The sequence below is a fragment of the Bos indicus genome, chromosome 3 (assembly GCF_029378745.1).
Source record: "Bos indicus isolate NIAB-ARS_2022 breed Sahiwal x Tharparkar chromosome 3, NIAB-ARS_B.indTharparkar_mat_pri_1.0, whole genome shotgun sequence".
Classification (NCBI taxonomy): domain Eukaryota; kingdom Metazoa; phylum Chordata; class Mammalia; order Artiodactyla; family Bovidae; genus Bos; species Bos indicus.
The window spans coordinates 71167226-71311404 of NC_091762.1; the positions used below are offsets into that span (position 1 = coordinate 71167226).

At 37.7% G+C, this 144179-nt stretch overlaps 1 long non-coding RNA gene across 1 annotated transcript; it reads left to right on the forward strand.

Moving 5' to 3' along the window:
- The first annotated feature begins 2295 nt into the window (after positions 1–2295).
- On the forward strand, positions 2296–94287 carry LOC139180016 (uncharacterized). The gene is made up of 3 exons (XR_011564344.1): positions 2296–2531; positions 92129–92222; positions 93016–94287. It is a non-coding gene; the product is annotated as an uncharacterized lncRNA (long non-coding RNA).
- Positions 94288–144179: the final 49892 nt, after the last annotated feature.

Genomic DNA, 144179 nt, shown 5'->3' on the forward strand with positions numbered 1-144179 from the left:
TGGTTAGTTTAGGATTCCTGTGGTTGCAAGATTTGACTGAGTTGAGCTACAGTCCAAGCATCATTTTTTCATTCATCTGTTTAAGAAACATTTTTTTTTTAACAGTGCCTGCTTTGTATCAACCAGTGTTTATGCCCTGAAAATACATCAGTAAATAAGTTGACCAGGTTTCTGTAATCATGGAGCTTACAGGTCAATTGAATATTCTCACAATAAACATATAAAAATGTTTAAGATACGAGCAATGGCAGGAATAGGTTTAGTGATGATCAGAGAAGCCAAACCTAAGGAAATGAATTTTAAACTTGAACCTGAAAGATGAAGAGAAGGCAGTCATAAGGATCCCTGCAGATAAAAATAATCCAAGCAGAGAGATGAACAAGGGCTAATGCCTTCGAGGAGAATAAACTTAACTCTAGGGACAAAGTGAAGACCAATGAGGCTAGAAGATAGCAAGTAATGGCTTCCCTGGTGGCTCAGACAGTAAAGAATCTGCCTGAGATGTGGGAAACCTAGGTTCAATCCCTGGATCATGAAGATCCCCCTGGAGAAGGGAGTGGCTACTCATTCCAGTATTCTTGCCTAGAGAATTCCAAGGACAGAGAAACCTGGTGGGCTACATCCCATGGGGTTGCAAAGAGTCAGACACAACTGAGCAACTAACATGAACATGAAGTGGGGACACTGCAGGGATTTAACTAAGTGAAATGGGCAGAACCTGGGATACCCTAGGCTTTGAAAATGCTTTTTATTTTACTCTAATTGCAATAGGAAGTTATGGGAGGAAAGGGAAGAGATAGGGGTTAACATAGAACTCTGGTTTGTTTGGAGAATGACCTTGGAAGTTAATGGGAGACCTGGGCAATTAGGATCCTTATTCCCTCTCTTCTGTTGGAAGTACACTCAGCCCACCATTTCCACAGCTGGAACCACTTTTGAGGATACAACCTTAAGAGTAATGTGTTAAGATCACCTGGATGGTATAGTGATTAAATCCAGTTAAGTCCTTGCTATAAACCTGTCAGGTGGTTCAGAGGGTAAAGTGCCTGCCTGCAATGTGGGAGACCTGGGTTCGATCCCTCGGTCAGGAAGATCCCCTGGAGAAGGAAATGGCAACCCACTCCAGTACTCTTGCCTGGAAATTCCATGGATGGACGAGCCTGGTAGGCTCCAGTCCATGGGCTCACATAGAGTCTGACACGACTGAGTGACTTCACTTTCACTTGATGAGATTGTCAGATTCTTGTAGGTGTGTTGAGATCTACTCATCTTGCCAACCACCCAGGACAAGACTGTAAGTAAATACTCTTTTGCTCATGAAACCTGCCACCTACCAATCTGGAGGAAATGCTTCTTTCTTCAGTCTCTCCTCACTCTCTGTGTATGGAGGCCATCAACAAATGAACCTTTGGAATAAGAGTGGTGAGAAAACAGGGAATGAGAGAAATCATGGAGCTCATTGCAGATGTCCAAGAGACAGATGGTGGTGACTCAGACTAGAATTATAGCAATGGGGATGGTAGGTTTCCCAGTGAATTTGAGGTTCTTCTAGAAAGAATTTGGAGGCAAAGCAGAAAGGTTAAGAAATAAAGTAAAAGCTTATTTAAGCAAAGGTATGCTCTCAGAGGGAGAATGGGCAGAGAAGTGAGGAGCTGCTGCCCTGGGTTTTTTGGCAAGCTGGTTACGAGAGGCATAAGAGGAAGGGGCACAATGTTCACTGGGAAAGGAGGAGTTTGGGGGTCGTTTTCTCTGATTTTCACCCCAGCTTCACTTTCCTGAGTGGACTTGGGATTTTTGTTCTCATAGGTAAAGAATCTGCCTGCAATGCGAGAGACCTGGGTTGGATCCCTGGGTTGGAAAGATGCCTGGAGAAGGAAAAGGCTACCCATTCCAGTATTCTGGCCTGGAGAATTCCATGGACTACAGTTGGGGAGGGGGGAGGGTCACAAAGAGTCGGATACAACTGACAGACTTTCACTTACTTATAGAAGTGTCATGGCATCCGTGCATGAGGGTACTTCTTACCTGCAAGGCTAATTTTATTGTGGTAAGAGTATAATGAGCAACAGATTACATTTGGAGCAGGAGATTCTTGCCTTTCTCCACCCTTCTTTGTCTGCTAAGAAGACGCTTATCATCTAAAATGTGTGATTTCCTGTCAGTCGGGTGGTTCCTGTTTCCTGTGTCTGCCCATGGACCCTGCTGTTTACAAGATACGTGATTTCCTGCCACCTGGCCCCTGCCCCATTTCTCTGCTCATACCTAGCTACCTGCCTGCTGTAACAGTAGGAAGCAGTTGAGTAAACAATATATTTTAAAAATAAAGCCAATAGAAATGGCTGATGGATCAGAAATTGAGAGGAATCATGGGCATAAAAAGGCATAGTTAGGAAAAAGATGGCTTTGTAGGTACTGTCATAGTGAGCATGTATTGATCTCAGCCCTGAAGGCCTTGTGTCTGGGGACCTCCCACAGAATCAGCCCCACTGCCTAGAGTCAAGATCCAGAGCCCTGAATGAAAGGAGTACAAGGTAAGTCAATACTTAAATCACTTCTCAGATTGTATGCTCCAAAAATACCCATTTTTACCCCTGATAACCACATGGCATATGGGCTGAGTGGGCAGGATTCTATTTAGAATCCTGTGAAATGTACTGTACCCCACAGCAGGAGCCCATCTAGCATATTAGCAAGCATCATTTAGAACAAAGTAGGAGGAGGGGGCATCTATTGTGTAATGATATATAGTGTACATCTATTGTGTAATGTTTTGGTGCAACTCAGTTGCATATTGGACATAACTCTGCAGATAGGCAACCCATAAAAGCTGTACTGAGCTCATTGGAAATGTGTGACTCTCACTGAAAGCCTACTCCCAGCTAGCCTTGTGAGTCTGACCCGCTTCTGTAAATTAACCTTATTGGCTCATTATCTCTATAGGATAGAAGTGCTCCCTTCAGCCTCAGTAGTGTTCCAAGCCTTGGTAGGGTGGATGAATTTTAGGACTGAGATCTCCTGGGGTGAAAGGACCTATAGTTCTCTCAATGCCGGGAAATTAAACCTCTCTTTCTCTTTTCATGTCCCAAATGTTCAATTGCCAAAACATCTACCTTTCTAAGTTCAAGCTATAAAAGCTTTCTCAGTGGGCTTCTTTGAATGATCTTTTATTTTTCTCCTCAACGTCCGTTCTATCTTGTCCTCACCCCATTCTCCTTTTCTTCCTTTCCCCCCTCTTCCTCTTGCTTTTTTCTGAATGATGCTTGCTAATATGCTAGATGGGCTCCAATTGTGGGGTATAGTACTTAAATTGATCACACATACTGTTGGTCTCTTTTGCTTTCCCCAGAAGCAAATCAGACGTTTCTTTTCTCAAATGGGGTTGTTTTCTCCTTGTACATTTTACATCTCTCGCCCTTGGAGACATGCTGTTGAAACTGTTTAGCTTCACTATAGATAACACCTAGTCCATTTGAGATTTTGCTGGGCTCTGAGTCATGATAGCAGGCCTGATGGGGTAGGGACCGAGAGAGTCACACTCCAGATCCTAGTTCTAAAAGGTAACTCAATAATTATAAGGCTCTCAATGCCTTCAAGCAGAGCACCAGCTGTATGCTCTCCAGAAGGCACTCTCAGTCCTTCACAGGAGCACTTTCCAAAGTATCCAACATATTCCTCTGGATGTGTTCTGTAAGAAACAATCCAAAGGTCAGTGCATTTGGAAAATGCTGGATTCAATGAATTATCAATGCTTTTAATAGAACTTCCATTTCTAAGTTTTTAGAATTCCCTTATTATAAAGAAGCAGATCATAAAATCCCTTTAAGAAATACCTCATGGGGAAAGTACTCTATTCCCTGCTGTTGCTCAATTATCTAGTCACCTATGCCTTTTGGGAGAGTTAACTTTGAGGGCACTCAAAAGAGCAGTAGTGAGGACAATAGAAGCAATTTAGCCAATTGATTACTGTCTTCCCTGTGGGTAGGCACCATGTGTTCCAAATGAAAAGCATCTCTCCCTAGGGGAACTTAACTCATTTTCATTTTCTGAAAGTAGTTTAACAAGAAAGGGTTCCCCAAATGGAAACATTTTGACCTTGAGTGAGAACAAGGTTCATGGGTATTTGGTAATTGCCCAGACTTTGAGCTCTGACCACAGCTCCCTTTGATTTTTGGCATTGTTGTTCTCTCATAGCAGAGAAAATGGTTTAATTTCTTTAGCTTCTTTGTATCCCTAATAAATATGCCCTGAGAACAGTGAGAGTTGTTCTCTTTCTGGGGTATGATGAGAATTAAACTGTGGCATTGCAAGAGGTTGTTCAGAAGCAAAAATGCAATGTTCATTAACTATATTGGTTATACCCTATAGCCCTCGCTTATTCTGGTCACTATTTATTGTGTTTTGCTGCAAAAGTTCTTGTGCCTAAGGGCCAGCTGCTGATAAAGTACAGAAACAAAGTCAAATATGTGGTACAGTCACGTAAGGGATGTGAATAGAACTAATAATCTTATTGGATTTTCAAAAAGAATGCTTCTAGAATAAAGCTCTAGGCAATTTGAAATATAATAATAAAGGATAAAACTGTCATGCAATTGATTTTTACCCTGATTGCTTGCTCTACAGAGCAGTGTCTTAGCCTCTGACTCAGGAGTTCCTTTGGATCCTAGAAGATATCCTGATTTCTTACCTGATACACTTTCTCATATACTTTCTTATCCAGAAATACTCAGACCTCTATAGACAATCACGAGTTTTATTTGATTATGTACTAACCATTGTAAGGTAGTCTGGAGACACTTGTATTCACTGCCTATAATGTCCAATCAAAAGACTGTTTTTATTCTAGAAATTGGAATTTAGAAGTTACCAGAGAAAACATGTCCTCATTGTTTAAAACTATCCAACAAATATTAAGTGTCTCTGTCTGCAGACAATGTTCTTGGTACTCAGAATCCACAAAAGCCAGGTATATCTCAGCGCCATTTTATGACTTCATAATGCTACTACACAAAGACTGACTTTATTTAGAGAATCATTACAGCAAACACCTCAAAAAAGCAGAAGGACAGGGCAATCTACTTGTTTAACTTCAGCTATCTGAGAGGTGCTGTGCTACACAATAAGGCTCCTATATAACAAAATGTTACTTTCACATCTGTATTTAAACACTATAAGAAAATATAGTGGCCATCCCTTTGGGTAATTTAGCCCACACTGATTGCCCTTCTGGATTACGTGACTCTGACCTACTGACCATAATTTAGTGATCTAGGAAAAGAAACTTAGCCTTGGAGCTGTGTCAAGGTAATGGTAGTACTCTAGACTCTAGAATAAAGATCCATGAATCCTAGCTATTATGGTGTTGGGACCTGCCTGCTGCCTCTTTATACTGAATCTTAGTCACTTAGCTCTTCCTTTGATTATAATATTATTATATACGTTATATTGTTAATATTAGCAACTTTAGTATTTTCTAAGTCAATTATTTGACTTTATATACCAGAGATATTTAGATGTTTTCCCCTTGAGACAAAAATTTTTACTAGATCAATAAATGTTATAGAAGTTTGTCCAATCAATCTCTCACTTTAAACCAGTTCAGTATATTTTTTAACAATAAGCACAATTTTGGTGGCATTTCAGTTCCATTCAAGACAGTCCGGAACTCTCATTACGTTGCTTCTAACCTTTCTTCTTTCTCATTACAACTGACAACTTCCTATTGTCTTAATATACTGTCTTTGACCCTGAGCCAAAGTCTTCCTTTAGACTTTTTGACCAATTCTGGGTTTTCTGGCTTGGCCTTCATGATCTGTGAGCACATTAGTTCAGACTCCCTACTATGATTGTCACCACCATTTACCATCCCCTATAGGATCAATTACTCCAACTTTAACCCTTTAAACTCTGACTTTAGTTGGCTTGGTCAGTGCAGTGAATGGACCCACCCTGATTCTCTACAGGAGGATGTAGGGGAATATTTCAGTTGGTAATAAAGGATAGATTACTAAATATTATGATTTATGATTTGAAATCTTTATCACCTTTTTTGTTTCTTTTCAATATACTTAAACCAGTTCAATTTTTGAATCAGACTTCTAAGTGTGTCTTTTTGAACACAACAAAGTATTCAGACTTGAAATCACTTCTGATATTGTTTATTAATATGTCTGCTATTCATCCCACTTTAGGAAGCAGGGGCCATGTCTGATGTGTTTCTCTATCCTGAAGTTCTGATACAAAACTTTTATATTTCAAAAATTAAACTTTTGAGTATGTTAGAAGACCAGTCCAAAAAATTTTTTTTTGAACTGACCTTTTACTATTTATCAGTTTACACCCTAGTTGACTTAAAAAAGAAATTTTTGGTTTTACCATTTTTCTTTCATTCCTATCTGTTCTGTAACTATACTAATTTGGGTCTGATAATATATTGAATCTATATTAAATCTTAGTTATATAATCTATGAAAAGCAAATTTTAGGTGTATACATTTAGTATTTTGGAAAATTCTGCTATTTTAATATATCACAAGGAAGAAAGTTCTGCAGCTTAGAACTCAGGTTAAAAGTGGTTGAAATATTGGCTTTGAAGTTTTGAAGAAATTTCAATAGATTTGACTCAGAAGAATCATTTCCTTTCAAGCAGTTTTAAGAAATATAATCCTTGTATACAAAGGGCCCCAAACTGAAAATATGAGTTCATAAGATAGACAATTTACTTGTTAGGGTAAAACAACTGGTGTAAAAAGAACAAGAAAAGACTTTAAAAAATAAATATAGTCATATAGTTTTCACAAATACCATTTGGGGAAGAAATGATTTGGAAAAAATTTCATACCAATCTACTTAAAAAATTGAGAATTTTTATCAATGTAAAATGGTACTAAGACTGATAAAATATCTGATATGACCTTAAGCTTGACTTTAATGATGAAAAATGGTTTTAACTTAGGGCCAAGCATTTGATTGCCAAGAGAGACTCTCAGTATTTTTCTTTTTGTCTTCTACAATGATAGGTCATGTTCCAACAGTGGTTGGAGCATTAACTTCTCAGAGTAAGGACAATATGCACATATAGTATTGGGACTGTTACTGCATCATAGTCTGTCCTGACTGATACTACAAGAATGTGGCAGAGGCCAGAGTTGCAGTGAAGATGAAGAGTTTTGTTTTGAATAAGCCAAGTTTTATATTTACATATAAAGGACTGGTAAAATCACAATTCTTTAATAGAAGTGGCACCAATTGTAAATGTAATGGGATTCATCCCTTTTTTTCAAGTTTTAGAGACATAGACTAAACCAGGGTTACCAGAAAGGATCAGATCTGAAGTCCATGTAAATATAAGGGGGGAAGACTCTGAGAAACCGTTTGATATTGATAATGACTATCTCAGGTTTACATTTCAGCTGCATGTCTCAATTGTATAATTTCACTATGCCCATGAATTCAATCACTTGTGTACAGACACACTACCTGCTCAGAAAATTTCCAAGGAATCCTTCAGTGCCTTCAGGCAATAGGCTTTTGGAAATTGTTTTCAAGTTCCATTCTTTAATATTCTCTTCACAAGTAATTTTTTGGTTGATCCTTATCTGTTTTGTTGGATGACAGAGCATGAAGGAACCTTTTATTGAGCTCAATGGCAGTTTGATCAAAGTAATATCTAATTTGGATGCATTGGCTCTGAACATTTTCTAGGAAGTGGAGAGGTGCCAGACATCCCTAGGGCTGCTCAGATGTAAAGTCTGATCAACAGCATCTCCTGTGGAAAGACTAGACTTTGCAATTCAAATATCTGAACCAAAGTGTTGGTATTTTGCTGGGTGGATTAGTAGGTGCACACAACAAAGTGTTTAGGAGCCTCTAATCTCACCTGATGTACTGAATTCCTCATGGCATTTCCTGCTTGCATCCAAGGTGTCAGCATTTCTTCCATCATCATTCTTGTTATTATACACTCACATATCTATTCCTGTTCTTTTGCTTTTACTTTATTGAGTGTGATTGTTTCTTCTGTTCTTTCTCCATTTCCCAAACTCTTATTCATCCTCCAGATTCTGCTCAAAAACTGCCTTTCATTATGCTTGTGTTAAAGTGTCAGTGAATTTATTAATATTTGCACCTTTCTAGTTCCACAGTGTTTTTTCCATTTAGTAAGCTCATCTGAATATGGAAGGGACACCTAACCACCTTTATATTGTTTGTTCTCTGTAAGAGCCATCATAATGTTATATACACACATGAGTGTATGCTCAGCCTCTAAGTTACATCCAACTCTTTGCAAACCCCATAGACTGTAGCCTGCCAGACTCCCCCGTGCATGGGATTTCCCAGGCAAGAATACTGGAGTGGTTACCATTTCCTTCTCTAGGGGATCTTCTCGACCCAGGGGTTGAACCAGTGTCTCCTGCATTACAGGCGGATTCTTTAACACTGAGCCACCTGGGAAGCTCTATATACTAATATAGAGCTCAATAAATGTTTATTAAGTTTAAATGGAATCAAACAACTTACAATCTCTTCTCCCTAAAAAAAAAAAAACTTTTATCTAAAGAACCAGTAGCTCAACTTCTCTTGTATATCCTTTGTCCTTAATGTCATTCACTAATTCATGAGAGAGACCAAAGTAGAACATTCTTTCATATCTATATAGTGTTTATATTTTTCAACATACTCTCATGTGTATGATTGCCTTCAGGGTATCAGAGCAGCCCTTGAAATGGAAAGGACAAGTTTTATTACTTCCAGGCATGAGATTAAAAAACTGAGAAAAATGGATTGATCATGTTCTCAACACTGGTCACCAGCTATGTCAGGACTCAAATTCTGGTCTCCTGACTGGTGGAGAACTGTCTCTTGCTTTTTCCTTTATCTCATTTCATTCTGCTACAAGAATTCCTTGCAGCTCCAGCATGTTCTCAGTTTAGGAATGGACTCTCTAGCCCACATAAATTTATTGGTCAGAGTAAGCTGTCCTGTATCTCACCTGTGGCTGCAGCGGGAGACTATCACTTGTGTGCATGGGGAGCATATTTATTCCTTTGAAAAGTGTGAATGGTTTTGCATACCAATACACAGGGCTACTAGGTAGATGGTTTAACCTGATCAACAGCTTCTCCATCTTATCCTAGAGTCATTAGAAATTTTTCAAATAACCACTTGTTTGACTGATCAACTGGCCCAAGTAAATCAAGAATTTGTTAAACTTGGCAAGCTTGGAGTAGAATGTATAATAATTTGGTGAAAATCATAGATAGGAGAATCATCAAATCATAGAATATTTAGTAATTTCAAACATGACATGTTTAAAAGAGAAAGTTAGTACAAATAGGTTGAAAGCAGAGCTATAATTAACAAAATACCAAACTCTTGGACTATTCTGATAATTAGTACACAGTAGTAAAATCTACAATAACTTTAGATAAATTTATTATAAATGTATTATAGAGGAAATCAATAGAATGGGAAAGACTAGAGATCTCATCAAGAAAATTAGAGATACCAAGGGAACATTTTATGCAAAGATAGGCACAACAAAGGATAGAAATGGTATGGACCTAACAGAAGCAGAAGATATTAAGAAAAGATGGCAACAATACAGAGAAGAAATGTACAAAAAAGATCTTCATGACCCAGATAACCACAATGGTGTGATCATTCACCTAGAGCCAGATATTCTGGAATGTGAAGTCAAGTGGGCGTTAGGAAGCATCACTATGAACAAACCTTAGTGGAGATGATGGAATTCCAGCTAAGTTATTTCAAATCCTAAAAGGTAATGCTGAGAAAGTGCTTCACTTTATATGCCAACAAATTTGGAAAACTCAGCAGTGGCCACAGGACTGGAAAACGTCAATTTTTATTCCAATCCCTAAGAAACGCAATGCCAAAGAATGTTCAAACTACCGCACAATTACACTCATCTCACATGCTAGCAAAGTAATGCTTAAAATTCTCCAAGTCAGCCTTCAACAGTACGTGAATCGTGAACTTGAGATGTTCAAGCTGGATTTAGAAAAGGCAGAGGAACCAGACATCGAATTGCCAATATCCATTGGATCATTGAAAAAGCAAGAGAGGTCCAGAAAAACATCTACTTCTGCTTTATTTACTATGCCAAAGCCTTTGACTGTGTGGATCACAACAAACTGTGGAAAATTCTTCAAGAGGTGCGAATACCAGACAACATTAACTGCCTCCTGAAAAATCTGTATAAAGGACAAAAGCAACAGTTAGAACTGGACATGGAACATCAGATGGGTTCCAAATCAGGAAAGGAGTACATCAAGGCTGTATATTGTTACACTTCTTATTCAACCTGTATGCAGAGTTCAGTTCAGTTTCTCAGTCATGTCTGATTATTTGTGACCCGATGGACTGCAGCATGCCAGGCTTCCCTGTCCATCACCAACTCCTGGAGCTTACTCAAACTCATGTCCATCGAGTAAGTGATGCCATCAAATCATCTCATCCTCTGATCTCATCCTCTGTCATCCCCTTCTCCTCACGCCTTCAATCTTTCCCAGCGTCAGGGTCTTTTCAAATGAGTCAGTTCTTCACATCAGGTGGCCAAAATATTGGAGTTTCAGCTTCAGCATCAGTCCTTCCAATGAATATCCAGGATTGATTTCCTTTAGGGTAGACTGGTTGGATCTCCTTGTAGTCCAAGGGACTCTCAAGAATCTTATCCAACACCACAGTTCAAAAGCATTAATTCTTCAGCTTTCTTTATAGTCCAACTCTCACATCCATACATGACTACTGGAAAAGCCATAGCCTTGACTAGATGGACCCTTGTTGGCAAAGTAATGTCTCTGCTTTTTAATATGCTGTCTAGGTTGATCATAGCTTTTCTTTCAAGGCGTAAGCATCTTTTAATTTCATGTCTGCTGTCACCATCTGCAGTGATTTTGGAGCCCAAGAAAAAGTCTGTCACTGTTTCCATTGTTTCCCCATCTATTTGTCATGAAGTGATGGGACCAGATGCCATATCTTAGTTTTCTGAATGTTGAGTTTTAAGGCATCTTTTTTACTTTCACCAAGAGGCTCTTTAGTCTTCTTCGTTTTCTGCCATAAGGATGGTGTTAACTACATATTTAAGGGTATTGATATTTCCCTGGCAATCTTGATTCCAACTTGTGCTTTATCCAGCCCAGCATTTTGCATAATGTACTCTGCATTTAGGTTAAATAAGCAGCATGACAATATGCAGACTTTAGGTAGTCCTTTCCCAAAATGCCAGGCTGGAGAATAACAAAAAGGCACTAGATTTCAAGCCTTTCAGAAAGTCTTAGGATGTTCTTAACTATTTTGCTATATTTAAATGATTATTGAAGGAATGGTTCAACTCAGGCTCAGGAAGAATTTAGACCCATAGACAATAAATCTTGTTCCCAAAGAGTAAACCTAAGTTTATTATTTCCCAAGAGTGTATTAAAGTTGTACATTTAATAGGGAAAGTTGGGAGAGTTCTTAGTTATGAAAGAGTCTCTCTTTTACTCTGTAACCTGGAGTCCGAAATGGAGGGAGATTCTTAGTAAAGTTACCTAATCTGAAGTATTCAGAAGAAAAATCTATTCTCTCATTTGGAATGAAGTTATAAGTTCCAAAGCAAGAAAGGAACAAAAAATTACATCTACTTGAGGTTAAACTTCAGCTTCTAAACTCTACTTGGATAAAAAAGAATGAACGATAAAGCTATATCTCATGTTTTCAAGTCTTATGTTTAATAAAAATCAAATGTAACTCTGCCAAATGGGCAAGTGGGAGTCAGATGTATAATTAAACTTCCTTCTGGAATATATGCCACTCAGAGATCAAATGGCTAGCATCAAATTGGTCTTTCCAAATGTGATCTATCGCCTCACGGAAGGCTGTTAATAGTTTTTCACCATGGAAATTTAAAGGAATAGATTTTTTTTCAAGTAGATGTTCTAACTCAGTTAAGAATCTAAGCACACATTTAGAGGAAGAGAAAAATGAATAGTATATTGTAAATTGTGCTTAATACAAGTAGTATCTCTGACTTTAAGCAGATTGCATGTTGAGTTTCTTTTAGATTTAATGTCACATATGAGTTATTCCCCAGGCTTTTCTTCTTAGACCTCTCTCAATAATAATTTACAATAAATGGATGGGGATAGCCATGTGATAAATGACATTTTATATGAAAACACTGGATATTTGAGTTTGCCCTTTTGTGACATCTAAGGAAAGAAAAGGAGTTGAGGGGAGGAGTTGTCAGGAGATATTCATAGCCAGAATAGAGCAGATGAAAATCCAGCATTACCTTTAAATACCATTCCACATAGACAAGCTCACTCTGTAAGAAGAGGTAAATAACATTTCAATTATAGGAAAAAAAATTGTTTGCACAGGCACTCCCTTCTACTCCAAGCCCCAAACGGATGCTTTTTTATAAGATTATTTCTACGATAATGATTGCGATTCATTAGACATCATTAAATAGCTATTCTCAAAACCAATGTACTAAAAATAAATACATTATTTTAAATGTCATACTTGTTTCTGGCATTTTCTATTCAGAATTTTTTTTAAAAGGAGAAGTCTTGCTTGAATGCAACGAGCAGTTATTTCTTCTATTAAAGCGACAGGTTGCAATTGATCTTTTCCAGGGTGGTTAATGAGCAAAAGCAGTTCCCATGGCACCAGAAGGGAAGAAGTTCTATTGTTTGAAATCATATTTGGATCTTGGAATTTTCAGTTTTTCTTCATATTGAACAAAGCACGTAGATGTCATTCTGAATCTGATTACTGATTTTTGTTTTTCACTCTTTTTTCTAGGTAAAACCTAACTGTAAGCTTGTACTCAGGGTTAATATAGCTTGCCACAATAGGTGGTACTAATCTAAAGAAATAGTAAATTAAACACTCCTCTACTAAAGGTAACCAGTCTTAAGAAGTTTATTGTTTCTTAGCAGTGAGAATGAACCTAGAAACCTTCCTGTTTCTAGGAAGCTGTCTCCCCCTTTTCAATGAGTGATGTTATACACTTTACTCGTGTTCTTGCTGTACTAATGTAACATGATCTTGGCCTTCCTTTGAGTTTTCAACTAGGAAAATGGTTATTTCTCGTTTCGTGACTAGCGCAGGATTACTGCATGCTGAGCACATTGGCTGTAGTTATCTCCCTTGAGGTCAATAGTAGTTGAATGTATCTTAGGGAAGATCTTAAAGGTCAGTGTAGGCATAGAAGTTTCTGGGTGTCTTCAGTTTGATGGGTTTGTAAAGAGAAAAGTTGTACCCTCTGTTAAGCAAGTCATTAGTGTTGTCATGGGAGAGTTCATGTAACTCTGCTCCCTAAATCTTGCCTCTGGATAAAGGAAAGATACAGAGGACAGTTAAATGACTGGAACATGGAATTGGGGATTCATATACTTTATTTCTGTCATTAATGTGCTTAGGCTAGCCACTAAATTTTGCTTAATTTGTTTGTAAATGTTCAAAGTTCCCTATGAAAGAAAATATGTATTTAAACAGTTTTTCTGATAAAACCTCTATGGTCACAACCGTCTTATTTTCTTCTGGAGTGTTAATATACATATGGAAGTAGTGTAGGATAGTATTCAAGAAGTTCCTGTTGCAGCATTAGATTTTTTTCTAAAGATACAAGAGTAATTTTGGAGATGCAGATCACCTTTTGCAGGCAAAGGGGCATATATTTGATTCACATCTAATAAGAACAACAGCAGCAATAATAAAAAAAAAACAGCAATGATTAGCTGGAAGTTCAATAGAAGTATTAACTACAAATGAACTCTTCTATCCAGTCAATTTTGAAAAACTGGGATGTTTGGCACAATGTTTAGAGTTGTGACACAGTTTCAAAAAAGTTAATTCCTTTTGACTCCTGCCAGTTAGTATTAAACTTATGAGGCATGAAATCATCTAATTCTCAATAATAGGTTTTCTATAGAGTTCCCAATAGAAAACATTTATGCCTGAAACATATGTGCCTAGATATCACAAACCACAGGAACATTTATTTACAAAAATGCAGACTGTCTTTCCCTTTCAATGCTCAGGAACGAAATAATTTTTTAGAAAGATGGGGGGAAATGGTCCATAAATTTGCCCATCTCTTTTGTGAAGCCTCAACAAATCAACCGAGTTAAAGCCTGGGATATATCACATTTGCATATTTATATATCCAAACTTTTGGCAATTGCCACTTTCCCATCTTCTCCATTTTGCTCCAGTTTTCTTCATTATTTTTTCTATTGGAGTGGTTATGTTTTATTTTTGTCATCAAGTGAAGAGGTACAGGATGCCTGATAAAATCAAACTGAGATGAAGAATTATCCCATTTTATAGTATGAAAAGATCAATTTTAACACATCAAGTTTCATGAAAGGCAGGAGAGATAAATGTGCATTGGACACCGAACTGTCACTAACTTATTCTCAATCCTATTTTCGCCTAATATTTCAGAGTATAGTCAGACCCTTATGACAGAATTCTGGATTGAAATCTTGAAATCGTTTAGATCCAAAGGAAAGTATATCACTGCAGTTTAGCGCACCTCATGATCTTTTTGAACATGCTGACCACTTATAGAAAATAGTTGGCTCTCAGTTTCTTCTTTCCCTTCAGGTTTCAAAACATTTCCCAGAAGATTATTCTATTTTCATGAATCTCTAATACCTTGAAGTTTTCACTCTGGGCATCTATTTTAGTATGAATTTCCATTTAATAAAGTTTATATGTTGTATTGGGTTTAGATATAGTACATTTTACTGCAGAAAACATAGAAAATAAAAGTACAAAGAGTAAAATGAAAAACATTTACAATATGCAAGTCTAGAGATGATCATGATATTTGTGTCCCTCTCTTTCTTTTTGTGTACATAACACACACACACACACAACCAAACACACATGCATACACATAAAATTGAAACTATTATAAAGTGACATTGAAGTTATATTTTCTTTACCATCCTCTTAAAAGTGAGGAATCTTTTCTGTAAACCCTGCCTCTACATTATAATCACCTTCAGGAGCTATGAAAAAAATTTAAAAATGTCTGTCTTAGCCAAAGATATTTTGGTTCAATTGTATTGTTATACTGCATAGATAATTATTTAAAAAAAAAAAAAAAAACCTCCCCCGATATTTCTACTTCTCTACAAAGTAGAGAATAAATGCTATAGGAAATTCTTATTTTCTCTAAATCATTGTCCTTGGGAATGGGTCTACAACTTCATATTACAATAAACTCCTCCCTATTTGATGTCTGAGGGTTGATCACATCCTTTGATTGTAGATTGGATTGAATTATAGTTTTAAATTTTGACTTTGTATATTTTTGCTGTTGCTCAGTCATTAAGTTGTGTACAACTCTTTGTGATCCCGCAGACTGTAGCAAGCCAGCCTTCCCTATCCTTCACAATCTCCCAGACTCATTGAACTGGTGATGCTATTTAACCATCTCAACCTCTGCCGCTCCCTTCTTTTGCCTTTAATCTTTCCCAGCATCTGGATCTTCTCCAGTGAATTGGCTCTTTGCATCAAGTGGCCAAATTATTGGAGCTCTAGCTTCAGAATCAGCCCTTCCAATGAGTATTCAGGGTTGATTTCCTTTAGGATTGACTGGTTTGATTTCTCTACAGTCCAAAGAATTCTCTCAAAAGTCTTCTCCAGCACCCCAATTCCAAAGCATTAAGTCTTCGGTGCTCAGCCTTCTTTTATGGTCCAACTCTCACACCTGTACAAGGACTACTGGAAAAGCCATAGTTTTGACTATACAGACTTTTTTGGCAAAGTGATGCCTGCTTTTTAATATGCTGTCTAGGTTTGTCATAGCTCTCCCTCCAAAGAGCAAGCATCTTTTAATTTCATGCCTGCAGTCACCATCCACAGTGATTTTGGAAAGAAAATCTGCCACTGCTTTCACTTTTCCCCTTTCTATTTGCCATAAAGTAGTGGAACCGGATGCTGTGATCTTAGTTTTTTTTAAATGTTGAGTTTTAAACCAGCTTTCTCACTCTTTCACTCTCATCATAGTATACACTTACAAATTCATGACACCCTTTTGAAATAACTTTGCAAACTTCTATTGTTAGAGTCAGTGGAGTATATTTCTCTGATCCTTTGATATATGTCTGTCTTTGGCCAATAGAATGTTGATGAACATGAGATGAGAAAGGAGTTTAAAGATATTTCCCATATGCAGGGAGGAAAACACACCCACTTAGTAGTAGTCTGGTCAGCAAAATGTACCATTAGGTCACACAGAGGGCACCTAAACTCAACCTGTAGCTGAAGTCAAGGCTGGCTTGCTCAAAGCATGAAGCAGAAATTTCCTGCTAACACATAGGTCAATAACAAGGAAAAACAGATGTTTGGTTTTAAGCACTAATATGTTGAGGATTTTTATATAGCATCAGTACAGAAAATAATACTGACAGGTTTAACCTTTGTTCTGATGTTGTTGTTGTTATTTGTTTCTATGACACTATATACTGCTTATTATACCTTTGACCTTTCTTTAGATATTTTGGCCTCTCTCATCACCACTTAAATGATCATGCCCTAAAACTCCATCCTCAACCCTTATCTGTTCTTACTCAAATTCTTCCCGGCTATTCCTTTTGTTAATAATTCCCATTACTTCAACTATATTGCATCTTGATCAGTAATGCCAGAATTTGAGTAGAAAGTTCTTGTATTTTATACATGAAATTGCCATCGAGCCTTATATTCAGTCATGAGTCACCCATACTGGTTTAAGAATACCACCTACATTGTTAGTTCAATTTAAAAAAAGGAAAAGAAAGAGAAGGGAAAGAAAGATTCTTTTAGGCTTCAATCTTCGTGAACTCCCATAGCCAATAAATTGGTAACCTGGCAAAGTTCTTGAACTACATCCTCAAAACCCTTTTTATGATGAGTTTCCTAGCTACTACTAATCTCCAGAAAATTTAATAATTCTGAACTGCTTGTTATCACTTTGCTTTAAAGCTTGTATTTATATTTTTTCCTGACTTTTCTCCAAACTCATTTATGTCAGGGCCTATATTGTCTTCATGTTTGATTTTATAGTGGCCAACAAAGTGCTGACACATGGTAGGTATCCAGAAAATATTTTGTCAAGTGAATTGTGTCATAAGGTATCCAAAGCTTAATTAATAATAATGGCCTTCTCAGATACTGGCAGTATGACCAAGAATACATTGCTTCATGTTGATTATTTTCAGTTTTCATGTATATCAATTGGGAATGTGCTGTATTATTTATCTTCAGCAAAGAGATGTTAAATGATTAACAAATAGTCATTTAAAACAAAAATGAAGTGCTAGAGAAATGATAATGAATTATATTAGATTATGGAACTTGGCTCATTGTGTTATTAGTATTCTGTCTGTCTATTGAAATCACATTGCCAAATGATGACCTAATTATATCCCATTTGCCAGATGGTTAATTGTGTCAAGCAAAGAAGATTTGGAGTTATTGTAAATATTATCTTTTGATAGTAAAACATTTTCCAGAATTACTAATTTATCTTTTAAAATGATAATTTCTACCTTGCAACTTCAGAAACCTACTTTTGACTAATAAAATTATTCTGAATACATAAAGAGAAGATAATGATTCTAAAAGGACTAGACTCTAATCAAAATAGCCAATTCAAATTTAAAACAATTTGATTTTATTTACAATGTTGGGACAAATTTTGTTTCAAGGAGCAGGATAATATAACATGACCCATTACATATCTTCCAACTGTTTTTCCTGTTTTTTATTCCTAAGAAAGCCTCAGGCTCTGAGACACAAGCTGTGCATGTCCAAATTTCAATAAACACTCCTATCAACATTGTGAAATTAGAATTTGTACTCATAATATCCCATAATATACAGAATTCATGTTCATAATATATGGAATTAGAATTCATATGCATAATATATGTCATTCTAATGTATATGTAATATGAACATACAGTAGTTATTCTAATGTATAACAATCATTCTAACATGAATATATGTTAGAATATATGAATATATAATATTCATGTTAGAATATATAACATGAATATATGAGAATGCTCATGACTCCAATGTATATAATATATAAAAATCATTCTAACAAAGTGAACATATAGCAATCATTCATATTATATGATATATAATAATATGAACTTGTAACAATCATTCTGATGTATAGAGCTTAATTTATTCTTCAGTGTCCAAGGTAGCACTTTACCTTCCCCAAAACAGGGCCTACTGAAACTTTTAAAGCATCTGTGCTACTTCTAGGCCCCACTTAATCTGGTGTAATTCAAAGCAAAACCAATACAACAACATCAAATAAAGTATGAATGTCCAACAGTTTTACTATTTCTTGTCATAAGTAGTTCTATACCTTTTCATAAAATATAAAATTATTCCAAAAATTGGTGCTCTGCTTTGCTCATCCCTTTATTTCTGGTATGTCTATTAGGTCATCTAGATGTAATCCAAAGGTTCTCTGATTTGTTATTATCCATTTATTTAATTCTTATATCCACTATTAATAGTCACCTTGCCACTCTTGAATTAAATATGAAAACAAAAGACTTTAGACTGACAAAATGTATTTTAAAGGTATTATTCATGTGTCAAACTATTTCTTGCTATAAGGAAAGTTAAACACTAACAAAAGAAGAAACAAAAACAACTTAATAAAATTAACATGTGTTCACTGACTCCATGCCATCTGCAATATACTGGGCCTTATATGACTTTATTTTCTGAAAAGTTTGGCTCTACTTCATGTTGTTATTTGCTGAACTCAGGCAACTGGATTGCAATAAAGTCACAGCTTACAAATACTAATGTTCCGTGACATTCATTTCTTATCTTTATCACAGTTCAATATATTTAAAAAATAAAACGTATTTACTATGTTACACTCATTAAGGTCCAACATTGATCTAATCTGTACCATATCACAGTATTTGCAGCCAATCACCTTAATTGTAAAATGAATTGCTTAGTCACACATTTAATAATGAGTAGAATTGGCCTTCATAACTACTTCTCTATTGTTATCAATCAGCTATTTACCTAGTCATGGGGGAAACCATATCATTATTCACTGTGAGACAGAGTAACAAACATCAAATTTAATTGTCCTACTAGGCACTGGAGTCATAATCTTTACGCAGCACTTAATGTTTTCATTACTTATCAATTCACTCATAATTATGCTGCACTCACAAAAGTTAAGCATCTAGCAAACAGTAGCTCTTTACTGCTGTTTATGCAGAGATGAGCAAATAGATGCAAAATGTGTTTGAGTGAATCTATTAACTTGAATGATTATATAGAATGTCAGTTGTTCCAGTTTAGCTTTACTGATATTGTTGAAACAGATATCAGATGTGCTTGCTTTGTATGGGTGAAGGTTTCATACCCTTTTATTGATGTTAATTTTTAAAATGGCTTTTCCTAAGACATTTTTAATGTTGTTGCTATCCACTAACGCCATTTTTCTAAAGGAGTTATTCTGAGAGACGTGAGATGACTAAAATATACAATGTCATTCGTTCATTCATTCATTTATTCCTAGTGCGTTTTTAAAACCATGCTAGGATCTCAGAATATAAAAAAAGATTTAAGAGAGCAGAAGTTATATCCTACAGCCTATCTTATTTTGTATTATTGAAAACTTTCCTTCTGAATTTGAAACAAAATGTTGATATTCATTATTATCTAGGAGACATTATATTGGATGCCCCATCCAGAACAATAAATCAGGAAGTTTTTTTTTTTTTAAGTTATGAGAACAGAGGAAGAAATAAATGTTAATATCCACAAGCAGCATACTGTGCATGTATAATATCCAAAGATTCTACAGAAAAACTTAAAACCTTAATAATTAAACTATTAATGATCCTGGGTACAAGTAAATGAACAAAATTAATTGGCTTTCTATATTCTAGTCCCAAATGAATAAGAAATGAAATTCTAAATCGGTACAATTTACAATAACATAGAAAACTACCTAGAAATAAATCTAACAAATATGTACAAATCCTCTAAACTGAAAATTATAAAACATCGGTGAGATGAAGAGCTAAATAAATGGAGAAATATACCTTTACATGGATTGGGAAACTCAGTATCTGTCATGATATCAGTTACCCCCAAATTGAGCAATAGATTTAACAAAATTCCAGCAAAGTATTTTGGGGTTTTTTTTGTGTGTGTGGAAATTGAAAATCTGATTCAAAATTTATTTTGAAATGCACACTACCAAAAATTGTGAAGGCAATTTTCAGTAAAAATAAAGAATAAAGTAAAGCTGAAAGACCTACATTAATAACTATCAAGATATAAAGAATAATTACTAAATGATTCCATTTCCAGAATGCCAAGAAAGCAAGCAGATTTATGCTTTGTATTTAGGAATGCATGCTTAGATAGTAAAACTCTTCACAGCTTTTATTATATAAGTTGTATCAGTGCTTTACTTAGGAGTAGTAGTAAAAGCATGCAGCGACAAGATAAGGGTATGAGTTTATGCACATAAAATTATACCTCTTGACTTATCTAGAGGTTATTTGAATGATGTCTTTATGATAAGTCATTGAGATGTCCGGTTTTGCTTTGTGTACTTTTCTGTGTTATTTTATATTTCATGACAAAAGCCTTAAAAAAGATATACTGAAACATATAAATATACAGTTGCCCCTCAAACAACATGGGTTTGAACTGTGAAGGTCCCTTTATACACAAATTTTTAAAAATAAATACATAACAGTGCTCCATGAATCATGCTTAATTAAATCCACAGATGCAGAATTTCAGATATGAGGTACTGATCAATTTGTACTTAATTTTTGGCTGCATGCACAGGATTTATGTACCTAACCTCTGCCTAGTTCTTGTGTCAACTGAGCTCTGAGATTGGTGCTTTGGAAGAAGATAATCCCAGACTATGAGAGACTATAACAACCAGAGGAGGAAAAGCTTGAACTGAGCACAAGTATGCCAGTGGAGAGTGGAGACAAGGGAAAGAGCATTCCAGAGAGAGGAAGAGTCTGTGTTGAAGTCCAGTAGTGGAAGAGAACAAGGGCACTCAGGAATTGAATAAAGCCTATTATGCCCGGGATAGGAAGAAGCGTAAGAGCTGCTCAGTTTGAGGTTTGAATGGTTGACCTGGCTACAGAGAGGTTTGTAGGACAGGTTATTCTTGTGAGCAGTGGGGAGCTATTGAAAGTTTTTTTGTTGCTGTTCAGTCACTAAATCATGTCTGACTCTGTGACCCTGTGGACTGTAGCCTGTCAAGCTCCTCGTCCATGGGATTTCCCAGGAAATTGCAAGGTTTAGAGTGGGGTTTACTGGAGGAATGTAGTCAGATTTGCATCTGAAAGAGGTAGCTCTCTTCAGTGGAAGAGTTTGAAGAATGGGTCAAAAGGCCAGAGAACATAATGTGGGGCTCAGTCAGTAGGCTATGAAAATAGTCTAGATGAGCACTGACAGGATGTGGGCAGTGGAGATGGTAAGAAATGGATAGACATGTAGGAGTTCTAAGTTTGGAGACAAACTATTGAAACGTGATCACTTTCTTGGCAAAATAATGCCTTGTATGCTACTAGCTGCTGAATCCATTTTCTTTTAGAGGAGCAGGAGCTTCAGTAAAGGAGACAATAACAATCCTGCTAATAATCAGTTGCATGTCTTTAAGAAAAACTAGTACCGTACGCATTCATCTGGGATTCTCCAGTGGCTCAGGCAGTAAAGAATCTGCCTGCAATGCAGGAGACCCAAGTTCAATCCCTGGGTAGGGAAGATCCCCTGGGGAAAGGAATGGCAACCTAGTCTAGAATTCTTGCCTGGAGAATTCCATGGACAGAGGAGCCTGGTGGGCTACAATCTATGGGGTCACAAAGAGTTGGACATGACTGAGTGACTAAACACACACACACACACATGCACTTATTTCTCCTGCCCGGCTCAAATTAGAACATAGAGGTTCTACTTCTTAGGCTGTATCTGTCAACCCAATTTCCTGTCTATAGATGCAGTGACAGAGAAGGCAATGGCACCCCACTCCAGTACTCTTGCCTGGAAAATCCCAAGGAAGGAGGAGCCTGGTAGGCTGCAGTCCATGGGGTTGCTGAGAGTCGGGCACGACTGAGTGACTTCACTTTCACTTTTCACTTTCATGCATTGGAGAAGGAAATGGCAACCCACTCCAGTGTTCTTGCCTGGAGAATCCCAGGGACGGAGGAGCCTGGTGGGCTGCCATCTATGGGGTTGCACAGAGTGGACACGACTGAAGTGACTTAGTAGCAGGAGCAGCAGCAGATGAAGTGAGGTCCTTATTTCCCCAGTATGATTGTACAATGATAGACCTCTTTTTTGCTACATGACTTAAAAAAATTAAAATGCAGATAACCTTATGCATTGTTTTGTCTCTTACCTCCTTTTACATTTCCCTCTTAAGTCCCTGTCTCCCCACTACTTTATAAGTTGCCTATTGTATTGCACAGGAAGGATCCCACCTACTCCTTAGTTACTGAAATTTCATTTGAAAAATTATTGCCTTTGAATCAGAATTGGCTTAGCAATTGTCTGTGAGTCAAACTTCATATTCTACTTCCAGCAACATGTCCCCCTAGTCCTTAGAGTTGGGGTGATTCATTTTACTCCCCTTTGACTTAGTTTTTATTTTTTTCAGTTGAATTGTACAGTGATAAACGTCTCAGAAAGGATTTTAAAATATGATATTTATATTTTTATATTTATTATGCTATGAAAATGCTCCCTGGTCATAATACTTGATTACTATAAATCCCAGATATTTAGGGCAACAGACCATCCTGGTTCAAGTGGAGAAAGTGATGTGTGACAATTTCAACTGATTGATCAGTCCTGTCGAATCTCGGAGGTCAATGTTTTACTAGGTTTTAACTCTAATTGCAGACTTTTCATCATAGCCTTGTCCCAATCATATGCATAAAAGGCAAGTGTTTGTTGCTTGTGGTACAAGTAAGCAGGTTAAAGTGGCTAGATTAAAGTAATCTATCACTGAAAATGTCCTCAAATGAGAACAAATTCCTGCCAGTATTATACCCGCATCTTATACCATTTTTGAAACTGAAGTTAGCTATTTTTTTTCATATATACATTAATACATGCAGGACTGAAAAACTTTTTGAACTTTAACTCTTCCTTTTAAGTTATCACCTAATCATTATTCACTATATGACCACATAAGGAAAAGTTAAATAATTCATAAATAATGCTTTGAGAGATACGTTGTTCAAAAAGAGCAGCATTACTTTTCTCATTTCAAGTAAGAGTTTTCTGAAGTATATTTCTTAAAGAAAATAAAATATTAACAAGTAGTATAGTGGGTTACTGAAAACTTTTATTCTAAGTTCTCTGATATTCTCTTCAGAGCTATTTAAAGGTTACCTTTACCACTTTGATATCTTTGTTCTTTAGTTTTCTTAACCATTCTCTCTGGGCAATAGTTTCTTTCTGGTCAAATTGAAAAATGCCCTCCTTACCTTCCATTTCTCCTAGTACAGCTAATTCATATAGACTCTTGGAATTTTCCTCCTTTTCCTCTATATTGAAGTTATATGGATTTTGAAAAAATGTCTGAGCAGTTTGAGTAAAGCTGCTTTGGTTGATTGACTGCATACAATATAACTGATCAAAGCAAAGGCTCACTTCTGGTAAGAGACATGGTGCTTAGCCCACTTCTTCCTTTCCAACACTGCATGCTATCCCAGAAATTCATGTCAGTAAATTGTCCATTCGTGGCTGCATAGGGCTATATAATCTGCTGTGATCTGAGTACTTCTTCCCACAAGATAGGGTGAAATCCACAATACGTTATGGAGATGATTCAAATCTACATTCCAGTGTAAGACATTTTACTACTTTTGTTGCATTTACTGATCTAATGGCTTCTCTGTTGGCTCAGACAGTAAATCTGCTTGTAATGTGGGAAACCTGGGTTTGATCCCTGGGTTGGGAGGATCCCCTGAAGGAGAGCAAGGCAACCCACTCTAGTATTCTTGTCTATAGAATCCCCATGGACAGAGGAGCCTGGCAGGCTACAGTCCATGGGGTTGCAAAGAGCCGGACATGACTGAGCAGTTAAGCACACAAGCGCACACACTCTGTATCTCTTTAGGAAAAGCCTTCTTCAAAGCTGATTATTACATACAAGTTTGTTTCAACTCTTGTTTTGCCTGCAATATATCTATATAATTTTAATACAGAGTATAATATCAAACAGTAAGTATGTTTATGATGCTATAATACTATAGCAAATTATCAGTCTCATTTGCTTTGTGGTGCTTTTTCTTTTGTAATTATAAAATGATGGTAGAGGGTAACTTTTGAGTAACCCATTTTCATTTTAGGGAATTTAATTACCACTCACTTAAAATTTAAAATTCACTCACTCATAACAAATGTGAAATGTGGTTTTGTTTTGTTTCAACTGTTTATTGGGTATTAAAATGGTTATATTGCTGTCTTTTCATCTTCTCTTTGGTTATAATTGACCTAATATTTAAAATATAACAATTGATATCAAGTGTGTAACTCTCCCACTCCCATGTTTGTGTTTCATATTTAAAGGTTGACTATGCAGTCTTATAAAGGTAGCTAAAGATCACATAATTTGTAAATAATGTATAGTGTGTTGGGCTGGAATGTGTGAAAATCTACAATATAATAAAGCTCTAGATTTTCCAGAAAATGTTTTCTTTAAAATTTCAGCCTAGAATTTAGACGGAGTTTTGGGTTATGAGGTTCACACTTTAGTTAAAAAGAACAGAGACATAAAAGATGAAAAGTCATCACTATTACTACCACTATAATAACTATGATTTAGACAGTTCATTTTTTAATAAGAGTAATACTGAATATTTTGAGTTACTCCAATTCAAAAGTTAGTCTTTTGGGCTTCTGTTTCAATGGGACAAATACAGTTGTCAGTGATCATTTTATTCATTTATTTAAAATCCCTCTTATTCAATATTTGAATGTAAATAGCAAAAACAATGACTCTTTTCCTGACTAGCACAGAGGTGAAAGAAATATGGGACTGGAGCAAGGAATGATTTCAGGCAGGTAGTGACAAGACATGCACTTCCTTCAAAGATGAATTTCAGCCAGGGAGTTAGATTTCTGCTTATGTGCTCCAATTTCTCTCTTATTGGAGTCAGTGACTACCTCATGGTCTCAGCATTACTCCATTTTTGCCTTGTTTAATGGAAGGTTCATGGAAAAAGACAGCATATATGGATGATTTATTATGGTCTGGAAAAGGTCACATTGGGAATAAATTACTATTTTTTTTTTTTTTTTAATTTCTGAGCATGCACCATTTAAGCAGTTTCAACTATTGTTCAGATAACCATTTGAGAATCTAATTTTGGAAACCTTTTAAAGAGAACTTATTTAGAAGAGAAAATGCTTTCATTTCTGTTTATTTGCATACAAACTTGAAATTTAAAACTTCTGATTTTGTTTCTGTTTTTAATTCCATTTTCTTTCAATTCACCAATACTTTTTTTTTTTAACTGGACTTGAACTTTTTACAGCAAGTTCCATGCTTCTGCTAGCTACTCTGATTTTATTTTACATCCACCCTCCCATTTTGTTCTGCCAGACACTTCCAAAACCAGGGATGGTCATTCATAGAATTTCTCTGACAGAGAAATTCTCTGAATTCTCTGATAGACTGGTTCCCATTTCCCTTCAAGAGGAGATACTATTTTGAATAAATCCTTTTGTTTATTGCTGTCCCCATTTGAGAGACTATTACTAATATGAATAACTTGCAGAGATGTAACAGTTCCCTCTCAGTTCCCAGTTACTATTTCCGTAGCTGATACAGTTGTACTTCCTCCTTCAAGTTGACTTGAACTATTCCCTTTATTAACTAGTTTTTACCTTCCTTTTGCAATGCTGTAATAGCCATAACACAAATTAAATTTATCCTGAGACTCCTTCTTTTAAATATCATTTTGATTAAACATGCATCATTATAAATTACACAAGGCACAAGCACAGAACTCTTAATAATTTTAAGGGAAAACGTGTAGTCAATAGTAAGTTAATACTCTCTTTGCCTTTGTTTTATCTAAAAATCTATGTGTATACTCAAATGTCAGAATTTTATGATCTTGAAATAGCATTTTTGAAGTTGACTTTACTTTTATGGGGTTAAAGAATTACACATTCTAGATGTTAAAAGTACTTTTGAGCCCTGTACATTAGGTAGTTGTTCAAATGATTTGTCTTACTCCTCAGATTTAGACTTCAGAACCAGGGATAGTAGAGGTCATCTCTCACTTGTATTAGACTCATCCAACTGTTACTGTTTTGATTTTTGATCACAAATCATCATTCTTGGCAGTGTCTATTTGGTGCTTGTGTAAGGCTGACCTAATAAGAGAAAAAGGCTCCCCACACCTCCCAGATAGTAGGTCCTAAATTTGGTTTCAGGTGATGGGAAAAAACACTGAACACATTTCTCCTGCATTCCAAATAACAATTTGTGGCTACTGTGCTCTAATGTGTTGGAGAAGAGAGCCCGTTATCCAGACCTAAACCGCAGGCAGAATGGTCTTGTGCCCCTGCAGTCAAGTAAAAGTGTCATCTCTGTCAACAAGAATCAGACTCACTTCTCAGCAATGCAGCAGCCAGGAGTCCTTGCTAACAGTTCCTCTGAAGCTGCTTAGGGGCACCCATGCAGAAAAAGCAAAATCCCACCGTCAGTCAGGGAGTTTGTGAATGTAACAAATCAACCTGTGTGGATTCATATGGATGAAATAAACCAGGAGACAGTGCTTGCTGTTGATGGGCATTCTTTTTTAGAGACCTTAATTTTACTGTGCTGATAATTTTTGCAGAGCATGAAGCCAGGCTTCCTTTGGATGCAAATGATTTATGAAGGTTATTTCTTTGGAGGAGGGCTGATTCCACCGTGTGTTTTGTGCGAGGTCACACTCCATCCTTTGAATTCTGTGTGTGTGTTAATTGCAGCAATTTGAATTATTTTATTTAAATTGCCAATGAAATTGTAGTAATTAGAACAGCATGAACTGTTTCTGTTTGCTTTTTTTCTCTGCTGCATATGCCATTTTGGACTCTACCAGGTTAACTTTATTAGTGCTCTAATTTACTCCTCAACTTTTATATCTGCAGGTTTTACAGAGGATTGGTATCAGCAACTTGAGACTGACTTTTTTCATATATAATTTAGACGATGCCACGTAAACCGTGGTTCTCTTCAAATGAACAGATAGTTTTCTTTCAAAGATCATGTGTTAAAATTTCTGTATTTTAAATGTTAATGCCTGCCATGGAGCTAAAGTGATAAATCTATAGGTCCCAAGTCTCAGTCTTCATCATGGACAGGTGTTCTTGCCCTAAGTCCCATATACAAAGATACATAGGAAGGTTCTTAACGAGTTTTTGCATCTTTGATAGAGAAATATTACAGACAATTCTGATCTATAGCTTTTTCCTAATAGCACACACTTGCAAATTTGTTGTTTAGTCACTAAGTCATTTCTGACTCTTGCTATCCCATGGAGTAGCCTGCTAGGCTTCTTATGTCCATGGGATTTTCAAGCCAAGAATACTGGAATTGGTTGCCATTTTCCTCTCAAGAGGATCTTCCGACCCAGGGATCAAACCTGTGTCTCCTGCATTAGCAACTGGATTCTTTACCATCAAGTCACCAGGGGCGCCTCACATTTGCAAATAGAAATTAGTTACACTACTACATCCTTCCCTTGCCTTTCCTGTACACATTAAAGCCCATTTCCTAACCAGACACTTGAGAGTAAACTCCCTAGTCCCATAATTGTAGATATCTGTTTGAGGAAAGGCTACTTGAAGGACTAATTTTTCTCTCTGAATGTAAAGTTTTTTTGATGAACAAAGTTGATGCGTAAAAGAAAACTCAGTACAAGAGTCCATCTCCAATAGCTTGTTTGTCATACCAGCTGAGTCAAATCTAAATATCCTTACAAAGTCTCGTTTGAAAAGATGCCTTTAACCCAATGTTCATAGAACTACTATTTACAATAGTCAAGACATGATAGCAACGTAAATATCCAGTGACAGGAGAATAGATAAAAAAAGATGTGGCTCATTTGTGTATGAATCCCAGGGACGGCGGAGCCTGGTGGGCTGCCGTCTCTGGGGTTGCAGAGTCGGACACGACTGAAGAGACTTAGCAGCAGCAGCATGTATACTTACCACAATGGAATATTACTCAACCATAAAAAGAATGAAATCATGTCATTTTCAACAATATGGATGGACCTAGAGATTATCATACTAAGTGAAGTACATCAAAGAAAAACATATAAGAAACCACTTATATGTGAAATCTAAAAATATGATAGAACTAAACTTATTTACGAAAGAGAAACAGACTCACAAGCATAGAAAATTTATGATTACAAAAAAGAAAGGAGTGGGGGGCGATAAATTATGAGTCTTGGATTAGCAGGTGATGGACAGGGAGGCCTGGCGTGCTGTGATTCATGGGGTCGCAAAGAGTCGGACACGACTGAGCAACTGAACTGAACTGAACTAGGTATAAAATAGATAAACAGCAAGGTCTGACTTTATAGGACAGGGAATCATATTCAATATCTTGTAATAAACTATAATGGAAAAAAAAAGCAAATATCTTCTAATAAGTTGCAGGAAGACTTTATGAATACACTGTCATACACACAAACCATGAACATTTTAAGAGTTGCAAAGGGATTTATAATGTCATTTGCCTTGGTTTACTCATGTATCTTTCATGGCATCTTAAATTGTCTTTTAAATTCTTCCTCACAATCTTTTTTCTATAATACTTTTCTGGTAAAGAATATTCTAATAAAATATGTTGCATTTTTTAAGACTAAGAACATTTTAAGAATATTCAGAGCAATTGATATTTAAAACTAATAGTCCAAAAACCTTTTTTTTAGATTGTGACCTTTCAAATACTACTGTAGACTGAAAATGTGATTAACTCACAAACATACAGGTGTTTCTCTGAAATCTTAAACAAAATTCATCTCCCAACCCTCACAAACCTATAGGTTCCATCTGTTATCTACTTAATGATATAGGTTATTCAGAAGCATTCAGCCATTATGGATGTGAAATTCTGGTCAAATTTTATTTTGTAAGGAGACATATTTAATTTTCGGCCAGTTTTCCAAGTGTCAAGATTATTATCACCAAGATCTCTACCAAACTTTCTATAGTGACAGGGTAGGCACAGCTCTGAGGACCCAGTCTGTCAAATGTGTCTGTGTTACTAATCACAGTCTGACACTGTAAAGATTAGTTTATGATGACAATGAATCTCAGGAGACTAAATCAGACAGGGAATGATTCATGGTTGCAAAATGAAATACCACATTGTTTCAGGTATTTCAGAATATTTAACTTTTTCATGGTACCAATCAGCTACAGCATGTGAGGTCACAGGGTCAGTAGTTAGATCCTTGATTTAGTTGATTGTAGTGAGAGTAGCAGAGTCACCATAGTCTCTCCTGGACCCCACGTGGGATTAGTCCAGGATAACTTGTGAACATGAAAGTCTGAAATTAGCTTTCTAAAAGAATAGTTTTTCTGGATGCAAGGCTTTGGGTCATGGAAGTGACTACCTTTGTCGCTTAGTAGTGACTTTTGTTTACAACTTTGCTCATTTGGAAACGAGCTAAGGAAAACCTGGTTTCCTCACCCATTCATGGGGTAGAAATAAAATGGACCCATGTGAAATACTACAGATCTCCAAGTAATTAAGGAATGTAATTAAGTATGCTGTGGCCGTTTATCATATGGTACCTCTTGCTGGATCCAGTGTGAGCACAGGGGACCAGCGGAGATAATGCTTCTTCCCCGCCTTGATTCTAATAAAGGAAACTGCTGGCCTCTGTACTTCAATTTATGGCTTTTGATTTATTTTAGCTGAGTCATCCCAATGATATTCTTTTTATTAAAGCTTCTCCCTGCTTAAAATTTTGCTTTACTAAAAATGAGAAATTCTAGTGCACCCTAAAGAATAACTTTTCATAGTACATGAATTCAGACTACCAAATCTTAAGAGATGCTCTACTTCCTTACCTGTGTAGATTTCATTCATCAGTCTCTCCTCTAAATTTCTTAAGATTTTGCAGTTCAAAACAGATATCCCACCACTTGATTATACACTGTATGCTGTAGTCATTTGTGTAGTGATTCTTAAAACAGGGACAGGCCCAGAGGATGATTTCCAATGGCCCAGAGCACCTGGACTTCTTCCTCAAGTGGACCTTTGATGATATACAACTCAAACTCTGTTCATTACTTTTGTGGTTGATGCATTAATCCAGAAAATAATAACGATATTTATTCTTTTAGCTATATCTCTAATTGTTCATATAATAATAAAGATGAATAGAAACACTTTTATTTTCTATATGTACTTATAGAATAATGCGTATAAATATGTGATAACTTTATATCAGATAAATTACACAGCCAATTAAAAGAGGAAGGGAAAGAATGATGCCATTTTTCATTTGGAAGAGGCTTTTGACAGCAGAGTCCTTATTTCTGCCATGAAGAGATACAGTTTTCACCTGAAAAATCAGTCAACCAAAGGCAAATCCTTAAGTAATAGGTTCTGAAGTAGGCAGAACTGGGTTTAAGTCCCTGTTCAATTGCTTACTATCTTTGTGACCTTGTAAAAGCTGTTTGTTTATTCTCTGGGTGAGAAAAGAATCAAATACACTTTCTTGGGATTGCTGGATGGGTTCAGCACATAAATATATGTGAAAATGTCTCACGTAATACCTGGCATCTGACAAGGGTTCAGTTGCATCCTCACCCACTGGAGAAATCTCAGGGACACAGAGAAGGAGGATATTTTATACATCATGAGGAGATTCCCCAGGGTTGACACTGTCAGATTTTTTTAATTTTCATTGTGATATTTTGTTTATTTCTTAATTTCTTCAACCTATACAAGTGGTAGAAAGCTGAGACTAAGTATGAGATTTTGCATAAAGGAATTCTGAAGACATTTTTTAAGCAAGCACAAGATAGCAATTTTGAGAAGTGCCCTTTTGGATTAAAAAAAAAAGAAAAAGAGAGAAAGTAACATGAACGACTTCCTTTGCCATATTTTAATTTTGAATTTATGTGAATTTATTGTATTAAAGCTTCAATGTTTAATTTTTAAAAAATTATATACATTACTGGCATTTCAAAGAATAAATATTTTTAATGTTTAGTCACAGAGTTTTTACTCCATAAATGATGGCATTTTAATTGTATTTTCTTTTAAAACACATGGGAAAATTATTTCCCATAAAAAGCTCCTTGACTGTGGTCTTGTCTTAGTGTACATATTTGTTGTCTACTGGGAGATAGTGGAGGGATGCCATATCAGTGTCCATAGACATACATTTTGTAGGAAGACACGGTAAGTATGTGATTTAACAACATTCATTCTCACTCCTATGACTCAAAAAATATAGAACAGAACAATATAATAGACATATGATTTAGTTATATAGTCTGTTGCACTAAAAAGGTCTTAAGAATCTTCCACTTCTTTATTTTTCCCAGAAATTCTCACTACCATCATCTCTGAGATGATCTAGCCTCATGATATACCCCTGAGAACTATAAGAAAATTTTAATTGATATTAAAAAATTAGCCAAATATATAATTTCTATATAGATAGCCAGATAATAATAAACATAGCCTTTTTAACATTTATTTTTAATTGGGGGATAATTCCTTACAATATTGTGTTGATTTCTGCTGTCCAACAGTGTGAATCGGTCACAAATCAGTCATAAACATACATACATTCCTACCCTCCGAACCTCCCTCCCACCTCTCCATCCTACCACTCTAGATCAGCACAGCGACTTCCCACAAGCTATCTATTTTACACGTGGTAGCATACACAATCAGAGAAGGCGATGGCACCCCACTCCAGTACTCTTGCCTGGAAAATCCCATGGACAGAGGAGCCTGGTAGGCTGCAGCCCATGGGGTCGCTAGGAGTCAGACACGACTGAGCGACTTCACTTTCACTTTTTGCTTTCATGCATTGGAGAAGGAAATGGCAACCCACTCCAGTGTTCTTGCCTGGAGAATCCCAGGGACAGGGGAGCCTGGTGGGCTGCCATCTATGGGGTTGCACAGAGTCAGACACGACTGAAGTGACTTAGCAGTAGCAGCATACACAATAAACATATATTTAAATAATTATTTTATTGTTTAATTTACTTGTGCGTTTTATGAATATATTTGTAGTTGTCTCATTGAACTAGTCAATGACATCTGCTAAAACTGAGAAGAGGTTTTGAAGGCTCCTATTCCTTTACCAAAATGTGTTTGGTTTTGAAGGGAAAATCAAACCTGTAAACAAGTAAATGCTGGTAGTAAAATTTTGGTAAATTGAATTGAATAATTTGTTTTTTTACTTTTGAGTTTTGTATATACTTTATACTGCATAATTCATATATTCTCTAAGTGAATAGGTCAATAATTACCAAAAGTTTTAGTTAACCTGCACCTTTCCCCCATTGGGCTTCCCTGGTGGCTCAGATGGTAAAGCATCTGTCTACAATGCAGGAGACCTGGGTTTGATCCCTGGGTCAGGAAGAACCCCTGGAGAAGGAAATGGCAACCCACTCCAGTACTCTTGCCTGGAAAATCCCATGGATGGAGGAGCCTGGTAGGCTACAGTCCATGGGATTGCAAAGAGTTGGACATGACTGAGTGACTTCACTTTTCCCCGTTAATCGATTAGCATTGTTTCCTATGAAAGAAAATGTAATAATTCCTAAAACACTTTTATGTACTTTCTAACATCTCTATATAAGTATATAAATGAATAATTAAAACACTTTTAGTGTACTAACATCTCTATATAAATATATGATGAATAAGTAATTAATGAATAAAGAGGAGAAGAAAAGGAAAAGAGATACTGAAACCTTATTTTAGGAACCACTGTTTGTTGAATTCCATGAGAATATACTTATATCTTTGAAAACTTTCGATTTCAAATTTTGAAAATTCAAGATAGTGTCAAATGTATTATTGCTGCTACAAGGGGTCTTTCAACACATCAAGTTTCTGTGTGTATTTACATATTTTTCCTAGTCTTTCACTAAAGAACATTTATTGACTACTGCACTAGAGATTGATATGGATTAATACATTTTTAGCAAAATGTAGAAAGCCTATGAAGACTATCTCTGACTTTTAAGTGTTTGCAGTCAGAAAAAGAAACATATGTGGCAACAAAGACACTAAAAGTCTTTGATATCAAGTGACCACAGCCCAACTAAATAGGCCTAATAATCAGAGGAACTGAGTTGGCTCAAATAACTGATAATCATTTTCAGGGAGGACAGATGTATCAATTATGCAGTCAGAGATCTATATTTCTCCAGATTTTTGGCTTCAATGCCTCTGATCTGTCTGACTTATGTGATTTAGGTAGATTCCAACCTTACACATGCAGAGTAACCAGCAGAAGTAACAAACTCATCAGGAGAAAGAGACCCCCTCTTTCTGAGTAACTCTAAGGAAATACTGTCCTAGAAAACACTCCACTGTCCCAGAGTGTGAGATGCTGTCAATAGGACACCTAGGGTCACATTCTGAGGCTTAGAACCTGAGTAATTTACCCCCCAAAATATAGGCAGAGGAGGATTCTTCAGAGGAAAATCAGGGTGCTATTTCCACAAAACAGCAGGAGTATTGAGTACCAGGCAGGACAAAGGTCATAGTTTCAAGTACTTAGAATGACGGCCATGTGCACTGTTGTTACTGTCTTTGTAACTAAGGAAATGGTCCTGATTCTTGGTCAAAAACTATTAGTGTGTTGTCTTAGCTGCAGATAACACAGCAAGTAGGTATTTTTTCCTGCCGTGTACTCTGCTCTAACACTCACTTACCAGACAAACTGATGTTGCCGTTTCTAGCAACTAAGCTCAGAGTTGTCCTGCTGTCTGAAGACCAGCCAGTCTCCTGCAAGCAATTCATAAAAGGATCGCAGCAGGTATGAATAGATAGCCAGGGATTAGTAAGGGTCACAGTCATAGCATTTCCCTTCCTATCAACCTGGCTAACTCATACTCATCTCTGTAAATGTGACTCATAGGATGTCTGCGACAAGACTCAGTTCCTGACCCTTTTTTATGTAGGAAGAATAGACTACTATTCTTTCCCTTTGGGGTTTGTGTGGAGAGAGAGGTGAGGGGATACTGAGAGCACTTGCCCTTTTGTTCTAGAGGACTTGAAAAGGAATTATGAGGATGATGGGAGCAGATAGAGGCAGAGAGCAGTGAACAGAGGAGACATGAACAAAATTATGGATGGCTTTGAAACATTGTGCTATCATTTCATAGTGGCATTAATATTCTCTGTATGAAGTTTTTAATTTTATACTGTGTTGTCATATGATAGGCTTACTGTATGTAAGAGAGTTGTCACAAATATGTATGTGGGTAGTATAAGATTGATTGCTGGCTATGGGAATACTGGAGATGGAATCTCTCTATAAACTGAATAAAATAGCAGTGACAGAAGTACCAAAGAAATGGTTATTAAGTTCAATTGAGTAAATAAAAGTATCTCTTTTCCTAATACTAGTAGTAGAATTGGTTTATGTGACTTTAATCACCAAAGGGTATATTTGACATTTTCTTAATGGAACCTTCTCTAAATCAGCATTATGATACTTTTTATATTCTTAAATACACTAAACATTTACAAACCTTTTTTTCTTTACTCCAGAACCATTGATAATTTGCTGTGATTAAACAAAAGCAATCAAAATGTACAGCTCATTTCTCAGCTCTCTGGACTTTCTGAATTCTTGTGGCTGATGACTATAACTTGTTTCTTCCTTTGCTCTTAGGTTTTCTATCAGCTGTTCCCTTCCCATCATTGTCCCTGTGTTTACATAAAATAATGTTGCACTTGAAGTTCATAATAGTGATTATGAATGTTATGGAAAAATCAAGAAGTTCTTCCTTTTTCCAATTTCCTACTTTAAACTGCTAAAGACTTCGAGGTCAGAATAGTAAGTATGTGATTGGATGGCACGTGTGCTTGCTGCTGCTGCTGCTGCTAAGTCATTTCAGTCGTGTCTGACTGACCCTGTGCGACCCCATAGACGGCAGCCCACCAGACTCCCCTGTCACTGGGATTCTCCAGGCAAGAACACTGGAGTGGGTTGCCATTTCCTTCTCCAAGTCGTGTCCAATTCTTTGCGACCTCATGGACTGTGCATGTCAGGCTCCTCTGTTCATGGAAATTTCTAGGCAAGAATAGTGGAGTGGGTTGCCATTTTCTCCTCCAGGGGATCTTCCCCACCCAGGAACTGAACCGGAATCTCTGGCATCTCCTGCCCTGGCAGGCAGATTCTTTACCACTGGTGCCACCTGGGAAAGTTTGCTATAATTGTTTGTAAATTAAAATTAATAGTCTCTGTGTAAGACCCACAGAGTTCTGCATAAGTAATGTTCTTAGGGGTATGGTGCATAGATTTTAAAAATAGGTTATCTTTTATTAAAATTACTATTCTCCTGATAATTTTAAGGTAGTAGTCATTATGCAGGGTTGAGATAGAGCCTCCACCCAAAATTTGCTTTGGGCATTGAGAATGATGTTGTCATACATTCAACAGGATCTAAAATGGTTTAGTATGCAAATTAGGCTTTCTGGGGAGAGCAGGAAAGCCTTCTAAATAGGTCCAAAAATGACTCTGGAAATCAGGAGTAACAACAAGGTTGGAATTTTATGGTGGATAGAGGGTAGACAGGGATGAGGGTTCCCCTACATGGGTTAGGGCTTGTATGGTTTTAAATTCCCATCAGTTCCCCCTCCCCCCGCCAAAAAAAAGGATACCTGGCTCTTTATTACCTTGCCCAGATATGAGGCAGAAGGGAAGAGAGTAGGGCTTAAAAGCTGTCAGCAATCAAATATTAAAAAAAAAAAAATGAAGTCAGACCCTACTATACCTAATAAATATTGGATTGGCCAAAAAGTTCATTTGGATCTTTGTAAGATGGCTTAGAATAACCTGAACGAACTTTTTGACCAACCTGATAATTAAGCAGTTGATTTAAAGAAACACTTGCTCTAGTCATCAAGCTTTGTTTCTAAATCCTATCTTGTCAGGCCTACTTTAAAGATGAGTGATTCAGGCTTCTAGGATGCTTGTGATCCTCAAATGAAGATAGTTCCTTTCCCTAACTTTCTTTATGAACAAAAACTAACCAACCAGCAAAACAAATGATAGAGCAGACATGAGCCCACTTCCCGCGAAGGGTTTCTCTACTACAGATCTCTTCACAAAGGCTTTGACTGCTTAAGGGTCTCTGTACCTACACGATGTGCTGTCAGTGCTCTGTGAAAATGAGACAATGGTGGTAAATTGGAGATCTATGGGGAAGCACACAGCAGAGCAAACTGGCTGCTTCTGAATGGCCATCAACAGGATTTGCTTCCTTTTATCTCATTCGTCTGTGCAACAGAGGGCTTGAAGTGCCTCAGGAAGTTCCTTTATCCTGGGCAGAAGGGGTTTGTGAGTCTTGATTTCAATGCCCTTTTATACTGTCACTGTCAAAGGAGATGCTGTGCAAAGAGTGAATCTGTAACAGAAATGGTTGTCATGGCAGCCTTAAAGAGCCAGCATCAAAAATATTAGCAAACAATTTAGTAGGTCAAGCACATGAATAGTCTGGGCCTGTTGCCATATAACATCCATCTGGGTAGGAAAATACTGCAGCTGGATCAGAGGACAGAGGTGGAGGGGACAATGGCATGCTTCCTGGTGTCAGTGGGACCTTTTCAGTTTGCTCAAAAAACTGATAATCATCATACCTGATACAAAGTCATTTTTCTCTAAGAACCTGTTAGGAGCTTCATAGGAAGTCCAGAGGGATTATATTTCTGGGTTCCGTTACAGTTTTCACCACAAGTTGTACCAAAGCGTTCCCTGTTGAACGTGTACACATCTCACTTGACATGTGTAATTTCAGCCCATTTTAGTTCTGAAAGTCCATTCTAATCTCCCTTGTTGATAGTAGCTTGTTTATGTAGGATGATTCTTGATCCCAGTTCTTATTATTGTCCTAGTGGGATAATAGTTATAAAATGTTTTATACTATAAAAGCTGAATTCTGTTTTCTAGCTTCTGTGTCTCTTTCAAAATTAGATCAGTTTTTTGCTGGGGGTGGTGGGAGATAAAAAGTACATTCTTGCTTTTGCTTTCCAACGTAGGCCTTTGAAAAACAGCATAAACTATATAGCATGTTTATATCATTGTTCTCTGCACGTTTCCAGGTGTGTATGTGTGTGTGTGTATCATTTTCTCTCATTTAGATATTGCTATTCTGTAACTCTTGGATGATGAATGAATTGGATTGCTGGAAACATTGCATCAGGTTCATGGGTAGACTATAAACTTAAAGAGAGCTCAGGCTCATTCTGTTTTGTCACCAGGCCTCAGGGCTTAGTGCACTACTCAGTTTAACATAGCACTCAGAAAATATTTGTTGAAAGAATAAATAAGCTAATGTTATAGAACTGCTTTTCCTTGCAATCATATACCAGAATTCTATATGTTGGTTGTTATTCTTTTGCTTTTTAAACCTTGTTTTACCCCTATTTTTATTTTATTTTTGTACTTACAAATAACGGGCAATATAGATGTGTTTAAGGAGACATGGCAGGCTCTTATTATTTCTTCAGCTGCTAATCTTATCTCCATTCCTGCTCTCTGTGTGCTGTGCTTATGTCACAAAACATCGATCAATATTCACATCTGATTTGTACAGTCATTTGGCAATGTCAGTTTAGTGTCCCTCTGTTTTCATAGGAATGACTATGGAGAGCTGTACTTTTTTCTCATTTATCTTAATTTATTATGTGCCCGGGGACAAACAGTTGCAAGTTATTTTACACAGGATAACCATCATTTCAGTTCAGTTGCTCAGTCATGTCCAACTTTTTGTGACCCCATGGACTGCAGCACACCAGGCTTCCCTGTCCATTACCAGCTCCTGGAGCCTACTCAAAATCATGTCCATAGAGTCAGTGATGTCATCCAGCCATCTCATCCTCTGCCATCCCCTTCTCCACCTGCCTCAGATCTTTCCCAGCATCAGGATCTTTTCCAGTGAGTCAGTTCTTTGCATCAGGTGGCCAGAGTATTGGAGCTTCAGCTTTAGAATCAGTCCTTCTAAAGAATATTCAGGACTGATTTTCTTTAGGAATGACTTGGTTGGATTTCCTTATAGTCCAAGGGACTCACAAGAGTCTTCTCCAACACCACAGTTCGAAAGCATCTATTCTTCAGTGCTCAGTTTTCTTTATAGTCCAAATCTTTGTGAGATGTTGTCACAGCATCCATATGTGACTACTGGAAAAATCATAGCTTTGTCTAGATGGACATTTGTCAGCAAAGTAATGTCTCTGCTTTTTAATATGCTGTCTAGGTTGGTCATAGCTTTTCTTTCAAGGGGCAAGTGTCTTTTAATTTCAGGGCTGCAGCCACCATCTGCAGTGATTTTGGAGCCCAAGAAAATAAAGTCTGTCACTGTTTCCATCGTCCCCATCTATTTGCCATGAACTGATGGGACCAGATGCCATGATCTTAGTTTTTTGAATGTTGAGCTTTAAGCCAACTTTTTCACTCTCCTCTTTTACTTTCTTCAAGAGGCTCTTTAGTTCTTCTTCACTTTCTGCCATAAGGGTAGTGTCATTTCCTTATCTGAGGTTATTGGTATTTTACCTAGCAATCTTAATTTGAGCTTGTGTTTATCCAGCCTGGCATTTCGTATGATGTATTCTGCATATAACTTAAATAAGCAGGGTGACAATATACAGCCTTGACGTACACCTTTCCTGATTTGGAACCAGTCTTGATCTGCATACAGATTTCTCAGGAGGCAGCTAAGGTGGTCTGGTATTCCTACCTCTAAGAATTTTCTGTGATTCCCACCTCTAAGAATTGACTGTGATCCACACAGTCAAAGGCTTTGGCATAGTCAATAAAGCAGAAATAGATGCAGTTCTGGAACTCTCTTGTTTTTGCAATGATCCAGTGAATGTTGGCAATTTGATCTCTGATTCCTCTCCTTTCCTAATTCTGGCTTGAACATATGGAAGTTCACAGTTCACATACTGTTGAAGCTTCACTTGGAGAATTTTGAGCATTACTTTGCTAGCATGTGAGATGAGTGCAATTTTGTGGTAGTTTTAACATTCTTTGACATTGCCTTTCTTTGGGATTGGAATGAAAACTGCCCTTTTCCAATCCTGTGGCCACTGCTGAGTTTTCCAAATTTGCTGGCATATTGAGTGCAGCCCTTTCACAGCATCATCTTTAGGATTCGAAATAGCTCAACTGGAATTCCATCTCCTCTACTAGCTTTGTTCATTGTGATGCCTCCTAATGCCCACTTGACTTTACATTCCAGGATGTCTGGCTCTAGGTGAGTAATCACACCATCGTGGTTATCTGGGTCAAGAAGATCTTTTTTGTATAGTTCTTCTGTGTATTCTTGCCACCTCTTCTTATATCTTCTGCCCATACCATTTATTTCCTTTATTGTGCCCATCTCTGCATGAAAATTTCCCTTGGTATCTCTAATTTTCATGAATAAATCTTTAGTCTTTCCCATTGCATTGTTTTCCTCTATTTCTTTGCACTGATCACTGAGGAAGGCTTTCTTATCTCTTCTTGCTATTCTTTGGAACTCTGCATTCAAATGGGTATATCTTTCCTTTTATGCTTTGCCTGTAGCTTCTCTTCTTTTCTCAGCTATTTGTATGGTCTTCTCAGAGAACCATTTTCCTTTTTGCATTTCTTTTTTGTGGCATGGTCTTGATCCTTGCCTCCTGTACAATGCCATGAACCTCCATCCATAGTTCATCAGGCCCTCTTGTCTAGCAGATCTAATCCCTTGAATCTATTTCTCACTTATACTGTATAATCATAAGGGATTTGATTTAGGTCATACCTGAATGGTCTAGTGGTTTTCCCTACTTTCTTCAATTTAAGTCTGAATTTTGCAATGAAGAGTTCATGGTCTGAGTAACAGTCAGCTCCCAGTCTTGTTTTTGCTGACTCTATAGAGCTTCTCCATTTTTGACTGCAGAGAATATAATCAATCTGATTTCAGTGTTGACCATCTGGTGATGTCCATGTGTAGAGTCTTCTCTTGTGTTGTTGGAAGAGGGTGTGTGCTATGACTAGTACATTCTCTTGGCAAAACTTTACTAGCCTTTGCCCTGCTTCATTCTATACTCCAAGGCCAAATTTGCCTGTAACTCCAGGTATCTCTTAACTTCCTACATTTACATTCCAGTCCCCTATGATAAAAAGGACATCTTTTTTATAGGGGTGTTAGTTCTATAAGGTCTTGTAGGTCTTCATAGTACCATTCAACTTCAGCTTCTTCAGCATTACTCTTTGGGGCATAGACTTGGATTACTGTGATACTGCATGGTTTGCCTTGGAAATGAACAGAGATCATTCTGTTATTTTTGAGATTCCAAGTACTGCATTTCAGACTCGTGTTTGACAAAGATGGCTACTCCATTTCTTTTAATTCTTCCCAACAGTAGTAGATATAATGGTCTACTGAATATAGTTGCTCATTTCAGTCCATTTTAGTTCCCTGATTACTAAAATTTTGATGTTTACTCTTGCCATCATCTTTGTGACCTCTTCTAATTTACCTTGATTCATGGACCTAACATTCCAGGTTCCTATGCAATATTGTCCTTTACAGCATCGGAATTTGCTTCCATCACCCAATCACATCCACAGCTGGGTGTTGTTTTTGCTTTAACTCTGTCTCTCTATTCTTTCTGGAGTTGTTTCTTCACTCTTCTCTAGTAGCATAATGGGCATCTACTGACCTGGGTAGTTCATCTTTCAGTGTCATATCTTTTTGCCTTTTCATACTGTTCATCGGATTCTCAAGGCAAGAATACTGAAGTGGTTTACCATTCCCTTCTCTGGTGGACCACATTTTGTCAGAACTCTCCTCATGACCTGTCTGTCATGAGGGTGGCCCTACATGACATGGCTCATGGTTTCATTGAGTTAGACAAGGCTGTGGTCCATGTGATCAGTTTGATTATTTTTCTGTGATTGTGGTTTTCATTCTGTATGTCCTCTGATGGGTAATGATAAGAGGCTTATGGAAGCTTCCTAATGAGAGACACTGATTTTGGAGAAACTGGGTCTTGTTTCTCAGAGAAACTGGCGCTGATGGTCAGGGACATGTTCAATAAATCTTTAATCCAATTTTTTGTGGATGGGTGGGGCTGTGTTTTTTCCCTGTTGTTTGACCTGAGACCAAACTATGGTGGAAGTAAAGAAGATAATGGAAACCTCTGTCAAAAAGTCCCATGCATGCACTGCTGCACTCAGTGCCCTTGATCTTGCAGCAGGCCACTGCTATCCATGCCTCCACTGGACACTCCTGGACACTCACAGACAAGTCTGGGTCAGTCTCTTGTGGGGTCACTGCTCCTTTCTCCTAGGTCCTGGTGCACACAGGGTTTTGTTTGTGCCCTCTGAGAGTCTGTTTCCCCAGTCCTGTGTAAGTTCTGTAATCAAATACCACTGGCCTCCAAAGTCAAATTCCCTGGGGGTTCTCAGTCTCTTTGCCAGATCCCCAGGTTGGGAAATCTGTTGTGGGTCCTAGAACTTTCTTAACAGTGTGAGAACTTATTTGGTATAATTGTTGTGCAGTTTGTGGGTCTTCTGCTTAGTGGCTCTATGGTGAGGTTAATGGCAACCTACTCCACGAGGGCTTATGCCAGATGCTGTGTGACCCAGGTCTGCTGCATCCAGTCCCTCAGCCCCTGTGGCAGGCCACTGCTGATCCTTACCTCCACAGGAGATACTCAAACACTCAAAAACAGGTCTTGCTCAGTCTCTGTGAGGCCTCTGGGTCCTGGTGAACACAAGGTTTTATCTGAGCCCTCTGAGCATCTCTGGCAGGTTTGGGGTTTGATTCTAAATGTCAGTTTGCCCCTCCTACCATCTTGCTGGGGCTTCTCTTTTGCCCTTGAATGTGCAATATCTTTTTTTGGTGGGATCCAACATTCTCCTGTCAATGGTTCTTCAGCAATGAGTTGTAATTTTGGAGTTCTCACAGGAGAAGATCAGAATAACCATACTTTTGCCTTTTAAAGCTAGAAGTCTAATGTTTAACTACACAATGATTAAGCTTCTTGCTTATTTAGTTTCTGATTGTCTACTAGCTTAGAGATTTCACATTAATTGATGTCTAATTTGCCTTAAATTGAGAGTGCTGTTTGATCTTAGTTTCATTTCTCACTAACACAGTTATTCTGATCATTCTATCACTACACACAAGCTTTGTGGGCCACCCAAGGCCATTTTTGGATTTTTCTGGAGAACTAAGAATGAATTGGAGAAGGCAATGGCACCCCACTCCAGTACTCTTGCCTGGAAAATCCCATGGACAGAGAAGCCTGGTGGGCTGCAGTCCATGGGGTCGCTAGGAGTTGGACACGACTGAGCGACTTCACTTTCACTTTTCACTTTCATGCATTGGAGAAGGAAATGGCAAGCCACTCCAGTGTTCTTGCCTGGAGAATCCCAGGGACGGGGGAGCCTGGTGGGCTGTCATCTCTGGGGTCGCACAGAGTCGGACATGACTGAAGCAACTTAGCAGCAAGAATGAATGCAAACAGAAAAATTTCCTTTTTTTTTTTTCCTGGAAAAAAAATCTGGGGCAGATGTTCAATACTCAGTACCACTGATGGAAAGTATGTAACGTGTGTATGGGAATTTTTATGTCAGCTATAACAAAATAGGAAGTGGTCAGTAGTATGGTTAAGGACAAAAAAAAAACAAAAACAACAACAACAAAAAACCACCAAACTGTATGCCCTGACTATGTATGTTAGTCACTCAGTCGTGTCCAAATCTTTACAACTCCAATGGACTGTAGTCTACCAGGCTCCTCTGTCCATGGAATTCTCCAGGCAAGAATACTGGAGTGGGTTGCCATTTCCTTCTCCAGGTGATCTTCCCGACCCAGGGATTGAACCTGGGTCTTCTACATTGCTTGCAGATTCTTTACCATCTGAGCCACCAGGGAAGCCCAAAGGTTATCAAATTTTGTCTTTGTAAAAACTGTACCAACAAAGTAAAATGCATTTTTGAGCCATATTTGGATTATAGGCTATGTTTTCATTAACTAATCTCAAGACTCCTTGTTGACTTCCTTAGCCCTTGCAGTACCTTTTGTTTGATATTGGCATTAAGAAAGATGCATGGATGGCCACTCTACCTTTATAGTCATTTTACTTCAAAGTTAGGGACTTGGTTGTCTTTGTTAACTGTGAACTTGAACTATTGTTCCCACATAGCCGTGAAGCCCATGGCTTTTGATTCTTCTACAGTCTACTTACTGCTTCATTATCATATACCAACTATCCGATCATCCCTCTTCACTCATGGAAGACTTTGATACCCAATTCATATGTTTACTCCCTGCCCTAAAGACCTGTGGACTTTGCATGTCTTCAACAAACATGTTGGGAAACTGGCTTTTAAAAAAATATTCTGGTCTCTCAGGCTCCTGAGTTCTTCATCTTTAGGCATCGTTACTTCCATGCATTTTATCCACTTATTCCCATGGTGATACTCTGAGCTTTCTCATTATTTGGAAATAGTACCCACCCCTTTAAAGTACTAAATTCAAAGAGTCTACCGTCTGACACAGTTTCCTAACCTTCAGATAGTCTAAAAAAGTTACTGCTGATCCTCCTCATTTAGCTATTCAATCCTTTGGCCCATCTATGTTTTCTCTAACAGCCTCCTCTCCTCACCCCTACTTTATTTCTTCTTCAGATTGAACTTCAAGTTACCATTACCTTCATGACTCTCTTAGCAATATTTTCAACTCTATTACCTGTTCTGCTATTGAACTTGTGCAGGAAAGACATCTTGATTAATCTAATAATCTTGTCTTTACATTTGAAGTGCTTAATGTAGCTGAAGAATTTATAAAATGGTATAGTTTTGTTCAACATAAATTTATGTCTTCAGCTTCCACTGTGCATTTAAAACTGCTTCTCAGTCCTTCCATGTTTTTTTTTAACCATCTCTCTTTTATATGTAAATATATCTCAGAAGACCTAATTTACTAATTTTTCTCTCCCACATAGCCTCACCTCTGCTTCCTGCTGATTCCTTTCTATAAGCAATTGAACATGCTCTTGTTACTATGCAAATAAATAAAACATAGTGGAAAAAACAAACACAAAAACAAAATAGAACTCTGTATCACAGTCTCTTTAGATAGTATAGTTCCTTCTTTCATTCACAAAGTTCCTTCTTTCATTCACTACTGTACTTTTTTCTACTTCTGTGTCCTCCAATCTTCTCTCAGCACTTTGTTCTTACTACAATTGCCAAGGTTATCATTGTTTATAAATATCAAACGTTTTGAGTCCATATCTTCCTGAACCTTTTACCCACGTTTGACACTGTTGACTCTCTGTTCTTAAAGAATATTTCTTTTGCTTTGTTGACACCAATTCTCTTGGGTTTTCTCTTACTATCGTGGCTGCTAACCTTTATGCTAGCTTTAGTATTACACTCTATATGGTCTTATTTCTCTACAACTGTATTGAATCTGTATTTTACACATTTGCTCTATACTTTCTATGGCACTGTGAGCTAGACATCTCTGTTTGGAAGTCCCCGAGGCACTGAAATCTGAATATTCCCCAAACTGAACTCATTACCTCTCTTTGCCTTAATTCTGTTCTTGCCCTACTTTTCCCTTTCCCTGTGAATGGCACATCCTTCGTCCAGTTTCCCAATCTATAAACTTCATGTTTCCCTCTATCATTCCTCACACAGAGAAGAATCCCACCAATTTTACTACTCAGCATTCATGATTAAATTGATTGACAGTTTTGTAAAAAAGTTTACCAAAGAGACAGGGGCAATAAAAGTATGTTATGGGAAAATCTAATTTATATTTTACTTCAAAGGAAACTGACATTAGGTTGATAGACTGTCTGACAGTCATCCAGTTGTGGACAGTGAGTGGTGATGAGGTGAAGAAGCGCTTAGGGGAGCAGGAACATAAAAAAAAAAAAATCTTGGAGTCTCGTAGGGGTAAGGCACATTAAAAAAAAACACAGAAAAATAAGTATATATCAATTATCAGGGTAAAGGAGAGAGTGGAATAAGAAATGAAGCTGATATGGAAAGTCAAGGCTAGTTTGTGGGAGCTTCCTATCTTCTATCAAGAATTTTGAACTTTAAGAACAAAGGAAAGTTGAGTTCTAAGCAGGAGGGTAACATGACCTGGTGATATTTAATTTAGTAACAGTAGGGACTTGTTGGTTTCATAGCATGATTTTCATACACACACGCACACACATATATATGAATTGTTCAGTCACTAAGTCATGTCCAACTCTGTGACCCCATGGACTGCAGCATTCCAGGTTTCCCTGTCTTTCACTATCTCCTGGAGTTTGCTCAAATTCCCATCCATTGAGTTGCTGATGCCATTCAACCATCTCATTCTCTGTTGCCCCCTTCACCTGCCCTCAATCTTTCCCAGCATCAGGGTCTTTTCCAATAAGTTGCCTCTTTGTATCAGGTAGCCAAAGTATTGGAACTTCAGCATCTGTTCTTCCAATGAATATTCAGGGTTGATTTCTTTTGGATTGATTGGTTTGATGTTCTTGTGGTCCGTATGTATCTGTACATATATCATATATGTATTTATTTAGAGATAATCTTCCTATATATTCTGCTAACTTGTCCTGAATAGCTTGTTTGCCTCACCAAAGAAAAGACCCTTGATGGAAAACATGCTTCTAATAACCCAAACAGTTCTTTCTGGAAAAGATAATTTTGACTTATGCTATAAGACACATTCTAAAAGTTATTATCTATGCCTATATTTTTCACATAGATTTGGTAGATTTCTTTCCACAGGACCAATTTTTTTTTTTTTCCAACTCATGCAATGTGGTGCAAGTAGGTAGCTATTTTAAGGTCTGTTCACCTCTAATTGAGAGATGATAAGAAAAATACTGTTCGTGGTTTGGGGATTTTATTCTGATTTGACAAATAATGAGTAGTTTTCTTTGATAGCACTTTTTAAGATGCAGCTGGATCAAAAATCAACCACAAAGGGAGCTCAATTTTATTTATCATTAATTTTGACATGTTTCCACAGATGTTTTCTGGAAATCATTGTAACCTGCTTAATTTGTCTCTGTATAATAGGAAGCAGATAGCCTCAATTAACGTACTGATTAGCAAGTTTTTTTAATGAGTTTCAGTAGTTTTTACTCATTATTGTGATACAGTACACTGAATCCTAGAAGTTGGGATTTAAGCATTATTAGAACATAAAACCTGAACCATTGCAGAATTGCTTTTCTATGGCATATTTGTTGTTTGCTAGTAACTTCTGTCTGTGCGTATGTGTAAGCAGGGAAGACATTGAAACCACATGGAAATGAATCTATAGAACTGTGAAGTTTGCAGACTTGCTGATAAGTCCATGCAAGCCACAGATAAATGGGGAACCAGTTGTGGTAACCCATTGGTGACTACATAATTATAATTCATTTTGAAGATGTGGCTGATACCAAGAACCAAAGCAGACTCTAGCCTCACTTCATGATGAATATATAGATATTTTATACAAAGAGTTCTTTTGCATACTCTTTACTATGAGGAAGAGATAAAATACTTCTTCCTTGGAACCTGGACTAACTCCTTTAGGAGGCAGTTTAAGTATAGCAGTAGGGTTTTTGGAAAGATATTAGCAAGTTTCTTTTGTCCTGAACAGGGAGCAGTAAAAACATCCACTGTCTATACATTACCAAGAAAATAGTATATTCTCTGGCTTGGTATCTGAGTCTTCTAAACAAGAAGATTTAAGACCTGTGGGATCTTCTAAATATCGTAGGTACTTTGATGGTAATAGCCTTTTTTTTTTGTTGGAACGGGAATGTAGAAACCATGGTCAAAGCATTAGGCCTTCTCCTTTGAAAGTTTACAGCCAATTTTTCTTCTGTTTCTATTAGGGGCATTTATTGTTATAGCTGTAATGTGCCAGATGAAGCAAAGACCAGAGTATCTTGCAACTGACTGTTAGAGAACTTCTCTTCCACAGAAAGGTGCTTCCTTGTTGCCAATTTTATGGTAACATAAAGTTTCATGACATTTACGGAAGTGTGTGTCATGAAGCAGATGGCTTGTTAGCCTATTTTAGTAATCTCATTCATATCCATACAATATTAAAACTTTTCCAAGTTCATGAATTATAAAAGAACACTAGATGCTATGTGGTCCAAAGAGTCCTTTAATTATTAAAATTAGATATGCCAAAGGATTCAAACCTGAGTGGAAATTAAAGATGAGCTTTGAATCAAGATAAGGATCCTGAATTTGATTCATGCAAAATTACTTCTCTTCAGGAGGTACTGAATTTCTCCTAGTATTACAAGTACTAATTCAACTTTATCTCTTATTATTTCCTGACTGAAAACCTTTGTGAGAGCTAAACTCATATTACAAGGACTGTTCACTTTCCTAGGAGCATGAAATGCACTCTATTAATTTAGTGCTTTTGCATATGCTGCCTTTATGTCTGAAAATTTTTTCCTTAGCTTTCTCACATGCAACTTTGAAACATCTACTGTCAAGGCCCATTTCAAACAAAACTTCCTCTAAGAATATTTCCATGGGGATGTCCTTAACAGTCCAGTGGCTCTGTGTTTCCGCTGCAGGGCACATGGGTTCCATTAATGGTTGGGAAACTAAGATCCCACATGCTGCAGAAGGCGACCAAAAAATGAATGAATAAAGAATGTTTCCATGATCCCTGCAGTCATGTGTGATTCCTCCTCTGAATCCCATTATATTCCTCTGTATTATTTTATATCTTGTCCAATATTATGTTTATGCATTGTTTGTCCTGTGTCATCCATTAGACAACCCTTCTAAATCTGATGACTAAAAGAACATCTTAGATGTAGTAGGTGCTTACTGGATATTTATTGAATTTTATTTTTTAAATATCCTCATAAAATATTATAAAATATTCTTTTAATAGATATTTTTCTTATTTAAGTGTGAAAATCATATGATCTTTTTATGTTGACTCTCAGGAAGTTCTGAGCTGACTTCTGTTCATTTACAATACCTTCTCTTAGGCTTTGCTGATACAATTTTTCTCTTTCTTCTCCATTAGCACCTGGCTCTATCTTTGTACTCTTATTTCTGTGGTTATGAATTTTATTACAACTTCTAGCTATATCAGCTTCTCAGTCATTCGCTTACTAGACATCTATTGTCTTTTACATAGTAGACATTTAGGCTAGACACTAAAGAAATGAAAATTAATAAGACAGTTTACGTAGTCCACAGCCTAATAAAAGTGCAGTTGAAGGACTGAAACAATTACAATAAAGAAAATAAAAACAAAAGCACAGCTTTCAGTTCTTTATTCTTTCCCAATGGTGGTAAGAGAAAACCATATTTGCCTTACGAAAAACTAATGCTTTTTCTTGCTTGTTCATAAGAGTTCTCTGCAATACTAGAAAGCTCCATTCCCCTCTTCTTCAATAATCTTTTTTTGAAGCAAATAGTAGTAGTTATAGGCTTCTCTTCATCCAGAGAGGGTGCTAAAGAAAATCCAGATCACTGAAAGCCTATTAATCTCTTTGGTATTGTGAAATGTTTTACTTCCTTTAGTAGAAGTGAATAAATTATGTAAATCTATTTCCAGTGCGATCTTGGAATAAGGTAATATGGCAATAATCAAACTGCCAGAAAATGTTGCTTTACTGTTAACCTCAAAAAACAAGCCAATTAGACTTAAAAATGAGCACTCCAATCTTGAATTTTTCTTCCTTGAAGCATATCTACAGTAGACTCACAGGGTGATGTTTACAGGTGCATAATCAGAAGATGTAATTTTCCCCTGTTTCTTATTACAAACACTTGCTTTTCAAATTTTGTTAAACTATTTCGCAAATAGTTTAACACATAGTTTTATATCCCCGATTAGTGTTGTGGAAAGAACACTAACTTAACAAATGAGACATCTGAGTTCAAATTCTAACACAGGGTACTTGGTGTCACCAAATTGTTGCTGGTGTGGGACCTCTCTCAACCCTTATCTACAAAATGCAAAGATTGGACTTGTATAGTCTCTAAGATCTTTTTCAGCTCCCCAATTTTATATTATTGCAGGTTTGATTTAAGAGATCCTGTGAATAAAATTAATTAAAATAAAGATTTTTTTATTTAGATAATTTATTTTGCATTCTTTTCCCCATTTCAGTTAAAATGGAATCTTAACTTCATTAATTTGCTACATTAAAAAAAAAGTATTCTGAGTGTAAATTTATAAGTGTTCTGTTTCTACAAACATTAGGACTCTAAAAAAGAAAAAAGCTATGTTTGATCTCTGCATCTTGGCAGATAGTAATTGGACTGATCACTTTGAAAATTCACTGTTGGCCAATTAGCAAGAGCCAGTGTATTTAAAATATGCATTCTGGGTGACTAATCTTATGTAAAATTATGTACAAAAAGTCACATAATTATAATCAGATCCCCATTTGTTTGTAAAAAGGTGATTTTTTTCCAATTAAAAGCAACAAAGATGAAGTATAGGTTTTTTTCTTCTAACTTAAGCCTTTACTAAAACCAGTATCTAATGATATATGAGGAACATATGTAGTTTAAAAGCAAACAGACAACAAAAGCAGTGTTGTACATACCTATAGAGTACTTAGCGGTTCATCATGAGTCCTTCTCCTGTCCATCACGATCAAACCTCCTTCTCTACATGTCAGAATTGAGGCCATCTCCTAGATAGTCTTTCTTAATTAGAAGTTTTGAAGATTATTGTGGTATATTTATGAAATTTTTTAAAAAACGTTCTCTCTGAAATGTGCCTGGGATAAGCACATCATTCTTTACTATAAAATCCAGAGGTTGTGCAGTTTCCTTCACATCCTGACCTCTCTGTGTCAAACCAATTACTAGCCAATTTTCAATAATGAACAATCATATAATCACAAGATTGGAAGAGACCTTGAGAAGGCATATGTTTCACCCTCCCATCCCAATTTGCACAGAAATCATTTTGGAAAGTGATTCTCTACCCTTTTCTTTCACATTTAAAAGTGAAGGATCCACAGTTTCTGAGCTCTAGTTAACCACTATAGTAACCGGCTTGATGGTACACATTTTATTGCCTTCCTTTTCTTCCCTATCTCATTCTTCACTCCTCCGATGACATTTCCTGGGATCAGCTCCCAAATGAATTGCTTGTACTCAAATCCTAATCTCAGAGTCCACTTTAGGGGAACTCAATTAAGACACTCTAATTATAGGCCTTAATAAAAAAGAAGCCATCAATTACATAAAGCATTAGATTGATTACATAAATGTTAACCTAAACTGTATCTTCTGATGTGTATATTGTTACTAAAAAACAGGTGCCAAAATGTCCTTCACATAAAATAGCTTTTTTGTATTAGTCCTTATGCTGTTTCTAAATCCTGGTCTGCTTAGCTTTAACTTTCATCATGATAATAGAGGTATCCAAATCAATAATCATACATTTTGATCCACAATGCAGGCATTTCATTCAGGAATAGCTAGAAACAAATCCTTATAATATTGAGGGGATGTGGGAAAGCTTTTTAGGGAATACTTCAGCATATCTGTCAAAAAGAGTTGGGAGTCTCATCCTATTCTTATATTTCACAGATGTAGATAAATATGGGTTGGAAAAAGTCATCTTGGCTAAATCTGTTAGAGCTGTATTTTAAGTAATGTGTAAAAATCAGATTTTAGCTTAGTTGATTAGAATTAATATAGATCAAGCACTGCTGATAGCTCAAAATGTCAATTAGAACAATTTGAATATGTAGCCTGGCTGGGGGCCACACAAACTAGAATTTTACTCACTCTTCACCTTGTACTTCAAGAGTTATAAAGAAAATGTTAAAAGGCTACATGGAGGCAATCCAGTAGGTCATCATAAATTACATTCTGTCCCCAACTCCTGAGAATAGGAGGGTGAATCTTAGGGACAAGCATATAAAAACACTACATCTATACATTTTCCTTTCAGTCTCTTTTTCTGTTTCATCATTTATGGAGAGAATAGATGGGTAAACAAGTTGAAGTTTCCTCATTTTTATTCCTCCTTTTCGAAAGGTATGATATACTAACGTATACCACTAGTTTGAGTGGTAGCCTTTAACTCTGGCAGCTCAATTTTCACCTGGGTAAAGACAAAGCAAGCCTTTGAAGGCTGCTCTCTGTAATCCATTTGTAGGCATACAGGCTCACTCAGTCACGTCCAACTCTGTGACCCATGGACTGCAGCACTTCAAGCTTCTCTGTCCATGGGATTTTCCAGGCAAGAATACTAGATGGGTTGCCATGTCCTCCTCCAGGGATCTTCCTGGTCTGGGAATCAAACCCACATCTCCTGCATCCATAGGCAGATTCTTTACCAGGGAGCCACCTAGGAAGCTCTTGTTGGCAGGAAATCAGGAAGCTTATGGTATCTAGAGGCTTATGATATCCTGTACCTGCCATTCCCCTTCTTGATCTTCGTATCTTAAACCTAGTATATAATGCAGCCTTCCTTTCATATCCTCACTGTGAACACCAGTCAGTTGGACTTAGTTTTCTGAGTATGTTCTCCACCTGGAAAAGCTATCTGTTTTTTATTCAGTTGATCTGATTATAGTAGATATTTTATCCATCTCTTCACCACCCCATTGGCGAAGGGTAATTCTCATCCTGAGGCTATGGAGATGACCAAATGCACAATATCTAATCCTGAAAAGGAAACTTCAACAGAAGTGTCCTGATTAGGCATACTCACAGCTTGGGGGAGGAAGACACTGAATGCAGTCAAGGTCCACCTAGGTTATACTTGGGAGCAGGGTGAACAAGCAGGGGGTTGGGAGACAGGAACAGAGGATATGGTAACCCTTGGTTCTTGTGAGAGGATACTATTGATTTGTTTGAATCATTTCAAGGACTAGCAGAGACATGAAACCCAGTAGGCTGAGCACTAAGAGAAGTAGAGCTGGCCTGGCTGAGAGGGAAGCTAGCCTGGTGAGATCCTTTCTTCCCTCATCCATGAGGGCATATCTGGTGAGAGTAGGGGAACTCACAGTTAGATCTTCAGGGCCCTGTGAGTTTTAAAGATGTCAAGACAGCACAGGACATATTTGGTCTTGTAATAAATTAACTTTATTTCGAGTTTTGGGACCAGTTTGGTGTTTTCCGTAATATCCTGGTCATAGTCTGATCTCTGAATAGGATTATCCTTCTTATATGAAGAACTGTCTGTTTCAAGTCTACCGGTTTGGACTAAACTTGGAATATCAGTCTATTTGATGTTGATGATGATTACAAATAACAGTTTGGACTAGAATTGGATTCACCACATTTCTTGTAACATTGTGGGTTTCATAAATCATGTACAGGCAGGTTAAGCCATCAAATCTAACTTTCTCCAACCTTACCCCTGCACTTATCTCTCCTTCTGAACTCTCACCACACATTACAACTGTTTTGAAATCTCCTATGCTAGGTATAAGGGCTTCCCTGGTGGCTCAGCAGTAAAGAATTCAGCTTCAATGCAGGAAACATGGGTTCAGTCCCTGGGTTGGGAAGATCCCCTGGAGAAAGAAATAGCAACCCACTCCAGTATTAATGCCTAAGAGATCCCATGAACAGACGAGATGCTAGAGTCCATGGGGTCTCAAGAGTCAGACATGACTTAGCAACTAAACAATAACAACAACACCAGGTATATCAATGATCCCTAAGAATAATTTTCAAATCACATTCTTTACACAAGTTCTGTTCAAGTTTCAGTAAAAATGAAAATGTTAATGATGATAGAATACACTATGGTGTGTGTGTATGTACTAAGTCACTGCAGTTGCGTATGACTCTTTGCAACTTCAGGGACTATATAGCCTGCCAGGCTCCATTGTCCATGGGGATTCTCCAGGTAAGAATTATTATGTATTCATTATTATGTACCAGTTGCTTTGCTGAGTTCTTTGTATACATGTTCTCAATTAATTCTCACAATCATGATTTCAGAAGTAAGGAAAGTTAGGCTTAGCTGTCTTAGGCAACTGTTCCATCATCAGACAGTTAATGGCAAAGTCAAAATTTGAATATGAATCTATCTTGGACTCCAAGGATTTGATGCACGTCTTAAAAATCTCATAAAAAGTTAAACAATGTAATTAAACATCTCTGAAGTTCCAAATGAAGACTATGAGTTCCTGGAGTTTTGGAAAACCTTGACACTTATTTAGAGACCCCTGGGCCTGACTAGGACAAGTGCCCAGCACAATAGTCTCGGATGTCCAGCGAGCATTAGACCTATGTTGCCAGCCATTATCTCATCAGATAATACCCACAGTGCAAGGCAAAATGCAGAGATCCTTTGGGAGACAGATTTTAGTATGGGAAAGAGGCTTTTAATGCAAGAGTAACATCTTTGAGCAGGGCAGCAGACCTTAAAATGAAGCTATTAGACTTATACATTATGGGGAACAATGCCATGGGTTAGAGAGTAGAAGGGGATGTTCTTACAGTAGCAATGAAATCTTCTAAATCTTTTGGGAGACTATACCAATGATTTATAGGGTACAATGATTGTATCTTTCTTCTTCCCTGCTTAGTTTTGTGGCTAGTGCAATTAAGAGCAGTTTAATCCTCCTAATAATTGCAATTTGTATCTCACCTTCTTGCTGTATGACAATTCCAAGGGAAGAAAAGAAGACAGACTGCCACTCTGAAGGATTTATAGCTTTGGCATCCCCATCTGGGAGGGACCTTGGTACCCCATAGGAACAGAGTAATGGAAATTTTCCATGCTCAGGGTTGATTTGAGTTTGCCTATCTGGTCAGTGCCAGCTTATTCTGTGGGAAGCATGTGTGAATCCCAAGATATTTTAGTTTTGTTAATCTGATCAGTGCCAGTCCATTTCTGGCTTTCCTGTCCACCTGCTGACTCCCTGGTGTTGGCTTCCTGCTGCTCTGTCCATCTGTTAAGAATTTATTTACAAAATACACTAAAATGCAAACTGCACCAGAGTGGGACTCAGCATCCCCCTGCTCAGGAAATGGCATTGCGCCAGAGCATAATTTCCAATTGTTACTAAGCTTGAGTACAAGAAATTGGAAGATGCAAGGGACTCTGACTTCCTCTTGAAATCCCTCAGGCAACATGGCAATGAAAATAATCTTTATTTCCATCCAGGGTAGGCAATGCTTATAGAGAAGTAGAGTCTAATTTCAGAGTGGTTTGTAGAGATAACACTGGATTGGTAAACAGGAACCCGTGCTTATGAGCCTAGGTCTCTCATTACCTGTTTATGTAACTTTAGTTAGAGCTTTACTTTTGGAAAAAATTGCATGTTAATATCTGAAGTTCACTCTAGTACACAGTCAGGGTTTTTCTTACTTTCATGTAAATACATAAGTGCATGTACATGAAACATATAGTTGTAACATATATGGAAGCAAATTAAAACAACTGGAGATGTTGACTGTCATACACACTGAGGGTAGGATATTTTTATGAGATACAGGTTGTCCTGGAGGTGTGGGGGGGTGGAACTCTTAGACTGATGAGGTAGGAAGTCTTCCAAAAGGACAAAAACTAGAAACAAATCCAAATAGCTCAAAAACTATCAAGAGAAAGAGAAAGATATCTTTGAGGGTGCAAAGAAAGTAACTGAGAAAAAAGAATCTGCAGTTTTTCTATTTCTCTTGGTTTAAGGCTATGTGTGAAAGCATGAGTTGGGATATTATTCATCAATGGCACCCCACTCCAGTACTCTTGCCTGGAAAATCCCATGGACGGAGGAGCCTGGTAGGCTGCAGTCCATGGGGTCGCTAGGAGTTGGACATGACTGAGCGACTTCACTTTCAGTTTTCACTTTCATGCATTGGAGAAGGAAATGACAACCCACTCCAGTGTTCTTGCCTGGAGAATCCCAGGGATGGGAGAGCCTGGTGGGCTGCCATCTCTGGGGTTGCACAGAGTTGGACATGACTGAAGCAACTTAGCAGCGGCAGCAGCAGAGCATAGAACAGGTGATTGGATTAATACCTCAACATACAAATGGTTTTATGAAACAAAGATTTAGAGGAAATGTTTCTGTTATAGTTCTAGTCAGTGAGAGAACCATGGTAGAAGTGTCTTAGCAGAGCCCAGCAAGGAAGGTGGATTAAAAAGGCCCTCCATTATTTTAGCCATCATAAATAATATGAACAAAATTGGGGCTCAGTAATATATAGAATTTTCACTTTCCATGTGCCTTACACTAGCTTAATGATCATCACATATGATTTTCTATTAAATGTCTTTACTGATTATTGATGTAAAACTTGGTAATTAGTTTGGCAAGATTATATCTGTATGTCAGATATTTCCAAGAGGACTCAGAAATGGTAAGGGTGTGGATACCAATTAGGGTAATATTGTGCAAACTCTTAATCAGTATTTCCTAGATAGGATAAATAATATTAATATATTTTGGGTTTTTATTAATTTATTCACCAACCATTGTGCTCTGATCCTTATGGAGCATATAGTCTAGAAGTAGAGGAGACATTAAATAATTTTGAAGTATAAATTTAATATAATTTTTAAATAGCTTTTTACTTTTAGGTTTAGGCTTCCAGAAATATTGTAGCTCAAGTACAGAGTTCTTGCATACAAGAGTTCTTCCTTACCAGCATTTTCCCTATTAACATTTTGCTTTAGTGTGGTCCATTTGTTACAATAAAGAAACAATACTGATACATTGTTATTAAATAAAAGTCATCATTTAGAGTTAACTCTGTACAATTTCAGTGTTTTTGACAAATTTATGTCATGTTTCTGACATTATAGTATCATATATAATTATTTCAGTTATAAAAATGCCCTGTGCTTCACCTATTTCCTACTTCCTCCTCATCCTCAAACCCCTGAAAGCCACCAATCTTATTTTCTCTGTCATTTTTCCTTGCTCAGAATGTCTTATAGTTAGAATTCTACAGTATGTAGATTGTTCCAATGGGCTTTTTCACTTAGCAATATGTTTTTAAGTCCCCTCTGTGTCATTTTGTGATTTGATAGTCAACTTTTTACCACTTAATATTCCATTATATTTATGTTTATTCACTCATCTATTGAAGGACATCTTGGTTGTTTTTAACATTTGGAAATTATGACTAAAGCCAATATAAATGTTCATGAGCAGATTTTTGTGTGGTCATAAATTTTCAACTTATTTTGATATATACCTAGAGACACTATTGCTAGATCATATACTAAGCATATGTTTAGCTTTGTAAGAAACTTATAAAATGTCTTCCAAAGAGGCTGTGTTATTCTATATTCTTGCCAGCAATGAAACAGAATTTCTGTTGCTCTACACTCTTGCTAGCATTTGTTATTGTCAGGGCTCTGAATTTTGGCCATTATAATGGGTATGTAGTACTAACTGGTTATATTAATCTGCAATTTTTAATGACTTTTGAGGTTGAACATCTTTTCATATCCTTATTTGTCATCTGTTACCTTCTTTGGTGAGATATATGTTCATATCTTTTGTCCATTTTTTATTGAATTATTTTGTCATTGTTGAGTTTTAAGGGTACTTTGTATAGTGTGGATACAAGTCTTTTATCAGATATGTGTTTGCAAAGTGAGTTTCTTATAGGCAACTTATAGTTGGGTCATGCTTTGTTAAAGAAAAAAAAAATGGTTAGATTTAATCACTCATAGTCTCTGGCTATGATTTGTATATTTTAACCATTCACCTTTAAATCCATTATTTGTATAACAACTTTTTAATTTGTAGTCCTTTTCATTTTTTTTGGTCTTTCACTTTTTCTGCCTGCTCTAGTTTGAACTGAAGGGCATCTTATGATTCCATTTTCTCTCCTCTCCTAATATACCTATTATACTTCTTTAAAATATATTTTAATGTTTTTCTTAAAGTTTGGCATATATATTTACTACTAATCTAAGTCTACTTTAATAACAGTATACTGCTTCATGTGTAGTACAGGTACCTTATATTTATTTAATTATGACTTTAAGTGGTAAGTTACAACATATTTTATACTTGAGCTCTAAAATTAGCATGGCATAAAATCCTTCATACATGTTTATATTATGGCAGAACATAGAATATTGAATTATCAGCCTCTATTCTTTTTTTTTTTTAAATATTTCCAACGTGCCTCATTCCTTTATTTAGGTGTACATTCCCCCCTGGTACTTTTTTCCTTCTTTTTTTTAAAATATAAATTAATTTATTTTAATTGGAGGCTAATTACAATATTGTATTGGTTTTGCCATACATCAATATGAATCTGCCACGGGTGTACACATGTTCCCCATCCTGACCCCCACTCCCACTTCCCTCCCCATACCATCCCTCTGGGTCATCCCAGTGCACCAGCCCCGAGCATCCTGTATCATGCATTGAACCTGGACTGGCGATTTGTTTCACATATGATATTATACATGTTTCAATGCCATTCTCCCATATCATCCGACCCTCGCCCTCTCCCACAGAGTCCAAAAGACTGTTCTATACATCTGTGTCTCTTTTGCTGTCTTGCATACAGGGTTATTGTTACCATCTCTCTAAATTCCATATATATGCGTTAGTATACTGTATTGGTGTTTTTCTTTCTGGCTTACTTCACTCTGTGTAATAGGCTCCAGTTTCATCCACCTCATTAGAACTGATTCAAATGTATTCTTTTTAATGGCTGAGTAATACTCCATTGTGTATAACAGCCTCTATTCTTTAGTGTCCTGTAATGGGGCTTTCCAGGTGGCAATAGTGGTTTAAAAAAAAAGAAAAGAAAAGAAAAAACCCGCCTACCAGTGCAGGAAATGCAAGAGACTCCGGTTTGATTCCTGGGTCAAGAATATCTCATGGAGTAGGAAACCTACTCTAGTATTCTTGCCTAGGAAATCCTATCAACAGAGGAGCCTGGTGGGCTACACTCCATAGGGTTTCAAAAAGTCAGACATGGCTGAGTGACTGAGCACCACAGTGGTATTATTACACTGCATGTCTTTATGGTGGAGGGTGTTGAGAGAAAATTCTCCATGGATTGCTCATGTTTCTTCACAGCTTGGACTTTCTGATCTGTTTGAATAGCAAGCAGCCCTGGAACATAGAAATAGGATCTCCCTCTAGGGAGCTTTAGAAGTATATTTCCCCAGAGCTATCCCAGGGTACTAAATATAAGGCCTGGATGCAGCATGCATGAATGACTTAAGAATTAATAAATTTAAATACATATCCATTTTGAAGAAAATATATTAAATAAAATTAATATAGTTTGTGGAATTTTAGGCTGTATGGAAATGAAAAACATTCAGGCAAATCAGGTCTCTGCTAGCACCTGAAGCGCCTCTGAACATCAAAAACACCTATTCCTCAAGACATTTACTTCCATCTGCTGGAAGATTGTTGTGATATACTGATTTTGCAGGAACAAAACACTGCCATCTGCCAGTAAATCGTTGTCATAAATAAACAAATGGATGAGGTCTGTCCTGTGAATGGGTCTGCAGGGCACAAACTGTACAACCATATGGGGTAGCCTTGAATGGAAGAAAACTTTTCTCAGAAAATTCACCCTATAGTATGGGATCCTAACCTGGAAGTCTGCACAAAGCTTCTGATCTCTTAGAACCTTCCAGCTTTGTACAGACTGCTCAAACCTCAAGTGATTTTCATTAAAGGGAAATGAGGCAACTTACTACCTACTAGAGATAGCACTAGACATAGATGCTTCATAATGTCTAATTTAATCCTCCCACTAACATTTTGATTTGGACTAAGTTAAATGTGTTACAAGATGAGAAAACTAAGGCTTGAGAGTACAAATTATGTTCCCAGCGAATAAGAGGTAGATCTAGGAGATATAAACACCAAATTGTCTATTCCAAAGCTTGAGACTTTCAGTGATAAAATTTTGCCACCACACTGAAATTCTTATCATGGTATTTGTGCAGGAAGTTTGAGAGGAAATAGTTCTTTACAAGTTCATATGCCTATTCATATGTATAGAGCTGTTTCTATACATATGTATAGAAATATACATATGTGGAGGTGATGGAATTCCAGTTGAGCTATTTCAAATCCTGAAAGATGATGCTGTGAAAGTGCTGCACTCAATATGCCAGCAAATTTGGAAAACTCAGCATTGGCCACAGGACTGGAAAAGGTCAGTTTTCATTCCAATCCCAAAGAAAGGCAATGCCAAAGAATGCTCAAAATACCACACAATTGCACTGATCTCACATGCTAGAAAGTAATGCTCAAAATTCTCCAAGCCAGGCTTAAGCAATATGTGAACCATGAACTTCCAGATGTTCAAGCTAGTTTTAGAAAAGGCAGAGGAACCAGATATCAAATTGCCAATATCCACTGGATCATCGAAAAAGCAAGAGAGTTCCAGAAAAACATCTATTTCTGCTTTATTGACTATACCAAAACCTTTGACTGTGTGGATCACAATAAACTGTGGGAAATTCTGAAAGAGATGGGAATACCAGACCACCTGACCTGCCTCTTGAGAAACCTATATGCAGGTCAGGAAGCAACAGTTAGAACTGGACATGGAACAACAGACTGGTTCCAAATAGGAAAAGGAGTATGTCAAGGCTGTATATTGTCACCCTGTTTATTTAACTTATATGCAGAGTACATCATGAGAAACACTGGGCTGGAAGAAGCACAAGCTGGAATCAAGATTGCTGGAAGAAATACCAATAACCTCAGATATGCAGATGACACCACCCTTATGGCCGAAAGTGAAGAGGAACTAAAAAGCCTCTTGATGAAAGTGAAAGTGAAGAGTGAAAAAGTTGGCTTAAAGCTCAACATTCAGAAAATGAAGATCATGGCATCCGGTCCCATCACTTCATGGCAAATAGATGGGGAAACAATGGAAACAGTGTCAGACTTTACTTTTTGGGGCTCCAAAATCACTGCAAATGGTGACTGCAGCCATGAAATTAAAAAAAGCTTACTCCTTGGAAGAAAATTATGACCAACCTAGATAGCGTATTGAAAAGCAGAGACATTACCTTGCCAACAAAGGTTCATCTAGTCAAGGCTATGGTTTTTCCTGTGGTCATGTATGGATGTGAGAGTTGGACTGTGAAGAAAGCTGAGTGCCAAAGAATTGATGCTTTTGCACTGTGGTGTTGGAGAAGACTCTTGAGAGTCCCTTGGACTGCAAGGAGATCCAACCAGTCCATTATGAAGGAGATCAGCCCTGGGATTTCTTTGGAGGGAATGATGCTAAAGCTGAAATTCCAGTACTTTGGCCACCTCATGCGAAGGGTTGACCCACTGGAAAAGACTCTGATGCTGGGAGGGATTAGGGGCAGGAGGAGAAAGGGACGACAGAGGATGAGATGGCTGGATGGCATCACTGACTCGATGGACATGAGTCTGAGTGAACTCTGGGAGTTGGTGATGGACAGGGAGGCCTGGCGTGCTGCAATTCATGGGGTTGCAAAGAGTCAGACATGACTGAGTGACTGAACTGAACTGATGTTCATATTATTTGTCATATATACAACTATACATATGTATATATGTATAGAAATAATTCTATACATATTAATCATGTGCCCATGCTTCACCATCTAGAAAAAAGTACAAATTATCACCTTTTCAGTGTTGCCCAAATCTTGCATTGTCTAATAGGCCAATATTTTGCTGCCTTTACTCAACACCAGTGCACCCCTAGGAAGGACTTCTTAGAAGAAAGTATGCTTAGTAAGGATTCACAAAGTAATGAGTTACATCCCACGTACAGAGACTAGCAATTTGGAGGATATAGGAAATTGTCTGAAATTGTGGTAGAAATCAGAATGGTACTTTCTTTCACAATGTTGGACATGTAGCCTTAACATTATGTTTCCCATTTTGCTTGCCTATTGTTTAAGAGGTTTGTAGAGCCTGGTTGGCTGTCGTCTATGGGGTCGCACTGGGTCGGACACGACTGAAGCAACTTAGCAGCAGCAGCAGGCTCTTTTGCAGAAGTTAAGGCTGTTGTTCTGTTGCTAAGTCGTGTCTACCTCTTTGCGACCCCATGAACTACAGCATGAGATGTTGTAGTTCTCCTTGATGTTAAATCATGGTTCTGCCGTGGGATCTTCAGAAAGATATTCTTGGATTTTCTCAAATAAGAAGTTAAGGTAATAACATGGCAGGAGTAAGGGAAAATTAAATATATTTATCAGGGAATGTTATAGTCCTTGTCTTTGTTGTCCTAAAAACAGCAGCAGAGTAATATTTTCCGTGAATGAAATAATGCCATTTGCAGCAACATGGATGGATCTAGAGATTGTCATACTGAGTGAAATTAGTCAGAGAAGAAGAACTATCATATGACATCCTTTATATGTGGAATCTAAAAAGAAATGATACAAATAAACTTACAAAACAAAAAGACTAACAGACTTAGATAATGAACTTAATGGTTGCTGGGGGGAGGGGATAGTTAGGAACTTTGGGAAGGTCCTGTACTCACTGCTGTGTTTAAGATGGATAGCCAACAAAGACCTATTGTGTAGTGCATGGAACTCCGATCGACATTATGTGGCAGCCTGAATGGGAAGGGAGCTTGGGGAAAATGAATCCGTGTATACGTATGACTGAGTCCCTTTGCTGTTCACCTGAAACTATCACAACATTGTTAATCAGCTATACCCTAATACAAAATAAAAAGTTTAAAATAAAAATAAAATTAACGTTTTCAGATATGACCATTAATAAATTAGTGTCACAAAATTAACAGTAAAATAAATAAATAAAAGCCACAACAGCAGAACCTTTATCTTAGCAATGTCTTTCTTAAGCTGAAAATTTGCTGGCATTTCTGAACCTCATAAGATGATTTCACTTGTAAGTAAGTCTCTGTCTTCTTCCAGCCATTCTCTGCTGGTGTCACTGATGCTTTCTACCTGTATATTGAGCTTCACTCAGTTTCTGACCAGCATTGATCTTGGAAAGGTACCTGTTGAGATCACTGACACCTCAACCTCTGGGATATGGAACAAACGTGATTGCCTTTGATCTGATTTTTATCTCAGGCATCTGTGGGCTCTGTAGATTGCAGCTTGCCCTTTACATTCTCTACACCTGGAAAAAGTCCACTTTGCCAAAGTCATTTAACCTCATACGTGTTTTCTTATGGATCAATTTGCTTAATGAACAATTGATTTAAAATTTAACTCATTTTACTAGTTGTTTCTTGTCCTTTCGTGTTTTGTACCTTTTATTTATTGAAGCACCATTATCAGGAATCTAACTTGGTTCTGGAATGTGGTATCTAAGTTTTCAACTGGTCCTGAAGCTCTTTTTCACCTTCTGTCCACATCCTGGGGTTGGACATCCTCCATAGCTTTTGCTAACTGGATCCTATCCAATGTGATCTCTCCAGCTCTTGGCTGGTCATCTGCTCTAAATGGACTGAGAACTTCAAATCTGGCTGGGGATGCACATCTGTGTTAATATTACCCATTAATACTACTCACTACTTGGACTTTCCCTGACCCAGCTCACCTACTACAATGAATCTTCTGAAATGGATTTTGCAAACTAAGACTGCATTCACAGCGTCTCTTATGACTGTACCCAATACCTTGGGCTTCTAGTTAGCCTCCAGAGATGGGCTTATAGGCAGATCCCTTCTTGAGAATGTTCCCCTTGTTCCTAAGATGCTGGAGTTTTATTGTAACTCTCATTCGAACCCACATCCAGTGCTTAGACTATGAGTTTTGTCCCAGAAAACCCTGTTTATCTTTTGTTTGCTCACACCTTATATCATGTTAATCAGTGTTTTGGTTTCTCATAACAGGTTGAGTAGAGACTCTTTAAAATCAGGTTTGAGTAGGAAGCCAAGAACCTATGACTCCTAGAGAGTTTTCCTCCCGCAGCATAGACTGTTTGTGCTGGGCAGCCATGCGTTTCTGCCAGAGTTTAATGAAATAATTTTTCAGAAATCCCTGTCAGTAAAAGAGGTGAGCAAGTGCACAAACAAAAATGGACTTAAGGCAAAGCAGTGCCCACTGTAAAGAAGAAAGTGGTACATGTAACTATGGGCATCCTCACTCAATATGTACAGCTATATCCGCAAAAAAAAGTCTCTAAGCATGTTCCACTGAAGTATTATTAAACATTGTATATGGAATTACCTCTGACTGAATCAATTTAAGGGTTTGTTCAATGCAATCTGTGGAGGCACATTATTAAAGTGGCCTGTTCCAAAATAAAAAGTCAGATCCTCATTAACTGGGACAAAGAATGTTAGCATCCGAGCTCAAGAATGGAAGGAAAATCCCTATCTCCAAGTGACAGATGTGGGTGTTAGTAGCAATGTCACATAACCCTGGGATTTCATTAAAAGTGTCAGGCTGTGTCACAGGGGCACTCTGCATTGACAGGCCCAGTGGAAAAAAACTGTGATAATTGCTTTCATTCCTTGTTTACCTTTCACCTTAGCAAGAAATACGATTGTAAATAAATAACCTGATGCTGACACATCACGAGTTTTGCACAGAAAACTGCTTTGTGAAATGTACATTTCAAGGACTGCAGTGCACTTTTCATAAGAGAACTAATAGAATTTATCCTGCTGGTTTTATGTGACTACTGAATTCCCTTATTCTTAACTGAAACCAGGTTATTTAGTAACTCTTGATTTCTTGAAACAAACGATGAAGTAGCCAATAGCAAAAGAGAAAAAAAAAATAGTAAAAACAGGAAAAAAAAAAGGGGGGGGGGAAGATAGAAATAAGCTAGGTAAAGAGGAAGAAAGAATGGGGGAGGAGAGAGAGGTAAAGAAAAAGAGAGAGAAAGAAGGAAGAAATAAAGAAAATGAATGAATGAATCATGTTTTAGAGGGAAGCATGCTGTTGTTCAGTCACTCAGTCATATCTGACTTTTTGACCCCACGGACTGCAGCATGCAAGGCTTCTTTGTCTTTCACCATCTCAAAGAGCTTGCTCAAACTCTCGTCCATTGAGTTTGTGATGCATTCCAACCATCTTGTCCTCTTGTCATCCCCTTCTTCTCCTGCCTTCTATCTTTCCTAGCATCAGATCTTTTTCCAATGAGTTGGCATTTTAAAACAGAGACATCACTTTGCTGACAGAGGTCCATATAGTCAAAGCTATGGTTTTTCCAGTAGTCATGTACGGATGTGAGAGCTGGACAATAAAAAAAACGCTGAGCACCAAATAATTGATGCTTTTGAACTGTGGTGTTGGAGAAGATTGTTGAGAGTCCCTTGGACTGCAAGGAGATCAAACCAGTCAATCCTAAAGAAATCAACCCTGAATATTCATTGGAAAGACTGATGCTGAAGTTCCAATACTTTGGCCACCTGAAGTGAAGAGCCGACTCATTGGAAAAGAGGCAGGTATGCACGGACTGAAAATCTCCTACTAATACTCTTACTGGTGGAAAGGCGTAATTATACTATTTACTATTAAACATTTATATTGTTAGCTGGTAATGCACCCATAAACAATCCAGAAAAAATGTACAGAATAATCCTTTCTCTGGTTTGGGAATGCGTCTTTCTATTCATAAGGAATCCTCAGGGAACTTCTAAGTGACTTTTCTCTTCTATTCAATTTTTCCTCTCAGTTCTTAATGAGTCCTTCAGTCTCCATATTCAACATAACTCCTTTACCTCCATAAAAGCTAAATGTCCTTGACCTCCTTTTGCTCTCTCCTTTTAATTCCTCTGCTCTGCTATTCTAGGGTACCTCTGTTATTTGCCTCAACCTCTAGCTCCAGTTCATTTCCAGCTACTTCTAGTCTATTTGGGCCCTAAATTGAGGATACAGATGAGACTATTTAGAACATTTTTTTCTTTTAGTTTTTGTGGATACCTCATTTGTAGGATAATTTGACTTTAAATCCTGCCAAGACACATCCTCTTTTAGCCTGTTGTCTGTGCACCATTATGCTAAGAAGTCTTTTGTTATTATATAGAAAGTGACTTGGTCTCTTCTCCTACCTTGAATCTTAGTGCCACCTGCCTCCTCGTTGAGGAGGCTTTGTTATAAACAAGAACGTGGTAAGAGGGTTTTGAAAAGGGTGGGAACAGGAAAAAACCTTGGCTTTTTCAGTTTTATAAAGAGTATATATTCATGCTTGTTTTTAAAATGAAGCTAAAGTAGAAAATACTCTAAAAATGTCTGGAATTTAGTGCACATTTAATAAATGGTAGCTGCTTGTATTATGGACTACATTGCTGAAGAGGATCTGATAATTAGTCTGTTGCATTGGACAAATGGACACTCCTTTGTATATCAAATTTTATACTTGAAGAATAAGACATATTACAGTAGGATTATATGACAAGTGAGTTCTAGAACAAAACAACTCATTTGAGGTGACATTTTTATTTCTGGTACCTGATGGAACCTCAGGATCATGTTAATAGCACACAGAACCAGATATAGACTTTGTCCTTCTGACCCAGAATCATAAACAATGAACTAAAGAATTAAGGAGATGGTTTTATTCAGGCTGCCAAAATAGGCACAGTGCTCTTTAACAAGGAACATCTCAGAGAAAAGGATTGGGAACTGAGAAACTTTGTGTCTTCAAAGGAATTTTGAAGAAAGGAGGAGACAGGTCTTACCTGAGTTAATGAGGAAGAATGCAAGTGGATCTTGTTTGGAAATAGTCCAGGAAGGGGTAATTCTTGAAGATAACTGGTTAGCTGATGAGCCTATTAATGTCCAGAACACAAAAATATGTCTGGGGAAGGGTGGGAGTATTCTCAGTAGTCCTAGTTTCTTAGAGTCCTGAGCCCCCATAAAGTTCAACTGTCAGTTTCCTCTTCTACTCAAAGCAAATATCATGTTATTGATCAATTTAGAGATGATCAGAAACCTCTTGAATGGGACAAAACAGGGTGAGAATAATAGTGTCTGGAAGGTTCTTGTTCTTATAAAACTAGTTGAATCATTTGTTAGAGCTGGTAGCAAAGACCAGCTATACTAAGAGAAATATTAAATACCACATTAAAATGAAGAGCCAGAAATTGAATTATGGAGATTATTACTCCAGTGAATTCCAAGATAATGGTGGAGGAAAATCTTTTGGTTATCAGTACAGTTCAGTTCAGTTGCTCAGTCGTGTCCAACTCTTTGTGACCCCATGAATCGCAGCATGCCAGGCCTCCCTGTCCATCACCATCTCCTGGAGTTCACTCAGATTCACGTCCATCGAGTAAGTGATGCCATCCAGTCATCTCATCCTATCTCATCCCCTTCTCCTCCTGCCCCCAATCCCTCCCAGAATCAGAGTCATTTCCAATGAGTCAACTCTTCACATGAGGTGGCCAAAGTACTGGAGTTTCAGCTTTAGCATCATTACTTACAAAGAAATCCCAGGGCTGATCTCCTTCGGAATGGACTGGTTGGATCTCCTTGCAGTCCAAGGGACTCTCAAGAGTCTTCTCCAACACCACAGTTTGAAAGCATCAACTCTTCGGTGCTCAGCTTTCTTTACAGTCCAACTCTCACATCCATACATGACTACTGGAAAAACCATAGCCTTGACTAGATGGACCTTTGTGAGCAAAGTAATGTCTCTGTTTTTCAATATGCTATGTAGGTTGGTCATAACTTTTCTTCCAAGGAGTAAGCATCTTTTAATTTCATGGCTGCAGTCACCATCTGCAGTGATTTTGGAGCCCAGAAAAATAAAGTCTGACACTGTTTCCACTGTTTCCTCATCTATTTGCCATGAGGTGAGGGGACCAGATGCCATGATCTTCGTTTTCTGAATGTTGAGCTTTAAGCCAATTTTTTCACTCCTCTTTCACTTTCATCAAGAGGCTTTTTAGTTCCTCTTCACTTTTGGCCATAAGGGTGGTGTCATCTGCACATCTGAGGTTATTGATATTTCTCCTGGCAACCTTGATTCCAGCTTGTGCTTCTTCCAGCCCAGTGTTTCTCATGATGTACTCTGCATATAAGTTAAATAAGCAGGGTGACAATATACAGCCTTGACGTACTCCTTTTCCTATTTGGAACCAGTCTGTTGTTCCATGTCCAGTTCTAACTGTTGCTTCCTGACCTGCATATAGGTTTCTCAAGAGGCAGGTCAGGTGGTCTGGTATTCCCATCTCTTTCAGAATTTTCCACAGTTGATTGTGAGTCACACAGTCAAAGGCTTTGGCATAGTCAATAAAGCAGAAATAGATGTTTTTCTGGAACTCTCTTGCTTTTTCCATGATCCAGCAGATGTTGGCAATTTGGTCTCTGGTTCCTCTGCCTTTTCTAAAACCAGCTTGATCATTTGGAAGTTCTTGGTTCACGTATTGCTGAAGCCTGGCATGGAGAATTTTGAGCATTATTTTACTAGCATGTGAGATGAGTGCAATTGTGCGGTAGTTTGAGCATTCTTTGGTATTGCCTTTCTTTGGGATTGGAATGAAAACTGACCTTTTCCAGTCCTGTGGCCACTGCTGAGTTTTCCAAGTTTGCTGGCATATTAAGTGCAGCACTTTCACAGCATCATCTTTCAGGATTTGAAATAGCTCCACTGGAATGCCATTACCTCCACGAGCTTGGTTTTGAGCATTCTTTGGTATTGCCTTTCTTTGGGATTGGAATGAAAACTGACCTTTTCCAGTCCTGTGGCCACTGCTGAGTTTTCCAAGTTTGCTGGCATATTGAGTGCAGCACTTTCACAGCATCATCTTTCAGGATTTGAAATAGCTCCACTGGAATGCCATCACCTCCACGAGCTTTGTTTGTAGTGATGCTTTCCAAGGCCCACTTGACTTCACATTTCAGAATGTCTGGCTCTAGGTGAGTGATTACACCATTGTGATTATCTGGGTCATGAAGATCTTTTCTGTACAGTTCTTCTGTGTATTCTTGCCACCTCTTCTTAATATCTTCTGCTTCTGTTAGGTCCATACCATTTCTGTCCTTTATCGAGCCCATCTTTGCATGAAATGTTCCCTTGGTATCTCTAATTTTCTTGAAGAGATCCCTAGTCTTTCCCATTCTGTTGTTTTCCTCTATTTCTTTGCATTGATCGCTGAAGAAGGCTTTCTTATCTCTTCTTGCTATTCTTTGGAACTCTGCATTCAGATGCTTATATCTTTCCTTTTCTCCTTTGCTTTTCGCTTCTCTTCTTTTCACAGCTATTTGTAAGGCCTCCCCAGACAGCCATTTTGCTTTTTTGCGTTTCTTTTCCATGGGAATGGTCTTGATCCCTGTCTCCTGTACAATGTCACGAACCTCCGTCTGTAGTTCATCAGGCACTCTATCTATCAGATCTACGCCCTTATATCTATTTCTCACTTCCACTGTATAATCATAAGGAATTTGATTTAGGTCACACCTGAATGGTCTAGTGGTTTTCCCTACTTTCTTCAATTTAAGTCTGAATTTGGCAATAAGGAGTTTGTGGTCTGAGCCATAGTCAGCTCCTGGTCTTGTTTTTGCTGACTGTATAGAGCTTCTCCATCTTTGGCTGCAAAGAATATCATCAGTCTGATTTTGGTGTTGACCACCTCATGATGGTTATGCAGCATGGGTTACTGAGGTTCTTCAAATTCTCAAGCTAGAATGTCAATGTTTTTGTTGAGCCTGTCTATAGCCTTTGCTATTTTTTAGTATAAGAACATCCATGATCTGAGTATTTCATCAAACTTTTTCATTTTCTGATTGAAGTATAGACGATTTATAACATCATGTTGGTTTCATATGTACAGCAGTGATTCAGTTATCCATATATTTTTATATATATATAAAATTTTCAAAAATTTTTCCATTATAGGTTATTACAAATTATTGAATATCATTCCCTGTGCTATGCAGTAGGTCCTTATTTTCCTGTTTTATATATACCAGTGTGTAGGTGTTAATCACAAACTCCTAATTATCCCCCTGCCCCCACCCCTGCCACTATCTCCTTTGGTAAACATGAGTTTGTTTTCAATGTCTGTAAGTCTATTTCTGTTTTGTAAATAAGTTAATTTGTTGCATTTTTTTTTTTAGATTCCCCACGAAAGTGGTATCATATGATATTTGTCTTTGCCTGACTTCACTTACTATGATAATATCAACGTCCATCCATGTTGCTGCAAATGGCATTATTTCATTTTTTTTTTCTGATTGAGTAATACTCCATTGTGTGCATATACAACATATTCTTTATCCATTCATCTGTCATTGGACATATAGACTGCTTCCATGTCTTGGGTTTTGTAAATAGTGCTACTATGAATATTGGGCTGTATGTATAATATCAAATTAGAGTTTTTTCCAGATATGTACCCAGGATTTAGATTGGAGGACCATAGGGAAGCATTATTTTTAGTTTTTAAAGGGAGCTCCATACTATACTCCATGGTGGCCACACCAATTTACATTGCCACCAACAGCACAGTAACATTCCTTTTTCTTTACACCTTTTCAGCAGTTATTATTTGTAGACCTTTTAGAATAGGCAGAGGAACCAGAGATCAAATTGCCAACATCTGTTGGATCATAGATAAAGCAAGAGAATTCCAGTAAAACATCTGTCTTTGCTTCATTGACTATGCTAAAATCTTTGACTGTGCAGATCAAAACAAATTGTGGAAAATACTTAAAGAGATGGGAATACCTGACCACATTACCTGACCCTTGAGAAACCTGTATGCAAGTCAAGAAGCAACAGTTAGAGCTAGACATGGAACAAGGGATGGGTTCCAAATTGGGAAAGGAGTACATCAAGGGTGTGTATTGTCACCATGCTATTTAACTTATAGGCAGAGTACATCATGTGAAATGCTGGGCTGGATGAAGCACAAGCTGGAATCAGGATTGTCAGGAAAAATATCAATAACCTCAGATATGCAGATGACACCAACCTTATGGCAGAAAGCAAACAGGAACAAAAGAGTCTCTTGATTAAAGTAAAAGAGGAGAGTGAAAAAACTGACTTAAAAGTCAACATTCAAAAAACTAAGATCATGGCATCTGGTTCCATTACTTCATGACAAATAGATGGGGAAACAATGGCTGGATGAAGCACAAGCTGGAATCAAGTTTGCAGGAGAAATATCAATTACCTCAGATATGCAGATGATACCACCCTTGTGGCATAAAGTGAAGAGGAACTAAAGAGCCTTTGATGAAAGTGAAACAGGAGAGTGAAAAAGCTGGCTTAAAACTTAACATTCAAATAGATGGGGAAACATTCTTGGGCTCAAAAATCACTGTGGATGGTGACTGCAACCATGAAATTAAGAGATGCTTACTCCTTGGAAGAAAAGCTATGACAAACCTAGACAGTATGTTAAAAACCAGAGGCATAACTTTGCTGACAAAGTCCGTATAGTCAAAGTTATATTTTTTCCAGTAGTTATGTACAGATGTGAGTAAAAGTCGCTCAGTTGTGCCCGACTCTTTGCGACCTCATGGACTATACAGTCCATGAAATTCTTCCAGAATACTGGAGTGGGTAGCCATTCCCTTCTCCAGGGGACATTCCCAAAGATTGAACCCAGGTTTCCTGCATTGTAGGAAATTCAGTACTTGGATGCAATCTCAAAAATGACAGAATGATCTGGTTTCCAAGGCAAACCATTCAATATCACAGTAATCCAAGTCTATGCCCCAACCAGTAATGCTGAAGAAGCTGAAGGTGAATGGTTCTATGAAGACCTACAAGACCTTTTAGAACTAACACCCAAAAAAGATGTCCTTTTCATTATAGGAGACCAGAATGCAAAAGTAGGAAGTCAAGTAACACCTGGAGTGTTACTTGGCCAAGGCAAATTTGGCCTTGGAATATGGAATGAATTAGGGCAAAAGCTAACAGAGTTTTGCAAAAGAGAACTCACCGGTCATAGCAAACACCCACTTCAAAAAACACAAGAGAAGACTCTACACATGGACATCACCAGATGGTCAACACCAAAATCAGATTGATTATATTCTTCACAGCCAAAGATGGAGAAGCTCTATACAGTCAGCAAAAACAAGACTGGGAGCTGACTGTAGCTCAGATCATGAACTCCTTATTGCCAAATTCAGACTTAAATTGAAGAAAGTAGGGAAAACCACTAGACCATTCAGGTGTGACCTAAATCAAATCCCTTATTATTAGACAGTGGAAGTGAGAAATAGATTTAAGGGACTAGATCTGATAGAGTGCCTGATGAACTCTGGACAGAGGTTCGAGGCATTGTACAGGAGATAGGGATCAAGACCATCCCCATGGAAAAGAAATGCAAAAAAGCAAAATGGCTGTCTGGGGAGGCCTTACAAATAGCTGTGAAAAGAAGAGAAGTGAAAAGCAAAAGAGAAAAGGAAAGCTATTCCCATTTGAATGCTGAGTTCCAAAGAATAGCAAGGAGAGATAAGAAAGCCTTCCTCTGTGGTCAATGCAAAGAAATAGAGGAAAACAACAGAATGGGAAAGAATAGAGATCTCATCAATAAAATCAGAGATACCAAGGGAACATTTCATGCAAAGATGGGCTCAATAAAGGACAGAAATGGTATGGACCTAACAGAAGCAGAAGATATTAGGAAGAGGTGGCAAGAATACACAGAAGAACTGTACAGAAAAGATCTTCACGACCCAGATAATCACAATGGTGTGATCGCTGACCTAGAGCCAGACATCCTGGAATGTGAAGTCAAGTGGGCCTTAGAAAGCACCACTACAAACAAAGCTAGTGGAGGTGATGGCATTCCAGTGGAGCTATTTCAAATCCTGAAAGATGATGCTGTGAAAGTGCTGCACTCAATATGCCAGCAAATTTGGAAAACTCAGCAGTGGCCACAGGACTGGAAAAGGTCAGTTTTCATTCCAATCCCAAAGAAAGGCAATACCAAAGAATGCTCAAACTACCACACAATTGCACTCATTTCACACGCTAGTAAAGTAATGCTCAAAATTCTCCAAGCCAGGCTTCAGCAATACCGTGAACTTCCAGATGTTCAAGCTGGTTTTAGAAAAGGCAGAGGAACCAGAGACCAAATTGCCAACATCTGCTGGATCATGGAAAAAGCAAGAGAGTTCCATAAAAACATCTATATCTGCTTTATTGACTATGCCAAAGCCTTTGACTGTGTGGACCACAATCAACTGTGGAAAATTCTGAAAGAGATGGGAATACCAGACCACTGACCTGCCTCTTGAGAAACCTATATGCAGATCAGGAAGCAACAGTTAGAACTGGACATGGAACAACAGACTGGTTTCAAATAGGAAAAGGAGTACGTCAAGGCTGTATATTGTCACCCTGCTTTTTTAACTTATATGCAGAGTACATCATGAGAAACGCTGGGCTGGAAGAAGCACAAGCTGGAATCAAGATTGCCAGGAGAAATATCAATAACCTGATATCCAGATGACACCACCCTTATGGCAGAAAGTGAAGAGGAACTAAAAAGCCTCTAGATGAAGGTGAAAGAGGAGAGTGAAAATGTTGGCTTAAAGCTCAACAGTCAGAAAATGAAGATCATGGCATCTGGTCCCATCATGTCATGGCAAATATATGGGGAAATAGTAGAAAAAGTGTCAGAGTTTATTTTTCTGGGCTCCAAAATCACTGCAGATGGTGACTGCAGCCATGAAATTAAAAGACACTTACTCTTTGGAAGGAAAGTTATGAGCACCCTAGATAGCATATTGGAAAGCAGAGACATTACTTTGCCAACAAAGGTCTGTCTAGTCAAGGCTATGGTTTTTCCAGTAGTCATGTATGAATGTGAGAATTTGACTTTGAAGAAAGCTGAACACTGAAGAATTGCTGCTTTCGAACTGTGGTGTTGGAGAAGACTCTTGAGAGTCCCTTGGACTGCAAGGAGATCCAACCATCCATTCTGAAGGAGATCAGCCCTAGGATTTCTTTGGAAGGAATGATGCTAAAGCTGAAACTCCAGTACTTTGGCCACCTCATGTGAAGAGTTGATTCATTGGAAAAGACTCTGATGCTGGGAGGGATTGGGGGCAGGAGGAGAAGGGGACGGGATAGGATGAGATGGCTGGATGGCATCACTTACTCGATGAATGTGAATCTGAGTGAACTCCAGGAGATGGTGATGGACAAGAAGGCCTGGCATGCTACGATTCATGGGGGTCGCAAACAGTTGGATATGACTGAGTGAGTGAACTGAACTGGACTCCCTGCATTGCAGGTGGATACTCTCCCAGGTGAGCCACAAGAGAAGCCTGGATATGAGATGTGAGAGCCGGACAATAAAAAATGCTGAACATAGAAAACTCATGCCTTTGAATTGTGGTGCTTGGCAAACTCTCGAGAGTATCTTGGACTGCAAGAAGATCAAACCAGTTAGTTTTAAAGGAAATTAACCCTGAAGAAGCTAAAGTTAAACAGTTCTATGAAGACCTACAAGACCTTTTAGAACTAACACCCCAAAAAATGTCCTTTTTTATAAGGGACTGGAATGCAAAAGTAGGAAGTCAAGAAACACCTGGAGTAACAGGCAAATTTGGCCTTGGAATATGGAATGAAGCAGGGCAAAGACTAATAGAGTTTTGCCAAGAAAATGCACTGATCAAAAAAAAAAAAAAAGAAAGAATATGCACTGATCATAGCAAACACCCTCTTCCAACAAGACAAGAGAAGACTCTATACATGGACGTCACCAAATGGTCAACACCGAAATCAGATTGATGATATTCTTTGCAGCCAAAGATGGAGAAGCTCTATACAGTCAGCAAAATAAGACCAGGAGCTGACTGTGGCTCAGATCATGAACTCCTTATTGCCAAATTCAGACTTAAACTGAAGAAAGTTGAGAAAACCACTACCATTCAGGTGTGACCTAAATCAAATCCCTTATGATTATACAGTGGAAGTGAAAAATAGATTTAAGGGACTAGATCTGATAGATAGAGTGCCTGATGAACTATGGAATGACATTCATGACATTGTACAGGAGACAGGGATCAAGACCATTCCCATAGAAAAGAAATGCAAAAAAGCAAAATGGCTGTCTGGGGAGGCCTTACAAATAGCTGTGAAAAGAAGAGAAGCGAAAAGCAAAGGAGAAAAGGAAAGATATAAGCATCTGAATGCAGAGTTCCAAAGAATAGCAAGAAGAGATAAGAAAGCCTTCTTCAGCGATCAATGCAAAGAAATAGAGGAAAACAACAGAATGGGAAAGACTAGGGATCTCTTCAAGAAAATCAGAGATACCAAAGGAACATTTCATGCAAAGATGGGCTCAATTAAGGACAGAAATGGTATGGACCTAACAGAAGCAGAAGATATTAAGAAGAGGTGGCAAGAATACACAGAAGAACTGTACAAAAAAGATCTTCATGACCCAGATAATCACGATGGTGTTATTACTGACCTAGAACCAGACATCCTGGAATGTGAAGTCAAGTGGGCCTTAGAAAGCATCACTATGAACAAAGCTAGTGGAAGTGATAGAATTCCAGTTGAGCTATTCCAAATCTTGAAAGATGATGCTGTGAAAGTGCCACACTCAATATGCCAGCAAATATTGGAAAACTCAGCTCTGGCCACAGGACTGGAAAAGGTCAGTTTTCATTCCAATCCCAAAGAAAGGCAATGCCAAAGAATGCTCAAACTACTGCACAATTGCACTCATCTCACATGCTAGTAAAGTAATGCTCAAAATTCTCCATGCCAGGCTTCAGCAATACATGAACTGTGAACTTCCTGATGTTCAAGCTGGTTTTAGAAAAGGCAGAGAAACCAGAGATCAAAGTGCCAACATCCGCTGGATCACGGAAAAAGCAGAGAGTTTCAGAAAATCATCTATTTATGCTTTATTGATTATGCTAAAGCCTTTGACTGTGTGACTCACTATAAACTGTGGAAAATTCTGAAAGAGATGGGAATACCAGACCACCTGATCTGCCTCTTGAGAAATTTGTATGCAGGTCATGAAGCAACAGTTAGACTGGACATGGAACAACAGACTGGTTCCAAATAGGATAAGGAGTACGTCAAGGCTGTATATTGTCACCCTGCTTTTTTAACTTATATGCAGAGTACATCATAAGAAATGCTGGGCTGGAAGAAGCACAAGCTGGAATCAAGATTGCCAGGAGAAATATAAATAACCTCAGATATGCAGATGATGCCACCCTTATGGCAGAAATTGAAGAGGAACTAAAAAGTCTCTAGATGAAGGTGAAAGAGGAGAGTGAAAAAGTTGGCTTAAAGCTCAACATTCAGAAAACGAAGATCATGGCATCCGGTCCCATCACTTCATGGCAAATAGATGGGGAAACAGTGGAAACAGTGTCAGACTTTATTTTTCTGGGCTCCAAAATCACTGCAGATGGTGACTGCAGCCATGAAATTAAAAGACGCTTACTCCTTGGAAGGAAAGTTATGACCAACCTAGATAGCATATTCAAAAGCAGAGACATTACTTTGCCAACAAAGTTCGTCTAGTCAAGGCTATGGTTTTTCCTGTGGTCATGTATGGATGTGAGAGTTGGACTGTGAAGAAGGCTGAGCGCCAAAGAATTGATGCTTTTGAACTGTGGTGTTGGAGAAGACTTTTGAGAGTCCATTGGACTGCAACGAGGTCCAACCAGTCCATTCTGAAGGAGATCAGCCCTGGGATTTCTTTGGAGGGAATGATGCTAAAGCTGAAATTCCAGTACTTTGGCCACCTCATGCGAAGAGTTGACTCATTGGAAAAGACTCTGATGCTGGGAGGGATTGGGGGCAAGAGGAGAAGGGGACGACAGAGGATGAGATGGCTGGATGGCATCACTGACTCGATGGACGTGAGTCTGGGTGAACTCTGGGAGTTGTTGATGGACAGGGAGGCCTGGCGTGCTGCGATTCATGGGATTGCAAAGAGTCGAACATGAGTGAACTACTGATCTGATTCATTGGAAGGGCTGAAGCTAAAGCTCCAATAGTTTGACCACCTGATGCAAAGAGTTCACTCACTGGAAAAGACCCTGGTGCTGGGAAAGATCAAAGGTAGGAACAGGAGATGAAAGAAGATGAGATGGTTGGATGGCATCACCAACACAATGGACACGAGTTTGAGCAAACTCCTGGAAATAATCAAGGACAGGGAAGCCTGATGTGCTGCAGTCCATGGGGTCACAAATAGTTGGATATGACTGAGTGACTGCAGAACAACAAGACGTTTTAATGATGGCCATTCTGACAGACGTGATGTGGTACCTCATTGTGATTTTGAATCACATCTCTCTGATAATTGAGCATATTTTCATGTGCCTGCTGGCCATCTGTATGTCTGCTTTGGAGAAATGTCTACTTGGGTCTTCTGCCCATTGTTTGAATGGGTTGTTTGTTTTCTTTTTATTAAGCTGTATATGGTGTTTGTATCATTTGGAAATTAATCCCTTGTTGGTGGCATCATTTGCAAATATTTTCTCTCAGTTCATAGATTGTCTTTTTGTTTTACTTATAATTATTTTTGTTCTCTGAAAGCTTTTAAATTTAATTAGACCCCACTTGTTATTTTTGTTTTGATTTCCATTATACTAGGAGATGTGTGCAAAAATATATTTTTATGATTTATGTCAAAGGTTGTTCTGCCGGTGTTTTCTTCTAGGAGTTTTAAAGTGTTCTTACGTTTAGGTCTTTAATCTATTTTGAGTTTATTTTGTATATGGTGTCAGAGAATGTTCTTTTTTTTTTCCTTTGGGTCATAAATTTTTTTTTTTTAATTTCAGTTAATTTTTTAATATAAATTTATTTATTTTAATTGGAGGCTAATTACAATATTGTATTGGTTTTGCCATACATCAACATGAATCCGCCATGGGGTACACATGGTCCTCAACCTGAACCCCCCTCCCACCTCCCTCCACATACCATCCCTCTGGGTCATCCCAGTGCACCAGCCCCGAGCATCCTGTATCATGCATTGAAACTGGACTGGTGATTCGTTTCATATATGATATTATACATGATTCTCCCAAATCATCCCACCCTCTCTCTCCCACAGAGTCCAAAAGACTGTTCTCTACATCTGTGTCTCTTTTGCTGTCTCGCATACAGGGTTATCATTACCATCTTTCTAAATTACATATATATGCATAAGTATACTGTATTGGTGTTTTTCTTTCTGGCTTACTTCACTCTGCATAATAGGCTCCAGTTTCATCTACCTCATTAGAACTGATTCAAATGTATTCTTTTTAATGGCTGAGCAATACTCCATTGTGTATATGTACCACAGCTTTCTTATCCATTTATCTGCTGATGGACATCTAGGTGGCTTCCATGTCCTGGCTATTATAAGCAGTGCTGCAATGAACATTGGGGTACACGTGTCTCTTTCAATTCTGGTTTCCTTGGTGTGTATGCCCAGCAGTGGAATTGCTGGGTCATATGGCAGTTCTATGTCCAGTTTTTTTAAGGAATCTCCACACTGTTCTCCATAGTGGCTGTAATAGTTTACATTCCCACCAACAGTGTAAGAGGGTTCCCTTTTCTCCACACCCTGTACAACATTTATTGCTTGTAGACTTTTGGATTTCAGCCATTCTGACTGGCATGAGATGGTATCTCATTGTGGTTTTGATTGGCATTTCTCTGATAATGAGTGATGTTGAGCATCTTTTCATGTGTTTGTTAGCCATCTGTATGTCTTCTTTGGAGAAATGTCTGTTTAGTTCTTTGGCCCATTTTTTGATTGGGTCATTTATTTTTCTGGAACGGAGCTGCAAGAGTTGCTTGTATATTTTTGAGATTAGTTGTTTGTCTGTTGCTTAATTTGCTATTATTTTCTCTCATTCTTAAGGCTGTCTTTTCACCTTGCTTATAGTTTCCTTTGTTGTGCAGAAGCTTTTAGTTTTACTTAGGTCCCATTTGTTTATTTTTGCTTTTATTTCCAATATTCTTGGAGATGGGTCATAGAAGATCCTTCTGTGATTTATGTCGGAGAGTGTTTTGTCTATGTTCTCTTCTAGGAGGTTTATAGTTTCTGGTCTTACATTTATATCTTTAATCCATTTTGAGTTTATTTTTGTGTATGGTGTTAAAAAGTGTTCTAGTTTCATTCTTTTACAAGTGGTTGACCAGTTTTCCCAGAACCACTTGTTAAAGAGATTGTCTTTTCTCCATTGTATATTGTTGCCTCCTTTGTCAAAGATAAGGTGTCCATAGGTGCGTGGATTTATCTCTGGGCTTTCTATTTTGTTCCATGGAGCTATATCTCTGTCTTTGTGCCAGTACCATACTGTCTTGAATGTTCTAATTTCATTCTTTTAGAATTAGCTGTCCAGTTTCCCCAGCACTGCCCATTGAAGAGGCTATCTTTTACTCCATTGTATTAATATATTCTTGTCTCCTTTGTCATAGATTAATTGGCCATAAGTGTGCTGGTTTATTTCTGAGTTTTCTATCCTGTTACATTGATCTGTCTTTCTACTTTTGTATCAGAATCATGCTATCTTGATTAGTATAGCTCTGTAGTATAGTTTGAAATCAGGGAGCCTCACTCTTCCAGCTCTGTTTTTCTTTCTCAAGATTGTTCAGTTTTATCAGAAGACTTTTCTGCATCTATTGGTATGATCATATGATTTTTATTCTTCAATTTGTTAATGTCACTTTCTACAGATTGATTTGCTTATATTGAAAAATCCTGCATCCCTAAGATAAATCCTACCTGATCATGGTGTATGATCATTAATATATTGTTGGATTAAGTTTGCTAATATTTTGTTGGGGATTTTTGCATCTATGTTCATCAGTGATACTGGCCTGCAATTTTCTTTTTTGTAGTATCTTTATCTTGTTTTGGTATCAGTGTGATGGTGGCCTCATAGAATTAGTTCAGAAGTGTTGATTCCTCTGCAATGTTTTGGAACAGTTTCAGAAGGATAAGTATTAATTCTCCTCTAAATGTATGGTACTCTTGCCTGGAAACCCCCATGGATGGAGGAGCCTGGTAGGCTGCAGTCCATGGGGTCGCTAAGGGTCAGACATGACTGAGTGACTTCATTTTCACTTTTCATTTTCATGCATTGGAGAAGGAAATGGCAACCCACTCCAGTGTTCTTGCCTGGAGAATCCCAGGGATGGGGGAGTCTGGTGGGCTGCCGTTTATGTCGCACAGAGTCAGACACGACTGAAGCGACTTAGCAGCAGCAGCAGCAAATATATGGTAGAATTTGTTGTGAAGCCGTCTAGTCCTAGACATTTGCTTGTTAGTTTTTAACTACAGATTCAGTTTTAGTTCAAGTATCTGTTCATATTTTCTATTTCTTCTTGGTTCAGTCTCAGCAGATTTTACCTTTTAAGAATTTGTCCATTTCTTCTAGGTTGCCCATTTTAATACTGCTTGGTTGCTTATAGTAGTCTCTTATGAATGTTTGTATTTCTGTGATATCTGTTGTAACTTCTTTTTCATTTCTGATTTGATTGATTTGGGCCCTCTCCCTTTTTTCATAATAAGCTTTATTAAAGGTTTATCACTTTTGTTCACCTTTTTCCACTCCTCTTTTAGTCTGTATGTTTCTAGATCTGAAGTGAATCTCTTGTAGGAAGCAAATATATGTGTCTTAGATAGCAACTAGTCCAGAGAGAACTCCAGTCCATATAAGGTCTGCTACCATGGTAAGGTCTTCAGAAACCTCAAGCTTCAGCTCACAAGGCTTCTCAAAATCCTGAGAAAATGGCCAGCCAGAAGGCTATATAGAGTCCCAATGGGATTTAGGTAGATTGGATTTAGACCTTAGTGACAATGAATAAGGTGGGAAGGAGAAAAAATGGAAAAGCTAGGTTGAGTGGTATGCATTAGATATTGAAGGAAACCAAAAAAAAAAAAAAAAGAAAATTTGGTAAAGATTAATAATTTAGAGGTCTTTTCTGGGGATGTTTTTCCAAGGACAGGGGAGGGAGAGGAAATGAGAAAGTTAATAAAATCTCTACTAAATAAGACAAGCCAATGCATTAAAATACAGACTTTCTCAATAACCTTTCCTTGAAAATAAAGTTAAATATCTGAAACATCTAATATCTTTGTATTTTTGGAAATATTTTAAGGATTTCATCATAAGTGCCAAATATTATTATAGAAGTATCAAAGTACGACTAATTTTCACACTGAAGTTTGTAGAAATGAAATTTTTAAGAGGCAAGAAAATAAGAGCATGTAGAGTTCAATCTCACTTTGCCATGTACACATATATATGTATTAATGTACATTTATGAAGATATATCTACATATATATTACACATTTATACACACACCATATGTAGGATACATTTATATGGTATTAATTTACAATGGGCTTTTGCTGGATGTTAGTATTATCAATGATTTATATCTTTTATATCTTTGTACTATCATATTTTCTGTGAAAAACTACGTAAGAATTATGTAAGAAAAGAATTTAAGGAATATTTAAATACATAGGGCAGTAGAAGATAAGATAGTTGAATAGTATCACTGACTCGGTGGACATGAACTTGGGCAAACTCTGGGAGATAGTGAGGGACAGGGAGGCATGGTGTGCAGCAGTCCACGGTGTTGCAAAGAGTTGGGCATGACTTTGTGACTGAACAACAAAGTGACTGAACAACAATAACATAGATAGAGCAAAATATGTCCACAAGTAACAGCAATTATCTAAACCCAAGGAGTCACATGATAATTACAGTGACAAAGTGAAATAGATTGAATCCTAAAAAATAAGATACCAATGCATGTTAAGTCCTTTGGACTGACATTTAGTTAATAATGGGTAAGACTGGCATTTCGTTAATTTCCAGAAACAGCTATGGCAAACTTCCTAAAAAAGAGATATTTAAATATATAGGGTCATTTAAACTTCTTACATTAAAAATGGATACAAATAATTTATAGAATTTACTTACTAGTTTTAAAATAATCCTTATGCTAATCTAATGGAAAATTAACACAGACTTAGATACTGAGTTCTGATTTTCTGAAATCAATGATAATTTTTTGCTCTTTGGATTAAATTCTGGTCTCTGTATTGTTTTAAAGGTTACATGTGAAAGACATTATTTTAAATTTCTTTTATTTTATTAGTAAACATCTTGTTCTTATAAAGTCAAATTCATATTAAAGCCTCTTTTAATAAAAGGAGACTAGTAGAAATTCTGTAGAATTGAAATAAACTGTTCCAGAAAACAACACTGTTACTCGTAGACTGTATCTTAAATATTGAAATGTCAGGGTGAAGAAAAATTAGATTGTGTGTAATGAGAATTACCTTAAAAACCATCAGATACATTTAAAAGCACTGCCAGTATGACACATGACACAAAACATTCGGCTTAAAAAAGGAAAATATATTCAGATGGGTTATTTGTCATTGGGAAGTGTTTTTGAGTGAAGATTCAAAATACAGCTCTATCTCTAGAATGGGATCTAAAAGGTAAATCCAGTTCAATGCATTGAATATTTTGATCTCTTGAAAATCACTATTGTAAACAGATGATATAGTTAGAGGGGTGAGAATGGTGGCAAGTAGAATCCCACTGCAGGTCTCACCCAAGATCACAGTGGCTTTTTCTGTCTCTTCTTGTCAGTTCCCATTTTTTTCACCCTCCATTTTGGGATACTTAGGGATATTTTGCTTCCCCAGTGCCTCAGTTGGTAAAGAATCTGCCTGCAATGCAGAAGACCAAGTTCAACCCTGGGTCAGGAAGATCCCCTGGAGAAAAGAATGGCAATCCACTCCAGTATTCTTGCCTGGAGAATTCCATGGACAGAGGAGTCTGTTGGATTACAGCCTATGGGCTTGCAGAGTCGGGCAGGACTGAGCAACTAACACTAATGTGCTGGGCAGTATTTGCATGGGGCTAAATTTTTTAGTTTGGGCATCTCAGATATTGTCAATGTCATCTCTCCTGGCTGATTCATAGACAACACCAGAAAGATGCTGATGGCTGCACTTCTGGACAAGAGACAGAATAGAACTTTGATTACATATAATCGTGGTATTAGTCACCTAGTCATGTCTGACTCTTTGTGACCCATGGACTGTAGCCTGCCAGGCTCCTCTGTCCATGGAATTCTCCAGGCAAGAATGTTGAAGTGGGTTACCATTTCCTTCTCCAATAATAGTGGTATGAAGGTGAAAATTTGGAAAATTTGAGTGGAAAATTTAGGTTGGTTCTGAATCTAATCTATTGTTTTACTATGACCAAAGAATCCATTCTTAACTGCCCACTAGTTTATGTCTTTTGATTCCCCTTAGCCTCATTTGGAAGCTTAAAAAAAAAAAAAAAAAGAATGTTGACTCATTGACCTTTTTTTTTTTTCATTTCTTCTATAACAATGCTAATTCTCCCCTAAGTAATATAAATGGATTCCTGACTAGAAGGGTCACAGTTAATAAAAGGAAAAAAAGTTAAAGATTTCTGTTTCAAGATGTTATTAAGGAGTGGCCCTACTATAGATTCTTAACAAGGATCTCTGATCTCTAGTCCTCCAAGAAAACCATCTTCACCAAACAACAGAGGGAAGATAGAATGATGCTTAACTAAGTATAGATTTCCTCTATTCTGACAGTAGATTCATTTTTACCTTCAACTTATTCTTATGCTCTCATGTCTTTTCTTCAGGTTAGTAGAGAACACCAACCCCAGATTTTATGTTTTTCTTTTCAGTGATATTCAATTTATCAAAATCATCTGAAAAATAGATGTAAGGACAGATATTATATAGGTATACATCTATCCATTTTTACTCTCTGTTACTATAGAAAATGTGGTGTCTTTGATAACTTTAGTTAAAAAAACAAGAATACTTTCTGGACTTCCTCCAATGACAAACATATCACTCTCATATTCATGATGAGAGCTTATATCTTATACAAACTGATGTAGAACAGTGAATTAAAGAAAAAATGTGAACATTTAATTGTGCTCTACTTTACAGGTAGCATGTGTAAAAGTATGCAAAATATAATGGTGCTATCAAAATATGGGTTCTTAAAAGATTTGAGTATATGTAGTTTATCTGCGAAGTCATCCAGGAAATGCAGGTAGTTTATCTGCGAAGTCATCCAGGAAATGCAGGTATGGAACTAAGATTGAAAAGGGAAGAAATTTCCTTGTGTTATCAAGTAGGTCAATACTGTGGACAAAATCTGCTCAATTCTGCTGGAGAACTCTGGGAGACAACATAGACTACTCTTCAGTTATGTCACATTCAGTGGGTAGAGGAGTTGATGCTCATATTTCATTGCCTTACTCCTGCTCCTAGGGACTTGAACTTCCAGCCTGCCCTCTTAATGGGTTAGAGTAGCAGGTTAATAGGTACTACTGATGTGTATCCATAGCATTTACTACTGGGTGTGTGTGCACGTGTGTGTGTGCACAAGTGCTTAGTCACTCAGTCGTGTCACTCTCTGCTGCTTAGTTGCTCAGTTGTGTCTGACTCTGCAGCCCCATGGACTGTAGCCCTCCAGGTTCCTCTGTCCATGGAATTTTCCAGGCAAGAACACTGGAGCCGGTTTCCATTTCCTACTCAAGGTGATCTTCCCCACCCAAGAATCAAACCCATATCTCTGACTTTTCCTGTATTGGCAGGCACATTCTTTACCACTGAGCCCCCTGGGAAGCCCCAGCATTTACTGTTATTGATGGTTTTAAAAAGTAAGTTGAATTTAAATACAGGAACAAATTTATTGGAGGATTTTCCTTGTTGGCTCAGATGGTAAAGAATCTGCTTGCAATGTAGGAGACCCAGGATCATTTCCCACATTCTTTTTTTACTTTATTTTTTAATGTATGAATATCACTCTTCTAGTCTGTTGAATACTGCCTCCATGGAATTGAAGTCTGCATGATTACTTGGGCTTGGGTGGTTATTTTCACTCCAAAATAAATTACTTACCAGTTGGTACTACTCTTAAAGGTTAATACCAAAAGATACCTAAAAGAGAAATATTAAAATATAAACTGTGCTTCATGTATTGTTATTTACAAATGTATAGAAATTAAAGTGCCTATGTGATATTCTTTGAAATGAAGTATGAAGTATGACATCTTTTTGTTAATGACTTTACCATTTTATGTGATTATATCAGGTGAAAGGTTGCCACTTGAGCTTGGATGACAATAAATTAATGAAAATAAAACATCAGGTATATAACCTTTTTCTTACCTGAATTATACATTTGTCTCAGAATTATATAAACTTTTAATTCTTTTTATGATCTTTTTTCTAAAAATAGGATCTTAGAAATAAGGTTCAATAGATTATTTTCACATGGATATTTATACTCTCTGGTAGAGAAGTATTACATTCTTTACTAAAATTGGAGAAATATTGCTCGTTATAGATTGAAGTCATACACTTATACTTCCATGTTAATTGTTTTTATACTTTCTCTTTTCAAAATGAAGTTGAGGCTGGTCTCATATTGATCTTAGTACAGTAATAATGATAGAATCTTAAAATAGCTGTTGATTAATTGATAGGTTCATAGATATTGTAATAGGATATTACAAATAAAATGTTTTTATTTCATTTTTTGGCTGAGACCTTAAAAGTTTAAGGACAAGACAATAGTGGCAAGTATTTTTACACTGAGATGCAAGGCTATTTTTTTCAGATTTGCATTAGGAGATGGCCAAAACTCCTAAGATGCCACCGATTATACTTGAATGGAAGTAGGCTTAAGAATAGGCTTTTTTTGGTGACATCTTACAAGTCTCACTCATTCCACCTTGTAATTACAGATTACAATATGAAATCTCTTTTCTATTAGTTGCATGCTATTACTTTCATTTGACAGATATGGAAACTAAGGGTTTAAAAGGTTAAATAACTTGTAAATTTCTAAAACAATAATCATAAATATAATAGAAATAAGGTTTCTCTATATATTACTATTCAGAGACTTAATGCCATTCTTATAATCTTGTACTTTTTTCTTTCTTATAATACACTTGTTAAAAAATAGGTAAATGTTTTTTAATAATGTTAAGTAACTGAATGATGCTACTGTAACCAAAGAGCTGAGGCTAAATGGATTATGTTGTAGTATATCCACTGAATCTGAATATAAATACCCTCAGACATAGGTAAAAACAGGTTTAAATTTCATATAATAGATAACATACATAGGACACATGTACTGCTTACAATAAATTTGTGGAATTTATCATGGGATACCCAAGCCTGTTAAAACCTACTAAATATAACTTTAAAGTAATGCTAATTCTGAATGGGGGAGGGGAGTATGCATCATCTGTCGACAATTTGATAGCCTGTGATATGTGTAACCAATTGTTCTTATTTACATTAATTTGCATTGTGAAAAGCAATTTTACAGTTTCAGTCAGACTTAATAGGCAATTTGCAGCTGAGTGCCTAATGGCATAGCTACTTAAGCCTGCCCCAGGGGGGCTTTCTAGAACTGATATGAGACTAAACCTTTTAAATGTTCAATTGAACATCTTAAAAAGTCAAAAAGTCTTTAGCTATTAGACCCAGTTTGCATTTGCTTTGTCTTATTGAATGCTTCTGAAGACTACCTTTTTGTATTTAAAGACTATTTCTCTCTGTAGGCAAGAGATTAGATTCTATAAAATATTGTAGCATAAACCAGATGAGTTTTTCTTCAAGGCAGTAATTGAAACAATACAGATACCAGGTAGTTCGCAAGTGTAATAAACATGTCTTTGATTCAAGACTTGAAACTTTTTTCCTTGAACAAGGTATATATTAATATGCCTTAAATTATATTTCCTTTCAGGCTTAAGAAAATAAAACTTTCACAAAATTAACTTAAGTTTCTAGACCTTTCTCATGTACAAAGAATTTTTTTAAAAAAGCATTTTTATTACTCTCATTTAATCATTTCTATGTCTTCTCATGGTTTTATTGCCTCCTTTGTTCTTATTGAGTCTAGCAGATTCCTGCATACACAGTAGGCATTCAATAAATATTTACTGGAGTTTAGAATTACTGGGAGTTGTGTGTTAGTTGCTCAGTTGTGTCCGACTCTATGTGACCCCATGGACCGTAGACCACCAGACTTCTTTGTCCATGGGATTTTCCAGGCAAGAATACTGGAGTGGATTACCACACCCTCCTCCAGGCAATCTTCCCAACCCAGGGACTGAACCCCTGTCTCTTGCATTGTAGGCAGACTCTTTACCATCGGAGCCACAAAGAAAGCCTAAATATTTATTGTTTAGAATTACTGAGAGAACAGGTATTATGCATAGGTAATATCTTAAAGAATAAGCAAATTTAGTTAAAGATTGACTGTGTTTGCACACCATGATATTATCCATGTAAGTGGTGATTTATACCCCCTGCAGAAGGTCATCTTTAGTTGGAGAAAGTACATTTCTCCCCTTGTACAGCTGACTGAGCCAAGATGAGGCACACAACATGTCTGGGTTTGGGTATAGACAGATCTTTCTGTGCTCAGCTTTTCTGTGGAGGCAAAAGGAAGAGAACTTGATGAATAAAGCTAGTATCATATTTTTTAAAGGTATACAAATGATCCCTCCAAAAATAACATCATATTTTTAAAGTATTTTCAAAATAGGCTAGGCAACTTGTACTGGTTTTCTCTACTCTGCATTGTTTAATACATAACACTCAAGGGGGACAGGAGAGATTCACAGGCTTGAGTAGGATTCACTAGAAAAAATGTTGATCTACTCCAAAGAGTAGATGTGGTTTATGTGAAAATATTCCTATATATTTCATATAGAATGGAGAGAAAACATCTCTCTCTCTCTTTTTTTAAACATTTCCTTAGTTCTTTTTTCTTATTTTCATTGTTCTTTTTGTTGTTGTTCCAGACTTTAAACTTTTTATTTTGTATTCGGGTGTAGCCCATTAACAATGATGTGGTAGTTTCAGGTGAACAGCTAAGGAACTCAGTCATATGTACACGTGTGTCCATTCTCCCCCAAACCCCTCTCCCATTGAGACTGGCACAAAACATTAAGCAGAATTCCATGTGCTATGCAATAGGTCCGTATTTATTATTCATTTCAAATATAGCAGTGTTGATTACTAATTTTAAATATAACAACATTTAGAACCGGACAAGGAACAATGGACTGGTTCCAAATTGGAAAAGGAGAAAGTCAAGGCTATCTATGGTCACCCTGCTTATTTAACTTATATGCAGAGAGCATCATGCGAAATGCCAGGCTGGATGAAGCACAAGCTGGAATCAAGATTGTCAGGAGAAATATCAATAACCTCAGATATGCAGATGACATCACCATTATGGCAGAAAGCAAGAGGAACTAAAGAGCCTCTTGATGAAAGTGAAAGAAGAGAGTGAAAAAGCTGGCTTAAAACTCAGCATTCAAAAAACGAAAATCATGGCATCCAGTCCCATCAATTCATGGCAAGTAGATGGGGAAACAGTGGAAACAGTGACAGACTTTATTTACTTGGGCTCCAAAATCACTGCAGATGGTGACTGCAGCCATGAAATTAAAAGACACTTGCTCCTTCAAAGAAAAGTTATGAGCAACCTGGACGGCATATTAAAAAGCAGAGATATTACTTTGCCAACTAAGGTCCGTCTAGTCAAAGCTATGGTTTATCCAGTAGTCATGTATGAATGTGAGACTTGGACCATAAAGAGAGCTGAGCACTGAAAAACTGATGCTTTTGAACTGTGGTGTTGGAGAAGACTCTTGAGAGTCCCTTGGACTGCAAGGAGATCCAACCAGTCAATCCTAAAGGAAATTACTCCTGAATATTCATTGGAAGAACTAATGCTGAAGCTGAAACTCCAATATTTTGGCCACCTGCTGTGAAGAACTGACTCATTAGAAAAGACACTGATGCTGGAAAAGATGGAAGGCAGGAGGAAAGAAGGATGACAGAGGATGAGATGGTTGGATACCATCACTGAATGGTTGGACATGAGTTTGAGAAAGGCCCAGGAGTTGGTGATGGACAGGGAAGCCTGGTGTGCTGCAGTTGATGGGGTTGCAAAGAGTTGAACACAACTGAGCGACTGAATTGATTTAACCTTTGAATGTTTACATGACCTTCTCAAAGTCCCTAACCATCCCTTCCCCTCAGCCACCCTAAGTTCGTTTTCTGAGTCTGTGAGTCTCTTTCTATTTTGTAAGTAAGCTCATTTCTATCATTTCTTTTTAGATTCCACATATAATTTTTATGTAGTATAATTGCTTTACAATTTCATATTACTTTTTGCTGTACAACAAAGTGAATCAGCTCTATGTAAACATATATTCCTTCCCTCTTGAACCTTTCTCCCACCCCACCTCTTCCCACCCATCTAGGTCATCACAGAGCACTCAGCTGAGCTCCCTGTGCTATGGACTTAACTTTTTCTACACAGCCCTAAGAAAAATAGGCTGCTTTAGACTGCTAGTAACACATGCTGCTTGGGCTTCTCAGACACTTTCTTGTGTACTGCTAGATGTTACAGTAAAAACAAGTTTTTGCAAAAGTTGACATGAATGCTATAATTCTAAGTTAAGAAACTGAGTGTGTGAAGTAGAAAGAATCTGAGGTTTAAGAACAAAGTTCTGCTTTATAAGATATAGGTAAGAGTTCACATTCTGCTGCTATGAAAAAAGTCACTTTCCTGGAGAAACCTGTACCTCATCTGCCAAATCAGGTTATTATCATACATTCCATTAGGGCAACTGAGATTAAATGAAATTCATGTCAAGAACTTGGTGAAAAATGAAAATCAAGACATAAACTTTTTCTAGCACCTATTACATTGCCTGATGTAAAATTAGGGGTTTTATATATTTGATAAGTGAATGAATAAATGGAAAGACAGAAATAGGAGTTTCCTCATCTTGTGCTTTACATAAATACACCCAGATCTTTGTGGCCTCAGAAGGTTTGTGAGATGTCAGTTTAGGGAGTAAATCTGATTGTAATAGGGATGGGATTTTTATGTAGTTAGAATAGGAAAAAGGAGTCCAAAATGGTGGTCGCTAAAAGACAAAGAAGGGAAAAGCCTGTGAAAATAGATCAAAGGAAGGTCTTAGGATCAAGAGTGAGGACCTCAGGTAAAACAAACAGCCCTTCTGGTTACCCCAATTTACATAGGGCAGGCTCAGAGAGGGGAGAAAAAAACATATAAAAAGAGGAGCCAAATTTGAGCTGGGGGTTTCTCTTCTCATCTTTTGGGTTGCCTACTCTCACACCTCGAGGATATATTTTCCTTTGCTTGCCAATAAAACTGAGCTGTAACACTGGATCTGTCCATCACTACAGATTTTTGCTGTGGCAAGACAGAACCGAGGAAATTACACATTCCCCCAACAGAATAAGAAAGTGAAAAAGTCAGCTCAGTTCAGTTCAGTCACTCAGTCGTGTCCGAATCTTTTTGACCCCATGGACAGCAGCGCCACAGGCCTCCCTGTCCATCACCAACTCTCGGAGTTTATTCAAACTGATGTCCATTAAGTGATACCATCCAACCATCTCATCATATGTTGACCTCTTCTGCTCCCACCTTCAATCTTTCCCATCATCAGGGTCTTTTCCAATGAGTCAGTTCTTTGCACCAGGTGGCCAAAGTATTGGAGTTTCAGATTCAGCATCAGTCCTTCCAATGAATATTCAGGACTGATTTCCTTTAGGATGGACTCGTTGGATCTCCTTGCAGTCCAAGGGACTCTCAAGAGTCTTCTCCAACACCACAGTTTAAAAGCATCAATTCTTTGGCACTCAGCTTTTTTTATGGTCCAAGTCTCACATCTATACATGACTACTGGAAAAACCATAGCTTTGACTAGACGGCCCTTTGTTGGCAGAGTAATATCTCTGCTTTTTAATATGTCATCCAGGTTGGTCATAACTTTTCTTCCAAGGAGCAAGTGTCTTTTAGTTTCATGGCTTCAGTAACCATCTGCAGTGATTTTGGAGCCCCAAAAGATAAAGTCTCTCACTGTTTCGTCATCTATTTGCGATGAAGTGTTGGGATTGGACGCCATGATCTTAGTTTTCTGAATGTTGAGTTATAAGCCAGGCTTTTCACTATCCTCTTTCAATTTCATCAAGAGACTCTTTAGTTCTTCTTTGCTTTCTGCCATAAGGGTGGTGTCATTTGCATATCTGAGGTTATTGATAGTTCTCCCGGCAATCTTGATTCCAGCTTGTGCTAGAAATGAAAAAGTAAGTAGGAGTTACTCTAGGAATAGTATAAAGATAGTTCTGGATTTATAGGTAGGATGGCAGTTTTACTACTGAAACAGAGTTTTATAAATAATCCACTACATTCTTTTACAGTTGTACCTTATTTTTTGCTAAAAGAAACTTAGGAATCATTATACATATATAGACTTTTAATCTGAGTCTGTTAATTTACTAAGTGAACTATGAATAAAGAGTTCTATATTTTTTTCCCAGATAATACTTTTGGAAATAAGTTTTTGATGACACACAGAAAAAGTGGTTGTGTGGTCATTTAAAATGGATCAGAGCTAAACATGCAAGTGCAATGGAAACTTGGCCTTGAATCTGCTCCTAGAATGAAAATCTACTATGCAAAGGAGACTGGGAGTGATCTTGAGCGGCCTTGGTCTGCAAAGGCTTAGAGCAGGGCTTGGGTTTCCAGCTGGAGATTGAGGCTGGGTAGTGGCAGTGAAAGCATCAGATCCTAGGCACTAGACCAGTGGTCAGTGACAAGGGCCTTGGCCCTTTGGCTTTGCAGAAATGAATTCCTATACAAATGGAAAGTAGTGAAACAAATATTTATTATGAGGAAAAAGTATAGTACATGTGGATACACACAAGGGCGGACTCAGAGGGAGAGTACCTGGTCACGCCCTCACGGCAGTTTGAATCACTTTGATAGGGCATTTCTTCTGGGTTTCCTTTGGCCAATCACTTTGATTTGCCTGGTTCACAGTCCATATTTGATATATCTCAGAATCTTCCCATGTGTATACATGCATCGTTAACCAAAGTGGATATTACCAAAAAGGCATATGAGTAGGGAACATCCCTTGACATAACTCCCCTGTGGCCTCCAAAGAGCCTTTTATGTGCATGTGTTGTCAGGGAGGTCTCTTGACTTCAGGAATGAGAGGTATGTGGTCTGGCCAGGGCCCAGCCTCCTGCCTTAATTGTCCTGCTAATCTCATCTTGGAGTTTCAGTCCATAGGGAATGGATCTCCAATTGCTTTACCTTGGCAGGTAGGGGGAGGTCCTCCTGCCTCAGGAGGTGTCCTGGATAGGCCTGCATCTTTAATCACCAGCATTAGTCCTGGAAAGGGCATTTCTAAGTCCTAAATATGTATTGCCTACTAGAGCATTTCAGTTTCCCTAAGTTTTCTTTAAGATATGTTTTTAAACCCTTTGTTTCTAAATAAGATGGTTAGTCTAGTTCTTCAGAGCATAGCAATGATACAATTGCAGTTTCAATGAAAGCAGCTTTGTTGGAGTTCCCTAGTTCATTGTTTTTGTCAGAGGTCCTAAGAAATATCACTGTTAGAAGACTTGGGTTTGACTCAAGTTTTGTCATGTGATTACTCGATCAGTTTAATTGTTCACAGGACATAGTAGGAGTCAACACATGGCACATGCTATTCAATACACATTATTTTTATTCTTTTTTGAGGGCAAAGGACTATTAAGGAGAGAAAAAGGAATCGCTTTCAACTAACTTCAATTAAGTATCACCTAAAAACACAGTAAATGAAAAACAATTTCAATATAAATATTGAAAGAAGTTTTCATTTATTTATATGTTACTTTACAATTAGGTGGTCTAATGAAGTCAAAGAATTTTTGTGATTCTCTCCCTAACTCTTCAAATGTAGTTCCTAGATCAACAAAATTAGCATCACCCCAGATTGCTAGCAATTCAGAATCTTGGACCCCATCTCAGATCAACTGAATCAGGAACTGCATTTTAATAAGATCACTAGGAGAATTAACACACATTAAAGTTTTCTGACTTTTTCCTTTTTTGACGTGTACCACGGACTAACTTCTTTTACTTTACAGGTAAGGAGAAGCCAAACAACAGCCCAGTTAATCCCAGAAGTAGAACTAGCTGGGGCCCAGATGTTCTTTCCTTTACACCCATTAACTATCCAGTGTATGTATGCTTTATCCTATTGTGTTCCATGGGCCTGTTTCATAAGTCTTTCTATGGGGCAGTGACTGGGATAACAATATGGAGATGACTTACTTCTTTGAAACAAGACAGAAGATTTTGCTATTCCAATCAGCCAAGACACACTGCTCCAGGGGGAATGAATAGCAAGTGCAAACAGTATGCAGCAGAAAGATTTAAGGCAAGTAAGGGTTGTAGCCAGGTAAAACCACCACAGACATGGAGTTCAATACAGAGTTCCCTTCATTGCATGAAGAAATAGCAAGTCTTTCAAAGAGATTTGCAGTGGTTGGCAATCCTTGGCCTGCCCAACATTTCTCTTTGCAGTGCCATTCATTCATTGAAAGAAACAAGGGGTTTCAGCCTGTGACTGCATAACTAAACCCTCTTCTTTGCCAAGTGATTAGAGAGCAGTGTGGGACTGCTTACTTTAAACGCCTTAATAGAATGAAATCAGGGATGTCATTCCTCTTTGTAAAATGCTGATATCCATAGAGAGATGTAAATCTAATATTTTGACATATTGAAATTAACAGCTACAATGGTTATTCACTGGTTATTTGCATATGACTATTTCATGTCCTGGGACCTTTTTAAAAGCTTAAAGTATCTCCTGGGGAAAATTGGAAGCTCAAGGAAGTGGAATTCAGGAAATAGATGAGTTCTCCCCTGTATTTCAGTGATTTTTACTATAGAATGAGATAATTTACTTATAGAAAATGTTTTTGGATTTACTATTAATTAATTTGTGCTTTCATTTATTTTCATTTCACAGTTTTTCTCCAAAGGAATTTAAGCAGCTTCCAGGATCAAATTCATTAGAAGATAACAAATAAAATAGTTGAGGAATTAGGGTCTAAAGAAAAATGAAGCTGACAAAATAAAATAAAGCATGCCTGGGGGCAAAGGGGCTTCCATGGTGGTTCAGACAGTAAGGAATCGCCTGCAATGTAGGAGACCTGGGTTCAATTCCTGGGTTAGGAAGATCCCCTGGAGAAGTGAATGGCTACCCACTCCAGTATTCTTGCCTGAAGAATGCAAGCCTGGTGGTTACAGTCCATAGGGCTGCAAAGAGTTGGACACGACTGAGTGACTAACACATGGGGCAATCCCCCAATTGCTTACTATTATACATTAAATCAAATTGAAATGCAAATGTTTTTCAGCTCCTTATAATCATGACAAAATAATATATAGTCAGTACGAGGATTTAAGTTAGCTGTAGCAAAAAAGATGCTCCAAACTCAAAACATTTCATGATTCTTGGCTATAAAGTTCTGTAATTTTTTCTATTAAAAAAAATAAAAACACTTTAACATCCAGGTGTTTTGTCCCACATCATACAACTCTCTGAATAGGCAGGTTTCATATGATTAATCTTCACTTTAAAATTTGCCAAAACCACTATGAGGTACCATTTCATGCCAGTCAGAATGGCTGCAATCCAAAAGTCTACAAACAATAAATGCTGGAGAGGGTGTGGAGAAAAGGGAACCCTCTTACACTGTTGGTGGGAATGCAAACTAGTACAGCCACTATGGAGAACAGTGTGGAGATTCCTTAAAAAACTGGAAATAGAACTGCCTTATGATCCAGCAATCCCACTGCTGGGCATACACACTGAGGAAACCAGAATTGAAAGAGACACGTGTACCCCAATGTTCATCGCAGCACTGTTTATAATAGCCAGGACATGGAAGCAACCTAGATGTCCATCATCATATGAATGGATAAGAAAGCTGTGGTACATATGTACAATGGAGTATTACTCAGCCATTAAAAAGAATACATTTGAACCAGTTCTAATGAGGTGGATGAAACTGGAGCCTATTATACAGAGTGAAGTAAGCCACAAAGAAAAACACCAATACAGTATACTAATGCACATATATGGAATTTAGAAAGATGGTAACAATAACCCTGTATACGAGACAGCAAAAGAGACACTGATGTATAGAACAGTCTTTTGGACTCTGTGGAAGAGGGAGAGGGTGGGATGATTTGGGAGAATGGCATTGAAATATGTATAATATCATATATGAAACGAGTCGCCAGTCCAGGTTCAATGCACGATACTGGATGCTTGGGGCTGGTGCACTGGGAGGACCCAGAGGGATGGGATGGGGAGGGAGGAGGGAGAAGGGTTCAGGATGGGGAACACATGTATACCTGTGGCAGATTCATTTTGATATATGGCAAAACCAATACAATATTGTAAAGTTAAATTAAATAAAATTTAAAAAAAAGAAAAAAAATTTGCCAAAAGATAAAATTTAGACATGAAATTGATAAATAAAATGAAAAATGTAATGTTTTTTGAAGTGCTAGAAATTTTGATTGGTATTGTTAAGACTTTTACTACTAAACATAGATAATATATGTTAATTTACTAATTAGCTATGAGGAGGTACTGATATGTGGCTCACAGTCTATATAAGGAGAAAAGATATATTGAAGATACACATGGCAATGAGAAAAACAAGTGAAAAAGCAATGCATCAGACTAGCTACCTAAGCAATGTGAACACATTCTTTAGGGCACTTAGGTGACATGCAGCCATTAATTGGCTAGTTGGCTTTCACATGGTGTCAATTAATCCTTAAAACCATTAAAGCCTAGCATGGCACTAGAGGAAAGCAATCACAGAAATCTTTCAAACTGGGAAACAAAGATTATTCTACTAATTAGTATCTTCTCTTTGCTGAAAGCAACTGAAATCTATGTTGGCATAAGTGTGCAATTTTTAGCAATCCTGCAAGGGCCTTCTTTCAATTGTTTCTATATTTTCTTTTAACATTTTTCTCTCATTTGATCTCTTCTTAAACATGTTTTGCTTTGTTTAGTTTTGTTTCTAGTACAACATGTGGCATTTTTTTTTTTGTCTGCTAATAAGAAATGTAATGATTGCTGGGGGATCTTATTGAAAAGTATATAGATACTAGAAATGTAAGATCAATCCAGTCAATCCTAAAGGAAATCAACCCTGAATATTCAATGAAAGAACTGATGCTGAAGCTCCAATACTTTGGCCACCTGATGTGAAGAGCCAACTCATTGGAAAAGACCCTGATACTGGAAAAAACTGAAGGCCAAAGGAGAAGGCAGAAGATGAGATGGTTAGAGAGCATCACTAACTCAATGGACATGGATTTGACCAAACTACGGGAGATGGTGAGGGACAAGGAAGCCTGGAATGCTACAGTCCATGGGGTCATGAAGAGTTGGATATGACTTAGTGACTGAACAGCAACAACAGCAAATACTAAGTGTAGTGAAGGTGAAGGAAGTGCTATGGGAACATATAGCTAAGGGCAAGTAGGGAAACTTTTCTTTACGAAGTGCTCGTTGAGCTGGGATCTGATGGATGAGGAGGGTGTAACTATGAGAAAGGGAAGAGTGAGAGGGAAGAATCTGGAACTAGGTCGGAGAGATGATGCAGTATTTCTGAAGTCACTGAGAAGGAGCATTTCATGTTCAAGGGCCTGAAAGGAGACAAATAGACTGTAGGTACAGTGTCTCAGTAAAAAGAAAAGAAGGGCTTCCCTGGTGGCTCAGTGGTAAAGAATCAGCCTGCCAATGCCGGAGACACAGTTTCGATCCCTGGTCTGGGAATATCTCACAAGCTGTATGGCAGCTAAATCTGTGCACCACAACTACTGAGCCTGAGCTCTAGAGCCCAGGAGCCACAACTACTGAGCCCACATGAACTACAGTCTGTGCTTTGCAACAGAAAAAGCCTCCACAATGCGAAGCCTGTACACCACAACTACAGAGTAGCCCCCACTCAACACAACTAGAGGGAAACCCCTGCACAACGAAGAGCCAGTTCAGCCAAAAATAAGTAAATAAATAAAATTATTTTAAAATAAAGGAAAAGGAAAGAAATCATCCCACTGATTGTGCCCAATTCATTGTAGATTTTCCACTAAAGAAAGCAAAATCTAATGATAAGTACTTTCCTGGAGCTCACACAGCCAGACCCTGCTGACAAAGCCACAGGCCCAGATTTTCAGCTCCTATGCTATGTATGCTTGCCCTATTCTGTACAATCTACCCAGAACTGGTCCTTGAATTTACCCAAAGCTCTTTTATTTCCTCCCCTTCTCCATACACAGAACATCATTAGTCTAAAATTATAATTAGACAACTAGTACCTGCCTCAAGGAGCGTGAAACACACTTGGCTCAGTAAGAAGTGTGTAAAGAGGCCAGTGTCCCACTCACTTCAGCTTGCACTTCTGTAAGTACAATAATTTGGAGGGAAGGAAAAAAGCCTAAGAACTAAGGCTTTATCCTGCCTTCTATAATAATGGCCAATATACGATGGCCTCTAAAATTTCAATTAACAGGATGAGGCAGAGAGAAATGCTAATCAATTTCATCAAAAGGCCTGTTTGGTATCAAGATTAGCAAGACTAGTTCTCCAGTAGGAGAGAGCTAGGGTCCTGGGTATGCAGGCCAGTAAGTCACACTGCCCACTGGCACATGGGATCATTTGGAAGTGGCCCTGAACTGGCATGAGGTTGGTGCAGCTTTTTAATGCTTGTCATTTCAGAAACAGCAGCTCATAATTGTTTAATCATAAGTGCAGAGCCTACAAACTAGGCTTTCATAGAGTGGGCTGCATTAAAAAAATGATTCAACTCTTTAAGCCTGATACCACATTTCAGGTAGTAGAGATTGTTAAGTAACTTTTTTGTTGTTGTTAACAAAAGACAATCTAATATTGAAATCACCAAGTTGTAAAAATTGATGTTTTGCCTCTTTTTATTGCTGTTTTTGTAGTTTTTAATGAAAGAGAGACACAATGAAAAGCCTTCTCTCCACCTGAGTTTTTATGGAGAGTAAGTCAGTCAGTATTCCCCATATAACTGTTGAGAGAATCAGGTAATGTTTTGTTCAAAGACTTTATGCCAGGATATGCTTCACATTGAAATATTGAAGTTACCAAGGGTGACTTATAGGTCCTTAAAGATGATTTTGGGGGTAACGTCAAAAAGCAAATATGAAAGTAAAATGCAGTTCCATATTTGAATATTATATAGCAGTTTGAAACAATGGTATGCAAGTATATGGATGAACATTAACAACATGATAATAAATGAAAAAAGGTTCTGAAAGATTAAATACAGCATGCTAAAGTTAAAAATTAAAACATTAATTTTTTTTAATTTAAGTTTATTTATTTTAATTGGAGGCTAATTACAATATTGTATTGGTTCTGCCACACATCAACATGAATCCACCATGGGTGTACATGTGTTCCCCATCCTGGACCCCTCTCCCACCTCCCTCCCTGTATATACATATAATAAAATATATAAAAATAGATGCCAGGTAAAGATGAATAATGGCTGCCCACTCCAGTATTCTTGCCTGGAGAAACACAACTGAGTGACTAACTTTCAAAGAGGAACATGGTATTCAGGATGATGGTTAATTTGGGTTAGAGAAAAAAGCACCAGGGTGATGGGGAAACCAGTGGTCATGTATGGATGTGAAAGTTGGACTGTGAAGAAAGTTGAGCACAAAGAATTGATGCTTTTGAACTGTGGTGTTGGAGAAGACTCTTGAGAGTCCCTTGGACTGCAAGGAGATCCAACCAGTCCATTCTAAAGGATATCAGTCCTGGGTGTTCTTTGGAAGGGCTGATGCTAAAGCTGAAACTCCAATACTTTGGCCACCTCATGCGAAGAATTGACTCATTGGCAAAGACTCTGATGCTGGGAGGAATTGGGGGCAGGAGGAGAAGGGGACGACAGAGGATGGAGATGGCTGGATGGCATCACCGACTCGATGGACGTGAGTTTGGGTGAACCCCGGGAGTTGGTGCTAGACAGGGAGGCTTGGCGTGCTGCAATTCATGGGGTCGAAAAGAGTCGGACATGACTGAGCAACTGAACTGAACTGATGGGGAAACCATACTGTTAGACTTAAGTTGATGCCAAATACTGGTTGTTCCCTTGGATGGTGGATTCTCAGGTATTTATTTCCTTTTTAAACACAAACAAATATAATAAATTGATTAAAAAAAAAAGTCCTCAGTTTTTCCTCTTTTTCTATTCCTGCCTCTTGCAGTGATTTTGTAATTGCACTCTGCAGAAGTGAGGGAGAAAGGTTCCAGAAATAACAGACATTCCTGACCCTGACTGGTCATTTTAATTGTTCCTTTGAAGGGAGAAGAGATATACAAACATAGCCAATCACAACTGGAAAGGCAACATATAGCATCGTGGGAGATCTACAGAGCCTCAGACCACCCGTAAACTTGCACTTGAGAAAAGCCTGTGCAGATATAAAGCACAGACATTCCAAATTATGAAGTTTTCTCAGATTATAGGCTTTACATTTCAAAGCTGTGTGGCACTTTAAAGATTAGGATTTATTGGGTGAAAGTGGTGTAGAGTGTGGTAGAGGGAGTGAACCAGAATTGCATGGTATTGGGAGAGGCTTTTTAACAAATGCATACTTTTGATGTGTGTATTTGTATTATATCACAGGTCTTCAAACAGTCAATCCTGGTCTCCCAGCTCATAATGAATTCTTTTCTTTACAATTCCAACAGAGGGTCTTTTGTGGGGGAAAAATCATTTTGCCCATATTAAAAAACTTACCTAATTGGTATACAACATGGTGTGGTGCTCGGTTATTTGCAGTTTTGGAAATCTCTGTTCCCCATGGATTTCTGATTACAGCTAGTTCAATATCCATCTTTCACTGTACTAGTCAGTGATTTTACCATTAGTGCCTTCTTTCTTCAGCAGTAATCATATAATTTTTAGGCTCCGGGTTGCTATCTTAAAGTATTATGCTTTCTAGGGATATGTGCATTTTACTAAGAAATCTTTGAACAATGGCCTTGGTCAACATACCTGTTGCTAATTAAATATCAGAGAAATTGGTATCTATATGCTGCTTGTCTGAAGTTAGCCTAAAAACTGACTTGGGATGTGATGTTCTAGTTGGGGTGCTTAAAAATCGTGTTGTTTCTATTTGTACTGAAATAGTATTAGCAGCATTGTTTCTGAAATAACATGTGGAATTTTTATTTCAGTATCCAAACTGGCCTCAGAGCTTCAGTATTCAATAGGAAGACACATTGTTTTGGCAAGGATCCAAGAGAGAAAGATAATAACTCATTCTGTTAGATCCCTACTGCTGGTTCAACTATACATGAATTCAGCTAAATTATCTATGCTGATGGAGGGGAAAAGTGACCTAAGTGATCAAAAACTAGAAAAGAAAAAAAGATTGGCTGGATAATACAGAGACAATCTTTTTAAAACAAATGTTTAAAATTAGTCTACTTAGTTCTTTCAGAATTCAATACTGATTTTCTTCTCTCTTGGAGGCAGTTAGATGGGGTGTTAAGCATTTTGCACAATGAAAAATAATAGTATTAACAGAAAAAAATATTAATAAGGTGGCTCTGTGGTCAAGAATCCATCTACAATATAAGAGATGAGGGTTTGATCCCTGGGTCAGGGAGATCCCCCAGAGAAGGAAATGGCAAGCCACTCCAGTATTCTTGCCTAGGAAATCCCTTACACAGAGGGGCCTGGTGGGCTACAATCCATGTGATCACAAAAGAGTTGGACATGATTTAGCAACTAAACAATAGCAACAAAAATCTATTGGATACCTAATTTTGTCATATATATAGCTATAAATAAGATATGATTATGTCTACTTTTTTTTTCAATGTGTGTGTGTGTGTGTGTGGATTTCTTACTAGAGTAAGAGCTAACAAAATTTATCCACATTAAATATTTTAAAAAATCATTTAATGGCTACATTTTCTTTACATATGAACATCTATATACTATTGTAACACATATTATTTATTTAAAAAATTAAAATAATATTAAAAAGTTATAATGATGGGTGATAAAAAAGAATTCTAATAAAAAATTATAATCATCTGCCTTTCTCCTTTCACAAATCTAAAGTCCTTCACAGATAAAACTACTTTGTAATCATTTAGATATTTCCTTGAATTTTTTATTTATTATTATTATTTTATTTTATTTTTTAACTTTACAATATTGTATTGGTTTTAAATAAAACTATTCTACTCTTTCTGTGTTTGTATTTTGAGAAGTTAAGATTTTGCATTGTTAGTTTTTTTATTAGGCATATGATTAGGTAGCATCACTAACTCAATGGGCATGAATTTGACCAAACCCCAGGAGATAGTGGAGGACACAGGGGACTGGCATGTTAGAGTCGATGGGGTCACAAACAGTAGGACATGACTTCAGTTCAGTCACTCAGTTGTGTCTGACTCTTTGCGACCACATGGACTGCAGCATGCCAGGCTACCCTATCCATCACTAGTTCCTGGAGCTTGTTCATACTCATGTCCACTTGAGTTGGTGGTGCCTTCCAACCATCTCATCCTCTGTCATCCCCTTCTCTTCCTGCCTTCAGTCTTGCCCAGCATCAGGTTCTTTTCCAATGAGTAAGCTCTTCGCATCAGGTGGCCAAAGTATTGGAATTTCTGCTTCAGCATCAGTCCTTACAATGAATATTCAGGACTGATTTCCTTTAGGATTGACTGGTTTGATCTCCTGTGGTCCAAGGGGCTCTCAAGAGTCTTCTCCAACACCACAATTTAAAAGCATCAATTCTTTGGCACTCAGCATTCTTTATGGTCCAACTCTCACATCCATACATGACTACTGGAAAAACCAGAGCCTTGACTAGATGGACCTTTGTTGGCAAAGTAATGTCTCTGCTTTTTAATATGCTGTCTAGGTTTGTCACAGTTTTTCTTCCAAGGAGCAAGCATCTTTTAATTTCATGGCTGCAGTCACCATCTGCAATGATTTGGGAGCCCAAGAAAGTCTACCACTGTTTCTCCATCTATTTGGCATGAAGTGATGGGACCAGATGCTATGATCTTTGTTTTTTGAGTGTTGAGTTTAAGCCAGCTTTTTCACTTTCCTGTTTAACTTTCATCAAGAGGCTCTTTAGTTCCTCTTTACTTTCTGCCACAAGGGTGGTGTTATCTGCCTATCTAAGGTTATTGATATTTCTCCAAGCAGTTTTGATTCCAGCTTGTGTTTTGTCCAGCACAGCATTTCATATGAAGTTCTCTGCATAAACAGGCTTCAATATATAGCCTTGACATACTCCTTTCACAGTTTCGAACCAGTAATTGTTCCATGTCTGGTTCTAACTATTGCTCCTAGACCTGCATATAGATTTCTCAGGAGGCAGGTAAGGGGTATCCCCATCTCTTGAAGAAGTTTCCATAGTTTATTGCCATCCACACAGTTAAGAGCTTTGGCCTGTCAATAAAGCAGAAGTAGATGTTTTTCTGGAACTCTCTTGCCTTTTCTATGATCCAACAGATGTTGGCAATTTGATTTCTGGCTCCTCTGCCTTTTCTAAATCCAGCTTAAGCATCTGGAATTTCTCAGTTCATGTACTGTTGAAGCCCAATTTGGAGAATTTTGAGCATTACTTTGCTAGCATGTGAGATGAGTGCAATTGTGCAGTAGCTTGAACATTCTTTGACATTGCCTTTCTTTGGGATTGAAATGAAAACTGACCCTTTCCAGTCCTGTGGCCTCTGCTGAGTTTTCCAAATTTGCTGGCATATTGAGTGCAGCACTTTCACAGCATCATCATCTAGGATTTGAAATAGCTCCACTGGAATTCCATCACCTTCACTAGCTTTGTTCATAGTGATGCTTCTTAAGGCCCACTTGACTTTGCATTCCAGGATGTCTGGCTCTGGGTGAGTGATCACGCAATCGTGTTTATCTGGGTCATTAAGATCTTTTTTTGAATAGTTCTTCTGTGTATTCTTGCTAACTCTTGTTAATATCTTTTGCTTTTGTTACATACATACCATTTCTGCCCTTTATTGTGCCCATCTTTGCATGAAATGTTCCCTTGGTATCTCTAATTTTCTTGAAGACATCTCTAGTCTTTCCATTGCATTGTTTTCCTCTATATTTGCATTGATCACTTAGAAAGGCTTTCTTATCTCTCCTTGCTATTCTTTGGAACTGCATTCAGATGGGCATATCTTTCCTTTTCTCCTTTAACTTTTGCTTCTCTTATCTTCTCAGCTATTTGTAAGGCCTCCTCAGACAACCATTTTCCCTTTCTGCATTTATTTTTCTTGCAGATGACTATTGACAAGGGTCCAAAATGCAGTATTTGGGGGGTGCAATCTCAAAAATGACAGAATGATCTCTATTTGTTTCCAAAGAAAACCATTCAATATCACAGTAAGCCAAGTCCATGCCCCAACCACTAATGCCGAAGAAGCTGAAGTTGAATGGTTCTATGATGACCTACAAGACCTATAACTAACACCAAAAAAAAAAAAAAAAAAAAGATGTCCTGTTCATCATAGAGGATTGGAATGCAAAAGTAGGAAGTCAAGAGATACCTGGAGTAACAGGCAAGTTTGGTCTTGGAGTACAAAATGAAACAGGGCAAAGGCTAACAGAGTTTTGCCAAGAGAATACACAGGTCATAGCAAACACCCTCTTCCAACAACAGAAGAGACAACTCTACACATGGACATCACTGAAAATACTGAAATTAGATTAATTGTATTCTTTGCAGCTGAAGATAGAGAAGCTTGTATAGTCAGAAAAACAGGACTGGGAGCTGACTGTGGCTCAGATCATGAGCTCCTTATTGCAAAATTCAGACTTAAATTGAAGTAAGTAGGGAAAAGCACTAGACCATTCAGATATGACCTAAATCAAGTCCGTTATGATTATACATGACTTAGCAACTAACAATAACAACAAAGTAGTTCAAAATGAACTACCCTCAAATTTAGTAGCCTAAAACAACAAACATGTATTATCTCACAGTTTCTGGAAGTCAGGCATCCAGGAGCCCATATAGCTGGTTGGTTTTGCTCAGCGTCTCTCATGAAGGTGCCATTGGGATGTTAAGTGGGGCTGCATCATTTGAAGCTTCATTTGGGATTGGACAATCAAATTCTTAGAAGACTCATTCAGGCGGCTGTTGGAGACAAGCTTCAGTTCTTTGTCACATGGGACATTTTAAGGATGCTCAAAATTTTGTGTATCCTCAAGCATGGCAGCTGATTACCCCCGGAGCATACACATAGGCACACGTATTTTTGAGTTAAAAGGACACTGTAACCTTTTGTAACCTAATCTTGTGCATGACATATTATAATTTCTGTCCCATTCTATTGGTCATACAGACAGACATTGGTCTAGTGCAAAAGGGAGTTATCTGAGCGAATGGACACCAAGAGGCAAAGCCACTGGAGTTCCTCGAAAGGGCTGAATATCACAATTTGTAGCAATCTATCACTTTGAGTCTTCTGCTGCTCCCAGTTTCTCTTGCTGCTGCTGCTGCTGCTGCTAAGTCGCTTCAGTTGTGTCCGACTCTGTGCGATCCCATGGACGGCAGCCCACCAGGCTCCCCCGTCCCTGGGATTCTCCAGGCAAGAACACTGAAGTGGGTTGCCATTTCCTTCTCCAATGCATGAAAGTGAAAAGTGAAAGTGAAGTTGCTCAGTCGTGTCCAACTCTTCGTGACCCCATGGACTGCAGCCCACCAGGTCCTCCGTCCATGGGATTTTCCAGGCAAGAGTACTGGAGTGGGGTGCCATTGCCTTCTCCACAGTTTCTCTTAGTTACTCAGATTACCCAATGTGGTAATAGCACAATTTTATTTAGATCAAAGCTCAGTTTATATCATATGGCTATTAGAGGTATATTTTGAGACTTCACATGTCTGAGAATTTATATCCTAACTCAGTTTGTCAGGGCATAAAATTCTAGGATGAAAATAATATTTCCCACAGAATTTCAAACACATGGCTCAATTTTTGTTTATCTCTGTGGTTGCTTTTAGAAAGTGAGACACCATTCCTATTCCCAGTTCTTATATATTTATTTCTGGAAAACTTTAAGGCCTTCTCTTTATTTGTGGTGTTTTGAAATTTTTCAGTGGTGTACCTCATAAGGTTGCAGTACAGAATGCCCCATTACATTTGAATTTCAGATAAATAATAAATACATTTCTTACAGAAGTGTGTCCCAAACATTGCATGTAACATATAATACTAAAAATCATTGTTATACTTAAAATTTTATGGCCAGTCTTGCATTTTTATTTGCTGGATTTGCCAAACCTAGTATCTCAGAGTATCCTCCTTCCTTCCTTCTTTCCTTTTTTTCCTTCCCTCTCTGCCTCCTTATCTACCCCACTCTCATATCTGTCTGTTGGTCTTTTTCCATCTTTCTATCTTCTTCTTTCAACTGTGTGGAAAACCTTGCTATTCAATTTGGGGAGATGAAATAAAGATTATTTCTAAAATATCTCCGCCTCCATGTTCTCAGTTAAGTGCTTGACACATGTGCTCTTTTCTGGGGAGATGGAGGAGCATTCTTATGGTTGTATGTAGTGGAGATGGGACCTGGTTACAAATTTTCCTTATTTAGATTTTTTTGGTCTAAATGGTCTTGCTTCAGTTACATCACAACTACTATCTTCTCTGATACCTACCCCATGGCTCTAACTTACACATATTTCAATGGATGTGTGTCCTGAATTAGCTTGTATGTTTTGTCATTTTATGCAGGATTTTAGCTTTTAGAACTTAAGGTTAAATTTGCTGAGTTAAGACTATATTCTTTTCTTTTTCTGAAGTTTTCTGCCCTTTCTTTCTTCTTGTGTTAGTTTGAGGTCATCTCGGACACGACTAAAGCGACTTAGCAGCAGCAGCAAGAGGCAGACACCAAGATTGTTTAGATAAGTCAGAAATATTACTCCTCATAGGAAATGCATGTGAGGAAAAAACAAGAGAGAGACCTGATGGAGGCTGAAAGATCTGTCAGACCACTTTGCAGTTTTGATATTTTGAAGGAGTGAGGAAAGGAAGAAAAATTGAGTGGAGGAGTTTTAGGTAGCAATACAATTCAAAGAATTCAGTAAAGTTGATGAAATTGATCAAGCTAAAGTCACTTGTCAAAGAAGTCCACATTTCCCAGGACCTGATCTGTGTTAGTATTCCTGCAAAGCTTACTCCTTGGCCAGGAGCAGCTTATGGGAAATGTGGCCTCAGTGTAAATGCAGTGGTATATTTCAGAGTAAAATAAATGAGCTGTTGGTCATTTATGCTCCCCACAGTAGAAGATCTGAGAGGTGCATTTTCATGGCTACTATATTGATCCTCTTCCATTCATTCTATCCTTATGGTTTATGATTATAATTAGCACCCACCACACATATATGTTTTAGCACAGAATTTCACAGAAATATACACCACAAAAACATACATATACAGATACATGTATATGTTATTATACATAGAGGCTAATCTGGAGAAGGAAATAGCAACCCACTCCAGTATTCTTGCCTAGAGAATCCTGTGGACAGAGGAGCCTGGCGGGCTGCTGTCCATAGGGTCACACAGAGTCAGACACGACAGAAGCAATTAGCATGCATGTATGTGTTGGAGAAGGAAGTGGCAACCCACTCCAGTATTCTTGCCTGGAGAATCCCTGGGACAGAGGAGCCTGGTGGGCTGCAGTCTATGGTGTCGTACAGAGTCGGACACGACTGAAGTGACTTAGCAGTAGCAGCAGAGGCTAATACATAGAAACACACACACACACACACATATATATATATATATATATATGATCATGAACTCATTATTGCAAAATTCAGACTTAAATTGAAGAAAGTAGGGAAAACCACTAGGCCATTAAGGTATGACTTAAACTGAATCCCTTACCATTATATAGTAGCAGTGACAAACAGATTCAGAAGATTAGATCTGGTTGACAAAGTGCCTGAAGAACTAAGGATGGAGGTTTGTAGTATTGTACAGGAGGCAATGATTAAAATCATCAACAAGAAAAAGAAATGCAAAAAGGCAAAATTGTTGTTTGAGGAGGCCTTACAAACAGCTGAGAAAAAAAGAGAAGCAAAAGGCAAAGGAGAAAAGATAAATTATACCCATCTGGATGCAGAGTTCCAAAGAATAGCAAGGAGAGATAAGAAAGCCTTCCCAAGTGATTAATGCAAATAGGTAGAGGAAAACAATAAAATGGAAAAAAATAGAGATCTCTTTAAGAAAATTAGAGATACTAAGGGAATATTTCATGCAAAGATGGGCACAATTAAAGAAAGAAAATGTATGGACCTAACAGAAACAGAAGATATTAAGAAGAGGTGGAAAAGATAAACAGAATAACTATACAAAAGAGATCTTAATGACCTGGATAACCATGATGGTGTGATCACTGACCTAGAGCCAGACATCCTGGAGTGTGAAGTCAAGCAGGCCTTAGGGAATATCATTATGAGCAAAGCTAGTAGAGGTGATGGAAATCCAGCTGAACTATTTCAAATCCAAAAAGATGATGCTGTGCAAGTGCTGCATACAATATGCCAGTTTTCTTTTTTTTTTTTTTTTCTTAATGCACATTTTAACTTTTTTTATTTTTTTGTTATTTAAACTTTTTTTAGAACAGGAAAGAATCATCTTTTTATTTGTAGCAGAAAGCTAGGCAGAAGAAATAAATCTAACAGAAAACACTGTTATTTCCTAAGAATACTGCAAGGATTAAAATAGAGTCATATCCAAAAAAAAGTGTGGTGGATGGCTGTATATTTAAAAGATACTTTTACCATAGGTGTCTATGTATTGCTTGGAAATCATTTTTACTTGCTTCCATATTACTGCTTCTATTCCTGTCAAATTCAAAACATTTTAATAGATGGTAATGCAAATTCAGCAGTGGCCACAGTAGTGGAAAAGGTGTTTTCATTGCAATCCCCCCAAAAGTCAATGCCAAAGAATATTCAAGCTACCACACAATTGCACTCATCTCACACACTAGCAAAGTAATGCTCAAAATTCTTCAAACTTGGCTTCAATAGTATGTGAACTGAGAAATTCCAGATGCTCAAGCTGGATTTAGAAAAGGCAGAAGAATCAGGGATCAAATTGCCAACATCTATTGGATCGTAGAAAAAACTACATAATTCCAGAAAAATATCTACTTCTCCTTAATTGACTACACTAAAGCTTTTGACTGTGTTAAGTTCAGTTCAGTTGCTCTGTCGTGTACGACTCTGCAACCCCATGGACTGCAGCATGCCAGGTTTCCCCATCCATCACCAATTCCTAGAGCTTACTCAAACTCATGTCCATCGACTGGTGATGCCATCCAACCATCTCATCCTCTGTTGTCCCCTTCACCGCCCTCCCTGAACCTTTCCCAACATCAGGGTCTTTTCCAATGAGTCAGTTCTTCCCATCAGGTGGCCAAAGTCTTGGAGTTTCAGCTTCAGCATCAGTCCTTCCAATGATATTCAGGACTGATTTCCTTTAGAATGGACTGGTTGCATCTCCTTGCAGTCCAAGGGACACTCAAGAGTCTTCTCCAAAACCACAGTTCAAAAGCATCAATTCTTTAGTGCTCAGCTTTCTTTATGGTCCAAGTGTCACATGCATACATGACAACTGGAAAAACCATGGCTTTGACTAGATGGACCTTTGTTGGCAAAGAAAAGTCTCTGTTTTTTAATATGCTGTCTAGGTCAGTCATAGCTTTTCTTCCAAGGAGCAACCGTGCTTTAATTTCATGGCTGCAGTCACCATCTACAGTGATTTTGGAACCCCACCAAAATAAAGTCTGACACTGTTTCCACTGTTTCCCCATTTATTTGCCATGAAGTGATGGGACCTGATGTCATGATCTTCGTTTTTTGAATGTTGAGCTTTAAGCCAGTTTTTTCACTCTCCTCTTTCACCTTCATCAAGAGGCTCTTTAGTTCCTCTTCACTTTCTGCCATAAGAGTGATGTCATCTGTGTATCTGAGATAATTGATATTTCTCCTGACAATCTTGATTCCAGCTTGTGATTCATCCAGCCCAGCATTTCTCATGATGTACCCTGCATATAAGTTAAATAAGCAGGGTGACAATATACAGCCTTGACATACTCCTTTCCCTATTTGGAACCAGTCTGTTGATCCATGTCCAGTTCTAACTGTTGCTTCTTGACCTGTGTATAGATTTCTCGTGAGGGAGGTAAGGTTGTCTGGTATTCCCATCTCTCTGAAGAATTTTCCACAGTTTGTTGTGATCCACACAGTCAAAGGCTTTGATGTATTTAACAAAGCAGAAGTAGATGTTTTCCTGGAACTCTCTTGCTTTCTCGATGATTCAATGGATATTGGCAATTTTATCTCTGGTTCTTCTGTCTTTTCTAAATCCAGCTTGAATATCTGGAAGTTCACAGTTTACGTACTGTTTTGAGCAAGAATTTTGAGAATTACTTTGCTAGTGTGTGAGATAAGTGCAACCGTGCAGTAGTTTGAACATTCTTTGTCATTGCCTTTCTTTGGGATTGAAATGAAAACTGACCTTTTCCAGTGACTTTGACTGTGTTGATCACAATGAACTGTGAAAAATTCTTAAAGTGATGAGAATATCAGACCACCTTACCTGCCTCCTCAGAAACCTGTATCAGGTCAAGAAGCAGCAATTATAACCAGACATGGAACAATAGACTGGTTCCAAAGTGGGAAAGGAATACATCAAGGCTGTATATTGTCTCCCTGCTTATTTAACTTACATGTGGAGTACATCATGTGAAATGCTGGGCTGGATGAATCACAAGCTGGAATCAAGATTGTCAGGAGAAATATCAATTATCTCAGATACACAGATGACATCACTCTATGTCACTCTTAGCTGGATGGAACCAATGTTGACAGAAAAAATATCAATAAACTTAAATATGCAGAGGACATTACCCTTGTGGCAGAAATTGAAGAGGAACTAAAGAACCTTTTCATGAAATTGAAAGAGGAGAGTGAAAAACCTAGCTTAAAACTCAACATTCAAAAAATGAAGATCATTGCATCTGGTCCCGTCACTTCATGGCAAATACATGGGGAAACAATGAAACAGTAACAGATTTTATTTTCTTGGGCTCCAAAATCACTGCAGATGTGACTGTAACCATGAAATTAAAGGATTGCTCCATGGAAGAAAAGCTATGACCAACCTAGTCAAGATCCATCTAGTCACAGCTATGGTTTTTCTAGTAGTCATGTATGGATGTGAAAATTGTATCATAAAGAAGAATTGATGCTTTTGAACTGTGGTGTTGGAAAAGACTCTTGAGAGCCTCTTGGACATCAAGAAGAAAAGGAGATCAGTTCTGGGTGTTCATTGGAAGGACTGATGTTGAAGTTGAAACTTCAGTATTTTGGCCACCTGATATAAAGAACTGACTCATTTGAAAAGACCCTGATGGTGGAAAAGATTGAAGATGAGAGGACAAAGGGATAACAGAGAATGAGATGGTTGGATGGCATCACTGACTCAATGTACATGAGTGTGAGCAAGCTCCAGTAGTTGGTGAAGGACAGGGAATCCTGTCATGCTGCAGTCCATGGGGTCACAAAGTTCAGACATGACTGAGTGACTGAAACGCAAATATATAGATATCATATATGGTGTGTGTCTTATATACAAAATCATTCCTACATTATTAAGTTTTCTCACATTAATTGTTTTACCCTCCAAAGCTGTGTGGCACTTTAAAAATAAGGATTTTTGAGATAGAAGTGATTTATGGCTGTGATAGAAGGATCAGTATTGAGGGATTAAATATTGTTACTATTGTAATAATTATAGTTACTACTGTTATTCCCACTTTGATGGTGCTTTAGTGGTTTAGTCACTAAATTATGTCTTGTCTCTCATCTATGATATCTAGAGTATCAGTTGTAAGAATCAAAGGCTTGATACTGGATTCATCTAAAAGGACCTGCATCCTAGGTTTAATTGTTGATGTTGGCTGTTGGCTGGAAGCTTGGGTAAAAATGCTGCTTGACACACTTGCATGGGACTTCTCCATATGGATTGGGTTTTTTTGTTTGTTTGTTGTGTGTGTGTGTGTGTGTGTGTGTTTAATAATAGGTGGTTAGTTTCTAAGGCAAGCATTCTGTGAGAGTAAGAATGAGAACATATTGCCTTTTTTAATCTACCTTGGAGATTTCATAGATTTCTACCACAATCTATTAGTAGAGGCTGTTACAAAATTCTACACTTGAAGGTTTAAGAGAAGAAAAATAGACCTCAGCTCTTGAGAGCGATGTGTTAATATAACATGGTCAGAAGAGCAGGTTAGATGGGATAGCTCTATGTACTTACCTACCTACACTTGCATGACTTCATTTGGAAAATAGAGTCTTCCACATATCCTTGAATGAAAAACAATGGGAAAACTGGAAAAGATCTAATTTGTACTTGTTAGTGAGTATAATTGGAGAAGGCAATGGCACCCCAATCCAGTACTCTTGCTTGGAAAATCCCATGGACAGAGGAGCCTGTTAGGCTGCAATCCATGGGGTCGCTAAGAGTTGGACACAACTGAAGTGACTTAGCATAGCATAGCATAGCATAGTGAGTATAATGTAAATTTCTTAATATACTCATCAATTTTGGTAACATTTTATAAATACTGTAAACATATTGCTGCTTTAAAATAGAGAAGATATCAAGAAAAAATAATCTTTGGTTAAGACTTGTCTACTGAGGTGCAGTTTCTCTTAAAGTAGCTTTGTTTTGTCTAACAAGCTGTCCTTTCTATAGTCTCTGTTATGATGGTATAAGATCCAAAGTGTTGGATCCACACACAGTGTTTAAAGCTCAGTAGTCACATTTACTGCTTTTTTACCCTGGGCAAGTTATTTAACTTCTGTAAGCCTCAGTACCCTTCTCTATGAAATGGAGAATGATAATAGCTCGTTTATATTGATAGAAAAAAATGGTTAAAAGAAATAATACATACAAAATACATGGCACGGAATACATCATTGTTATGTTTCCCTCCACTTGGAAACAAGTCTTTGGAAGAGGATTCCTCTTTGGATCAGTTTGTAAAGTAAGAAAATCTTTTGAAGCTATAATTATCTTGTCATGTAGATTGCAAATAGGTTAGGCTAAAAAATTCACTTGAAAACATAAAAATATATTGCTTTATTTTATTTATGTAACTTGTGGTATAAAAATTTGAGAATAACCTAGAAATAGTGCCCAGAATTCTAGATTGTGTGACACAATTCATTAAAAAAAACCTTTACTGGGGATCCCTTATACGCCAGAATCACGTGAAGGACTGGGCAAATAAGTGAACAAGATATGCATGTCCCAATATACAAAGAAAATGTTTGCATGTTTGCTGTATATATTTGCATATTATGCATGTCCTAATTTACAAACAAAATATTTATATGCTTATTGCATATTTTTGTTGTATTACATGTTGCTCTTCTGCTCTTTTCCTGACATCTTGATGATAATTTATCTCCCATATTTTAATAACTTTACTGCTTCACATGTTCATTCCACATGACAGTTGTCTACACCTTCCTTTTCCTTTATTTTAGAATTTTTGAAGGAGTCAGAGAACATCTGTCTTACTGGAAGTTACAGAAATTTTGAGTCATAGATTGAATAAAATGTAACGGCTTCCTGTTTAACCTCTATTACTTTTAAAACATACTGAATTCTAAGGGATTTATGGAGTAAGTTTAAAGTACACGGACTCAACACTCATTTATTTCTCACTTAACACTTTAAGCTAGCTTCCTGCTTTTTTGCATCAAGAGGTATACAATAACCCCAGGTAAAAACTCAGAAAACAATTTCATTTCTGGTGTGCCAAGCTGTGCCTGAAGGATGCTTAATACCACAATCTTAAATCCCAGTGCTTGGTGTGGTAAGGGAGAGTGTTGGTATTAGGGCTTTTTTGAGCTCTAACTGTGCATTATTTGCTCTAGCATAATGGATTTCCCGTAGGTGCTGAGATTTTACTTGGCTTTTTCTCTGTACATATTCTTTGTACTTTCTTCATCTCAAATTTGTCTTTTAAAAATATTCTGTAATGATCAGCAGAGTATATAATGATCTTCCATGCAGTAAATATTTCTGAAGGATCGACAGAGAGGAGTTACTAGAAACCATGCCACTTAGGAAAAGAAAACGGACTAGATGCTTCTTATTTTATGTTATTGTCACAGTACACGTGCTGTGTCACTTAGGTGTTTTGGGGAAAAGGAATAAATGTGCATTTTATAGTTCAGGCTGTAACATTTCAAAGTATACTTTGAAATTGCTTCTTTTGTGCTGATAAATTAGATTATGATCAGTGTTTTATTACTTCCTCTCTGACTGTTCTTTACTTTGGTAAAATTTATTTTGATTGGGATAACAAAATAAAAGATATTCATGGGCTAATGTTAGATGAATCAAGAATGGTTCCAGCAAAAATATTTGCCTTCCATATCTGTATATCTCCCAGTTATAAGTGCATTGTGTCAAAAGCAGTAGACATGAAAATGATGGTTCCATTTAATTAAAATAAAACTGAGATTTGAAGTGGAGAATAATCAACAATGTTCACAAAAAATTTTTTATCTTTTGAAGTGATTCCTAAATGATCCAATAATTTTCTTTATAGCATATTGATTCAAGTATCCACATCAACATTTTTGAAGGCAGGCCTTATATTGAAGGAGAAAAAAGAGAAGGAAACCAACAAATAATCAATCAATCCAAAACACATTGGTTTTGAATCACATAGACCTGGTTGTCATTTGCTGCCTTACGTCTTAATAGCTATGTGATTTGGGATAGGTAAAGATCTTCACGATCCAGATAATCACAATGGTGTGATCACTGACCTAGAGCCAGACATCCTGGAATGTGAAGTCAAGTGGGCCTTAGAAAGCATCACTACAAACAAAGCTAGTGGAGGTGATGAAATTCCAGTTGAGCTATTCCAAATCCTGAAAGATGATGCTGTGAAAGTGCTGCAATCAATATGCCAGCAAATATTGGAAAACTCAGCAGTGGCCACAGGACTGGAAAAGGTCAGTTTTCATTCCAATCCCAAAGAAAGGCAATGCCAAAGAATGCTCAGACTACCGCACAATTGCACTCATCTCACACGCTAGTAAAGTAATGCTCAAAATTCTCCAAGCCGGGCTTCAGCAATATGTGAACCATGAACTTCCAGTTGTTGAAGGTGGTTTTAGAAAAGGCAGAGGAACCAGAGATCAAATTGCTAACATCCACTGGATCATCAAAAAAGCAAGTGAGTTCCAGAAAAAACATCTATTTCTGCTTTATTGACTATACCAAAGCCTTTGACTGTGTGGACCACAATCAACAGTGGAAAATTCTGAAAGAGATGGGAATACCAGACCACCTGATCTGCCTCTTGAGAAATCTGTATGCAGGTCAGGAAGCAATAGTTAGAACTGGACATGGAACAACAGACTGGTTCCAAATAGGAAAAGGAGTACGTCAAGGCTGTATATTGTCACCCTGTTTATTTAACTTATATGCAGAGTACATCATGAGAAATGCTGGACAGGAAGAAACACAAGCTGGAATCAAGATTGCCGGGAGAAATATCAATAACCTCAGATATGCAGATGTCACCACCCTTATGGCAAAAAGTGAAGAACTAAAAAGCCTCTTGATGAAAGTGAAAGTGGAGAGTGAAAAAGTTGGCTTAAAACTCAACATTCAGAAAACGAAGATCATGGCATCCGGTCCCATCACTTCATGGGAAATAGATGGGGAAACAGGGGAAACAGTGTCAGACTTTATTTTTCTGGGCTCCAAAATCACTGCAGATGATGCCTGCAGCCATGAAATTAAAAGACGCTTACTCCTTGGAAGGAAAGTTATGACCAACCTAGATAGCATATTCAAAAGCAGAGACATTACTTTGCCAACAAAAGTTCGTCTAGTCAAGGCTATGGTTTTTCCTGTGGTCATGTATGAATGTGAGAGTTGGACTGTGAAGAAGGCTGAGTGCCGAAGAATTGATGCTTTTGAACTGTGGTGTTGGAGAAGACTCTTGAGAGTCCCTTGGACTGCAAGGAGATCCAACCAGTTCTTTCTGAAGGAGATCAGCCCTGGGATTTCTTTGGAGGGAATGATGCTAAAGCTGAAACTCCAGTACTTTGGCCACCTAATGCGAAGAGTTGACTCATTGGAAAAGATTCTGATGCTGGGAGGGATTGGGGGCAAGAGGAGAAGGGGACGACAGAGGATGAGATGGCTGGATGGCATCACTGACTCGATGGACGTGAGTCTGAGTGAACTCTGGGAGTTGGTGATGGACAGGGAGGCCTGGTGTGCTGCAATTCATGGGGTCGCAAAGAGTTGGACAGGACTGAGTGACTGATCTGATCTGATTAACCTCCCTTTTTATATTTAATTGCGAAAACAGGTTATTCAGAGTAAAATGTAGAGTAATATGCCTGGCATACAATAGATGCCCAAGTAAGTTTAATTGTTCTCCATCATTCTCCCTCATCTCTCATTTTGGTAGTTCTACATTGATAGAATCAAGGCCATATGATAGTTTATAAAACTAACTGGATTTGCTGTAACTAGTTTTTATCAAGCCTGATAGGTTTGATGTGCAAAGAGCTGACTCATTTGAAAAGACCCTGATGCTGGGAAAGATTGAGGGCAGGAGGAAAAGGGGACGACAGAGGATGAGAGAGTTGGATGGCATCACCGACTCAATGGACATGGGTTTGGGTGAACTCCAGGAATTGGTGATGGACAGGGAGGCCTGGTGTGCTGTGATTCATGGGGTCACAAAGAGCTGAACACTACTGAGTGACTGAACTGAACTGATGAACTGAACCTGTCCAAAAAGTCACTCCAAAAAGAAAATCCAGCTTATTTATTTAAAAAATATTTATTGACTGATACAGCATTCAAAGCACTATGTAGAACTCCTAGAGGTTGCAGAAATAAATAAAACACAAAGAAATAAGGTCAAGTAGGGAGAACAAATCACCATAATGCAAATCAGGATGAATTAAGTGCTACCAGGGAGATGTACACGTGTGACTGCCGGGGTCCAGCCCCAGCTGATCCGGGGTATTCGAAGCGGGGACGGCGTCGGCGAGGGTCAGGATACAATAGCTTCAATTAGATATTAATTAAAGATATAAAGAGTAATAGAATAAGGATAGCTCAGTAGGAAAATTCAGTGGAGAAAAGAGGCTGAGTAGCTTGGTTTACGCGGGAGACCAATAAAACTTCAAGACAAGAAGTTTGCACCACTTACGTAGGCCGCAGGCGTCCTTCCATTCTCCAGAAGGAGAGGAGACACTGAGGCCTCCCCGGTGGGATCTTAGAAGCCCAGGCATAATTAGTAAGCATGGCGGGTTCCGCGCTCCAGATGGAGACTCAGCCAGAGTGAGAAAGAGAGTGACATGGGGAGACCAGTATTTCGAGAAACTGATCCCAATTCTTTACTTTCCATGGTCTACTTTTATACACTGAGATGTTATGCAAAAGTCATGCAGGGTCAGCAGTCCTGACTTTTATCAAAGTCAGGTGCTTCATACAAATGTATACAGAGGTCTTAGGGGTGTTACATCATCTTCTGGCCAGGGGGGCCTGCTGACAATTTATGACCCTCTCCTTGTGACAACGGTCAGTCAACCAGGAAACTTATTTCTCCAGGGGTGATTATTCTTAAAACAGATGCCACCCAAATAAAGTTACATTCCTATAGGGTGAGGGTGTAGTGGGTTTTAGTTAAGGAAAGAATTTACTTAGCCTAAGGTCTAACGTGATTAATATCAAAGGTTAATACTTATTTCTTCTATATATTCATTAATGTGTGTAAGGGCAGGGGATGTGGAGACTTAGCAACAAACATTGGCTCAACAAATGAAAAACCCTTCACCAACACAATTTCTAATCAGCCCATTATACTTATACTAATAGTTTTCTAACTTTTCTAAGGAACTTGTTTTTAGAAGGTTTAAAGCATCTCGTGCCTCTCACGGTTGGGAGGCTGTGAGCAATCACATGTGGCCGGACAAGCCTGTCAGGCAGGCTAGAGAACCTTCAGAGGAGTTTGTAGGTTAAAACACTCTTATCACGCCCAGGAATTATTATTAACTGGAGCTCTAGGTTAACTCCTTCTCCGAAAGAGGTGGTGGGGGACAGCCCCCCGTAAAGTCAGAGATGTAGGTGAGAGCACAAAGTAGTAAAGTAGGCAGGCTCTGGTTAATGGGGGTAGATGCTCGAGAATTTCCAGGGGGACTCCTGAGGCTCGATCCCGCCTTTGCGTATGTCGAGCCTCCTTCCTCATGACCTTTGTCATGGGCGGAGTACCTCACTCTGGCCCCCAACATGTGACATGTGGTTCAGAGAAAGGAGAGAGAATATCAAATCATTATATAAACCTTCAAGTTGCATTTTATTCAGGATTTAGAGATTTAAATGGCTAGAGATAGAGTGATATTCAAGGCAGAAAACATAGCATGAACAGTACCCAGGAAGAAGCTTATAACTGTGGGGCAGATTTAGACAGCAGTTGATAGTTTTATGCATGAGACTTGTGTAACATAAGCTTGCAAACAAGTGTTCCATCCAGTTTGCTTACATTGCATTCCAAGTAAACTGTAGGTTGTAAAGAGACAGTGAAGATTTCTGAGTAGAGGAGACTAGGAACCTCTTGAAGGCAAAAACTGATCTTTTCATCTTTAATCACTAGTACCATGGGCTTCCCTTGTGGCTCAGTTGGTAAAGAATCTGCCTGCAATGAGGGAGACCTGGGTTCAATCCCCGGGTTGGGAAGATCCCCTGGAGAAGGGAAAGGCTATCGACTCCAGTATTCTGGCCTGGAAAATTCCATGGACTAAGTCCATGGGGTCGCAAAGAGTTGGACATGACTGAGTGGCTTTCACTTTCACCATGGACAGTGCTAGAGCTTCAGTGGATGACATTGAATGACTTTTCAAATTTTGCATTAATTCGCTTATGACTATAAACAGAGACTATTGTGTTCTGTTGTTCTTTTTTGTATTATGAAAATATCTAATGACTTTTATATACCTTACATGTGCCAAGCACTGTTCTGAGCAACGTGTCAGTATGACTCTATAAGATAGAACTGTTATATCTCAGATATTTAATGCCTGAAATTTCATGTTTCAAAGTGATTTGGATGTATTAATGCAAAGAGTAAATATATTTTTTGGTTGTTTCTGATTCACATGGAGAGAAGAGAGTGAAGGAGTGAGAGAAGCAAAATACCTGCCAATATATATCATGCAATTCTTTAATTCTCCATGTACTTAGTGCCTATTGCCTGCCAGGCAATTGTGTTACTTGCAAGCTGACTAAAACCTGGGTGCTATGCTGGAAACTAACATGTAGATATATATTCAGAGCACAATATGATAAATGCCCAGGGCTTTGTAGGTGCTTTTTAGGAATTTGTTAAATGAATGAACTATGGTGGTAGTGGGAAGATACCCTGGAGAAGGGAAAGGCTACCCACTCCAGTATTGTGGCCTGGAGAACTCCATGGACTCTATAGTCTATGGGGTAGCAAAGAGTTTCACTTAGTTATTAAGTCATGTCTGACTCTTTTGGCCACATGGGCTAAAGCTTGCCAGGCTGCTCTGTCCATGGAATTCTCCAGGAAAGAGTACTGGAATGAGTTGCCATTTTCTTCTCCAGGGGATTCTCCCGACCCCAGGATTGAATCCAGGTTTCCTTCATTGCAGGTGGATTCTTTACCAACTGAGCCACCAGGGAAGACCCTGAATGAATAGTGAGAGGTTATAATAGTGGATGATTGGAGAAGGTGATGGCACCCCACTCCAGTACTCTTGCCTGGAAAATCCCATGGATGGAGGAGCCTGGTATGCTGCAGTCCATGGGGTCGCTAGGAGTTGGACAGACGGAGCGACTTCACTTTCACTTTTCACTTTCATGCATTGGAGAAGGAAATGGCAACCCACTCCAGTGTTCTTGCCTGGAAAATCCCAGGGATGAGGGAGCCTGGTGGGCTGCCATCTATGGGGTCGCACAGAATCAGACATGACTAAAGTGACTTAGCAGCAGCAGCTTAATAGTGGACTAACTGTAGAGATAGGGAGGCAAGGTCATGACAGACATTCAGAATCATATTGTACACTATTTACATTCATAAATATCTATAAGGAGTTCTGGCTTTTCCAGAGAAGTTTATAAAAATAATTCAGACATGGATCTTGCAGTAACTAGATTAACTGGATCCAGGCAAGGATGGGAACTAAAGGATTAAGAACATAATTGTGCTTGATTATTAGATAGTGTGTATATTTTTGTTCAGGGAGGTGAAATGTGAGACTACTCTGTTAAAGGGCATAATGGTTTAGTGAGACTAGAAGAGAGACCTACTTGTCTGATATTGAGATTAAAAAAAAAAGTAGCTTGCATGTCTGCATCAATACAACAGATTCACATCTATGTTTAATATGCAGCTTTAGCTAGCTGAGAAGCAGACCCCAATCTTACTAGGAGAGGAAACCCCAAACTGCATTAGATAATAAGCCTAAATTTCTTGAAAACACAAAATTATGTCTTTTGTGAATTATCATAATTAATCTTGGGAACATTTAACATTAAATTTTGGGAAGATTAAATCCATAGTATTCATAGTTTTATGTTAATTTGGAAATAATTTGTGCATGTTTTATATTTTGAGTACTTGTAACATTTAAGATAATTTGGTGTTTTAAATGTATAATTTGCCAACTTAAAGCTCACAACAAATTTAACTTGTGATTCCAATGAAAAATTTGTCACTCAATAATTGTGAAATTTTTGTAACAGGATAACATGATTTTCCTAAATTTGTAAAAAGTATTAGTAGTTAATGAAAATTAAGATTGACTATGTTATGTTTAAAATTTTATGTTTACAATAACTTCATAAGTACTTGGGAAAGTTTATCTATTAGACAATTTACTTAAAAGTAGGATACAGCATGTTATATGTATAAGTGCAGGATAAAATCTTTAAGGACATTTAAATAAATAAAATCTCTTTTTCTTACTTGGATTAACTAAAACTGTGTCAATTTTGTTGATATTTTTAAAGACCCAATATTTGGATTTATTTCCTCTATTGTTTTCATAATCTTGTTTATTCATTTCTACTGTTTCTATTATTGGATTGGCCAAAAATTTCATTGATTTTTTCCCCATAACATCACATATAAAAACCATAATGAACTTTTTGGCCATCCCATTATTTCTTCCTTCATCTTGCTCTAAGTTTAGTCTGCTCTTCCCCCTTATTCCCCACACCAGAGTTTTAAGATGTAAGTCTTTGTTGTTGATTTGACTTATTTTTTCTTTTATAGCTATAATTTTCCCTTCTATGTAGGATTTTATTTGTATCTCATAATTTTTTGGTTGTATTTTTTTATTCTCCTTAGAGTAGTTTATAATTTCTCTTATGATTTATTTTTTAATCTATTGTCTATTTAGAAATGTGTTCCTTAATTTCCAAAATATTTGTGAATTTCCAAAATTTCCTCCTGCAGTAGAATTCTTATTTTATTCCATTGTAATCATATACCAAATTTTGTATTATTTTAATTCTTTTCAGATCAGATCAAATCAGTCGCTCAGTCGTGTCTGACTCTTTGCGACCCCATGAATTGCAGCACGCCAGGCCTCCCTGTCCATCACCAACTCCCGGAGTTCACTCAGACTCACGTCCATGGAGTCAGTGATGCCATCCAGCCATCTCATCCTCTGTAGTCCCCTGCTCCTCCTGCCCCCAATCCCTCCCAGCATCAGAGTCTTTTCCAATGAGTCAACTCTCCACATGAGGTGGCCAAAGTACTGGAGTTTCAGCTTTAGCATCATTCCCTCCAAAGAAATCCCAGGGCTGATCTCCTTCAGAATGGTCTGGTTGGATCTCCTTGCAGTCCAAGGGACTCTCAAGAGTCTTCTCCAACACAGCAGTTCAAAAGCATCAGTTCTTCAGTGCTCAGCCTTCTTCACATTATAGTCAGTGTATAGTCTATCTTGGAGTAGGAAATGACAACATGCTCCAATATTCTTGCATGGATAATACCATGGACAGAGGAAACTGGTGGGTTACAATCCATGGGGTTGCAAAGAGTCCGGCACAATTTAGCAACTGAGTATATAATCTCTACTGGAGAATAGTCTATATTCACTTAAGAAAGATCTCATTCTTTGTTTTTGGTTGGAGTGCTCTCTAAGTGTTGGTCAGGTCTATCTGTCTTATGATGTTGTCCAAGTCTTTTATTACCTTTTGATCTTTCAACTTATCTCTGTGGAAGATAAGTTGTGGGGGATAAAATGTGTCTCCTGTAGAAAAAATATCAGTGGATCTTGTTTTTTATCTAATCTGACAATCTCTGTCTTTTTGATTGGATTTTCTAATCAAATCATACTATTATGATACTATTATAATACTATTATTGATACAGTCGAATTTGACTGGCATTACTTTTGTCTTCAATAAATCTTATATCATTTTTAGTCATCTAAGTAAGTATTTTCTAGTTATATAACATTTTAATTCCTTTAATATGTATTTTTCTAGATTTTTGGACTTATTTTATTAATGATTGAGTTAGGAATTACTATATTCAGCTTCCTTATCAAAATATGCTTTTAGTGAGACAGAGGAACTTGATTTTATATAGCTCTATTCCATCTTCCCAATTTTTGTGTAGCTATCATTTTTATCATTGTATATTCTAATTCTATGTACGTTCCAAAACCAACAATCTCTGTTACAATAATTTATATATTTTATGGTTTTAAAGAAGTTGAGAGAAAAAGGAAATTGAGTGTGTATTTATAAAGTTTGTTATATTAACCTTTTATTTACCATTCTGCTTATTATATTAACATTTATTTACCATTCCACATTCTCTTGTCTGTTCAGTTCAGTTCAGTCGTGTCCAATTCTTTGTGACCCCATGGCCTGCAGGACACCAGGTTTCCCTGTCCGTCACCAGCTACTGGAGCATACTCAAACTCATGTCCATCCAGTCGGTGATGTCATCCAACCATCTCATCCTCTGTTATCCCCTTCTCCTCCTGCTTTCAATCTTTCCCAGCAACAAGGTCTTTTCCAATGAGTCAGCTCTTCCCATCAGGTGGCCAAAGTATTGGAGTTTCAGATTCAGCATCATTCTTTCCAATGAATATTCAAGACTGATTTCCTTTAGGGTGGACTGGTTTGATCTCCTTGCAGTCCAAGGGACTCTCAAGAGTCTTCTCCAACACCACAGTTCAAAAGCATCAAATCTTCGGCGCTCAGCTTTCTTTATAGTCCAACTCTCACATCCATACATGACTGCTGAAAAAACCATAGCTTTGACTAGATGGACCTTTGTAGGCAAAGCAATGTCTCTGCTTTTCAATATGCTGTCTAGGTTGGTCACACCTTTTCTTCCAAGGAACAAGCATCTTTTAATTTCATGGCTGTGGTCACCATCTGCAATGATTTTGGAGCCCCCTCAAAATAAAGTCTGTCACTGTTTCCATTGTTTTCCCATCTATTTGCCATGAAGTGATGGGACCAGATGCCGTGATCTTTGCTTTCTGAATGTTGAGTTTTAAGCCAACATTTTCACTCTTCTGTTTCACTTTCATCAAGAGGCTCTTTAGTTCTTCTTTACTTTCTGCCATAAGTGTGGTGTCATCTGCATATCTGAATTATTGACATTTCTCCCAGTAATCGATTCCAGCTTGTGCTTCATTCAGCCCAGCATTTCTTATGATGTACTCTGCATATAAGTTAAAGAAGCAGGGTGAGAATATACAACATTGACATACTCCTGTCCCGATTTGGAAACAGTATGTTGTTCCCTGCCTTCTTGACCTGCGTACAGATGTGTCAGGAGGCATGTCAGGTGGTCTGGTATTCCCACCTGTTTAAGAATTGTCCACAGTTTGTTGTGATCCACACAGTCAAATGCTTTGGTGTAGTAAATAAAGCAGAAACAGATGTTTGTCTGTTCATTTGGATTCAAATTATTGTCTGCTGTCGTTTTCTTACTCCAATAGAATTGTACTCTTTTGTACCTCTTTTGTGCTATTATTATCAGATATTTCTATCTACTATGTCAAAGTTGTAGAATAATATCATATAGTTTACAAAATTAGTTTTTAAATTAAGAGCATAAAGGTGATAAAATATGTATTTGTTTTATTGAATAATTCCATAATTGTCTTTATCTGTGACTCTTGAGAGTCCCTTGGACTGCAAGGAGATCAGCCCTGGGATTTCTTTGGAAGGACTGATGCTAAAGCTGAAACTCTAGTACTTTGGCCACCTCATGTGAAGAGTTGACTCATTGGAAAAGACTCTGATGCTGGGAGGGATTGGGGGCAGGAGGAGAAGGGGACGAAAGAGGATGAGATGGCTGGATGGCATCACTGACTCGATGGACATGAGTTTGGGTGAACTCCAGGAGTTGGTGATGGACAGGGAGGCCTGGCGTGCTGCAATTCATGGGGTTGCAGAGTCGGACACGACTGAGCGACTGAACTGATGCCTCTGTGTGTTTATATATATATATATATATATATTTCAGTTACTCTCTGATTCACATTCTTTCAGACTGTAATAAAAACTTCCTTTAGTATTTATTGTAAGGTATGCCTACTGGAGATGGATTTTTTTCATTTTTTTGTTTATTTCAAAAAGTTTTTATTTTGCCTTAGCCCTGAAACATATCTTTGCTGGATATGAGATTCTTGTTTTCTGATATATTTTCCCAGCACTTCTATCCCACTGTATACTGGTTTTTATTGTTTCTGATGAAAAATTAGCTCTTCACCTTATTGGAGTTCCCTTGTACATAAGTCCTTTTTCTCTTGTTACTTTCAAGATTTTCTGCTTGTCATTGGCTTTCTATGTTTTTAATATGATGTATCTTGGTTTTGAATCACTTTGTATTTACCTCTTTGGAGTTCAAAGAGGTAAATTCAAGAATTTAAATCAAGAAGTTAGCGTCTTGAATGTACATATTCAAGATTTTCATCACATTTGGGAAGGTTTTACTCATTATTTCTTTGAATATTTTCTGCTGTTTTTTTAACACATATTTTTTTTGGTACTCTGGTACTTAATTGTGTCCCACATTTCTTTATGGTTCTGCTTATTTTTCTTTATTCTTTTCTCTCACTGTTCTTTGGATTGTAATATCTCTATTGATTTATCTTTATGTTTTCTATTTTTGTCTGTCATTTTAAACATACAGTTGAGCCCCTTTAGGGATATTTTAATTTTTATTTTAGTTACTAAACTTTTCACTTCAAATTTTCTTTTGGTTATTTTTTATAATTTAATTTCTACTGTTCACACCTATTAATATTCCCTTTTTGTGAGACATTATACCTTTGTTTATTTTGTTAAGCCTATGCTTAATATATTTTTAAAAACTGATTTAATACCTTTTTTATGTCCAAGATCTGAGGCCTTTCACAGGCAATTCCTATTGTCTATTTTTTTCCCCTGCATATGGGTCACGTTTTCCTGCTTCTTTACCTGGCTCAAAATTTTAAATGGAATACTAGATAATAAATTTATGTGTTTTCTTTTCTGCTTCAGAACTTCTTGTTGCTGTTTCCTTATTTACTTGTTTAAAGACTTTGGTTGACTATTCCATGACCTTCTGTTTTCCCCACAGCATACAACCTCTGACATCACCTCTCAGAGGAAAAAAACTCATTTATGCAGGTTACATTTGATGACTCTTTAGCAGGGTTCTCTTTGACTGTCTCTTGTCCTGATCACTCTATTAAACCAGCTGCTTCTATTGGTATCATACTCAGATTTAGGCTCTGTTAATTGCTGTCTGATTACAGTATTTTCATCGGTGCCCTGGGGCATAAATTGCTTAATAATCTGATGCAATTAAATTCAAGTTCCTTTGCTGATTTAGCTTTTAAGACTTTTCTCTGAGATAGGTTGTAACTCTAGGAAGACTTCTTCCTGTCTCTTTCTCTGTTTCTTTCTGGTTAACTAGCTGGCCTATGATTTAGCAAGTGCTATCAGCCTCCTCTTATTTGCTAACCACAAAAATCTCCATTGTTTTGGGGAGTTCTCTAAGGTTTTTAACTTTTCACAATCAATTCCAAATAAAGTAAGTTCCTTTGGGGAAAAGATTCAGAGCTCTCTTTTCTTATTGCCTACCCTTCCTTCTGGAGATGAAAATAGCAACCCACTCCAGTATTCTTGCCTGGAAAATCCCATGGACAAAGGAGCCCTGTGGACTACAGCCAATGGGGTGACAAAGAGTTAGACTTGACTGAGCAACACAGTGTGCATGTGTGTGCACACACACACCTCTTGAGCAAAACCTCTGAGCTACTACTTCAGAACTGGTTGTGGGACAGTGTCCCAGAGTGACATTTCTTCTTTACAAGCTGCACAGTGGGAGGAAGTGATGGCCTCAGGTGTTCTTGGCTTGCCTCCTCTAGAACATAGCATTGGTCAACATTGGATGACAAGTTTACTGCATTATTTTAGGTACAAGAAAAAATTATTAAATAAACTAAATTATCTAAAAGATTATAAGCCTTATGGAACTCAAGACATATACAAATTTTCCTGTAGAATGGGGGCATTTATTAATTTTGAAATCTTATGTTGAATGTTGGTGACTGAGTAGAAATTATTAAGAGAAAATCTGGGATTGTGTGGGGAAGATACAGAGTTATCAGAGATCATGACTGTCTCCAGATGGAGACAGCAGGTGTATGCCCAAGACAGCATATAGGCTTGAGGAACTGCAAGGAGTTTAGTATGACTAGAGCTTAAGCTGGGAGGTGAAATGTAGGAAGATATTTGATTGTAGATTTAAGAAGGGCTAGATCATGCAGGCAATTTATATCAGGTTTTGTAGTCTCCATTAAACTGAAAAGTGGCGTTGTCCCTCAGTTATGAGAAGTGTTGGATTTGCACTACATTTTGAAAACCTTTCTCTTGTGGGTCACCCTTTGGTTTTATTTGAGTTGAACTTTATTTTTCATGAAATATTCGTAGGGCTTGGATGAAGTGGAGTAGAGTATTTCTGCTGCTGCTGCTGCTAAGTCGCTTCAGTCGTGTCCAACTCTGCGACCCCATAGACGGCAGCCCACCAGGCTCCCCTGTCCCTGGGATTCTCCAGGCAAGAACACTGGAGTGGGTTGCCATTTCCTTCTCCAGTGCATGAAAGTGAAAAGTGAAAGGGAAGTTGCTCAGTCGTGTCTGACTCTAGCGACCCCATGGACTGCAGCCTAGCAGGCTCCTCCGTCCATGGGATTTTCCAGGCAAAAGTACTGGAGTGGGGTGCCATTGCCTTCTCCGGAGTATTTCTGAGAGTGATAGAAAGTATCTAAAGCAGAACTGGAGGGCATGAATGGATCCCAAGGCATCTTTTATTCCCCTGGCATCATAAAAACAGGTGAATTATGACTAAACCATGGAGAACTCAGCATCTAATACATAGATGGAATTGCATAATTGGAACACATCAGGGGGAAGATATTGTCAAAACAGTTACATCTCTATTATGCTGTCCACTTTAGCCAGGTCACACACACAATTGGATTAGTAACAGCTCTAGGCTAGCTGAGTTAAAATTGGATGGAACTAAAACAGATTCATAAGGTTTTGGGTCTTTGGGTATGACAGGAAACCACCTTAGGGAAAAGATATCCACAATTTCTATTCCACTGGGCTATTCATTGTCAGACTAAAGGGGATTTGGAAAATTGTTTATGCATGTTTAATTTTGTGAATTGTTCCCTTGGCCCTTAACTCTCACAGTTGCATTTACATAATTATAATTACAACATAGTTATTTCTGATAATTTTAAGCAAGTGGAAAATGTTTTCCCCCTGCGCCCATATCAGGCATGTAATTGGAGCTCAGTAGGTGTATCTTGATTTATTTGGGAGTGAAGGGTCACAGTCATTCTCACGGTACCTTTTAGATAATCTGGCACAGGTTCTGTCACTTAAAGACTCACCAATTCCTATTTTTAGTCATATTGAAACTAATGGAAATTTTGTCCCCATTGTATATTGATGCGTTTCTTGAAAAAGCAGACTACCAATGCTTAAAGAATTCCCCAGTCCTTTCTTCTGTCTCTTATGTCCTTAGCGTTGGTTGTGTGCCCCTGGAGATCAGGGTGACATCCTTAGTCCCACACTGCCTATGAGATGAATTTAGGTCTCTTCTTTTTTTTAAATATGTTTATTAATAAATGGAAAGGTGAATTGATTCTTTAAGAAAGAATTGGAAAACAGGAAATTTGGAATTCCTTTCCATAGGGAGTAATATCTAAGAAATAGTATGAGTATACCTATATCAGAGATTAGATAAAATGGTACCTCTGTATGGAAAGAAAATCATTTCTATGGGGGTTCTTTTAGAGTTATAAGTATTTTAAAACTTTTAAAATGCATTAATATCTTATTGAAAAAATAGTTTTAATGTATTTGGAAAATATAAAATATTCAAAGAACAAAATTAAAATTATGTATAATCTCATTTTAAGTCATAACTTCTGTTCATTTGAAGTATGTCTTAACCTTTTTGTCCTATATAATTTTTATAATTAGATACCCTTTTCCTCTTTTAACATTATTATTTGTACATTTCCACATTACTAAATAGTCTTAAAAATATTTTTATCTGGTGTTGGTATGTAGGACATTTAGATTGCTTCTATTTTTGTCTGTACTGAATAATGACATAATAATCTTTATCCATGTTCTTTTCACTTTTATTATTTCTTATGGGGCTTCCCTGGTGGCTCAGCAGTAAATAATCTGCCTGCAATGCAGGAGCTGCAGGAGACACAGGTTCAATCCCTGGGTCAGGAAGATCCCCCTGGAGAAGGGCATGGAAACCCACTCTAGTATTCTTGTCTGAAGAGTCCCACGGGCAGAGGAGCCTGGCAGGCTACCATCCATTAGATTGCAAAGAGTCAGACATGATGCATGTGTATGATATTATTTTAAAAAAATTAGAGGATCTAAAATAAATGAAACATGATAAATATCCAAAAGTCCATATTACCTTATGTTATTAATTGATCATAACCCTTTTTTTCTACTGAAACTGGTCAGGACCTCAAAATACTTTTTTTTTTTTTAATTTATATATTTCTGTTCAAGATAGTCCAACAGTTTGAAACTTTTATTTTAATCTTAAAACTTATATCTGAGTTTAGCTAATTCAATTTTAATTTTCACATCCTTGCCTACTATAATTACCAGATAGTCTAATTTATTAGTATGATTTTTACATTAGGTATTCACTCAATCTTATCTACTCCAGATTTTATCCACTCTGTGATGTCTTGCTCTACTTCCAGACTTACCTTCTTTTTTCACATCAATCCTATCTTGTTCATGGCCTTTCAATATACCTCTTAGCTAGGGAAATTAAATACAAGCTCTTAATTCCAATACTTGAAACATTTATAGAGAAAGTCATGTTTTTTGTTTTTTAAAATGAAAACACTTTTAGGAAAGTTGGACAAAGGGTTAAGTACAGGTCAAGAGTATGGAAGTATGTTTGGATTTATGGCTTAGCTTTTTTTCCTTACCACACAGTAAACAATACTTTCCATTCAAAAAAATAAAATAAAATAAAGATGTATTTGGCTAGCTAAAGAAAGAAAAAATCTAACAGCAAGAAATCTAATGAATGTCAGAGGTTTGGATTTCATACTAGCATAGAGATAGTGTGTTTATTGTCAATGGTCTGCATTCAAATCAGTACTTTGGTTCCAGTGTTTAATTTCCTGAAGAGTATTGGCCACTGCCCCAACTTCACTATGGATATGTATTGCTTTATCATCTAAACTTAATAGCATCTTCTAAAGGAAATCATTGGTTAGTCACAATGGTATTTCATTTTGCTTCATATCTAGCACTCACATTTGATGGGACTGCACATATTTACTACCTATATTTTTGTACAAAATTGTGCTAACAAAAACCAGGCTTTTAATGGTAATGCTTCCAGTGTAAATTGGAAAATGCTAGTATAATTAGTTTCACTAGAGTGTGATAGGAATAGAATGTTTTCTGTAGTAATCAAAGGTTCAGTGTCAGGAAATTAAGTAAATCTGTATTTCCACAGAAAAATGGAAGAGGATCCCTTGAGTTTATGGTGTGGGTATATGTGCTCAGTCGTTAAGTTGTGTCCAAATCTTTATGACCCCATAGACTGTAGCCCACCAGGCTCCTCTGTCAGGCAAGAATATTGGAGTGGGTCTCCATTCCCTCCTGCAGGGGGTCTTCCCCATCCAGGGATCGAACCCGTCTCTTGAATCTCCTGCATTGGCAGGTGGATTCCTTACAACTGAGCCACCTAGAAAGCTCTGAGTTTATGGTACATTATTATAAAGAGCTTGAAAGCAAAGTTCCCATAATTAGACCTTTATCTGCATATCAAAATGCAGTTGTCATTTACAGTGCTTTATGGGCTTCAAACTAAATTGCAAAAATCAGTACATTCTTTCAATGCCATCATTATTACTCATGTACTCTTGGAATCTTCTGTTTAAAGTTCTCCAGTAGTCTTAGCTGTTCAGCTAGTCAATGCTACACTCTAATGTTCATATGATGCTGTATGCATGAAGGATAATTAGATCAGATTTCTGAGGTTATTTTTAGCCTTTTCAAAGAAGTTGGGAATGCAATAAATTTACTCCATGCTGTTATTTACGGGGAAACGACTTGTATTTGATGATAGTTTACTCGGATGGTATTTGGAGAAAATTGGCAACGTTTTAACATTTTTTAAAAAAATCAATGGGCTTCTGTTTCTGGCACTTGCTTCCAAAAAAAACACCATGACTGCTGCTGCACATAATAAATTCATCACACCATGATCTAGCGCCAAGTCAACTTAGGGAAAAAATAGCCTGGGCTCTGGGTCAGAGCCATGCATTCTGGAAATGATGGACTTCTGAATCTTAAACTTGAAGTCTCTTTATAGGAATGGTGAACACCATATGGCCTAAAGTCCAAGGAAAATGGATAGAGAAGTACATCTGGCTCTTTTGGCATCTGCTACCATATTGTAGCCATGATTTTAAAAGACGCTTACTCCTTGGAAGGAAAGTTGTGACCAATCTATATAGCATATTAAAAAGCAGAGACATTACTTTGCCAACAAAGGTCCATCTAGTCAAGGCTATGGTTTTTCCTGTGGTCATGTATGGCTGTGAGAGTTGGACTGTGAAGAAAGCTGAGTGCAGAAGAATTGATGCTTTTGAACTGTGGTATTGGAGAAGACTCTTGAGAGTCCCTTGGACTGCAAGGAGATCCAACCAGTTCATTCTAAAGGAGATCAGTCCTGGGTGTTCTTTGGAAGGACTGATGCTAAAGCTGAAACTCCAGTACTTTGGCCACCTCATGTGAAGAGTTGACTGAAACTCCAGTACTTTGGCCACCTCATGTGAAGAGTTGATTCATTGGAAAAGACTCTGATGCTGGGAGGGATTGGGGGCAGGAGGAGCAGGGGACGACAGAGGATGAGATGGCTGGATGGCATCACTGACTTGATGGACGTGAGTTTGAGTGAACTCCGGGAGTTGGTGATGGACAGGGAGGCCTGGCGTGCTGCAATTCATGGGGTTGCAAAGAGTTGGGCACGACTGAGCGACTGAACTGAACTGAACTGAACCACATTCTGGTTCTAACACAATGGAAAAGTGAGTAGATCCTCAAGTGGGAGTGATTTGGTATTTGAGAAATATTATTTTAGTTAATTCATTTTAGTTTTGCATGATATTTGCTATCACAAAGTGGACTTGTTTCTGTTTAGTTCAACCATCAAATGGTGGGTGCCGAAGAGGTATCAGAAACTATATTAGTTTAGTAGTAGGAAGTTAGTAGTTTAGTACAAAAACAGATGTTTAAATGAATGTGTGCAACATCATGTGATAAATGCTATCTATGATATAGATAGATAACGTGAGCTGACAAAGTATGCTTTGAAAATCAAAGTACCACTTAGGTTGGACTGTGTTCTGCTTCATGCCAGGAGTGAGGTTTGGGGATCTGAACTGCTAACCTGAACGCTAGCATCCCTGTGGGGTTGCTGTGCCCTTCAAACTCATCGTGGGCATCCAAGGTCTCTTCCCAGACCAAGTCTACCAAAGACTATGGTATTGACTACTCAAGTTACTCTTCCTTCCCCCTACTCGCAAAACAATATGTCATTTTAAAGAAGTTCTAGTTATACGCCAAGCATATATTTGATTATAACATTGGCATTGTGGTGGTTAAACAATTGATTTTGATGACAAATCACTAAGCTTAATGCACAGAAAATAAATCTGGGTCTAATATGCAAGACACATTATGTATTATGTCACATTTTGTGTGGGTTCTTTGATTTGTCTGTTAAAGTCTTATTTGGTTTCCAAATGACACCTGCTGGGGTGTCATGTTTTTTTGAAGCTTTCTCTGCCCTGCTTTAAATAAGAGATAAACGTATCCAACTCTATTGCTACTATCTTGACATAGATCACATTATATTCAGGCTTTATAACTTATTAACTATGTGGTTATGGACAAGGAATTTAACCTCTCTTTCCTCAGTTTCCTCATTTGTGAAAGAGAAAGAATGACCCTTAACTCATGACTGTGCTCTGAGGGCTAATTGAACTTTGCATATAAAGTGTCTGGCACAGTATCTGACACATAGTGATTTATGATCATTATTTTGTTTGGCTGTCCTGTAAGTCTATGCACTTCCTGGTGTCAGGAATAGCACCTTGCATAAGGTAGTATCTCTATAAATCTAGGCCTAACTTAATTATGTCTCTGTCCTAGATCTCAATATCTTTTAGGTAAAAGTGGTGATAAGATGTTTTGTTGCTTAAACTAATCTGTTAGAGGAAGAATTTCCTTTTAACTTATGGAAATTCTTTAACTTGGAAGATCCTTACAGAGTGATATGAAAGTAGAATGTGTTCTGATCCTTTTTCAGGGCAATGGCAGTCTTAAGAGACCATATCAAGTCCTCAATTACATATCCACTTGTAATTCTGAGGGCAAACATGTTACCAGATTGAATAGAAGGCATTGTGTAATGCCCTTTCCAAAGATAATATCCAGAAGAAGCGTTTCATAAATTATGTAGCCTATACAAGGATAGAAGGAGAGCTCAGAAAACACTATGCGTTAGGGGCCACATTAAATGAGAAAGCAAGTTTGAATGAGGAGAAAGTTTGAATTCCATCTCTACTGCCAAGCTAATGTGTGCAAATAATTTAAGTTCAAGGTTACTACCAGTAAAATAGATTAATACTCTCTACTGTAGGGATTAACATGAAAATTAAACATATTATAGATAAAAGCACATTATACAATGCTTTCTCGAATATGGAGATTTTCATGACTGCTAGAAAGTTTTCTCATAGGCAGTGGTTCTCAATGTTGGCTGCAGGTTAGAATCCCCTGGGGGAGATTTTAAAAGTCCCAATACCTTCCTACATCTTTGAGTGGCAGTTGGTGTTTGGATCCCTCTAAAATTCTGGGAGTAACTCATGTGTGTTCTTTATGCAAGCTATCTGCTGTGGCCTTTGCCTCTGTTTCTGGTACGGTCAGTCCTTCTGCAAGCTCCCCAACCAGACACTCTATAAATTTTCATGCTGAACTTTGGGGATATGCATAAAAGTCTGTGTCTTCTTATTCCACACAGGGACCAAGTTCATTTCACGCAGTTCAAACCCTCAGTCTGCCCAAATATAGTGCACTGCCCTGTTCGCTTACATGCATGCTAAGTCACTTCAGTTGTGTCTGACTCTTTGCAACCCTATAAACTGTAGCCTGCCAGACTCCTCTGTCTATGGGATCCTCCAGGCAAGAGTACTGGAGTGGGTTGCCATGCTCTCCTCCAGGGGATCTGTTTGCTTAGATATACCTTATCCCAAACTCGGCTAGAATTACTGTCTTAGAATTCCCAATGCAAAACACAAAGTCCTCCCTTAGCATTTCCCTCCAAAACCTCTCAAACACATAGGTTGAGATAATGACCTGACATCTGTTTCCCTTTTTCTGTCTTCTTTATCCATCTCCAATCCATTGGTTCCATTTGGATAATGTGATCACTTGTTGAAAAATTTTATTACCAATTGAATGTGCAGCTTAACATATTAAAGGGGACGGCAAAGTGCTATAGACTAAATTAAACATTGGTATATACCCAACCCAAATCCATATGTTGAAACATGTTCCTCTAATGTGATAGTATTTGGAAATGGAACCTTTGGAAGGAGATCAGGTCATGAGGGCAGAACTATCATGGATATGTTTCATGCCCTTATAAAAGAGACACCAAAGAGCTGTCTCACCTCTTCCAACATGTGGGGACATAGTGAAAAGATGGTGGTCTGTGAACCAGGAGATAGGTTCTCATAAAACACCAAATCTGCTAGCACCTTGATTTTGGACTTCCAAGCTTCCAGAACTATAAGAAATAAATTTCTGTTGTTTAAAATCTTCCCAATCTATGATATTTTGTTACAGTGACCTGAGCAGACTAAAGACACAAAGCAATTTAGAAAATCCTTTCTTTTTCAAAAAATATTCTGTTTTAAGCCTGCTATTAAATCTTATTTTGGACTCTAATGATAAGCTCAATTCTCTCTAGTATTTCTGCTTTGCCATCTGGCCATGGTTCGGTGAATTTTAAAATATTGTTGCTGAGCTGGGGAGTAAAGCTCATATTTGCATTTGGGTACTCCCACAAAACAGGTAAGAGAGGGCACACTAATTTTCAGCACCCCCTCCACCCCGCCCCCCCACCCCCGACACTTTTGCTACAGTGTTTGGGAAAAGCAACATTCAAAACGTTCTAGGAGAAACATATTCACTTAGCCTAGCCTCAGTTAAGATTACCCATTCCTGGAGAGTTCCCTGGTGGCCTAGTAGTTAAGATTCAGGCTTTCACTGCCATAGTCTGGGTTCAGTTCCTGGTTGGGAAAATGAGATCCCACAAGCTGTGTGGTGTGGCTAAAACCAAAAATCCTTTGCTAGTATTATTATTCTCTTATTTTTATTTTAGAACCTTGTTTTAAGCCAAACATGATCAAATTAATTTCTAAATGATACTTTCTAGAAATTTTATTCCTAGTCCTTTATTCCAAGTATGGTAGTGCTTTAGTTGCTAAGACATATCCAGCTCTTGCAACCCAATGGACTGAAGCTTGCTTTGCTCCTCTGTCTGTAGGATTTCCCAGGAAAGCATACTGCTGTGGATTGTCATTTCCTTCTCCAGGGGATCTTCCTAACCCAGGTATCCAACCCAGGTCTTCTGCATTGCAGGTGGTTTTCTGCATTGCAGGTGGATACTTTACCAGCTGCTAATATAGTAAAGCCTTTTAACTGGGGATGGTTTTGATCACCACCTCCTATACAATGTTGTGAACCTTCAGCCATAGTTCAGGCACTCTCTCTCTCAGATCTAATCCCTTGAATCTATTTGTCACTTCCACTGTATAATCGTAAGGGATTTGATTTAGATCATTCCTGAATGGTCTAGTGGTATTCCCTACTTTCTTCAATTTAAGTCTGAATTTGGCAATAAAAGGTTCATGATCTGACCCACAGTCAGTTCCTGGTCTTGTTTTTGCTCAATGTATAGAGCTTCTCCATCTTTGGCTGCAAATATAATCAATCTGATTTCAATATTGACCATCTGGTGATGTCCACGTGTAGAATCTTCTCTTGTGTTGTTGGAAGAGGGTGTTTGCTATGATAAGTGCATTCTCTTGGCAAAACTCTGTTAGCCTTTGCCCTGCTTTATTTTGTACTCCACAGCCAAACTTGCCTATTACTCCAGGTAACTCTTCACTTCCTACTTTTGTGTTCCAATCCCCAAAGGTCTGTATAGTCAAAGCTATGGCTTTTCCAGTAGTCATGTATGGATGTGAGAGTTAGACCATAAAGAAGGCTGAGTGCCAAGGAATCAATGCTTTCAAACTGTGGTGTTGGAGAAGACTCCTGAGAGTCTCTTGGACAGCAAGGAAATCAAACCAGTCAATCCTAAAGGAAATGAATCCTGAATATTCATTGAACAACTGATGCTGAAGCTGAAGCTCCAATACCTTGGCCACCTGATGCAAAGAACTGGCTCATAAAAAAGTCCCTGATGCTAGGAAAGATTGAAGGCAGGAGGAGAAGGGGATGACAGAGGAGGACATGGTTGGATAGCATCACCAACTCAATGGACATGAGTTTGAACAGGGTCCAGGGGATGGTGAAGGACAGGGATGCCTCTCATGCTGCAGTCCATGGGGTTACAAAGAGTTGGAAATGACTGAGTGGCTGAACAACAACAGCAGCAATACAGTGCCTAAATATTATAATATTAATATTATTGTTAGTATAGCATTCGTTTCTATTCACTGTAACTTTATCATGAGGGTAGGAGTTTACAAATAACTTTAGAAGATAGTGTGTGATTATAAGCATAACCTTATCTATCATTAAAGAAATCCTTTCAGGAAAAGTCTTGTTACTAGATTTTCATGTTATTATCATTTACCCTCTTAAAACCAAACAATGAAAATATTTATGGTAAAGATCATCATACAGTTGAACACTGTCTCTAATTTCCATTCCAGTTACAACACAGAAGGACTTAAAAGTCCAAAAAGGAGATTCTGGCTCTCCTGACAGCCCCTTTGTGTTTCGTTCCAAGAGTACATTCATAAATTCACTTTGTTCACAAGTTCAACAAAGTTGGCCTCGGTCCCCAACTAATAATCAGCTCTATAGTACCATACTGTAAACAGTTTATAATACTTTTCACATAAATAATACATAAAACACAAACCACAAAATAAAACATTTTTTAATCTTACAAAACAGTACCTTGAAAAGTACAGTACAACAGCTGGCACACAGAGGTGGCATTGAATGAACAAGCAAGAGTAGTTACTGACTGGAGGAGGGAGAGGAGGGGGAGATGGTGAAGCCAAAGGATTGTCAGCAATACGAGAAGGAGGGCAAACTGCAATTTCACTCAGGCCTGATGTCGATGGCACAGGTTCTGGTTCCTTGCTGGATTCAATTCTATCTACCCTCTTGAAAACGAGCATCCAGTGATGTTTGAGAAGTAGCTCTTTATTTCTCATCATAGCTGACAGCGTAGCACTAGACTGAATTCTGAATGGCTACTGCAATCTTCCAGTGTTGTTACTGTTTAGCCACTCAGTAGTGTCTGACTCTTTGCGACCCCCAGGGACCCACGGTTCCCTGTCCTTTACTATCTTCTGGAGTTTGCTTCAACTCATGCCCATTGAGTCGATAATGCCATCCAAACTTCTCATCCTCTGTCATCCCCTTCTCCTCCTGCCCTCAATCTTTCCCAGCATCAGGGTCTTTTCCAATGAGTTGGCTCTTCACATCAGGTGGCCAAAGTATTAGAGCTTCAGCTTCAGCATCAGTCCTTCTAATGAATATTCAGGGTTGATTTCCTTTAAGATTGGTTTGGTCCCCTGCTGTCCAAAATAGTCTCAAGAGTCTTTCCAGCACCACAGTTTAAAAGCATCAATTCTTTAGCACTCAGCCTTCTTTATGGCCCAACTCTCACTTTGTACATGACTACTAGAAATAACATAGCTTTGAGTATGTGGTCCTTTGTTGGCAAAAGGATGTCTCCGCTTTTTAATACACTGTCTAGGTTTGTCATAGCTTTTCTTCCAAGGAGCAGTTGTCTTTTAATTTCCTAGATGCATTCACTGTCTGCAGTGATTTGGGGGCCCAAGAAAATAAAGTCTGTTACTGTTTCCATTTTTCCCCTATTTGCCATAAAGTGATGGGACAGATGTCATGATCTTTGTTTCTTGAAGGTTGAGTTTTAAGCCAGCCTTTTCACTCTTCTCCTTCATCTTCATCAAGAGTCTCTTTAATTCTTCACTTTCTGCCACTAGGGTAGTGTTATCCGTATATCTGAGGTACCTTTGCATCCTGTGCCTCAGAAACTAACAGTGTCTCCTCAAATAAAGAAAATGCCCTTGCCATTTCCTGCGTTCTGAATCTCTTTGGTTCTCCAGTTCTTCCTCTTGTCTCTCTGTCCTTTCTCTGAATACATTCACATCATTGAAAGCTCACAACTTGAAGGCTCATATATAGGGGACTTACTGTAAAAGACTTGTGAAAACATTCTTCCTGGATATGGGAAATTTACAAAGTTTTCAGCATACTGACTCCCCTATTACATAACCCTATGAGGGCTTGCTTCCCAGATGGTGCTAGTGGTAAAGTACCCACCTGAAAATTCAGGAGGCATAAGAGATAGAGGTTCGATCCCTGGATGGGGAAGATCCCCTGGAGAAGGAAATGGCAGCCCACACCAGTATTCTTGCCTGGAGAAACCCATGGACAGAAGAGCCTTGTGGGCTAGAGTCTATAGGGTTTCAAAGAGTCACACACAACTGAAGCAATGTAGCTCACACCATGAGGGCAAATGGATATTGTCTGCTTTTTCATCTATGTTCTTTCTCAAGTTTTTTTTTTTTTTTTTTTTAATGTAACCCAGAAGCTTTTAATTCAACGTTAAGAATAACCATACTATCATAGACAAAACATGCTCCCATTTCACAAAAATGAATACAAATACAAATTTTCTCACCTCAGAAAATTTATTTCTATATGTATTTGTTAACAGAGAGAAGACCGTTTCAGCTTTATGTATATTCCACTGAATAATCTCTGTGGAAATGTTTTCCTACATGCTGAATTTTCTTTATTTATTTTTGGCGTCTGGGTCTTTGTCGTGCATTTGTGGTGAGCAGGGGCTCCTGTCCAGTTGCAGTGCGTGGGCTTCTCATTGCAGAGTGCAGATTCTAGGCACTTCCGCTTCAGGAGCTTCGGCTTGCTGGCTCTCCAGTCTGCGGGCTTCAGTAGTTGCAGCACAGGGGCTCATTAGTTGTGGCTCCCAGTTCCTAAAGTGCACACACTTCAGTAGTGGGCTCGTGGCTGTAGAACACAGGCTCCGTAGTTGTGGCACACCGGCTTAGTTGCTCCACGCCTATGGAATCTTCCCAGACACAGGGATTGAACCCGTGTTCTCTGCATTGGCAGGCAGATTCTAATCCACTGGGTCATCAGGGAAGTCCACATGCTGAATTTTTAAAAAGTCTATATAAAGGAAAACCATTAATTTACTAGAGGCATATGACTCTACTACCTTGCTTAATATAGGACATTAGATCCTTCTGTAGGATCTGGAATTGAACTTATGGAGTCATATAAAAATGTGTTTACACACGTAAATCGTATGTTCCCCATATGTTCCATTAGTTTAATTTTTATCATTAGAAGATATAGAGAAAAATAGCTAGTGTTCAAGCTTTTGCACAGCACCTAACACATCAAAAATCAGTGTATGAAAAAAAATTATTGCCTTCTTTAAAATGTACACATGTGTATGCTCTTTTTAAGTGACAATACATTTTTAAATTAGAAAAAATATTTATCATTTTCTTTCTTCAAGTTTTTTATAATGCATCTCTAGATACTGATTATCTGATTATGTTTCCATTTTTTGTTTTTTTATTTTTTTTATGGCATAAAAGAGAGGTTAGTTGATGTGGTAAAGGAGTTCCCACATTACAAATTATTTCTTTCTTTCTTCCCATTTCAAAGTTTTCAGTAATATTTGTGCTTGCCTTGTCTCTGCCCTTATCAGGTGTTACAAATTGAATTTTTTCTTTCTCCTTCCATAGATGAAGAATAATTTTCTTCTATTTGATTATTTAAGCTCATGGAAAAATTATATGTAAAATATTCCAAGTATATTGTTAAAGTATACTTAAACAATACAAAGCATATAGCATGTATTAAACATGTATTATAGTAGATATTTTAAAAGTGTAACTAAAAAGTGAAAATCTAGCCAACCCCTATCTTTTTTCCACTCTTATTCTTCCAGTGTAGCTACTGATAATAGCTGGGCATGTATTTTTCCAGGTGTTTTTTTCTTTTCACATACACATAAGTGCCAAATTTTAAGAGAAGAGGTTTAAATTCCCACCACATAAAATACAATTTAGAAAACCTACAATATGGTGGCAGTGGTGGTAAACAACCTAATGGCTAGTGCAGGAGAGATAAGGGACAGAGACATGGGTTCAGTCCCTGGTTTGGGAAGATCCCCTGGAGAAGGGCATGGCAACCCACTCTAGTATTCTCGCCTGGAGAATCCCATGGACAGAGAAGCCTGGCGGGCTATTGTCCTTAGGGTCACAAAGTTGGACATGACTGAAGCAACTTAACATGTACAGGTATACACAATATGTTAGATAAAGTTATCTTAAACCCTAATTTTTCTTAATAGATCTTGAAATTAATTCTAAATTTGGAAAAAAGTTAATTTTTTGAGCTGAGGTTATAAAATATTTACATGCTTCTAAATGTAATGTCCGATGGCCCAAGGTGATGCAGAGGAATCAGTGGAACCTGCATTAGATTCATAGATTCAACCTTGTCACAGTACAGAAAAAGAAAATGATGTCTTACTGTATGGTTAAGTTGATACTATTTCAATTAGTAAAAAACTTTTTCTACCTTTAATGTAGCATTTTTTTTGGTTTTGATCCTCTTCCCAAATATTATTCAATCAACAGTTTTTCTCAAAATTCTTGGCTCCAGAATATTGAGGAATTATGTGCTCATAAAATTTAAAGTTACTTTTAATTGAATTACATTATTACAGAATACGCTTATATTCTATTGAGGATATTATCAGTTTCGTGGCTTGCCTTTTTAAACTCAGAAATATGTAATGGACATTATTTTATATAGTACACATCTTAATATGTTAAATTGACATTTGTATTTCCTTTTTCTATTACAACTCATGTTTCTGGGAGTATTATTGTATAGATCTTCTTGTGAATATGGGTATATACATCTGTTGGATACATTTTAAAGATAGAAATGTCAGATAGAACCGGCCTCCAAAACCATTGTGCAGTCTTATACTTCACTGTCTTGTGTGATCCGAATTACTACTCTGGTAGTTATTTTACAGGTTGTTCATTGAGCTCTAATTTGAAGGCAGACACAGATTTTAGCAATGTTTAAATCTTGGGACTAACACAATCATGCAGCTATGGACTGAATGTGTCCTTCCAAAATTCATATTTTGAAGTCCTCCACCCCAGCATGATGGTGTTTAGAGATGAGGCCTTTGGAAGAAAATTAGGATTAGATAAAATAACTGGATAGAGCCCACATGATACGATTAGTGTCCTTAGAAGAAGAGAAGAAACAAAAATGGCTCTCGGGTACCGTATAGAAGGCAGCTATCTGCAAACCAAGAAGATCACTCTCATCAGACATCAAACTTGTTAGCGTCTTGATCTTGGAGTTCCCAACCTCCAGATTGTGAGAAATGAATGTTTGTGGTTTAAGCCATCTAGTCTGTGATATTTTGTTATAGCACACTGAACTGAAAAAGGCACATTCCATTTGTCCTTTAGTTATTTTCTTCCACTGAACCAACTACATCTCATTCGGTCTTTAAGTTCCATTGGCCTATAATTTGGGGTTATTTCAGCATCTTTCTAAGGGATCTCAATTTTTGGTACAGTATATTGTTAAGGGCTTATAATCTCCCTTGGGATTTCTCACTCTTATGTGTAATCAATCACCCCCAAATTGGGAGATTTAAAACCATTTATTTCAAAACTAGAAAACCATTTGTTTCAAAACTAGAGTCAGTAGGAAGCAGTTCTCAGATATACAGCAGGCTTGCCTGCCATTGGCCGGGCTTACTCCTGTCTGGAGTCAGCTGCTTCATCAGCTGGGGTCTGACTGGTCAAAGGTTGCTCGAATATGAGACTGTATCTCTGCTTATGTCCTGTCTCATTCTTCAGAAGACTAGTTCAGAGGGTATGGTCCAATTGCAAGAACAGAAGTGCAAAAAACCTGCCGAGGCCCAGGCTTCATACAATATTGTTTCCTCTACGTTTAATTGGCCAGGACAAATAATAAGGCTAAACCCAAATCAAAGAGTGCATAAATGTCAACTCTTGATAAGAGGAACATAAAAAAATGGAAACAAATTTGCAGTCCATGCTAGAGTTCATCAATATTATGACTTCTGGAGACATCTCAGTGATCCAGTCAGCCTGCCAGTTATTTTATGATGCTGTGTGTGTGTGTGTGTGTGTGTGTGTGTGTGTGTGTATGTGTATGCATGTGATAAGCCCAGATTCATTGATTTGGAAATGGAGAAGATAAAAAAAATTCATTTATAGGATATTCTAGTTAGCTATTTTATATTAAATTTTATTTTTCAAAGGATTAAATGCAAAAAAATTGTGTAAAATAATTTTTTAATCAAGTCTAGTGATTCTTTATAAAACTTAGCCCTAGTTCTTTCTACATTTTCCTAATATGTTTATATCTCAGTTCTTGTTAAATACATTGTCAGTGTTTTCATTACAATTAAGCACATGTTGTTCATTACTGAGTCTAGGTATATGCTCTGGTTATAACTTGTTTTAGCATAAAATTTTATTTTCCAAGGTTTAATAATTTTTTCTGAGTTGCTTGTTTTTCTTAGAACATATGATGAACAGTTCTCAAACACATTCACAGTTCCATAAATTACCTCCAAATATATATGGTCAAAATAGTTATATAACTTACCAGTTCATTTACTTAGTCATTGTTTTACTTTGGAGACATTCTTTCTGGAGGCTTTGGCCTATTGCTCCCATGTTAAAAGTTGTTCTCCAGCTGTTCTATTGTCCAAGACTTCCTTCTGCTATTGTGCTTGGAATTCTCATCTCTCCTCTGTTGATTCCTCTATAATTTCAATCCCATTTTGTCTTTCTTGGATTGCTTTTTCATCAGCTAGTAGTTTCCTGATAAAGGCTACATGGAAAATACATTTTATTTTTTTCTTTTTTTTTTTTAATTTTATTTTTAAACTTTACATAATTGTATTAGTTTTGCCAAATATCAAAATGAATCCACCACAGGTATACATGTGTTCCCCATCCTGAACCCTCCTCCCTCCTCCCTCCCCATACCATCCCTCCGGGTCGTCCCAGTGCGCAAGCCCCAAGCATCCAGTATCCTGCATCGAACCTGGACTGGCAACTCGTTTCTTACATGATATTTTACATGTTTCAATGTCATTCTCCCAAATCTTCCCACCCTCTCCCTCTCCCACAGAGTCCATAAGACTGTTCTATACATCAGTGTCCCTTTTGCTGTCTCGTACACCGGGTTATTGTTACCATCTTTCTAAATTCCATATATATGCGTTAGTATACTGTATTGGTGTTTTTCCTTCTGGCTTACTTCACTCTGTATAATAGGCTCCAGTTTCATCCACCTCATTAGAACTGATTCAAATGTATTCTTTTTAATGGCTGAGTAATACTCCATTGTATATATGTACCATAGCTTTCTTATCCATTCATCTGCTGATGGACAGGAAAATACATTTTAAAACATTAACAATCTGAAATTTTCTTTATTCTCTCACTTCATTGCTCTAAGTTAAATAACACTGTTTGGCCAGTAAATATTCCTGTTGTTAAAATTTCTGTTGGGAATTATGAAGTCATTGTGATTAGCCTTTATATGGATGGTTTTTCCTCTTAGAAAGTTAGAGATTCTTTTTCTTTGGTGTTAAGAAATTTATGATAGTTTGCCTTCTTTTGGATTCTTTAAAATTTGTTGTTTTATGCATTGACTTTGTTATTATTGTTTTTTAGTCACTCAGCTGTGTCTGACTCTTTGTGACCTCATGGACTTCAGCATGACAGGCTTCCCTGTCCATTACCATCTCCTGGAGCTTGCTCAAACTCACGTCCATTGAGTTGGTGATGCCATCCAACCATCTCATCCTCTGTCATCCCCTTCTCCTCCTGTCTTCAATCTTTCTCAACATCAGGATCTTTCCCAATGAGTCAGGTTTTTTATTTTATTTTATTTTTAACTTTACAATATTGTATTGGTTTTGTCATATAAATGAGTCAGTTTTTTGCATAAGGTGGCCAAAGTATTGGCATTTCAGCTTCCACATCAGTCCTTCCAATGAATATTCAGGGTTGATTTCCTTTAGGATTGACTGGTTTGATCTCCTTGCTGTCCAAAGAATTCTCAAGAGTTTCCTCCAACACCACAGTTCAAAAGCATCATTTCTTTGGCACTCAGTCTTCTTTATGGTCCAACTCTCACATCCATACATGACTACTGGAGAGACCATAACTTTGACTATACACACCTTTGTTGACAAAGTAATGTCTCTGCTTTTTAACATGCTGTCTAAGCCTGTCATGGCTTTTCTTCCAAGGAACAAGCGTCTTTTAATTTCGTGGCTACATTTACTATCTGCAGTGATTTTGGAGCCCAAGAAAATAAAGTCTGTCATTGTTTCCATTGTTTCCCCGTCTATTTGCCATGAAGTGATGGGACGGGATGCTTTGATCTTTGTTTTTTAAATGTTGAGTTTTAAGCCAGCTTTTTACTCTCCTCTTTCACCTTCATCAAGAGGCTCCTTAGTTCCTGTTCACTTTCTGCCCTTATACACTGATGAACCCTTTTATTATGTAGTCTCACATTATAACATTGTATGAAATATTCTTGTATTTTCTTGGCAATTTTCTCCTCATTGTTTTTTTGTGATATCTCATATTGAAGCTCATATTATCAACATTTCAACTGAAATGTTGAATCTCCTGGATTCTTTTTCGTTTCTTATTTGTTCATTTTTTTTGGTCTTTGTTGTACTCAGTTTTATCTTCTAATTATTTTTTAGCCCAAAACTAGCTATATTTTTAATTTCAAAAAATTATTTTTGTGCCTCCTTTATAACATCTTGTTTTTATGTATACATTATCCTCATTATATAAGACAAAGTAATAATTTAATAATTTTTTTCATTTGAGTCCTTTTGTCATATATTGGCTTTCTTTTATCTGTATAACCCATTTAAAATATTTATATATTATAACCTTTGATTCCATTCTTCACACTTAAGAATGGGACAGTAAAATGCTTATTGGAATCTCTATACTTGGTAAGGTTAATGGATTGGTAGAAATTACTATATGTAAGACAACTACTTGGATTTTAAATAAGAATACATATACACTCTCACATGTTCCCATCTGCGCTCTAGACATTCAGTTTTTTAGAGAAAAAGAACTTTCTAATGTTCTGAGAATTCTATACCTTGCTGCTGGCAATTCTGATATTTTTCAATATTCTACATGGGGATATAAACCTGGTTGATAGCATACAGGAGATAAAAAAAAAAAAAAAAAGGCTGATGTTACAGAGGCTGAGGTCCAAAGAGTCTCTAATAACTTTGACAAGAATTAGGATTAAATATATCCCTAGTTGTAAAGGTCAGGGTGGAGATGACGGGCTTTCATTTTCCTAAAACAAATTCCTAACTTATCCTATTTTCTGTCCTCATCTCATCCCCCTTTATGTGATACTGTTTCTCCCAATTCCCATAAACTTTCATGCTTTTGAGTTGCTGTGCTTCTTCTTGAAGCCAACCAACCCTCTTTTTCACTTCACTTGCACTACAAGCCTAATTGTACATAGGCTTGACTTTCCTTTTCTTTGCTAGCTATTTAATATTTCTCTCTTTTCAACCTTTATTCATAATTTCTTGGGTTAATAAATGCCTCTTTGTTTTATTAAAAGAGTTTTTGCTTCTCTTTTTCCTTGCCTAGAAGGAGAAAGTGTAGAGGATCATTTTTATTATCCTAAATCTGAAAGTGGGCAGCAAGTTCTTACAGAGAAGGCAGTGGCATCCCACTCCAGTACTCTTGCCTGGAAAATCCCATGGATGGAGGAGCCTGGTAGGCTGCAGTCCATGGGGTCGCTAAGAGTCAGATATGACTGAACGACTTCCCTTTCACTTTCCACTTTCATGCATTGGAGAAGGAAATGACAACCCACTCCAGTGTTCTTGCCTGGAGAATCCCAGGGACGGGGGAGCCTGGTGGGCTGCCTTCTCTGGGGTCACACAGAGTTGGACACGATTGAAGTGACTTAGCAGCAGCAGT